Genomic DNA, 133,208 nt, shown 5'->3' on the forward strand with positions numbered 1-133,208 from the left:
ACTGTTAGATGTCATTTAGGCCCAATCCCAATTCTACCCCTTAGCCCTCTTCCCCTCACTTTGTGCGTTCATGTGAAGGGGAGGGGTGTCCCAATTCTCTTTAGCTTGAAACGTAGGGCTAAGGGGATGGGGTAGATAGCCATTCGAATGGAGATTTTACAGGACCACACTCGAAACCAAGGGGTAAGAAAATATCCCAGAATACACCAGCCACAACGGCAGTATAGCTGCACCTGGAAGTAAGGAGATCCACAAATTAGTATTTTTTGCCATTATTACGAATTTTTACAACAAACAAGCATATGTTTTAATATATTCATAACCGCGTTCATGTTTTACTGTCATGCTTAAAAAAAACGCTAAAATAAAAACCGTTAATTTTCTCGATCTATAATTCCTAATCATAACTCCTGTATAGCAGTCCCACAACATTATGACACTCGAATACCCTGTCAGACAAGTCTAGTGGCCGAGAATGAGCTTTATACAGTGTCTGCTATAATGTTAATGTTGTTTTTTGCGTGTTTACATTGATGAAAATGGCCACTGTGTAAATGCGCAGTATAGTTACGATCTTATTGCCACATTAAGGCTGATTTGTACTTCTGCGTCAAGCGCATGCGTATACTATGGCGCAGCCTACGCGTGGAAGCATAGCCCTCGCCGTGGCCGTCGGCGACGTTGACGCGCACCTCTCAAAAAATGTAACGTGTACACGTAGTGCAAGCTCTGTGATTGGTCGGCTTGGTAGTGCTGACGAGTGTGGGAGGAGGTGAGAGCTGCGTGAGCGTGATGCAGGGAGTGTTTACAAGTGTGGAGTCCCGTGAAGGAGCTCCTGATGGAGACTGTTGTATTTACCTTATGATTAGAGTTGTTGCACATCCGCCGGTTCCCGCCTAAAAATGAGCGAATTTGAAATAGTGAATGCGCAGAAGTATGAATGCACAGCTATGTGCGTTGCATGCGTCGTGGGTCACACCAATCACCTGACGCAGAAGTATAAACCAGGCTTTAGATCATTGTGATAACATAATATATGCCTTCAGTGATTTCCTGAAGATAAATACCAAAAAATAAAGCAACTGGAATAACTTCAGCAATCGTGATCATCTGATCTCATATGAAGCAAGAGATCGCGGTGACATATGATGATGTGTGCAGGTGCTGTAATGGTGTCCCATTACTTAGGGGTAAATTTTGAAGCCCTTTGAAGGAGAAGGGGTAGGGGTACAAAAATATAATTGGGATTTGGCCTTATTGTAGAGCCTAATCCTATTTGCAACACCTCAGAATAAAACAGTATTATGGTACATCACCAAATATGTAGTAACGGATTCGGTAAAACGTGAACGCGCCTTTCCCTTCAGACATTAGCCGAGCGCGGGGGATCATGGGACTGATTATATTGCAAAGATGATGATTACTGACAGATGAAGATTCGTCTGTGAGGAATAAAGAGGTAAAGTTCATTTTCAAAACAATAACAGAGTTTCGCGAACAGTGAGCTGTGTTTGTTCCTGTCATTTTTCTGATGATTGATACAATAACCTACACTGCAACGTGGGATTCGCCGGCCGTTTGCTATTAAAGGAAGGAGCAGCAGAGACTATTACGTATGGGACTTTGTTAGACTTTGACAGGGACTTTGTCAGTAACTGTTACAGTTCATATGGACCAGTTTCTTGTCCTCCGAATCATAACATGTAGGTGTAATTAAAATTGTTGCCGCATTTTGTGTAGTTTGCAAAATATGTTTTTCAATTGTGTGTTGTAATGTGGCTTGTAATCACGTATCCATTATAGATCAGTGCTTGTAATGCATCTCTCAGGTTAAATCTTTATGGGGCTATTCACATATTGGGTCCAAAACCACGTTTAAACCATGACGTGTGCTTCTTCTTTTAGCGATTTAAATGAGTTTCTAAACTCGCGATCCTCTGCCGTTTGTCTTTGCTGTGGCCACCATCAGCTGTTCCTCACACTTGCAGCATGGTCAATTTTCAAAAGAGTTACATTTTTGCCACTGTGTGGATTAATACTGAATGTGTGTCGCTGTTATTACTTGGGGTTAGGGTTAAGAGTAGAGTAAAATGCTGGTGTTTAACTGCATTGCTTTATTGCATTTCTGCAATGGGCTCTCACATACTTTGCTACTTCATCGCCATGTTGGGCGTTTCTCTCTGTCTTGCGCTGAACCCAGCCGACCAATCACAACAGACTGAGTTATCGGACCAATCACCACAGATTAGCCTCACGCAAAGGAGGGGTTTGGGAACAAATGAATTGCTGAACGATTCATATGGGAGTCGTTGGGATAATTAGGTAAAAAAACGCATATTATAAGACAATGAATGTGTTTTTTGACCTTGCATGCATATTAGCCTGTTGTTGGAGACCCCCAAAATATGACCTTTTATAATGCAAAATAGGGTCTGTTTAATCAAAATTTTCTTTCGTAGCAGTATTGTCATTGAGGTTTTAGATTTCTTTCATTAGATTGTCAAACTAATGTTTTGATCCAGATTTATTCTCTTTGGAAATAACACATGGCATAACGTTGACTAAAAATATCAAACATACTTTTTTTGTATGTAGAACATTAAAGAAATATGAGAATTCATGATGTACGCCTCAATATGCAAGATCCATTTTGTCAGTAATAAAATTTAAGGAGCACTTCCATTAGATTGCATTATGCTAATTTTATGCCACTACAAGCAAAAGCAAAGACGTGCATTTTCAAATCTCATCTGCAGCGTTAATGAAAATTGAGACGTTGTGCTTTTTGATGGATAAAGAAACAAGCCAAAGGGGTTGGAATTCAGCATGATTTGTGACAAAACAATGTAAGCTTTCTTTCAGATTTCACAAGCACTTAAAATGCAATCTCTTCCTTATTTAGCAGCAGCTCAGATGCTTTCATACAGCGAGATCAGTCAAACCAGCCCACTAATAATAAAAGTTTCCTCCAAAGAGAGCACTTTAGCTCCATTTCGCTCTGGTAGACTAAAGATGTGCGTATACACAAACATGTTTTCCTGTTTTGGCAGAGAGGCGGTTCATTTCCAGTTGAAGAAATTATTTATGAATGGTCAACACTGCAAACACGATTCCCTTGGTAACTTTAATTGGTCAGGAATCCCATTTCCCCCCCCTCCTCAAAGCAAGTTTAGTTTGTTGGCGAATTTGCTAAAGTTGTTTCACTAGCATTAGCGAAATCATCTCAGTGCAACAACAGCTGCTATAAATTGTAAATTGTTCCAGGAAGCTTTAAAATGGTATCCTGATGAATGTGATTGCTCACGAGGGAGACTCCGAAACCACCTCTTGCCTAACAAAACACCCTGGTGACCTTTTGAATCTATTGCACCACTGTGAATGGCGCAGTGTGAGCAATGAATCATCACGCATGCTGAAAAACGCTCTTTTAGAAATGGGATTTTTTTAAAGGAAGGGGGGGAAAACATTCCATTGCCGGTTAAATGGCTCAAGGACTACCATAACACAAATAACACTCATTCAATAGAGTACCACAATATTTTCACAGCAGACAACATTAATTTTTCCTCAATGTGGATGTCAGTACCTGACATGTTGGAAGATGAAGCTCGTCATCAAGTGACTGAAATTTCAGTATGTTGGAAGATTGCTCATTCTTACAGGCCTCTTAAAAAACACATTCATAGTAAATGAAAAGAGCAGTAAAAAGCTCATCTGGTCGTAATATTGGTTCTACAAAAAAAGATATCGGATCCACTGATCTGAAGTAATACAGTTGCAGGGCTCTATTTTAAAGATCTAGGCACATGCAAAGTGCATGCATGCACATAAGCATTAAGGGCGTGTCTGAATCCACTTTTGCTATTTAATGACCAAAAAAAATATGCTCTGCGCCATGGCGCATGGTCTAACAGGGTTGAGCTTATTTAACATAAGCTTATTTATAAAACTTTTTTTTTTGTTTTGTGCATAACGTGCGTTAAACCAATCAGAGTCTCACCTCCCATTCCAGAGTCAGTTGCATTTGCTATGTACATGGCGGATTTTGTAGGTGGAATAACTGAATGCTTCACTTGCGAGAAAACAGTTAAACAGACCGTCTGCAGCACGAGGATAAAGAACGAGCCTCCTCCAGTTGGCTTCTTTCTCTTTATTTTACTTTTACCATACTTTATTACTTTTGTGGATAAGAAAACTGTGTTGTACGCACTCAACTGAAGACATCGATAAGCCTAAACATTTAATTTATTTTGTTAAGCACAAAGATTTGTTTCAAAACTATTTCTAAATTCAGGTCTAATTTCCAGCAAACAAATAAATGAACAATAATATTGAAGCGTGGTCAAACAACTGAGTAATATCCAAACACACGTCCTATTCTTATGCCACATATGGTGATGCAGATTTCTCCAAAACCTGACAGGTGGACAAATCAAAACTTGTTTTTATTAAAACGAATATAACTATACATATAATAAATAATACTACTAATAATAATATTATACTAATGCAAATTGTCATGAATAAACTGAAAAAGCCCCCTGACATGAAGGCAGTGGTTTTTATATGTAGAAAATAATCATTTTTGTAACATTTTAATCCCTTTATTATTTTTCTTTTGTAAAGATATTTGTGTATTCCTGTACATCCTGTGTGTATTAAGCAATGTGTAAGCGTTTAGACCTGCACAGGCGCATAACTAACAATGGCGCAGTCTATTTCGGTTCTTCAAAATAGCAACGCAACAAAAATGCGCTTTAACAGACCTCTTTTCTAGACTGGCACACCAATGAGTCCACAAAGTGGCACAAATGGATTTACTATTTATACAACGTGGTGCAAAACTTGAAAATTAAGTTTGCGCTAATCTAAAAAAAATGAAAATATATTATTCAGCTTATTCTCCATGTTCGAGCAGTGTCATTTAAGGTCAAAATTTTTAGTTCCTTTAAGCTATTTTTTTCCCGATAGTCTACAGAACAAACCATCATTATACAATAACTTGCCTAATTACCCTAACCTGCCTAGTTAACCTAATTAACCTAGTTAAGCCTTTAAATGTCACTTTAAGCTGTATAGAAGTGTCTTGAAAAATATCTAGTCAAATATTATTTACTGTCATCATGGCAAAGATAAAATAAATCGATAGATGAGTTATTAAAACTATTGTAATATTTTCCCCCGATTTTTTTCTGTAGTAGTAAATGGAAGTTTAAGCGGCAGTAGTGTAGCGAGGCACTGAGAATGCTGTTTTTTCCCTATCCTTAGTACTATTTGATCCTAACAACCGTAAAGGAGCAGTTTAAGCATGCCATGAGTTACATATATTCTGAAGAAAATGGTAAAAAACTCAAGAAAGACATTTGAAAAAAAAAAAAAGACGCAGATCACAGTTTGAGAACTGGTGTTACTGAACACCTGGTTGTAATTTCCATATTATTTGAGAAAATCTATGTAAGTGGCAGCCAGAATTTCCAGTTTTCACAGAGTTCACAATATGGTGATCCTTTCCAAAGTGACAGAAACCATTCGACAGCAGAATGGCCAGAGCTATGGCAAGAGAATCTGATCATTGCAAATCTGTGATTTTAAAAAAATTGAAAGGAAAAACAAAAACACAAGAGGACAGTAAACTGGGGGGAATTTCAATGGCCAATCAGTTCAACACTGCAGCTAGAATTGATCTTCAGTTCAGAACTGAACAGTGTAGATCACTGTATCTCACACACATTTGGACTGAAAGGCCTGCAGTGACCAAACCTTAATCTGCAGAAAGAAGCAAATCACTAGATTGTGACCTTTGCTGAGGAGCCTGTTAAACAGAGAACTGGTTCAAAGTTCATTATAGTAATGAAAGCAAGTTTCATTTATTAGGGTCTGATGGGAAACATTATATACAGTTGAAGTCAGAATTATTCACCCCCGTTTTTTCTTTTTTAAATATTTCCCAGATAATGTTTAACAGATTCAGGAATTTCCACAGTATTTCTGATAATATTTTTTCTTCTGGAGAAAGTCTTATTTGTTTTATTTCAGCTAGAATAAAAGCAGCTTTAAATTGTTCATAAACCATTTTAAGGACAACATTTTTAGCCCCTTTAAGCTATTTTTTGCGATAGTCTACAGAACAAACCATCATTATACAATAACTTGCCTAATTACCCTAAGCTGCCTAGTTAACCTAAGTAAGTCTTCAGTCTAAATGTCACTTTAAGCTGTTCAGAAGTGTCTTGAAAATATGTAGTACAATATTCTGTACTGTCATATTGAAAAAAAAAATCTTTTCTCTGTTAAACACAAATTGGGGAAAAAAATTAATGGGGAGGGAGGGGGGGTGGCTAATAATTCAGAGGGGCTAATAATTCTGACTTTAACTGTATGTAAAGATTACGTTCAGCATCATGTGTTTCATTCCTTGAATTCATCACAATTTCAAACAACCAATTTCATGCAGGATAGGTAGTAACGTGTCCCCCCTTATTTACTTAAACAGGCCATCGATAAATGACTGCGACAAACTCGGTTCCATTTCATGACATTTATTGATGAACTAGAAAATACTGATACTAAAAGAATTGAAAAACACTGATAATGCTGGTTGCATCAGTAAAAAAACAAGCAAAACAAAGAAACAAATCCAATTCCATTAAGTTCCAATACACACAAGTCAACAGCAATCTTTAATAATGGTTTCAGTTTTCTAAAAAAATGTATTTCATCATTTTGTTTCGATTTTTTTATACAAGATTAAATGTGTACAAAGTATATCCATACTCATCTCCCCCTCTCATAAAGGATCATTTACAAAACCTTGATGCTTTAAAATTTCAAACAATAACTTCAAAACTATAGCTTTTTAGATTTCATTATTATTATTATTAGTTTTATTTTGTAACAGGACCATACCAATGCTGAAGGAACAGCAGATGAAGACCAGTGAAGGACCAGCCTCCAGTCCACACTCTCTTTCTCTCATCTCCCACATTCATGAACACGTTCCTTCCCTCACTAGCAGCTACCTCACAAAATCCAAATTCAGCAGTATTGCACATTAAGCATGGAGGACGATTGTTCCGAGAGGGGGAATGTCATTAAGAAAGGAAAAAAAAAACAGAATCATGCAAACAGTGAAGTCTATTACGCGTCTACTCGGCTATACACTGTTTTCTAATACGCCAGTTAAACCTTATACATCATAAAAGATACACTCAAACGGACCCTGGACGAGTAGCAGGTTTATCCCATATTGCTGCTACCAGCAGAGGCCACTGTCCCATACAGGGATGGACTCCGACCTCTATTCACGTTACACTACATCACAATAAGCAAAATATACTTTTGATTGCTCTAATATTATTCCTAGAAGCATATATATATGCGATTTCTAATACATGCAGACAAAAATACTCTAAAAAGTGCTTTACAGTTTGACTCAAGCTCTGTGTAAACGTTTTGTATTGAGGGGCACTTAAATTGTACAACTCGCTAAACAGGCAAAGATATCAATTCAACACAGATCTGCATTTAAAAAGACTGTGTCAAATGCAAAAACGAGCTTGCTTAATGTTGCTTCAGATTCACTGTGCATTCAAAGATCATTTGGCATTTGAATTAGCTTTGGGTATGTGTAAAATCATCGACCAAATTAGGTGATTTGGAGAAGAAGAAAAAAAACAGTCCGGAAATAGGCTGAATATCTGTTTTAAGCCTCTAGAGCACACATACACAATGATAAAACATGTTAAGAAATACAACCTATTGAATATCAACAAGATAATATCTCTTTAAGAGAGACTGGGCAATGTAATATGAAACATACATGACAAAAAATATATATATTTATATATATTTTAAACCGTAATAGTGTCAACATTTCTGTAATATAAAGAAATTTCCGAAATACTGAGTAGGCCAAATATTTTCCAATCCAAAAGATTGTAAGTGTCTAGTGTCCATACCCTTCTTGATCTCACCGTCCTCCCTCAATAACGGGAAAAATTAATCAATGATACAAAGAATCAAATCAGCATCATTCACAGAGACATCATGGCAAACTAATTTAAAAACAGGCAATATTTTAAAAGCCCACATGCAGTGAGATTTCTTTAACAAGTGTTACAAAACAAAGACAAAACATGAAACGTTAAACCAAGGTGGGAGGTAGAACGAATTACAGTTTAAAAAAAAAGGTTTGGCAGGGCTCCTGCTGGAAAAAAGTAGCCTCTAACCTCTTATGCTTTCTAAATATCTTGGTAACAAGTAAAAAAAGATAAGTACAGATCAACGAGTCGTATTTGTTTCAAGATTAAAAAAACAAACGATATACAGATTGTTCAACAAAACTGTTCCTTCCAGCATCAAACAGGACACGTGCTTGATCCGCACGTGTTCAATCTTAAAAAGAAAGAAAAACAACATTCATATCTCCCTCTATGAACCGTAAAAATGAGGCACAAATAAGAACCGTAATTACAATTAAGCAAATAAGGTGTTCACTAATCTCTTCATCCATGCGAGGAAGCCATAAATCAAATACATTTGACTGGTCTTGATTAGAGAAGCAGCGAATACATAGCCTGGTCCTAACAGCCTCTGATGACGGATGGCACTTTCTCCGCAGCACAATATCAATCAGTAGGAACTATTTTCAAAGACAACATTCAGGCTTTGATTCTGCCGGTACGCGGCAGCTTTTAGGGAGGCAAGGTTAAGGCTATTAAGAACAAACCAGAAAACGGCTTGGAATAACGGAGAGCAAAAAGGCGAGATAGAGAAGAAAAAAAAACGTAGATGCGAGAAAGGCAGAAAACAACTCTGCTTTCAACTTTCAGGGCTAACAGATAACGTCACCTGGGCTGTTGCTTGTTTGTTTACGTGAAGAAAGTGCTTTCATGCATGAGATGTAATTGCTTTCAGTGGGGGATAATTCAAGAAAAAGGGAAAGCAAGTAAAATAGACATGATAAGCAAGCGCCGCTTGATTATATGGTGCTTTTAAACTCTCGTTCTCCATCTCTCACTGACCCTGAGAAGCAATGAGAGAACTATAACGATTTTCACGTCCACCTGCAAAGGGGATTGTCAAGGGAAGTCTGTCCCATGTAAGACCATGGGCAGAATTTAAGTGCTTTCTGTTGTAAAACTGCATTATGGGACAACTGGCTTCGAACACTGTCAAATCCCACAAACCGTCTGTCCTGTAATAGTAGTTTTGATATCAAGATTACATTACGTCGTCAATGTAGTGGGCATCTGAGATTCCAGTAACAACTAACAAGACCTGTACTCTAAAACTAGTTCCTGATATCTGTTAACATTTAAACTTTATTCACAGTTTATTAAAGCTTTTTTTTTCATCTTTTGCTGCTTTAAAAAAATTACTGTCACATAAATCTATGGTACACCAAAATAAAATATTTGTTCATATCATATATATATATAGCTTGTATGCATGTATTTACAAACGGGCGTCATCTGCGTCGGTCTCCATCTCAGTAGAGCCCTTGACTCATAAAAAGAAACCTTCTTGCCGAGGATCATATATAAATATTCTGATAGATCTTCTAGGCCGCTCAGTGGAAAAGTGACTCACACTTTCCTATTAATAAACAGTCCTTGCAGGCTCGCAGACCACAGGTCTGTCCCTTCTTTTAAGTGCTTCTCACATGGGCTGCAGCTTCACGTCTGGTATCATTTTACCCGTCCGATTTCATTAACCTGCCCTTGAAGTTCTGGCAGGGTTTTACCAGTAGTAACTGGACAGCAGAGTGCGTGGTGGAGACGGCTCTCTGGGCAGAAGTGTGACATGGCCTGCCAGCTTTAATTACTCTTTCCGTTGTTGGTCCCACAGCCAAGAAAGCTGCTTCCAAGCAGGCCTTTTCACCCGGAGAACAAGTCCTGCAGAAGTGGTGTCACCTCCATTTCAGCCGCACTGGTGATTACTGAGACAAACGGAGTTGACCTTTCAGACGTTTATGTCAGGTTTTCACTTTCTTTAAAACATTTGACTGTAGATTTCCGAACATCATCCACAATCACGTCACTGATGTGAAACAAGGTGCAGCAATAACAGACTAGACTTTGAATCTGTGCTAGCACAAATCTACTGTACCAACTTCATGTTTGAAATGAAGCGCAGAAATGACATCTGTTGAAGTAGACTCTAATCTCAATGATGCTTGTGTCTCTGCTGGATGCTTTCTACAGTTGGACATTTGGTGTAGCCAACACGTTTGTCAAGCCCTTGTATCTCATTCGTTTCGTTCCGCAAGTGTCATTTGATGATCCTCAGCAGATTACAGGAACCCCATCAGTGTTAAAGATCATTCCAGTGGTGGGCTCGTAGGTGCCAGCCAGGTAGTAGAGGTCTTCGCTGTCCTGATACTTCTTCGTTTTGATCATTTGTTCATATTGCTCAAGGCTGACCACCAGACATTTATGGGAAATGGTTTGAACGTCGTTCTCATCAATGTGAGAGGACTGGTACAGGGCCCGCTGGAAAGAGAAAGCAGAGAGATCTATCAGTCTGTTTCCACCGTGGCCAATGTGATCAAACCATTCACTGGATTGGTTTTCTTACCTCCATGAAGTCTTTCCTCTGGTTTGAAGCTTGCAGAACAGCGGGAAGACTTTGGCCGGACATTTGATCCCAGTTCTGCAAACAAAATTCGATTAGTTACAAACCCAGATAGAGAGGAAAGACTGGGACAAATTCAAGTGCAATTCCAGCTATAACGTCACGTTGAAATGCCCGCAAACCATTATTCTTGTTTAGCAAAGGGAGATGAAAGTAACCTTTTTGTCATGAAGTTTCTTTCCAGGGTTGGTTTCCTCAGGATGATAGAACCATTTTACACGGACCACCATGTTGTTTCCCCAGGACTCCCACATGCTCTGGATGTGTCCAATGAAGGGGAGGTTGGGTCGGCCAGCAGACAGGAATACAGCACAGTCTCCAATACGGATCATTTCCTTCCCACGCATTATGGCTTTGTAGAAAAGCTTTTTCGCCTTCCCTTTCATTCCCCGTCTCTGTCAGAGGTTGAGGAAAAAGCAAATGGTTGTGTCTTTTGTTATAAGAAGGTCACTGTTTTTTTTTTACCAGGTCTTTATTTATATTTTTAATCAATCAATCAATAAACAAAGTAACAGTCGCAAACACAACAAGACTAAATTAAGCATTAATCATTTCATTAATTGAAAAAATATATTTATGCATTATGATTTCACATGGTGTGATTCCTGAACAATTATGCAATTAATAAAGTTGAGAATTCGTTGACATGAGATAAAAGGATATTGATGCTTAGCTGACAGATTTGTATTTTTTGGATTAAATAGTTTGCCCACTGGTCTAGCCATGCTGTTTCATAATAATTAAAAAATATTGAGACTGGACAACAGCAAGCTACTGAAGACACAGCAACCGAACCCAGTGTTGATGAAGGAGATAACACGTTTTGGGCTCTATTTTTAACAATCCTTTTAACAATCTATGCACATGGTTTAAAGCACATAGCGCAGGTGCACTTATGATGTGTTTGAATCCACTTTTCTTAAGGATGTGGAAAATGGTTGGAATGCAAAGATGCATAAACTAAAAGTGTTGTCCTTATTCTTTAAATGAGATGTGAGTGTTTTTTTGCCGTAACGTGCTTTAAACCAACCAGAGTCTCTTTTCTTATTCCCTTTAAAAGCAAGTTGTGCTCACACACTGGTGGACTTTGTAAGTCAATGTCAATCCATCACTACTGCAAATAGGCATACAATGACTATCCATTAATAATCTGTCACATTCCAATTCTTTATTATTTTCATTTTTAAAGATGTTTGTGTGCTGCTGCACATCGCTGTTTAATAAGCAATGTGTATGTGCGTTGTGGACACACCTATTGATGCATATCTCTAATGCTCCTTATATTCTAAAAGAAATAAAAATAACGGTGTCATTGACTTTAGACCAAGTTATAGGGGGTTATTTTAGCCTCAAAATAGAAATCTGTCAACAATGTGCCTTAACACTTTGGAATTCAAACCAGCATGACTATGGGCGTATTTGCCTTGAGATACGATATAAAGTGGGTATCAGATCAGAAAAGCACTGCATTAAATTCTATTTTTCCATGCCACATCTTTAAAATATGGAAATTAATTTTGGAATTTCTGTGCTAGCCTGTTGCTAATGACGGTGTCTGCATTTAAACTGTAAACGAGATTACAACATTGATGCTGTAAAAGTAACCTTATGAAATTGAAAATAGTCACATAAACCTTTCACTGGAAGTTCATCATTGGCTGAAAAACACTAGCTGTGGATAAGACACTAGGATAACTGTCGGAAACACAATAACTTGAATCCATGAACTTACCTGAGTAGGCTTTCCAAACCACTTCCACAGTTGTCTGGCAGGAAGGAAAGCAGAGATCTTGGGCCTGTTCTCGACAGATGGTAGTCTCTGTCTTTTTGCCAGCTCCTTTGTAGTTGGAAGATGGATTCCCTCTCGTCTTTTGGGAAGACCGACACCCTGTTTAACCTTCTGCTGTCTCTGGGGCTTCTGCTGCTGGTGCCGTTGCTGCGTTGTAGATGACTGTTTCTGGAGCTTATGGATGTTAGAAGCAGACCCCGTTTTTGCCTTTGCATCTTCCTCCTCTGGAGATGCTGCATGCTCTGTGGCAGGGGATGGTTGAGAATCAGCGACCGGCTCTTCGTCTGAGCTACAGGAGGATTCTTCATCGCTGGTGGTGGAGGATGAGGAGGAGGAGGAGGAGGAGTGGGAACCAGATGAAGAACTGCTTGTAGATGAGCTGGAAGAGGTGGGACTTGATGCCCGTGAGCTGATAGAGCTGGCAGAGTCTTGTTTGGGCTTCTCCTGCGTGGCCCTTTCCTCCTCTTCACCATCCGACTCGGAGCTGCTGCTGCTACTGCTGCTGGAGCACTCCAGATCCTTCTTTTCCTTCTCGTCTGAATTGCTGACCTTCATTAAACCCTCGCTGCTGCTCCCAAGCTTACGAACACTATAGGTGGACACGCTTTCTGCTGTAGGAGGCTCTGCCTCAACTGGCTTGCTTTTAGCTTTCAGCGTTTTCTCAGTAGTAGATATAGTAGTGTAGCTGACACCCATCACAGACTTATTCTCTCTTTTGGTGTGGTTCTGGCCCTCCATCATCATCAGGGCTTTGGTCTTCTTGGTTTTGGGTGACATGACTCCCTCATGGTCCAACTTGATGAGGATCTCAGTCTGAGGTTGCTTGCGTTGCGTTTTCACAGCAAATCCAGATGCCTCCTCCTCAGGCTTTCGCAAGCGTTTGACTGTCTTTCCTTTCCCCGTGGGACTTGCAGTCTCATTGTTGGATATAAACGAGGCCAGAGAAGTGGAGGGCTCATTATAGAGATCCACAGACAAAACTTTTCCATAGAGTGGCTGAGAGTAGACAGACTGGGGCTGGGAACGCACTTTGGCTGGAGGCTTGATTCCTGTGGTTTTCTTCTGGTTTTCATTAGATACGGGGATGGAGGCACTGGCTGTGCCGACTTGCTTAATTTTTCTACCTGGCCGTGGGCTGCTTTTCTGGTTGGACAGGGGCCTCTCTGGGACTAGCGTCGGGGTTGGTGTGTCAGGCTTTTCATGCTCTTTTGGAGCAGCTTCAGGCTCTGGAAAGCAGCACAGGAGGGAAGGTTTTAATATGCCAGACCAAAAACACACTTACCGCTATAAAAATGCTGGGAGGCTAAAAGCTGTTCCTGTTCTGACAGTAAGTTCTTTCCAAGCACAAAAAAGTGATTTACTATCTTTGAAACCACCAATCCAGTCCACTTTTGTAAGATCACTGCATTTCTCATTTCTGAAACACTACTTATGACTGCTTAATGTTTAATCTGAACCTAAGCAATAACCACTTTTAGAAAAATATGCCTCGTCTGTACTAGCCAAAATGTCAGCGTTTGGAAATTACCATGCTTGGGTTTGGGTTTTCTTCCCCTTCCCTTGCTTTTTGGAGCAGACTCATCCGTGATTTTAGGTGGTGTCTCTTTGCCATCAGGTACATCCTTACTGCACTTCCTTCCTCGCCTTTTGGTGCTGGCCACAAGGAGGGCAGGGGATGGTTCCGCACCTGTTCAGATAAATCCAGTTTAGAAAACCAGTACAAGACCCTACACTAATACAAATACAGTAAATACTAAAATGCTGGCACATCTCCAAGTGCTTCTCTGCTTCAAATATTTTGAAAATGTTCATACATAAACATTTTCACAGTCCAACACATATACACACACACTCATTAATATTTACCCAGTGCTCTTAAATATTACACACAAACCTTCAAACCTCTCAGTCTCACCCTCAATCACATGCAACCCCCTGGCAACTAGTGGATAAACATCTTTTACTGAATCCATCATCAAGCTTCAAGAGCAAAACCAAACAAAAATCATTGGCCACATGCACTCCAAATCAAACAGAGTGCATATGGGCTTGTTTACATAACTTGGGCATTCAGGTAGCGTTTCATGCACTCTTTTGAGCCTCGGCTTGTACCCCCTGCTTCGTTGAATACTCACACTGAATCTTGTAGTCTGCTGGCAGCAATCGAATATGAGAGAGCGGGATTCGTCCGGTGTCTCCATCATCAAACTCCACTGTAATCAAGTCGTCCACGTCTTCCATGTCCGGGCTCCCTGTGGACAAGTAACAGGGTTGACGACTGATGCAAAAGAACACGCATCACCTCAATTTACATTTCCACTGAGTGAAACAGCAAATACTGCTGTGCAAAAAGAGTGACCGCATATTTCTCAGTGGTGTAGAAGCGGCAGCAGCGATTCATACTGGGCCTTTTCATTCTCATTGGCTGACAGCGCCAGTAGCAGAGACCTCCCTTTAAGAGTTTCTTGACAAGTCTCCAGCTCCCTCCTTCCTCAGCAGGAGGGAAAATAAATAATAATAGAGCAGCGCTCTGCATGTAGCTAACCACACCATCCCTCATTCCCCAGCTCGGTTTATCTGGCAGCGCTTATGGGCTTGGCTAAAAGATTTAGATTAAAGGAAATGAAACAACCCTGAAAGGTTTTCATACTGCGCCTCAGTACAGAGGACAGTGGACAATTGTGCATATTTTTCCATTCGAGCAGTAAAACGCATTGGTTAATAGTCCGTAATAGCCAGTGAAAGGTGCTCGATTAAGTGGAACAGCAAAACCGTACCTCTGACGACCGTGCCAGGGTAGAGGCAACGGTACTGCTGGCTCCAGTAGGCTGCAATCCGGGTCCCCTGGGGAAGGTATCTGACGGAGGGCGGTTTCACATCAATAATCTGTAGGACAGAGGCAGGGTGGATCACAGAGGATTATTAAATCAACACCTTTGTGCATTCACACACTGAGCAGTCATTGTTCTTCTAAGCTGAATAACTAATGAATCATTTTCAGTTGAGGAAATGTATATTTTGTGTATACAATCCATCTTGGCAGTGGTCTGCTTACAACGGTACATTAGGAAGGAAAGGCAGTAGCCACAAAAGCGTGTGTGCCTAAACCAACAGACAGAGGTACTGGAGCAAAACATGCCCTTAGCTTAATAGCAGGGGAAGGTGCTAAACAGCTTCTATATTACAGCATGCCCCAGGCCTCCTAGCGGAGAGAGGAAACCGTGGAGTGTGCCCGGAGAAAAACACACAGGCCTGTTGTGGTGAGCCGTAACGTGTATGTGGGTCAGTGCTCAGTGTAGGGCAGCGTGGCATACTGACCGCCTCCTGTAGCAGCTGTTCCAGGCAGTAGATGTGTGGCCTGTTCCCCCTTTCGCCCTCCACCACAACGCTATATCTGTAAGACAGGACAGAGTCATGAGATCAAAATCCTGAACATCATGTTTTGTAACTCATTTTACTTCCGAGGTGTGACTTGAGAATGAATCTAAGACATATTCTTTGGAAATTGTATGGTGAAAATGATTGTTCTCTAACACAGCCTGCATTATTTAAACATAATCCTGCATTAAATTACTGCATTATAGGACCAATATTTATTATAGAGCAACTTTGAATATACACACACAAATAGTCTAGGGCAGGGATGTTCAAACTCGGTCCTGGAGGGCCAGTGTCCTGCAAGGTTTAGCTCCAACTTCCTACAACATGCCTGCCTGGAAGTTTCTAGTAAACCTAGAATGAGCTTGTTTAGCTGGTTCAGATGTGTTTATTTGGGGTTGGAACTAAAATATGCAGGACGCCAGCCTTCCAGGAACGAGCTTGGACACCCCTGGTCTAGGGTGTGGATTTGTTTTAGTCCACTGCTTGTAACTGGAGGCGGATCAAAATGCAAGCTTGCAATTGATTGTAGGAAAGAGGTTTTAAAGGACTAAATGAACAGTCTGGCATGCAGTACGTCACTGAAAGATAACACCGTGAAATCAACTTATAGTATTTTTATTGAAAACATTAGGTAATAACTAAATACATGGATGAATCACTTGCAATATGCATGTAGAAACAGATTTGTTTTATTTATTGCAAATTTTAAAGGCATTAACCACAATAACAGTCTGAGGAGTTGTTGCATTTGTTGCTGTTTTTGGCTAAGATTAACTAATAGCAATGCAATAAAACCTTCAATAGACCACTGTTGTTTGCTATAAGCATTCACTAGTAAATAATACTTGCCATGTTGCATAGGCTGGAAGCAGATAGATGGAAGCTATCTGTGCCCAGAACATAATGGATAGTCTAAAAATACATAGTAGTAGGCTGTAGGGGGAGATGCAGGGGGGGCAAAGGGGCAAAACTGAAAGTCTCAGCAGCCCAAGAGCACGAAGACAAGGTTCTATTGAGAAACATACTGAGCTTTGAACCGGCTTTTATTCACAATGCCCAAAGGGACTGGCTTTGCCTCCAACCACACTCCCCTTCTTATTCAAGCTCAACCTCAGGGACGAAATTTGGAGGGGCTTGGCCTTTTTTAAAAAGAATTCTTTACTCTATAAATTTATCCTTTTGTGGCACTTTTATTGTCTTTACTGTCAAGAAGTCAGAGCAGTGGGGGAAAGGCAAGAGAAGTCAGTTTCTTGACATATCACATGTGAGAGCCAAAATCGTCTCTGACGCAAATGGAAAAAAAAGGAATAAAGAGAGGCAGACCAGGCTAAGTCAGTGTGTAGGCAGAGCACAATCCAAACACAGGCTTCTCTCTTCCAGATCTGGAATATTATTGGAATATTATTTCTGGAAGATGGCAGTGTTTCACCTCGGGGAGAAAAAAAAAACGCCTACATTCAGCTCAAGAATAATTAGCACATGCACTGACGACGTAAAATAAAAAGGAAGCTTTCAGAGATTTATCGCTTGTTGGAAAAACAGAAGAATAACAATGACCAGCTTTTTAAAGTGCAGGTCACTCTCTATTATTAGCATGGGCCTTATAAATCAGCATGGGCGTACACGCGGCTACATGTGTGACGTCCAACATTGGGCTTCTGCTTTTAAAAAAAGTACTGACAGTTGGATGTTTGGCCTTTTTCATTTGGATTCATGAGGGTGCCTGCAGTTCAAGCATGGACTTAGAGCCAGGCTTCAGAGGTGTCCATCACTGAGTGGCAGCCTTATTACTGTGACATGGACCTGGGAGGTGATGTGGGACAGCCTTCCTCCTGGATCTGGCCTGAGGGGGAGGACTCTGCTGGCCAAAGCTGATTGGTTCTGTCTGCAAAGCCAGGGATAAATTCACACCAGCTGCCTCGGGGAGGGGTGGGGGAGAGGGGGGGTGAGGAAGATTGACCGGACGAGCAGGGTTAAATATCTGTCATGTGGATGGATCGCCTGATGTGGGCTTGGGACATGGGAAGGGTCATCCTAAAATGTTTTTGTTGATAAGTGGAGGGGAACGTATTTGGTACTAAAGGTCATTGTGAAGTCATTTGTAATTGTAATAAAATGTCCTTTGGGAAACTTATTTTAAACATAGAAATAGTTTTTTTTCCTAAATATATTTACTTAATAATATACAATACTTAATAATATATTAATAGACAAATTTTCATATCCAGTGCCTAAAAATGCAACACTGATGTCCAAATTCTTGAATGCTTTTTAAAGATTCTATGCTGTAAACTAACAGTGGTTTTCAACCTGTGAGCCGTGGCCCCCTAGTGGGCTGTTACCATATCGCAAGGGGGCGGACAGTTGTTATTACTAGAAATAACATTGTTATTTATACATGTAAAATGTCTAGTCATAATTTGATAATCAATAACGAGAAATAAATAAGAATATATGGCTGTCAGGGTGGCACGGTGGTTAGCAAAGCAAGAAGGTTGCTAGTTCGAGTCCCGGCTGGACCAGTTGACATGTCTGTGTGGAGTTTGCATGTTCTCCCTGTGTTTGTGTGGGTTTACTCCTGCATTTCCCCCTGTCCAAACACATGCGCTATAGGTGAATTAAATGAACTAATTTGGCTCTTTTATTTTTTTAAATTAATTTTATGGGTGTTTCCCAGTACTGGGTTATGGCTGGAAGGGCATCCGTTGCATAAACCATATGCTGGAATAGTTGGCGGTTCATTCCGCTGTGGCGACCTCTGAAATAGAAACTAAGCCGAAGGAAAATTAATGAATGGATGAATATGGCCGTCAACGGGTTCAGTGCTCCAGTTCTCTGCCAGTTTTGACTGCTTGTTTGACCTAGAGAACTGCACTTGCAAAACCCAATGCAACTAGGACAATATTTGCTAATGCTGGTGTAAGCATTAAGATGCTTATGTTTGTGCAGAGTTCTTAAAATTATCTGTGAGGAAAAAAATTATTAAAAGGCAAATAAACTTTATCTAACTCATAGAACAAGGACACATTTTAAGGCCCTGTCCCTCAGGAAGGAGCAAGAGATGGAATCGCTGCACAGTGGTGCTTGTTTCTATGTGGATATGTCTATTTTGTGGTGGAACAATTCAGACGTCGCTATATAACTACAATCCACAAATTTGTATTTGCTTAAATCTAACACAGATGTTCTGTGGAAGTAGAGCAAAACCTAAATATTGCAGAAAATTTTCAGGTTTCCTTAAACCATGTCAGCCTTAAACCGAGTCTCTCTGAGCTTGGTGGCTTGTTATGTACATTTTATGTTTAATCAAATCATCAGCAGTTTATTCAGTTAAGAGACTTGCTTCTGAGTATAAGTTACCAACCAGCCACAAATAGAGGGTTCATTTAAAAATGGTAATGGGCCACAGAAACATACACGTTTGGTTTAGAGGGCCATGAGTTAAAAGTTTGGGAACCATTACTGTAAGCTATACACACTCTTGAAAATCCCATTTTTAGTTAAAAATGATACTTTTTTCCATGAAGATGGCTTTGTTTTCAGAATGCAAAACATTTCTCCCAGAAATCCTGTAGAATCCTTTATCCAGTTAGAAGATAAAAATAAAAACTCCTAAAGCATTTACAATTTAATGTGCTATATACATCAGACGTTCACTAAATGGTCCGTGGCATCTAAAGGCTGAGGTCCTGGTCACCTGGTCACTTGGTCCTGGTCACCTGGTTTGATTTTGTTTTATATATCTTCAAACTGTACTTGATCCACACACTAAACCAAACATCACTTAATATAAATAAAAACCTAAAACTTTCAATAGAAGAGCACAAATCTGAGACTTTAAAGATGGTTATTTACATATCAATAGAGAAGAGAAAGTAGTTACGCATTGAGGCACAAATGCAATTTGCCGTATTACATTTCTTACAGAGATGACATGATGACATTCAGAAATCTTTGATTAGTGTTGAAACAGGGAGGAGGAATTTTAGCTGTGAAAAATCTATTTTTCCCCCTCTCTACACAGAATCTCTTAAACATAATTAAAGATACAACAGAGAAAAATGGCGAGCCAGTGAAGGATGGAGCGAAAGCTTCAATTAGTTTGCCATTACCAATAAATAATGGGCCTGTGCCATTAGCATGGTCTTCACGTCGGAAAGTGTGACAATGCCTTTGCCAAAGGACTTTTCTGAGCAGAACACACCAGGCTTCATGAAAGCTGAGGCTCAGGCTGAGAACAGACACTTTTCCTTACCCCAGATTTCAGTTCCAATTCAACACCGGCTGTGTGAGTTATTGACTGCACAATTAAGCAGTCTGCTCTCATGGACTGCAAGTATGTTCATGCCTGCAGAAGCCTGGGCTCTCCACAACGGCCTCTGTTAATGAAGACAGGCGAGGCTTATAAACAGCAGTGGCGACGGTGGCAGCATATAAACATCTGAGTGCCCGAGTGTGCATTTTCAATCTTTGAATGCATTTTAGGTGTTGTGAAGCACAAGCAGACACAAAATTACATTTCCTGAGGGGCAGGGTGGACAACAAGCGATCTGTTGAAGTCAAGCCCTCTGCACTAGCGCCTGCTCTCGTCATATTAAATGCTTTCACAACCAGCTTTCACTGTCACACTGAACTACCCACGTTGAAGAGCTATGGTGTAACAGTCCTGCACAAAGGCACCTTCCCTTTGCCTGGCTGGAACGGGCTATTTTTAGTACAAGAGACACATGCACAGCGAGCAATAGAGGAGAGATATTTCACTGCCAAAACATGACAAACATATCTCATTATGTGCTGCAAATGAACAGATAAAGCACCACCGTTCTGCTCCCTTACATTAGGGAGAAAACTGTTTCTAGTACACACATAGTAGTGTCCAGATTTTCAGCTCGTTGCCTGACCTCTGGCTCACAGACCGCTGGAATTTGGGAGAAGGATTGTGATGGGGGTTTGAATGATGGCTGCTCCTCGCTCCCGCACTGATAAGAGGAAGACGTGTTTCTGTGCTGCATGCTAAACACTTGCTCTAATGAAACTAAAATGGAGGAAAACACATTTCACAGAGGGCAGAAACACTACAGAGCCCCTCTCATTAAAGATCCCCGGACCAGATGCTGCACCAGTTTGACATTTTTCACCAAATGAGATTATCCTTTATAGGGATGACTTTGAGAGGAACTCTCTCGCCCCTCAATAGACTAAAACTTGTTCATCCAAGTGGATAATAGGCCATGGGAGACCGCAGAAAGCATACAAAGTCCAAACAAAACAAAACTGCCCATTTCTGTCATCGCCGCCCTCAAGACACTTCACACCCCTTCTGTTTCCTGACCAAACAGAACGTTGCACTTCCAAATTTTTCCATGGAGAACTCTGAACTGAACCTTACAATGGGAAAAACTTGGCAAATATTTCAGCCCCGTAACAGTAAGTGGCTCAGGCAAGCAGTTCGGTAAAAAGAATGTGTAAGTGGCCAGGGAGCTAAAGCTAAATAGAGCGCTGGAATGACTGCCAACTTTTTCGTGGCCTTGGTTTGAAGCCTTGGACCAAAGTAACCAGCTCTAAAATAAGTCAACACACTACGTTTGATTTAAAGCACTTAAAAACAAACTAGACAATTCTCTCTTCCTAGAAATGTTTTTCAACAAAATAGGATTTTGGAGTCTTTACGATGCGTTTTCTTACTCTAAAACAACTCTATTTTTGTTCTTTAATTCATCAAACATCATAAATTTAAGAAGCTATAAAGTTAAGTAATTTAAATAGCTAGTTTTTAAATAAGCACTAAGAAAAGACTACAGTGACAGTAAGTTTCCAGAAGTAAAAACCATTCATTATCTGCACAGGGATAGAAAAAAATAACATTGATATCGGCTGATTTGATATAACTTTGATAATCAAACACAGCTGATATAACGATTATGTTATCGTTCTGATATGAAAATTAGAACGATATCTTTAAGTTGGTAGATTATGTAATTGTACGGAACTACCTTTCTATATAATCATCTTGCGTTTTTAATTTTTTTGCTTTGAGTAAGCTATTCAATTCTTAAGATCAGTTCAAACTTTTAGAAAGTTTTTAAAAATAAAATCAGTTGTTCACTCTATAAAAAATATTGTTTTGAAATATTTATATTTATCAGCTAAAATATCGGTTATCTGTTTCCAAATCTTAAGAGCTATCGGTTGTCAATATCGACCAAAAATTCCATATCGGTGCATCCCTAAATTCAATTATCAGTGATCTAAGATTAGATTTAGTGATCTAAATCTAATTCAATTATCCGGGGGGCATATCAGTGACTGACAATTCATAGGAGGGCCATTTTAACATTCTAGCACTTAAACCTGATTTATTAATGCACTCAGACGTTCTTCTTCAGAGTATCATAGCTCTATCTTATTGTTTCTTGTTACATATTGAAAAGGAAGCTTAAATTGCTATGAAAACATAACTTTAGTGACTACTGGCAATTGTTCTTCTGAATATCTTTTTTTTTTTTTTGTAAAACTACAACAAAGAGGGGGAAAGTGTATATATATATATATATATATATATATATATATATATATATATATATATATATATACACATACATACATACATGCACACATGCGCACACACAATTTAGCCAGCAGTAAAATATTACAAATGCACATTTTTATACAAAACTTAATATGCATATGAGGAGAATCTATTATTGAGACCATTTAAATCTAATATTAGCAAAGTTATCAGATTTACACCACTAACATGAAGATGTGTTTGTACAACAAAATACAGACGGTATAAAACTGATTAAAATCAAATGACCTTTAAATAGTTACAAAAAGTATTTACAGGCGCAAATGGCGTGCGGGCCGACAGTTTGAGACCTCTGTCTAAGAGAGATCTTTAGCTCCACCTACTCCAATGAAGCACCACAGATTATCCAACTAAGTCAGGTTCGCCATGTGCCAAAATACTTAAATATTGAAATACATACAATTTATGATTTTCATACAAGTGTGATTCATCTTGTAACTGATTGGTTTAGCTGATTTCTTATATACCATGTGTCTCAAACTCAGTTCCTGGAGGGCCACAGCTCTGCACAGTTTTGCTCCAACCCTAATCAAACACAGCTGATCCAAATAATCAAGGTGTTCAAGACTTGTAGAGACTATTAAGCAGGTGTGAGTTGGAGGCGGTTGGAGCTCAAATCTGCAATTGTGGCCCTCCAGGAATTGAGTTTGAGACCACTGTTATATACCAAGATACCAATTTATACACCACGTTAATTCTGTATGCAGTTTATGCAAACCTATTTTCACTACATTTAGAAAATTTATATATATATTATTTTACAGAAACCCAGATCTTGCACACTAAGGCAACTATTAATTTGGCAAACAATATGGAAGACACAGCAGAGGGTATAAAGAGAATGAAAACAGGAGGCAGGAGGTCTCTTACATGTCAGGCGAGTGAACTGTGCTGACGTGGCCGGCATACAGGAGCTTGTCATCCATAGGGATGAGGACCCGTAATCCATCCTGCAGTTCATCTTTGTTAATGACACAGTTCCGAGGGGCTGGGAAAGAACAAAGGGGGGGATGAGAAGTGCTACAGAGAGAAAGAGGCATGTCAAAACTTGCTCTACTAAATTAAGCCTCAACACCACCTGAAAGTTGCAAATGTTTGAGAAAATAGCTGTTCTCCAAAACCCATGGGACTGCTAGTGGATGCAGCCTTTTAATGTGAAGACTGTTCCCAAAGGTGACAATCATGCAGCATTCTAAATATACCTCAGTTTAGACTAATTTCAAGACAGCATCACAAGTATTAATGGTGGATAACATCCCTGAACACACTGCAACAAAATAAAGATATAAAAATCCAATATGGCAGGTGAAATGTCAATGAAAAAGATATTCGATGAACTAAATCTCAGAAGAAAATGTAAATACCACAAAACTACAACAAAAACAGGACATACTTTACAATAAGCTTTCATTAGTTCATGAATTTAAGAACATGAACTAATAATAAACAATACTCACAGCACTTATTGTTCATAATTCAATATTCACTAAAGCATTATCAGTGGTGGAAAGAGTACTGAAAAATCATACTCATGTAAAAGTACCATTACTTGCCCAAAAATGTAGAGTTAAAGTATCTGTTGTAAATACTACTCGAGGTATAAGGTAGACCTTTTAAAAGTGTTCAAGAGTAGGGATCGTTACACTGTAAAAAGCTTACCGTTCACTTAAACGCACATTAAAACCAAAACATTCTGAAGTGCATTTAGTTATTGTTTAAGGCCATTTCGGTCATCATACAGTAAACATCCACCATTTTCTCTTCAGTGACATCAAATCAGTCTCTTGGTCATTGCCCAAGATCTTCTTGGACCCCTTTTAATGCTTCCAAACAGTTTGCTGCATGTCTTAAGGTAGTTCAGTATGATGCAATTTACCTTCTATGCGCAATTTAATTGCACAGGAATCGCAGGACTGATTTTTCTAAGTTTGAAGGAAAGTAGTGGAGTAAAATACCAATATAGCACTAAAAATGTACTCAAGGGAAAGCAAAAGTACACATTTTTAAGACTACTTGGTACATTTCTGAGAAAAAAATACTCAATTAGTCATTTGTGTATTTGTAATTTGTTACTTCACACCACTGCGCATTATTAAAATCCAAATTCATACTTGTTAAACGTCCCAGGAACTAATGAGAAATACCAGATGAATATATTCCGTAATAAATGTATTGTTCATTGTTTTATTATGTAAATACATCAACTAACCTTACTGTATAGTGTTAGCAAACATTATAAATGTATATTGTATCTGAATGTGTTGCCCTGTGTACTTGAGCATTGCACAGTTGGCTTAGTAAAATGCTCACATCAAATCCTTTTGAAATGCATCTCTTTCTCATGGGGAGCACTATATGTGCGGCACACAGACTTGCCAACACAGCTCTAATTTGGTAACTTATGACGTTTCATGGCGTTATGAAGCAGTCAATGCAGGTAACAAGCAGCTCACAAGGTTTAGATATGAACCTAATGCGTGCAATAACTCGCATCTCGTCCCATTAATGTATGAATGCAATCAGGCCGAATCAATTTTCTGATTTTTAATGCTGGATTAAGATAAGATAGGCTGTGAAATTATCTCTCCCCCACGTCATTCAAAAGACATTCACTTTTAATTGAGTGCACGGACAGGAAAATGAAGTCTGATTTAGTCGTAAAACTGCAATTAAAAATGGGGGTGTAATGAAGGGAAAGAGCCTTGCTGACAAGAGGGAATGTGGAAAAAAAAAAAGTCTCACCGGGGGTGCAGGGTCTTTCGGGCTGAGCGTTCACAGGGGGATTCTCGTCCTCGGAGAAGCTGCTGTCCTGGTTGGGCTCAAAGTCCTCATCAGCAGCCATACTTTCCATCAGTTTACTGACAGCGCCGCCCTTCCCTCGAGCCTGCTGGGGGAATTCAAGTACATTTTGCCCCAATTCCTATGACAATATGAAATATTGAACACGGAGACATTGTTGGTTCAGTTCTAAGGATGAGACCCATGTGCTTACTAGAAGAGAATTGATTCAGTAAAACCCATTTAGATGAGTGACAAGCTCGGCTCGTGAGACGTAGGATTTCTTGATTTCGAATGCAGCGAATACCCAGAGGAGTTCCAGAGCTTCTGCCGCGTGCATTATAACATGTGATTTATACATAAGGCCAAAGAAATAGCAGCGCTGGAGAGTTTTAAAATGCAGTGGAGATTTATCTTGAGCAGAGATAAATAAATTGTGCAGAAGGGGCGGAGAAATGAACGGAGCGAGATGTCGTTTGGTTAATTTCGCTGCTTTCCCGCTGAGTGTGCAGTCTAATTAGGCTTGCTGCTCTACTGCGCTCTCCCCTTTTCTCTCTCCTTCTCCATCTCCTTTGGTCACGGTGGGTTCCGAGAGCAGGCCCATACAGACCGGGACAGGGGAGCAGGAAGGGGCAGCTCATTTAAATGCAAGGCTTCTCTCCCAGTGGGCCTCGGGCCTGCCAGGTAAAATTATTCTAATCCCTTTCGGTGTTTCAGCGTAGCACAAAATGGCTGCTCTAAGCTAGGTTTCAAATATTTATTTTCTGGCGTGCTAAAAATGTTAACACAATGCTTATTTTATTCTTGTAAGAGTGTGAAAGCAGACAACAACAACAAAAAACAATCTACATTGGAATATGTGTTTTATAGTATAATATAATTTATACTAAAATGTGTCAGTAGAATTTTTAATAAAAGTTATTTTAATTTGGTTTATTTACATTTCTTAAAATAATATCACTATGACAGCTTAATATAACAACCATTCTCTATTTGAATACATTTTAAAATGGCATTTATTTCTCTGATGAAAAGATTTAAATCAGTTTAAACAGCTTAACATTTTGGGGAAAACCAAGAAATCTTTGTCTTTAAAGTATCCTCGAGATACTTTAGTTCGAGATCTCGAGTTCACCCAAAAACTAAAACTTACTGACACCCCAAGTTATTTCAAAACTTTTTTCGGTTACAAAACAATATTTTAAAGAATGTTTCCAATTTTTTGTATTTACCAGAAGAAAAAAAACTGAAACCGGTTTGGAACAAGTGGTGGCTGAGAAAATATGATGGTAGAATGTTCATTTTAGGGTCAACTATACCTTCAATAACAGTATAAACCCCCACTGAGTCCCACTGAATTTCAATATATTTTTACCCTAGCTTTTGAATTATAATGTACTACTAGCATGCAGTTGCTATATTACAATACTTAAAATCTAATTCAAATTCACAAGCATAAATTCTATTATGCTATATAACAATAAACATAAGTGCAATATCATCCAATTTATCTCTACTTGGCACTGCATGTCTGTTGAAGAAGGTAATATCTACCTCTCTGGCTTTAGGCTTTTGGACCTTGTTCTTGCGTCCTGGGCTGACAGGGAGAGATCCGGTGGTTTCTGAGGGTGTGCTGGAGAGCTGGGGTGGGGGCAGACACAGGGGGTTCTCCTTAATCCTCTTCTTCTGGAACATTCACACCAGATACAAAGCCAAACCATCAGCATGGACAAGAGTGAAAAGCCTCATACAAATGCCTGACACAATCGGGCTCAGTTCTCCCAGACATTACAGCCATTCAACAACACTGGATAGACAAGTAAACATTAATAGGCAGCCGTGTACTGAACACTTAAGAGAAAAAAAACAAGGGAGGACTCGGAGGGAGGAACGGTGATGGTTAGTAATTGTAGCCTGGCAAGCTGCAGTCATCCTTTTGTGTCCAACAACATGACACTCACAGCAGGAGGTTTTCTTGTCCGACAAATGTAGCAGGACACCTGCTGGTGGTATCAAGCGCCCATACCGTTTGATTGTGGCTGGCAAGCAAGACTTGAGATATATCAATAAAACAATGGCTTACCTTGTTGGGATCTTTCACCTCCTTGGTTTTGGCCAGCTCCTTGGGGCTCTGCGGGGAGGTTTTCGGGCCACGGGCAGGTTTGGGAGTGAGCGGAAGAGGAGTTTTACTGGATGGGGAGATGGGGGTGGACTGAGCAGCATCATGGAGGAAGATGCGTTCGCTCCGCCGCCGCGTCCACTGTTCGTCTTCACTCCCATCCGCTGTAAGGTCGAAACTAAACTCCCTGGGAGACTTGGGTTTCTTGGGTTTGCGTCCACGCTTGGTGGGGCTGGAGTCGTCACGCATCACGCTCGCGGGTGGCAAGAGAGGAAGCTCGGGAGCGGATCTCTTGCCATGCAACAGCGACGGAAACTTCTTTCTTGTCTTGACATCACTCTCCGAATCGGTAAACTCAAACTCTGTACCTACAATCCAGAAGATAAAACATTTCATTATTACTTAAAGCGAACACTCAATCTGCTTTCATGTGGCATTTCTTCGTCTCTGATGGACCTCTTGTTATAAAAACTGTGTTCCTCCATTCTTTTACAAAATGTTATGACTGTCTCAAGCATGGGTAATTAAATTAAAAATTATAAATGAAAAGAAATTTGTAAAATGTTTACAAAATACCTCAGGTTTAACTGTACAAGTGGCTATTTTAGTCAAGTCATTATTTTTTTCATCTATACTTTTCTAAAAAACACAGGAACTTACATTTTGTCACTGAAAACCATGTCCTCTGGTGTGACACTATATGCTAATTTTAAATCAGGCAATTCTATGGGCAATTAGTTCCCTATTCAAGATCATGTGGCTGCAATCCCTGATGTGCACCTATTAAGTTGTCTCAGCATTTGTTTGCAACCACTATAAAAATGTTGTTTTGTTTTCCTCTGGTGAGACCCCATTTATTGAAAATCTCCAACATATCTGACAAGTCGTGGAAAAAAAAAATCATAAGTGTCCAAAAATGAAGATAAATTGCTATCACAAAATGTTTACATTATTAAGGGTTGCTTTTCATAATTGTTGCTATGTCATAACATAGGACATAATTATGTCACCCATAGCCCAAGTTTTAAGTCTCCCAAGTTTCAGTGTTTTAAGAAGCAATAGGGTTCCTATCAAAATCATCCCTAGAGACTATTTGGAGGGATGTAAACAAAAGAATCCAAAAAGAGCCACATATTGACAATAATGTTATGACAGTTGTTTTAACATTAAATTATGATTGAATGGCAACAGTTATGAAATAACTTGATAATAAGCAGGAAATGATCATGGGCCAAGGACATGACCACGTTGAAATGGTCTATAATGGATAATCTTAAATTCAGTACTAATTAGGGGTGCACGATATTGGAAAAATCTGATATTGCAATATGTTATTTTTCTAGGATAAATATTGCAATATGAACACTGTTTCAGAAGATGGTTTGAATAGCTCCATTTGGTGGCTTTCTGGGGAGTCTAAGAGTTTTTGGGTACATAAATTGAATAATTACAATGCAAAGAAAAGCTTTTCTTACTTTGTTTTGTCTTGTTTCTTGTCTAAATATCACAAAACATTTTTAGACCAAAGAAGAAAGTGAAAAATCAAGAGATTTAGCTTGTTTTAAGGAAATTATCTGCCAGTGATATAAGTGAAATAACCTTGTTTTCACTATGAAACGTAGATATTTGGACTAGAAACAAGACAAAAATTCTAAGTAAGAAATGTTTTTTCTTGCATAAGTCATTTAAACTCCATATAAATACAGTGATTAAATACAATTCTGTAGCTCCAGGGGGCTGTTCCATAAACCAAGCTTAGACAAAAAGCCAGACTTATATTGTTAAGTCAGGTTTATTAAAGTTTATTAACATGGTTTATTTATTACAGTGAGGCTGCAATGCATTAAAACTTTTTCTTGCAAGCAACAATTGGCAATAAGCGCGTATTCTCTCTCTCTTTCTTTATGTTTAAATTAATATATGTTTGAACTCTAAAAACAAACACTTCTCAGTCACAGTGAACATAGCTGTCTTATTTCAGAGATATTTCAGTTCTCGTGGTGGCCATGGTAGCACACAACATAATCGATGCATCTATGCTCGACCTACAGGGTTTCATGACTGTAACGTGCACGAGCAGTTATCTAGATTATTTAAACTGATCTCAGATTAGTTAGATCTAATCATCTTCAACTGTTTTGCTGTAATAGAACTAAATTAAGCGTGGAAGTCTAATTCGGCTCATTCAAGTCAGGTTTTTGGTTTTTAATCCCCGCTTTTCCAAGCGACTTTCATAAAACAGCCCCCTGGTCAACTATAATTCAGACTGGACATTGCATATGTTTGCGATGTGACTATTGCGGATGCGCACATTGCGATATTGATGCTGAAAGTATATATTATGCAGGCCTAGTACAAATGTTGTAAACCATTAATATGACCCTTTATTTTCTCAAACATCAGACAACATACAATTTTTGTTCCAAAAAAAAAAAAGAAAAGCTTTTTATAGCCTATTTGTCAACTCAAATACAATGCCATCTGCTATAATTTAAAGCATCTACAAATGGTCAACTCATTTGCAAACGCAGAACGACAATATAACACGCACATGTGAGAAATAACCAGGGCCAGATGTGGCAGAATTAAGTCAGAATGTTGTAGCAGGGTCTTGGAATAGTTAATGAAGGGGGCTGTTGGTCTCTGCTGGCAGGCCTGTCGCGTGCTCCACTGGATACCCGCTCAGGATCACAGCTCAACCTCATCAAAGCAAGGCCTGTCAGCATTGCATTCTCAGCAAGCGCAAGCAGCGCAGCAAACACACACACAAACACACACACTGATATGCGGCGAGGGGATAATGACACTCCATTCTCAAGGTGGGGCACAACTGATGGGTGTCTATATTGAATAACACCCCTACTGAGTGACTGCTCCAAGCACAATGTGTTTTCATCTGCCAGCACCTTTCAATTCCCTCACTCGCCAGCGCACAAGCACGACAGAGCGCTACAAAAGACAGCCAATAACAATGCATCACCTTGTCACCTGGGAATTCAAGTCCCACAGGCTTGGAAAAGCAGCTGATGTAACATTAGAGAGATTACAGATGAACCTAAGTGTATAGGGAAAAAAAACAACCAAACGCTTCCTTACCCAGAAGACTCTGCCGTTCCTCTTTCTTTTTGGCTTTCTGTTTGGCCTCCAGTTGGACAAGGGAGAGCGGATTGGTGATGATGGGGCTTGGGATAGCACTGGCGGCGAAGCGGGCCAGAAGACCCAGCCCGCTCTCTTCTACTGATGACGAACACAGGCCATCACTTTCATCAAGCTCGTAATCATACCCATCTTCATCCTCGTCGTCATCCTCGGAATCATCCCGCTCGGTGAAATACTCTGTTGAGAATGGGAAGAAAGTCATTTAGGACGCTTGACAAAAATATGAGCTTCAGAAATCAATGAAGATGAACCCCGTCACAAGTCCCCTGATTTAAAGAAGGGCTCTGCAACTCTGGTCATAGTAGACGAGTGTTAACACATGAACTGGCTTACAAGGGAGTTATTTGTAAATTTGTAATATGTAAAGAGTAGATTACACTCAGAAAGAAACTTCAATAATAGGAATGAACGTTTAAAAGTCAATTTAAAGGGCGAAAGAATAGAAATGGATGTTAATCATTTGGAAAAACTCTTATTTTGTGTGTACAGACAGGTATTGGGATTGTCTTTAAGGTCTATTTGACTATAGAGTTAAAGAGCCCATGTTTAAAGGGTATAGTTCACACAAAAATTTAAAATTGTCATCATTTACTCACCCTCTAGCCTTAAGATATTTGGCAGATTGCTTTCTTTTTTGTCCATACAATGGAAGTCGATGAGGTCCAATATATGATAAGACCTCACTGAATTTGTTTGCATGAATAAAACATTATTATACTGTCCTGCAAGTTTGGAACATGAGGGCAAGCAAAACATGACCATTTTAATTTTGGCTGTAACTATCCCTATCGATGATGTCCCATCAAATCAAAATCTCAATCCCATGCGATTAAATGAATATCCAACATATAAAAAGGCCATTTCCCTAGCTAGTGCTCCATGTAGAACAATAAACCCACTGAATTCAATCTGCATAGCTATGAATACTAGATGTCTGGCCCTAATGCATCATTCTGCCAGCTGTAGCGGTCTTTTCACTTTCACGTATCCATTGTAATCTAGCACGGCAGAAGCAGACTTTCTTTAGATTAATGTGTTCTTGCTCAAAAACTGCAGCCCACCCACTACTACACAAGATTACTGGTGAGGGACAAAGCCTGGTTTCATGCGGGCAGCATATACTAAGCTGGGTAGGCAGGATCCTGCAAGCGCAGCTTTCAAAACCTTCAGAGCTTTAGGGCAGGATTTAAAATCAGCATGGCCGCTGGCTTGCTTCAAATTGAGAGGGGCTGGGAATGCAAAAGCCCAAACCAAATAAGAGAAGCCAGTGAAAGTGGCCTTGCCCAATGTGCTGAATGAGCTGAATCACTGAGGGAAAAATGGGAAAAGAAATAAGCCACAAGCGCTGCAGAAAGCTAAGGTTGCTGGCAGAATCCCTGACTAAGAAAGTCATCAATTATTAACAGTCTCTTCAGCTCGGAGCTTGTCTAAACTGATAAAGGACAAAAAAAAAAAAAGGACTAACAGTACGACAGTAGGTACCCACTTCAAGAACACCCCCTTTTTTCACCCATTCTCTGGAGGGTGAGGAACATATTTGACACACTTGGTGATGTAAACAGACAAACAATGTGATTGTGAGTAGCCAAAGCCAGAGGTGAGTTTGTTAAAAGCATGGACTTTATAGGAGACAAAGACTTTGATTGGTTATGTTGTGAACACAAGTTTATAGATGCCACAGCGTTAAATCCTGAAGCATGTATTACATGAACTGACAGCAAGCAAGGATGTGTACAGGAAGAAGAAACACAAAGCAGGCTCTGAGGACAGTCCTCCATGGCTCCTGAGACTCTGGGTCTGGTCTAGACACAACTCAGACCTTCAACCACTTCAGCCATGGTTATGCTCTTCTATTTTAAATTCAACTCGTATTTCTATGCGTTTCAGGACAAAATAAACAAGAAAAAATAAAAACAACCAATTGTATATATAGTAACTTGAGTCTTAGCTCGTTACTACTAGTTACAACAACCAAAATAAACACTGCATTGTAATGTCAAGTACCAAATAAAAATCTAGCAATGTGGAAAACCTTAAATCATTAGTTTGACCAAAGATATCTAAACGACCAAAGAGGAAAATGGGAAGAACAACAAAATAAAGTCATAGACACAAGAACAAGGAGAAGAACGAGGAGGAGAAGATCAAAAATGAGGATGAGTTGAAATAGAAAAACAAGAAGTAAAAGGAGAACAAGTAGAAACCAAAGAGGAGAAGATGAATGTGGATGAAACACGATGAAGATGAAGGAAGACTACAAGGAGGGCGAGAAGAATATGGAAGAAGAAAGCAAGGTGGAGCAGTAGAAAAATGGGGAGAACAACAAAAAGCCATAGAAGCAAGAACAAGAAGGAGAAGAACGAGGAGAAGAAGATCAAAAATGAGGATGAGTTGAAATAGTGAACAAAAAGGAAGAGAACAAGTACATGCAAAAGAGGAGAAGAAGATGAGCAAAAAGATGAAGAAGAAGAATATGGAGGTAAAGATTGAGGTGAAGAACGAGGAGGAGAAGAGCAAGGTGAAGGAGAACAAGGAAAAGGGGAACAAGAACATGTAGCAGAATAACAATATGAAGAAAGACTACAAGGAGGTGGTGAAGAACATGGAGGAAGAAAGCAAGGTGGAGCAAAAGTATGGGGAGAACAAAAAAATAAAGCCATAGAAGAACAAGAAATAAAAAGTACAAGGAGAAGAAGGAGAAGAACAATAAAAGAGGAGAAGTAGAGCAAGGTGAAGGAGAACGAGGAAATGAAGAGAACAAGAAGATGGAGAAGGATAACAAGATGAAGGAAGACTACAAGGAGGGGGAGAAGAACATGGAGAAAGAAAGCAAGGTGGAGCAGAAGGAGAAAGAAGAGAACAACAAAATAAAGCCATAGAAGCAAGAACAAAAAGGAAAAGAAGAACTAGGGGTAGCAGGAGAAGATCAAAAATGAGGATGAGTTGAAGTAGAAGGAGGAGAACAAGTACAAACAAAAGAGGAGAATATGGTAAATAAAAAGATGAAGAATAAGGAGGTGGAGAATGAGGTGAAGAATAAGAAGGAGAGCAAGGTGAAGGAGAACAAGGAAAAGGAGAACAAGAACACGGAGAGGAATAACAAGAAGAAGAAAGACTACAAGGAGGGGGTGAAGACCATGGAGGAAGAAAGCAAGGTAGAGCAGAAGGAGAAAGGAGAGAACAACAAAATAAACCCATAGAAGCAAGAACAAGAAAGAAAAAGAGTTGAAATAGAACAAGAAAGAAGAGGAGAACAAGTACAAGCGAAAGAAGAGGAAAAGATTAAGAAAAATAAGTAGGTGGAAAATGAAGTGAAGAACAAGGAGGAGGAGGAGGAGAGCAAGGTGAAGGAGAACAATGAAAAGGAGGAGAACATGAACATGGAGAAGGATAACAAGATAAAGACTACAAGGAGGAGAAGAACATGTAAGCAAAGTGGAGCAGAAGAATAAAGAGTAAAAAGGAAGTTGAGAGGCCAGTGTAGAACAGAGCAAATCTGATAACTACATACTTTTTCCCCCACCTAATACAAACATAACCATGGCTTGAGGGCGTGTAACAGGAGGTGAGCATGTTAAAAAGGAATTTTCAACACCTCGTCTGTTATCCAGTCTTTTTTTGTTTGGTTTGTGTTTTGGTTCTGTAACAATGTATGCACAAATTAGTAGAAATTATTGAGAAGTCACAGCAAAAGAGGGTGGTGGCCTACTTACAGAACAATGGTCAAGGCTCAGGTGACATGGATAGTGACCTCACGCTGAACAGCTGGCTGCCCTACTCCCAGCCAAGCCCTTTGCTTCTTATTTTGTTGCAGCAGGACAAGCAAATGCACAGACATTCAAAAGCATCATGGGTAGGAGAAGGGGTCAGAGGTGGAGGGGTGGCCAAGCAGCTGCAGGGAGAGAGCGAGCAGTCTAGAGAAGCTAGGTTATTCATTTATTTTTAGTAAACAAGGGAACTCCCTATTTTCCAAATATCCCATAACGCTCTGCCTGTTTACACTTTTACCATAGAGGAAAACACATTACTGGAGTTGTTCAACATTATGATGGCAAGGATTTTCAAGTTATTCAAATTCTGGTTGATTTAGGGGCCGTTTATACAACAACGTTTTAGCCAAAACAGGAAACTTATGCATGTGGCTTGTTCTTTTACACGACAAAAGTGTTTTTGTGCAATTTGAAAACTGGTTTCAATGTGGAAGTTTTTGAAAGCATCAGTATTATGTCCCTATTAACGCTCGGAAACTAAAGTCTTGATGTGAAGTCTTAAAATGATGATGTCATGCGAGATACTAGTAGAAAGGTGTAGATCAGGGGTGCTCAACCCTGTTCCAGGAGATCTACCTTCCTGCAGACTTCAGCTCCAGCCCTGATCAAGCACACCTGAACCAATGAATTAGGACCTGAACAGCACTTGATAATTACAGGCAGGTGTGTTTGATATGGGTCGGTGCTGAAATCTGCAGAACGGTAGATCTCCAGAAGCAGGGTTACTCATCCCGGTGTTCAATGGTCTCAATCTCAATTCCTGGAGGGCCGCAGCTCTGCATAGCTTAGCTCCAACCACCTCCAACTCACACCTGCTTCATAGTCTCTAGTATTCTTGAACACCTTGATTAGTTGTATCAGATCTGTTTGATTAGGTTTGGAACAAAACTGTGCAGAGCTGTGGTCCTTCAGGAATCAAGTTTGAGACCTATAGTGTAGATCAAGGGTCACCAATCCCGGTCCTGGAGGGCCGGTGTCCCTGCAGGGTTTAGCTCCAACTTGCCTCCACACATCTGCCTGGATGTTTTAAGTATACCTAGTAAGACCTTGATTAGCTTGTTCAGGTGTGTTTGATTAGTGTTGGAGCTCAAATCTGCAGGACACCAGCCCTCCAGCAACAAGTTTGGTGACCCCCGGTGTAGATTAAAGTCTGGATGAAACGCAAGTTGCTGAGACTTGTTTCAGTATGTTGATGTACTTCTAACTGAAATGAAATATTGAGAAGGGTGCAGGGCTCTTTTGCGCATCATTCCCTCATAGCAAACTAACAGTAAGAGGAGAGTGGCTAGGGATATTAATATACAGTTGCTATGGAAGCCTTCAGAACAGAATGAGTGCCACTACAAAGGCAGAAGCAAATGGTCAGACTTTGATATAAGATTAGCAAAACAGTGGATAAACTTGCACGGATTATTTATCTTAAGGTCCCTATGAACCGGAAGCCTCGACCGTTATTTTTTTCACATCGCGTTCCTAGACAAACGAAATATTAAATGAGACAACAGTGGTCATGGCTTGTTTTTTCTACTGCGAGCTGAATGGAATGTAGTAAAGTAGGTATTTTATTCAGAAACATGGGGAAAAGGGTTTGGGAAAAGTTTTTACAACCTAACAGACTCCTCCTGCTCACCATTTTTTTGTTGTTGTCAAAACTGACAGTTGGAGGAGTGTGGTTAAATGTTAGCCATGCCCATTTGCTAAAATATACGTAATCTAACAAATTAACTGAAAAAAAGAGGAAGTGCAGTTTCAGATTTCAATTAAAGATTAGAAAGGCAAACTTTTTTTCTTAATAATATACACAGATAAACGGTTTACAACAAAACTAGCACTGTGAGCTAATGAAATCAATATGGTTAGTGTTTGATTTCTTGGATTTCTTGGGACTTAAAGATTAAAGATGTGAGATTTCCTGCGGACTTTAAAAGGCAAGCCCAAACAGACACAACAATCGCGGAGTATGTCGTAACTCTAATGTTTGCTAACAAGTCATCAGCAAAGTGTGAATTTACTTCACATTACATCCACAAGTGACGCATCCTACACATTTGTCGTGTAAATGTGAAACTTTCTTTTTAAAAACTTTTTCCAATTTTGGCTACATCGTTGTTGTGCAAGCCTAGATTTAGTGACTTTGTTATAAGGTATTTGATTATACAGTACTCTCGAACAACACTGGTTTATGCAACCAATTAAAATATATGGCTGACAATATTGTAAATGCAGAGAAACATTAGCCAACATCCATTTAAAACCAATTCAACATTTTCTCATCTGTAAAATATGGAATCTCTCAGGAGAGCCTGGCAACAAGTTAGTTCTGCTTTTCAAAGTCATTTGGCCTAATGAATCTCATCATGAGCGCTGAATTTATGCGGAGATCTCCTTGTGACAGCTCTTCACTGATGAAAGGGATATTTGAACAACAGAGGAAATCAGGAGTGTGGAGCGTTGCAATCTAACACTCTACAGCAGGAGATGTAGCGAAAGAGACAGAGGACACTGCGTTTCTTTGCTTTCAGTAAAAATGAAATCAGCATGTTTAATAAAGCTTGGGTACCAAACTGCAATACAATAAAGAACACTTTCCACATAGCCACACACATTTTAATGCACAATGGCAAGACATTCCTATAAAAGCAACCATATTTAAAAGGACTCTAACAAGAGCCGATTATATTATATACAGGATGTGAGGTAGCAAATTCTGACGCAAGCATCTTAAAAATGGCTTCTCAGGAAAAATGTCAGCATGACCAATGGTCATGATGAAAATTACAAGACAGACCAAAAATAAAAAAAGGAAGGCTAAAACCGAGCTGCTGCCATCTCGATTCTGTGCATAGTGAGGTATGCTTTATTAACCTTGGTCAAATGAGTCCTCAGAGGAGCTGACTCCTGCCTCCTGTAGCAATAAAGCAAAGTGCTTATGTTTCCTCTCTTTGGCCGCCTGCTTGGACTTGAGTGATGAAGATGAAGACGAAGAGGCTCTCTTGGATGATGAGCGCTTTTTCTTGGATGGAGTGCTGCACAGGCCGGGGAGCTGCGGATGTGACCCTGTTCTCCCCAACATGGAGCTCAAAGGCCAGCCATCCTTCAGGGAATCCTCCTCTGAATCTGTGTCTGGGGCAAATCACAAACGACTTTACTAAGGATGGACATCCACAAGCATGAACTAAAAACTGATTCTCAGCAGTTAGGCAGAATCAATACTATATTATTGGTATTGTGTTGACAAAAAATTAATAAACATATCTTGCAAATACTTGAAAAAAAAAAAAAGATATGCTATCAGAAAGAAATGGAAGAAATGCCATCAGTAGTCAACAAAATAAAAGTTACATTTAGCTTAAACACATAACTATACATCAAATGCTGAACAATTTGAATTTTCAAGTAGTTCAATTGGTCGTTTTGGGTTAAAAAAAGATTAAAAGCTATAATATTATTAATTTTAGTCTTTGCTTGATCAAATAAATGACTAACATTCGTCTAACATCTAATTTAACCCTATTTTGGCAAAAGAATGGTTACACATGCAGTGCTACAGCAGTTTTTATTACAGGTATTATCATAAACTGGAGAATATCAAAGAAAGCAAAACACGGACGGAAGGAAAAACCCTTGTGGTACCATGTTTACATCAGAAATAAAACACTGACAACAACAAAATAGACTTACTGTTAGAATAGCTGCTGATTTCTGACCTCACTGGAGAATAAGGTGCTTTCCTCTGGCCTTTTCCCTTAAGGCACGTTTCAGAAGGCTTCGTTTTGGCAGCAGTTTTGCTTTTACCTCCTTTGGAAGTCTTCTGAAAGATGCCAAGATCTTTTGACAGGCTTGATTTCCCCATCTTAACTCTCGTGTCTAAATCAGTGAGCATGGGGACTCTGCTTCCAGAGCTAGGCCTGGACTTCCCTGAGGAACCGTCTATGAACTTACAAGAAGGCTTGCTGAATTTATTGAGCTTAGTGAGGGACAAGGCCTTGTCAAGTTTGGACGCCAACTGCTCCTGCTCGCTCACTCGACTCTTCTTCACAGCCATTTTAGGGGCCTGTTAATAGAGATTGCACCAAATGAGTATTGAATGGGGAATCTAAAAGAAAATGATTCAGCCTTGGCAAATCTTGAACCTGCATCACTTGTACGAATAGCAAAGCTCATGTTTGGAGAAACAACATGTCGGTTCAACAAAATCTCGAATGTTTCGAAGCCAGAATTGCTTCAGTATGACTCCAGTACAAAAGAGACTAACCTCAAGAGAGAAGCTTGAACATGCCTCCTGCTCGCCCCAGCTCTTTTTCTTCTTCTTCAATTTCAACACGCTGCTGCCGTCTTCCTCCTCCTCCTCATCTCTGTTAGAGGCCCGAAAGCGCTTCCTCAGCACCTCCCCGCTCTCCGAGTCCTCTGAGTAAAGCACACTTCTGCTCAACCTGCAAAACAACAGCGTGTTCAGCTGCAGGGCAGGCTGTGTGGAGCACAGCTGGGCCTTAACGGTGCCCGAGCTCCATACTCACTTTGCACATCTCGAATCCAACTTGCTGGAGGGTGGAGACAGCGCACACAGGCCATGTTTCCTCTTTCGGGGACGTCCCGGGCCCCTGCGGGCTAAACTTCTGTTCCTCTCCTGCTGTTGGATATGTTGTTGCTGCTGCTGCCGTTTCTCTCTGTGATTCAGAGAGATCATAAATTGCCGTTTGTCTGACTGTTAGTGGGATTAAGTGAGGTAGTTTGCAATTAGCGGTGTTAATGAAGTGCTGCAATGGGAGGTGATGTAAAGACTCACTCTTTGTCTCTCCGTCTCTGCAGTTTGACCAGCTCTCGTTGCTTTTCTTTGTAGCGCTGCTGCAGCTCAGCCAGTCTCACGCGGTAGTCCACTTCTGTGGCATCCATTCCCTCCAAAGAGGATTTGGAGAACATCTAAGTGAGAAAGCAAGATTAATGTCTGTAGCTTGCCTCTAAGCAGCAGCTATTAACACTGGTTATGGGCATCCAGCTGAAATCAAATGACCGGGTTCCAGTGGTAGTGCTAGACAAGGCATTTGATGGGACTTTGGCCCAGTCACAAGTTTGCTTAAGCAATTATTTCCTGATGATTTTTCCATTTTCCTCCCAGTGTCACTTTTATTGAAGTTTGTTTATATATATATATTGAAAACCTTGTCGTCACGTTACGGGGAGGAGTCAAGGTACAGTGCACATTTCGGCCAAAGAAATTTAATTGTTGTCAAAGGTAGCGTTGCATTTTTAAGTGCCTGCGGTGTAGCAATGCACTGACCGCTTGTTTTACAGTTTTTATCAGGTAAAAAAAAATAACACCATATTCGGCAGACATGCACACCCTTACTCACACTTGATTTCCGTTGACATCCATAGTAAGACAAACAAAAAACAATGGAGTTTACCACATTCCTCAGTATACCTTCTTCTGTGTTCAACAGAATTGTCATTTTTAAGTTTATCAACAGCTATCATTTAATATATGTATTTTTATTGTCAAGTAAACGACTGCATTTTTGCATAATAGTTCAGATGAAAACAATAATAATAATAATAATAATAATGAAGAAGAAGAAGAAGAAGAAGAAGAAGAAGAAGAAGTCGACTGTCTTAGTCTGAAATTTATGATGGAGAGGAAGAACTGCCTTAATGAGGAACATCTAGTTGTTACTGGCATATTAATCAGCTTTTGCTTAAAATGTGTGGAAAACTACCTGGAAAATACCAACAGACTCTTTGAATCTTAGCTCGACTGCTGAATCTTAAATCTTGATGGCTGTTAATCATCAGATGAAATTTACTACTGTATGCATCTGGTGAGTAGCAACTCTTAAATAGTTGTATGTAAATAATTGTTGACTATCTATTATCTATTCATTCATTTAATTAATTTGTAAGCATCTTATTTTACAGTTGGCATTGGAAGGCTATATTATTAATAACAGGATGTTATTTGATAATTTTATTACAGAAGAAAAAGCTTTTTTTGCAAGAAAAAGCTGAATTTGCATATTATGTTGATGACACTTTCATTACTTTCTCTCATTTTAATTTGCTTTTCAGCTCTCCTCTCTACTGTTGTACCCCCCAAATAGTGTCCGCAACAAAAAAAATCCTGGAGCAGCCACCGCCAGGTACCCAAGCGTTAAGAGGCTGGAAATCTAAGATAGTATAAGCAAAAAGCTTGGTGTACGACATATTTCCTTTGCACGAGGTCAAACACTGCTTAAAATGTAAATAAATTCAAATGCCACTGCAACTTGTAGAAATGCTTTAAATGCTTAAACAAACGTCACTAGCTAGCTATAAACACAAAATGTGAGGAAATCAAGCACAGATGGAATTGGTGGAAACGGCTTTAAATGTAAACACGTCAAACATGACTAGCAGTAAACACTGTTAAAATGGGCCACAGGAATTTATGGAAACTGATTTAGATCTATAAAACCTCAAATGCCACTCACTGTAAATATACTCCAAGGGGAGAATAAAAAAGCACTGCTATCATTTCCAAAAGAGAAATGTAAATTTTAATTCGTAGAAACTTCTTTTGAGGTAAAAACTTCAAACAGACCAGCTGTAAACAGTTAAAACGGGGAAAAACAAACACCACTGGAACTTTCAAACACTGCTTTCAAGTAAAAACACCAAATGCCACTAATTATAAACAAAGCAGAACAAAAACCAGAATGCCACTGGGATTTCTAAACATTGCTTAAATGCTAACATTGCTGTAAACGGTTAAAACAAAAACTCAAATATCACTAACTACAAACCCATAAAGTGTCGTTTAAATATCTCTCGGTGCTTCCCACAGGTTTGAAATATACTTGCGGTGGTAGATTGATTGAGACGCATTATTTACCCACATCACATAAATAGTTAACTATATGCAACAAACAAAACCTAATTTTATTTTTAACAATAATTTGATTTATTATGTAACACTGTTGTACACTCTTTCTTTTTAACGGGTTAAAGTAAATAAATTATTTAATAAATTAAATAAATAAGACATCCACAATTTCTTTTATGCTATTCAGGAGCCATGTGCACCCACTGACAGGTAAAATCTGCTTCTCTCTCTTTAAAGTTCGAAGCAAACTTGAATGCCAAAGCATTTTATATATATATATATATATATATATATATATATATATATATATATATATATATATATATATATATATATATATATATATATATATATATATATATATAAAATAGCCTATGGATTATGTTAACATCATCAAGTTAATAAAATAATCAGCAAATGAGAAATAAAATGACAGAAAAAGAAATAAAAACAGACAATATCTCTAAAAAATATCATAATTACAAGATTAAACTGTATAGATTGTAGAAGGCAAATGTGTTGATTAACCGTTACTAATGGTGTACATATATTTTGCAGCCAGTTTAGACCAGTCATTTCGTCCTCTCAGAGTATATAGTAACGTTTTCTGAGTCGTTTAGATTAAAGAATGAATTATTGAATTATTTCCCTCGCAACTGAGCATGCAGTCAGCTGTGAAGCCCAGTGAAAGTAGGCATAAGGTAAAAAGTAATGCAAAAAAGCACACAAGCTTTAGAAAGTGAAAGTAAAAGTTGAATTCTGGACTTTAGAAACCTGTGCCGGACAGATTTTTTAAGTCCCAAAAAGATGCTTATTTGTGGGTCTGCAGAGCATGCGAGACTGTCTATGGGAGTGTTGATAGGTCTTGCGCACACACACAACTAAACGAGTAAACGAGAGAAGATTTTCCGCTAGTTAATCGATCGCGGATGTTTAGTTACATTGGGCAGATACAAAAAAATATAAAAGGATGTTAATAATAGTTAAAAAAAAAAAAGTGTCACATGGGTAATATACATTAAATATACATGGGTGGCCGTTAATATACCTGGGAGGCCCGCCCAAGTAATAATTCCTTACATCTATATAGTGCTTTTCTGGACACTCAAAGCACTTTACACACATTTTGGGGGCAAATCTCCTCATCCAGCACCAGTGTGCAGCATCCACCTGGATAACGTAACGGCAGCCATACTGTGCCAGACTGCACACCACACACCAGCTGATAAGTTGAGAGGAGACAGAGTGATGAAGCCAATTATGATATGGGGATGCTTAGGAGGTCATGATAGACAGAGGCAGACTGCAAATTAGACAGAGCAAATTTGGCCAGGATGCCGGGGTTAAAGCGGTTTCGATAGACAACCTGGGATTTTTAACCACTACAAAGAGTCAGGACCTAGGTTTAATGTCTCATCCGAAAGACGGCGCTCACTGAGCAGTATAGAGTTCCCACCAATACATTGGGGCGTTAGGACCCACACAGACTGCAGGTTGAGCACCCCCTGCTGCCCCCGCTAACACCACTTCCGGCAGCAACTTAGCTTTCCCATGTGGTCTCCCATCCAGGTACTGACCAGGCACAGCCCTGCTTAGCTTTAGTGTGCAACCATTTAATTGGGCAACTGACGACTAGTAAAGTCTATGTGTGGGAAGCACTGATCACTACTTTTAAACTATTAAAATATATATTTAATGCTGTTGGAATGTCTAGAAATTGCTTTAAATAAACTCATTTCACATTTCAAAACTGTTTACAAAAAACTGTTTGCATTTTAAAACTACATTGTGATTCTGAATTAGCCAAAATGGCTAATTCAAAGCAAAAAACAGACATCTTGAGCAGGGGTCTACAAAAGGGAGAAGAAAATGAATCATAAAAAGGCAAACATACAGGTTCATCTTTCTTCTGTCTCCAGCTGTATTTCTTATTAGGGTTGAGCTCTCGGGGGAGGCGGATGATAACCTGAGGTTGACACTCGATGGCCTCCAGGAGGACCTGCCTGCCAGCTTCCAGCAGACTCTCCAGTCCACAGAATATTACAGCTGCACACACAAACACACGATCGATAGCAACATTAATTACCTCTAGGGAGCACAGGGCAACCCTGCATTCTCCAATACATCAGCACATGGGTGTCTCTTGTGTCAGAGTGCATTAATGGATTTGACATCCAGATACATCCAACAGACCAGGCAGTTGAATTTATTTATCTATTCTTTAAACAACTGCATTTACTCTATACTCTGTAACACGCATAACTGTTCATCATGCCGACAAACACTGGAGATATGCACTAATTCCTCAGCTTGTTTCAATGTATTTTACTTTACAAGCACACACACATCAGTTAGCAAATCTCCCCCCTCCCAATCACTCCGCTTTTCCTGGGAACTGCTGGAGCACACTAGATCAAGCCCTGCATGCTTCAGATTTTACTTCCTTTTTCTAAAAATGAGACTCACCCTGCGTGTCATCTCTGGGTTGTCTTTGCATCTCCAGCTCTGCCATCTGGCTGAGCAGAGCCATGCCTTCCAGAGCAGTGGACTCCAGGGGACTGACGTCTGTGCAGAGTTCAGACCTGGAGCTACAGGCATCTGTCAGGATGGACATTGCTCCGGCCTGCGGAAGCTCGCTGGCCGTGACCAGAGCGAACATGCCTGCCATGGGGTCTTCTGGCAGGATGGCCACTGCTGCGGAAGAGGGCGGAAGGTGAGGAGGGCCGCTGTTAGGCAGGAAAAGATTGTCAAGTTTGGACTCCAGGTGCGTAGAAGAGTCAGGGACAGCATCTCTGAGCTCTGCTGGGTTCAGGCTATCAGAGAGATCTAAGGGCTGTTTTGTTGGCTGGCCGTCACAAACCACAAGGTGTGTGTCAGAGTAACTTGAAGAGGATTTGTAGTCCACCAGTCCAGTCGAGGCATCTGAGGTTTCTGTGCTGGCACTTCTTTCAACATTGAGTCTAGATGTCTCGTAGAGGCTGGTTCGTTTGATTTTGATGCCCTCCCCATGTTCCTGCTCGGGGAGATCCTCTGGCGATGGTGTGGCTATGGCTCTGGGATGGGCTTCGGGTTCTGTTGGGGTGCTAGATTCTTGGGTGATGACGGGTGCAAGCCTTATGCTGTCGTCTTTACGGTCTTCCAGGTTTGGCTCTTTTTTGAAAACAATGCTGCCCCCCTCCTCCATGGGCTCCGGCTCTCTGGATGTCTGAAGTGGCTCCACTAGTACTGGAGAACACAAGTGCTGGGGTTTGACATCTACGGCTGTCGCCAAGTGCTCGGAGGTCTCAGCTGGCAATGGCACATCTGGTGCCAGACCATCGGCATCTGCGGCAGCGGCCGGCTGGAGAAGGTAGGGGTAATGGCTGCCGAAAGGTGCAGTTATCGATTGGTATGGGTAGCCGGGAGGAATTTCTGCCAAAGAAACAGAAGAGAGAGCTGTTTGAGGGACTTGGAGTGCTTAGGCAAAGACTACAGGGGCTTTGGATTCCTGCAATGGAGTGACAAAGTGATTAATAACCCCACATGTTCTATGGCACAGGGGCTTTATGAAACTTTCATGAACCAAATGGCCTCAGCGTAAGCATCCCAAAAGCCCTTATATACACACAGACCAACAAGCTCGTGCCTGCTCATACATTCAGAATGCACTGTGAGCAGAAAATCTATTTATTCTGAGCATTGAACATTTTTAAAGGGAAACCACCAGGGGATGAGGGTACAAAAGGGCTGCTGTCATAAGAAGTCTCTATTCCAGTGAAGTGGCAGCTGGTAATCCCATATGTGGCGATATTTGCAGACTACTCATTAAGACTGCACTACCCTGCACATTCTGACACGAAGAATAGCACACCGCCTTTGACTGCCGTCCTGTGTGGATACTCAGTCCCCTCCCAAACACGTTTCCAAAAAATCAGCTCTATGGTGATTAATGGCCGTGCATTATTAAACAGCTTTCCTTCCATTTTTTATTAGTGTTCCTCTCATACAGTTTAGTGCAACATGCACATAAACAAGAATTACTTCATCTGACAATGCAAATTTAGAGTTGAGGTGATTGTGACAAATTAATCTGGGGCATTTCATTTGGTAAAGCTGATCTTCCCACTTACCACGGTATATGGATGGGAAGGGTGGAGAGGGCTGCTTCTGTAGACTGAGAGGTTCTTTCTCAGATACCTCCACAGATTCCTCTTTGGTCCGGATTGGGGAGGTTGGAGAGGGGGATGCTGAAGCAGGGCTGACTGAATGAGGAACAGGAGACGACGGATGAGAGTATGGCTGCTGAGGGAGGGACTTCTCCACTTTGGGTCTTTCTTCAGACTTCAGTGCAGTGACAGGAGAAGGCAGCGGGGGAACAGGCAGCGGCGTCAGAGCTTTGCTATATGAAGTCGAGGGGGTCGGGGAACGTGGCGGAGGCTTGCGTGAGTGCAGGGTTGTAGTAGGAATGCAGGAGAGACTGGATTTGTGGACTTCAGCTCCTCTCTTGTCTGGTTTTTCCTCCAAATCGGTCCTTGGTTGACTTGCATTTAATCTCTCCTGCAGCAAAGAACAAGTTTTATTTCAACACCGCTATAAAAGTTACAGTTCTAGCAAATTACCGAAATCAATGACATTAATAATATTTTACACATAAAAACCATTTAATTTTTTTGTAATCTCAATGTAAAGACTTCACTTGAATTTACGTCTTCTTTCCATGCTGAACATTTGGTGTAAATTGAGCTTAAGGACTACAAAATGGAAAACACAACAGTGCCTCGTCACGATTATAATGACATTGACAGAAAGAGTCTCGTACCACTAACTGTGCATTCCTCTGCAGTTCCATGACCTGTGCGGTCTGGTGCTGGATCATGTAGAGCTCATGTTGGCGCAGGAGCTGCTGATGGGAGAGGAGCTGTAGCTGATGGGCATGCTGCAGAGAGCTTCCTGCCGGTGGGTACATGGCTGACCACAGAGGGGGGCCTCGCTCTAACATCTCAGCTTTTAAAAGAACAAGACGAACACTTGAGCTTCACACATCAAATCATATCAAGGATATCACTCTCACTCATATAAATGTACATCATCTTATGCATGCGTGAATGGAAATGCAGTAAAATATGAATGTTGTGGAGAATACGTGGGACGTACCATAGTGTGGCAGATGTTCTGTTGGAATAACCACCACCTGTCCAGTTTGTGGATCTCGGGCAAACTGGTAAGGAGGGGGAATTGAGCCTGTCAGAGCAGGAGGATATCCTGGAGGAAGCGCCTGATGAAGGGAAGGAGGACCCAGGCCTGGAGACAAGAGAGGGCGAGAAATGGTTGAATTCACCGCACTTGTAGTTGATGGTCCATTTGCACTTGCTTTCTGGCAGCTTCAAGAACACTCAAGAGTTAATTCCCGAGAGAAACACCATTCCCACCATAATCTCACCCCCGTGCATGGAGCACAGACCTCTTGAATTCCTGCCAAAAGGCACAGCACTATAACTGCAGCTATTTTCTTAGGGGACATTTTTTGTTTTTAAAGTAAAGTCTAGACAGAGACTGGAACGTCAGAGAACTGTGAACTGACCGTGCTGTTCACTGTTATTCTTGGATGGAAGTTGTGGAGTGAGACTGATTGTTTCTAAAAATGTCTAAAACACTCAGCCTAGACAAAACGCTGGGGCCGTCTGGCAGGGCAACAGACTGCCTCGAGGAAATAATTCAGCATCCAAATCCCATTCACAAAACAGTTCTGCAGCATTCCAAAGTTCATGACCCATAATCATTTATTACTCATTAAAATAATAATGAATGCATAGTAATTGCTTGTTGTAACATGACATAATACCTTCACTACAGGCACAACGAAAAGGAAAAAAAGGTTGGTACCATATGGAGAGCCAGACAGCCACATGGATGGGGCTCCTGGGCGGGGCAGCCACGGGTGGGAGGTCAGGTGGGAGGCGGGGTCAGCAGGCCAGCGGCTCGCACCAGCCAGAGTAGGTCCGCCAGTCACAATCAGGTTAGGGTTCAGGCCACTAGCAGATACCATAGGTGGATGCAACTGAGTGTAGTCCGCCAGCTCTTTATTCTCTCTGTGAATGAGATTAGCATTAAGGCTGATTTATATTTGTGCTTTAAGCGCAGGCGTGTGGCCTGGCGCAGCCTTCGCATGGTCGCATAGCCCTCACCGTGGCTGACGCCGACACTGACACGCAACTCTCAAAAAATGACACATAAGCTCAAGCTCTTTGATTGGTCGGCTTAGTACCGATGACGAGCATGGGCGTCAAGTGTTAAGTCCCACGAAGGAGCTCCAGATGGAAACTTTTGTTTTGTTTTCACCTTTATGATTAAAGTTGTTGCACATCCGCTGGTTCCCGCCTCTGAATGGGAAATTTAGCTACTTGTAGCATTCAGAAATAACAAAATACCCGCGAAAGAAACTCGACACAGAGGAACATAAACATCTACTGCCAGCTAGCATTTCAGAAGTGTTATTGCAGAGCAACACAAACAACACGTAGAACTATAAATGATTTACAATTCATTAAAAGAAGTATAAATCAGCATTTAGTGGTCGACTAAAGCCTGTATTGGTTTTCAAATTGCACATTAAATTCTGCACAGAGCCAGTAAAGTTTCTTTAGTTATATGCCAACTTCAATCATAAAATAAAACATTCACTTCTAATTGACATTTTTTAAATATTTTCCAACATTGTAAAACTGTTAGAGCCCTGAGTTTGTGATCTGCATTTTAGAGATGGTCTAGTTATCCCTAACAAGACCAAATTAAAAATTGTTTAAAATAACAGTTTTGTTTTCATTTTTGGCCTTGAAATGTTCAGCATAGTTTTCAAAAACTGATTTCTGAGAAAAAGAAAAAGCACCACTGTGAAGCTAAAGGCTTTAAATAATAAAAGGGGCTTTTAAAGTGTTTTCCCTATTACATAAATCATATTCACCGTAGTCACCAGGAAATTCTTCAAAAAAAAAATAAATAAATAACATTTTCACCTTTTGTTTTCCTTCAAAAGCCAACATTTCATGACCTGAAAAATCTGTCATAGGTGCATCTACATTGCAAAATTCATGCTTATTCAAGGCCAACATGAGGACTGGTGGCTATTTAGACATGACAGAGATACAAATTACCCAGTCTGTGACTTTTATTCTGCTGTACACTTAAGGACAGACACTGGGAGCAGAATCCTGTTGAGAGAGCCAGTCACTTTTATAAGCACCAATTTCCCCAGTGGGGAAGACTGACTTTTTCATGCTCTTCGAAATGAGAGCCACACTTTGAAAATAGGCTCATATTTGCCCAGAACTGTTGCCATAAATTCGTTCACTTTAAAGAAAACACACTGAGAGTGTGACCAGTGAAAGTAAAATGTTGCTCCATTTAGCTAGTTTGGGAAATCAAAAGAAACAAGTCATTTGCACTGGCTGGATATGCCTAGTCCTACTACAAGGTGAATTATTTCAATAAAACCATACATTTAATAAATATACTGTTTTCTCCTGATTACAAAAAAATATATATTCTCCACATATTAATTACAATTATAATATAATATTGTATATGTAATATTTTATTACAATTCAGTATTTCTTCTAAAATGTATCCAGACATTTTAAAGCCATTTCAACTAAGGCAACAGAGAGAGTTTCTTTAAAGATCATCACATTTAAACTGTCACTGATCTGTACTGAAGAAAAATCTATCCATTCACTGCCCATATCACCAGCTTCCACAGAACGCTAGCGGAAGAGGAAAAGAATAAAATAAAAAATAACCATAGAAATCCCTTGTGATAAAAGAAGACATTAAAAAACAGTGGAAGGTTCCAGTTTCCAGATCTGCAGAACTAATGCTCATTTTAAATCCCAAAAACAGGATTGAATTAGCAGCTAGACAGACACATCCTTAGTTCATTTCTGAGATCTCGCTTTAACATGCACTGTAGGTGCTTTAAGCTAGCAGTTACAAACTCTCGTCTTACCTTAACACTTTCTCTTGCTCACGCTCCACACGTCCCGACAGCAGGCGCTCATCACGGTGCCGCTGTCTCTCATCTCCTTGCTCTTCCTCTGTGTGGATCGGGCCTGCATAGTTAGGACATTACATCAATTGAAGATATTTTTGCTAAATTTGATTAATTCTTATTGCCCGTTTCCACAGAGTGGCCAGTACGGTACGGGTCAGTACGGGTAACCTTTATCAGGCTTGCGTTTCCACTGCTAAACAGGTACCAATGGTACTCTTGAACCAAAAAGTAGTGCGGTTCACTTTTAGGTACCCTTTGACAATGGAAACGGCCATAAAAGTGTACCGAACCATACCGGACTGGATTGTACCACTCAGTGGAAACGGGCCACTAGCGTTGCCAGTCTCATTGATCCAAATATTTGATTTCTTAGAAAACTTAAAAACAAAGTCAAACCTTAGTAGTGTATGCCAGTGGCAAAACTTAAATTTTACAGTTTTCCCTTTATAAATACACCGCTCCAGAAATAGCTCAAACTCTAAGGGTGTTTATCAGATCTAACACTCAGCACCAGTCATCAACAGTGTCTTACACATCTGCGCTTACAGACAGACTGTAGAGAAAAATAACACATAGAACCTATGCAGGGTAACATATCACATTTACAAGAACCCACCGAGACCCATCAATCACTTATCAATGTTTCAACACCACTGTGGCGTCATATACAGTTCAAATTGCTGGTATTAGAGAAGCAGCCATTTGGAGAACCATCAGAGAAAACTAGAAGCATTTCACAATCGGAGCTGAAACTAAAAGAGACTTTGAAGTTTGTGTTCAAAATACCAAAGTAACACATCCTTGCAAAAGATAAATGTGCAGAAAACATCCGAGTGGGATTTAGTTAGGAGTGTATTGAACCTTTCAGTACTGACAGACAGCGGCTGGGAAGAGATTGTGTTCTTCTAAAACGAGGAGGGGGACGAAAGTGCACACAGATCTCTGTCATGCTCCAGGGAAAAGGTTTCAGTCTGTTTCCAAGGTTACCGAAAGCCTGTCCGACATGCTATCCGTTTGCATCAAAAAGAGGGCAAATTAGTCAAGCAAACCTCTGTCCCTAACACTTGTTTTAAATGTAAATTCAAACCTTCTCTCAGAGTGTGGGGACTAATGTTATTACTGCAATTTCCTTGCACAGAAGAGGACATAAATTAATGCCTTTCTCCCCTCCTCTCTTTCTGTCCCTTTCCGAAAGCTGATTCGATTGCTAAGCAACAAACCTAAAGTCATATTAGAATGCACTGCTTGTTTTCCACCTTTAGTAGAGCTCTGTAAATTATGTTTATAAGCAGGCGGGCATGCCGTGTCTTAGTGAAAGGTTTAACACACTCTCTATGCTAACAGGAAACACTGCGGGCCAAAGCAATAGCAAAGTTCATGCTGTTTAAGAAATGAAATGAAAGGAGCGACCTTGCTGAAAAGCATGCCCACATAAATGGGCTGTAACCACAGAAAATAACAGTGGGTCAGTGTGTTGTTCCGCAGAATGTGAAGGTGTGAAAACATGTACCAACAGAGGCCAGAAATGTACCATTTATAACAGCACAAAGAGTTACTCCATTTGTCTGCTAGACAAGACAAGAACGAACAATCTCCAGAACAACATTACACCTTTATGAATTTTATATTGTTCATGATTTTCTGCCATGACCAGCAGAGTTGTTTAATCTCATGTCTTTTCACACCCACACACACTTGATTCAAGCTGATACATCCAATACATCAAGTCCTGATGGAGAATGTGGAGATAAAGCAGCCGTTGCGCCCCTCATCTGGGAAGATAACTAAACTTGCAGAGCATATTTATTTATTATTTATATATTTTTGTTTGTATATGCCATCAATTATAGTTCTTATAAAGAAAATCAGTATCTGAAAAACTGCTATCTACAGGTCACGCTTACCAAAAAATAGAAACCAGCCAAGAAAATTGCAATCGGTGCATATCTAATTACACAGACAAGAAACATGTTCCACAGAAAAAATCCAGTCATACAGATTTGAAGAAATGTGAAGGTGAGCATATAATGGAACACTTTTCATTACTGAGCGAACTATGCCTTAAGAACAATTGATTCAGAGGCAACGCACCTTTGATGGGTCCTCCAAGAAGCGGCCTGTCTCTGTCTGATGCTGAGCTGGGTTTGCTGCTGTTGTCCCTCTGACGGGCAACAGCCACTGCAATTCCTACAGGAGGATGACGAACCTCTGCTTCCCCCTGAGAAGAGCTTCCGTCTCTGCCAAAGGATTTAGCACTCTCTGGTCTCTCAGGTTCCTTCTTCAGCTGCTTTCCAGGCTGCTGTGGTGGAAGGTGCTGAACCCTGGACACTCCTGGATAACCAGCCTCCAGTTTTAAACTGCCTAGACCTCCAAATGGACTACGGCTATCAGATCCGTGCCTAGAGCCAGACTCACTGGAGAAGTTGCCACTATACTTGATGAGGCTCTGCATGGCTGAAACCTCCCCATGTCCATCAGGACTTCCACTGCTGCCTACTGGTCTGTGCAAGCCAGTGGTATCTAGGTACATTTGCTTGCCCTCTTCCTCACCTCGGGCTCCGTGGTTGTGTTGGGCTGCCAATGCAGCCATGTGACTGGTAGCATAATTGCCCATCTCGAAAGGCTTCCATTTGGGCTCAGCAGAACCCAAGGTCTTCAATGAATGCTGCTCTGTGTGAAGCGAACTTGGATCCATCCCAGAGAAAGAATGGGCAGACCTTTGAACCCTATCCCGTTCTTGGCTGCGGGATTCAGTCTCGAGTCCTGTTCTGATCATATGTTTTGATGTAGTGTTAGTCAAGTCCCTGGCATCTGGGCTATTTCCAGATTTATTTGTGCACATTTCCAAATGCAAAGGCTTTTTCATGGCCAAACCATTTGACCTAATTATCGAGCCTTCCTCTCGTAAAATGTCTCTTTTGACATCTCCGTGAGGTGGCGACTCGCTCCTAACTGAGGATCGACCATGGTCCATAAGTGTTCTCTCATTTCCCAACTGCAGGGCTGATCTGTGCGAGTCCCTTTCCCTGCTCTTGTCATTTTTATTATCTCGTGCTTGGGAGGCAATTTGAATTGGCCCTTTTCGCTCATCATAAACCTCGACAGAAGGCACATAAGTAGGAGCTATCACTCTGTGTTCTTTGCCTGGCTCTTTCGTTGTAGAGTAGAGTGGGTACATGCTGGGCGGCATGTGGTGAGGGGGAGGGTAGGTGCCAGAGGACACCAGCCTGGGCGGGAGATGGGATGGGCTGGGCTGCAGGGAAGAGGGACTGGCATACGAAACATGCAGAGTGCCAGCTGATGTAGCAACTGAATCGCATCTTTTCTGTTTGTCGTTGGAAAGGTGGCCCCCTGGTCGGACGGTTTCATCGTCCCTGTCCCTCCTGTCCTGTTCTGTACTCGGATGTCGGGTTGGCGTGCCGCTGCTTGTCCCGGAGTTGCCAAATAAACTATGGTTAGTTTGTTTGAGTTTAGTGTCTGTGTTACTCACAGCAGGCGAGTGCTGGTGAAAGAAAGGCCGAGCGTGTTCTGTAGTTTTTGCAGGCCTCTCCAAGTTGCCTACCCTGCGCTCATCTTCCGGCTTCACATCCAGGGTGAGGTCCACCACACTGTGGGGCCGTGACTCCTCTTTTGGTTTTTCTCGTTCTTTCCTTGGGAGGGAGTGGGCTAGGTCACTCTTACAGGGCTTTTCTTTTCCCACATCTCTGCTCGACTCTTTAGAGCTTTTGTGAGGAGGTAAGGACTCCCTTTCCCTGGAGAAGGAGCCAGGCATGTGAGCCACTGGGCTCCTGGCCATTGCAGACTGGGAGTGCATTGAACCCGGCAGGTAAAAACCCTCTGAGAGAATGAGAACAAAAAATAAAGAGTTAGCACAACTTAGCTTAAGACATGTGGTGTAAAAGATAAGGCTGCTCAAAGGCCCTACAGTACAGAATGCATATAAAAGACTGACCATGCACTATTTAACTTCCAAAAGTTCAAGTGCTAATTGGTGAATGCTCCCAAAAATAAAAGTTGCCCTTTTCAATGAAGTTCCCTAAAGTAATACACTCCAACTTTTAAACATGTTGATATTTTACAGTGATGTCCACAGCAAAGTCATTACAAAATTACATTGTTTAAAAAAAGCTTTAAGCATCAGTTTAGAATAATAGGTAGTAATCTATTAAACCACTCATCCATACACACTTTAGTTCTAATGCCTAATTTCCATCTGATAACGCATTACAGAAAACAACAAGAGTTAAAACATTCAGAAAGACCTACATATATTAAGTGTTTTTATGAAGAAACTCCCAGGTAATACTAATTCCCAAAATCAAATCATGAGAATAAAATGAAATACTGAAAGTGTGACTGATTATAAATTCCATATTTTAAATGGATTTTGTAAATGATAAGAAAAATAAGCATATTTTGCATTCTCAATATTTTTATCAAATTCAATTCAACTCAAAACCATGAACTACATAACAGACTTGTGTACTTTTTTATCGTTGTTATTCTGGATTACAGGCAAGACTACTTAATTGGAAGTGACAGTAATGAATGCACAATAACAGGCATAGTTTTCTCTGCATTACATTCTGTATTCTTTTGGTTTTAGAGTGTAATATAATCTAGATATTTCTTCACAGTTTAGAGATTCAGACTTAAAGATATCTTTTTTTATACACATTAGTCCTGAATGTTGTGATCATCATACACACAACTGAATAGCAGTGATATTGGCTAAACGTGTAATTTAAAGTATACAGACCTTTTTGGGAGTCAAAGAGTGCATGTTGGCTGAGCTGTGGGTGCTCGAGGTGGCCCAAGGGAATGTAAGGGCTGGGGTACAAACTGCTTGGCATGTGAGAAAAACCTGGAAAAGAGAGTACAGACATGTTAGGTCTTTTTATTCAAGAGGGAGTGGCTGAAACTGTCAGTTCTACTTCCAGTATTTAATGATGCATCTGTATCTGGTCATCTTCAGGCAGAGAGAACATCAGTACAATACCTATTGAAAAAGGTTTATGAGACCTTTTGGCATCAATATTCAAAGCCAAATCATGCACGGTTACAAACACATGGACTTGACGATTTATCTTATCAGTTCATGAATCTGCTTCTACTGCTCACCTCAGCCCAATCATAAAACTGACTTATTACCACCCAAAGCAAAGAGAAAGAAATATTTCTCACATCTGACATCTGGTAACCGGGAAGCGGCCATTCACACATGCAAAGTCATGGATTTCTCCCAAGATTTCACTAAGGGCAAAAACTGTCAAATGCACATTCATAACCTCAAACAGTACAAACAGTCATAAACAAAAGCACAAAGGCATGCACATATAGTGCTGACACATAACGTTATCCCTTCCTTTAAAAACATAAGCTTTAATGAAAGACAAAAGGGCTGTCAAGGCCAAGAACAAATGGTCTCCTAAAGATAGAAATGCTCGACATTCACAGGAGAGGACGAAAATGTTTAAAGCGTAATCCTCTGAAACACAGGGTCATGTAAGTGCATTCATCATTCCTGGCTGTAGAAAATACATTCAAATGGGGAGGATCACATCCTTCACTCAGAACCTGGCATGTATTGTAGGTGTGGCAAGCTTACATTTGAAACCAAAAGACCTGAGGCAAATACGAGACCTGTTGCTGCCTTTATGGAGTGATTTGGCAGGCCTGTACCGCCCTGGCCCCGGGTGCACGCTGATCCATGAGCGACTCTGTACGAGGACAGGCAAATGAAATGTTTGTTTTCAGACGGCCGTGTCTTAAAGCACGCAATTACTCAGAACACCAGCGGCTGCGTCATGCAGGCTTGCAGTTTGGAGGTCAGGTGGTGCTGGAATGACTCATAAGAACACCCCATAGAGATGAGTAACCGCTAAATCAAAGAGCGCATAGTAAACGAGGTGTTTGCACTAAATGCTAGCTGCAGAAATAAAGCAAGAGCAGCTTCTGCTGCAAATGAATGGAGTGAAATGAGGCTGGAATTAGCGCTTCTCCCATCCCTCTGGCAAAATAGCAACACAACCAGAGAGGCTTTGCTGGAGTAAGGTCAAGAAGCCATTCTATTGGATTTACAGCCAAGCTAAGGGGGCACATGCCTGCTGAAGCACCTTTTAAGATTTCACAACAAATTGCTGCAAATAAAGAACAACAGTAGGCAGGGGGTTAGGACTAATGTCCAGATGAACACAGATTAAGAGGGAATATTTACAATGTGCCCGCCTTTGCATTGCAAAGTCTTCATTCTTGGCGATCAAATTTGCCAATTAAACAGTGCGAATGGCACAGCCTTCGCTACACAAGGATATCGACAACTTCGGTGTATGAACAACAGCAGGAGTGTCTTAGGTATAATGGATTAGTTCTAACCATCAATGCAATTTAAATCAGGTCACATCAACCATTATGGATTGACTTGGGCACGTCTGTCTTGGAGCAGTCAGTTCTCCAATGTAATGTTTAGAGAGAAATAGCAGATAGAGGGTCCTGGAGGGGGTTTTAATGAGTGTTACCCGAGCTCGGAAGCTCTTATTGGGGGCACATGAAAGTTTTAAAGCCTTAAAAAACAAAACTACATCTTTAACTCTCTTTGTGGATGCCATTGCTTAAATTCCTCAGACAGACCAGGAGATGTTTTCTAAGACACATGGTGTCAACAGCAGGCTAAATAAAGGACTGGGTTTGCCCACAAAGCTAGTGTGGTAATAATTCGTCATGCAAATGCCAAAATGCCAGTGGTTGAGATATTTATTTTTGCATGGCAAAGACATTCATCGGACAGCTACATTCGCATAGAAAGAGGCCGTTTGTGTTTTTTTATTCTAATTGGAAGCCAGAGACAAAACACTGCAGATAAAACACCAGGGTTACTCAACACTTATCTACGATCACAGCCTTACAGTCAAAGCAAAGTCTGCATAATTAGAGATAAGAGTGACATGAGAACATTAAGTGTTATCGACAGTCCAAATGCAAAACAAATCTAAAAATACAACCTTGCTTAACGCTCACAAAGTGCATCTTCATGGCACTACGTGTAAGAGCGGTGGTTCAAAGGCTGTCACTTTATTTAGTACTTCTCAGGTGACTGTAGTGCTATGCCACTGATTGCATTCCCACACCATACCGAGAGATGATTGAAGGCATCCTACTCTTAGCAACAGGGCTAGAACTGCAGTGGCACATTTATTTTGGTGTTCTTCTGCATGCCTCGTGAGGGGTGTGGTGAAGGCAGGCGTGCTCTCAATGTACAGCACATCTTATCTCAGTTAATCTCGCTTTCTCTAATGTGGAATACAGAGAAAGTCTCAGCCTACACAATATCAGTAGACTAATTAGTTTTGATTGCCACTGCCATTTCCTACATTTCTGCACCACAATGAGCCTAATGCAGAGAAACTTCCTGAGAAGCCAGGAAGCTAGATACAAGGTTCCCACACATTGGGTTTACATGACTCTTCTTTGCCCTTTACATTTGCTCATGATTAATGGGGAATTAATGAATTATTATATAAAGGGCTGATGGGTAGAATATCCATTTGTGTGCAGATCTGATTGTTTTAATTACTGCAATGAAATAGCTAGCTTACAGACAAGTTTTCTCAGTACCCAGCTGTTCAAAACTGCATCCAATAATTACTACATTTAGTTCTAACCAACAATTACAACCAAATTACAAAACTACTAAATTTTACACATTTCTTTTTCTTGGATTTTGCTCTTTTTAAATTTTTTGTTTAATATTTTTAAACTAATTTTGGACCATTATCAAAAGTTATTTTTTCAGATGAGCTCCAGATTTGGCCTCAGTACATACTAATCTAACGTATATGCACAAATATAATATTGTAATGCTTCCTATAAAAAAAACATTAATTTAAATGAGAGATTTGTAAGGGGTGCACTCATATAAGCTGAGCACTATGTGTATGTATATATATATATATATATATATATATATATATATATATATATATATATATATATATATATATATATATATATATATATATATATATATATATATATATTAGGGCTGAACAATATATCCTTTGAGCATCGATATCATAATGTCTGTAGCTGCAATAGTCAGATCACAGGATTAGGGTACTTAAAGCTGAAAAGATAAAGAGAATATTAAACACTATTTAAAAAAGCGACAGTACCCATGTTATTTTACGTTTGATTGTTCAATTTCTGTACATGAATACTGATGGATTCTATAGAAAACCATAAAGTTATTTGAGTTTTATTTTTGCTCTGTCGTATTTATACATGCTTGTGATTTTTTTTCTCTCATGCATGACCTGCCTAAACTGAAGATCAGTTCATTTCCATGATATTTCCAGGTTTCTTTATTGCTGTGGGAATGTATGAGCAGTGATAAGAGAAACTTCTAGTAAACTTATGATTATATGGATTTAAAAAAAAAGCAACATTTCCATAACAATTACAGCTTCTCAGTACCTGTAGAGAAGAAACTTCTGAAAGGAATCAAAAAATATCATCATTATCAGAGTTGGGTGTAACGCATTACTGTATTCTAGTTAGATTTTTGGGGAACGCATTAATGTAATGAACAACATTTTTAAAAATATTTGTGTAATTTGATTACATTTACTTAAGTCAATATAATTGCGTTACGTTACAAATATAGTTTTTAGAAGAATAAAATGCTTCTTTTAAATAAGGTTTTCACTGCAACATCAGTTGCACTTTCATAAGCAAGCACTTTTAAATAGCTGGAGAATGCGAGCTGAAATGGCTGCTGACAAGAGTGGTTGCTTCTTCAATTCGAAATGCAGACATTCATTTCATCAAGTGTAAAAACAAAAATATTGCTGTGAAATGCAGTCTATGTCCAGTCTCTGAAGAACTCAACCAGCAACTTGTTCAAGCTCTTGAATAGAAAGCATTTAATGATGATACTCGACACTAAGGCACCAAAATCACGGCAGTCCAACTCAGCCTAAACAGGCTAAATTAAATTGTGCAGGATCACATTTCGCGTCTTTTGCACGTGCACCTTCGGTATTTCCAATGGTGGCATGCACCCTGCGCACACATATTCGGATTGTATATTTCCGGTAGTAGTCAGTAATTTGTAATCTATTACGTTCTAAAGTAACTTACCCAACACTGGCATAATGAATTTGATCAATTTTATTACTTACATTTTTTTATCCAGTCTATTTTGAAATTATGTGATTTTTGTAGATGATAAAAATCCTATTATTAATAGTAATAAAACACTGTGCAGTTTCCCCAAAAAAAACTGGTTATGAGTGCCTGTAAAATGGAAAAATGTGTGTGTTTCTGGAGCACAGGAAGCGTTTAACCTAGCTTGTTCTTTAGGGATCTATTACTAAGGACAGTGGAAGGTTACGTGTAAATGGGCTACGTGTGGAGAGGGGAATTTAGCTCGGAAAAGAACGGTCAAAAAAAAAAAAAAAAAGGAGGCCATTAACATTCCAAAGCAAAGATGCTTCGACATAACCTTGCTGACATAAAAGAGAAAAACTGTTCCCTGAGGTTCAGCCTATATAAAAGTCATAGGAAACGGCTTTGAAGGAGAGGAGGCGGTTCAAGACCTGTATTTAGGCACAGAGGGGCTGCAAAGGTCAGAAGCTGCTGCACCAGATTCATGTGCACCACAAAGAGACACCTTCCAGAGTTTCTGCCAACACGCATCCGCCTCCGCTCTCCCTCTTTTCATTATCTTTATTATACATCTCCAGTTTCACAAACACATCAGTATTCAAAACCGTCATCTGGACCCCAGGGACGCCACAGGAAGCGCAGCCCAACATCAAAGCTCTACCTGCGCCAGCAAATCCATCATCATAGTCAAAGAGGGGCATTCCTTTCTGAGCCAAGTCCAATGTGTGACCAGAAGAGCAGGACTGGATGCTCCATCAATCAAAGCATGCCGGCTTGCAGCCTCAGTCATCTCCTGCGCAGTCCAAAGTTGAACCAACCTGATCACACACACACGCCGCTGCAGATAATGGACAGACACACGCTCAAACCAAACGAAAGACTGGCTGAAGCCATGTGAATTAAGACCAGGGAGGACAGATTCCAGGGATACTCTGATTCTTGTCTAATATAAACAGAGATGAGCTTCATCTGCACTGCCCCAAGCCACACAAGGCTCCATTGTTGTGGAACGCCTCGTCCTAGCAAAATCTTGTTAGTGTACACTACCAGGCAATTGTTTGGAATCAGTAAGATTTTTTATTTATTATAAGCTCATTCTGCTCACAAACGCTGCAGTAAAAACTTTGAAATTGTGAAATGTTGTTGCAATGTTGAAAGACTGTTATGCTGTTAAATGCAGTTTATAAATCAATTAATGAAAGTTTAAAGCAGAATTATGAGCATTGTTAGTATCACATAATCCTTCAAATATACTGTCGGTGCCAATAGCCTAGTGGTTAAGCGTGCTGACGGTGCCCAGAGTTTGATTCCCAGCTTGAGGTCCTTTGTCGACCTTTCCTCTTTCTCTATTCTCAACTATTTCCTGTCAATTCTCTGCACTGTTCTATCCATTAAAAGGTTAAAAGCCCCTAAAAAAATCATTTAAAAACTGATTTTCTTTTATTTATCACAATACATTGTTCTAAAAAAGATTACCAATAAAATATATTATTTTGAACTTTTTATAAAAGAATCCATAACGTAAAATGTACGCCAAGTCATTCGGAAGTTCTGGGAGTCTCCTGCATATGCACAGAGACTCCCCAGATGCCTGTAAACGAATGATAATCATGCGTCTCGCCCCTGCTCTTAAAATATGTCGCGCAAACCCGTCCCCCCTGGTCTTCAAATATGTCGCAAACCCCCCCTCCTCTTCTTCACATACGTTGCGCACATGTGTATTTGATGCCTGTGATTGTGTAATGATTTTAAAAGCATTCAGGTATTTAAAAAGTACCATTTGTGACCTTAACTACGATTACTTTTACTGAATTATTTTCATCATTCAGTTACTTTACTGTTAGACTATTAATGCTGTTAGACTGTTAATACTTTTAGACAAGGCAAACAATGAAACACTTTATTTTTGTTATATCTTTTTCTTGATAGTATTTATAGATTAGTCATGCATGAAAATACTCAAAACACTTGCAAATGCAGAAATGCACTGCAAATAACACAGACAACAACGAAAATGTGTCAGGGCACCCCAAAAAGTTTATAGATTGTTTATTAGATTCTTTGGAGATGCGCTCCCACTGCAGAACCATCCCATTCAATCTAACATTATAAATTCTTTCCAAATAGAGGTATTAAGTCATCTGGTGAAATTGTATGTCACAATATATAATCGCAAGGTAAAAAACAATTGCACAATGTTAGATTTTTCCAAAATCATGCAACCCTACATGTAAGAATCATTATTAGTGATTGTCTACCAATTATAATACATATTATAATATCACAATACAGATTACAACATTTCTGATGGATCATGAGACGCTAATGACTGGATTGATGTATAAAATTCATCTTTTATCACAGGAATAAATTAAATTTGTTCAGAATATTTCACAATTGAACCGTTTTCACCGTATTTTTGATCAAATAAATGCAGCCTTGGAGAGCAGAATTGTGTTCAAATCTTCCTGATTCCAAACCTTGGACTGGTAGTGCATCTGCAGAGATTGTGTTTTTTAAAGTTAACAGCTCAAGGGGTTACCGCGGTACATATATGAGCTCCACATCCAAACAAACGGTAACATTTCACAGTTGGCTGCGATTCATGTTTATTAATTGAACTTCAAAGATAAATCTGACAGTGGTTTTTTTCCCTCTGATTGTGGAGTTTCTGCAATCCCCAACAGCGATGGCGTTGCGGCGTGCCTGATTGTTTCACACGTTTCGTGTAAAAATAGCCAAATTCCACAGCTGCTACTTCGACTTCCTTCAGTTAATAAGAGCCAGGTGCACCCTTCAGAATAAACAGGCATGTTCAAATATTTTCACAGGCTGCAGAGACAGAGTACACTTCAATGTCAGCTATTCACTGCATTTCTACGGCAGGCAGAGCGAGGCAGGCTTGCTATGATCTGTGCCAAGGTTTTAGACAATTCATCTGTACTTTCTCTGCGGGGACTTGAAACAAAGGCCTATGGGTACAAGGCCCTTCAACAAACCTCGTTAATAATCCGCCCACGCCCTTTTACAGAGCTATGGCTGCTTTTCTTTCCATTTGTTTGGTACACACATGAACCATTTTGAGACCTAAAATCTCAATCTTTTCAAAATGGCAGGGGCTGGAAAGGCTTCAGTGGCAAATGAATCATCTTGTTCGAGCGTGCAAGTTTCAAGTTAAAGCACAGATAAGGACTTTTTGGACTGAGATGAGGAAAGAATGTGTAGTGGGCTCAACAATAAAGGGATGGCTTGTTGTCATTTACTTCAAGGCTATTGCTTCACTTACAGTAATTCGCATCATAAAACGATGGACTTTTTTGTGGTGAAAAAAAATACATACTTCTAAGTGTTCAACAGAAGCTTTGGTTAATTCTACTTCCTTATTGACCGTTATGTTGCTACGTGCCTTATCAATAATCTCGACCCATCATCCACATTTCTGTCATATTTAATTGGAAAAAGCAGAAGTAGATTAATCTATTTGAGAGTCTTTCATGCGAAGAAATCTCCTCAGGTTTTTGCAGAATAATGCACCCAGAATGTCTAAACACATCTTTATACAAGTTCTCATTGTTGTTGCAGATGAAATACAATGAGGAAATGTGACTTATGTATTTTTAAGTAGGTTAGATATTAATTACCAGTCATTCAAACATCTTTAGCAAAGCCTTGGCACTTAACGGTCGATCTCATTCGTCTGCCATGTTTGTAGTCGAACACTTTTTCACCTGCCTTTGTAGTTCTAATATTCACACATCCAAAGCGCAATGTATTGTGGGGAATGTTAGTGGTTAGAGTAAGCAAGGATGTGCACTACCAGAAAAAGCAGACCACCAACCAAGTACTCTGGAATACTCCTTTCAACATTCTACAACTTGCATACCAATTCTACTTTCAAATAGTTTTTTGGAATAAACAGTATTTGATTTAGCAATAATCTTGGGAAAACTAAAGAAACAACGTAGTCAAAATATCTATAAGGAAAAGTTACCTAGTGGCAAGCTGATATAACGTTTTCATCTGCATTTTTTATGTGATTTCAAGAAATGACGGATAAAAACAAGAGACAAATATATTCTCAAAAGTCCATAAAGTCTGGTTTGTGGTGGAGGAACTAATATAAAAGTTGATTGATTGATTCATCTTTCATTTCAGATGGCATGCACATAAACTACCTCGCTAGTTTTATATTTATGATTTTATGATATTAGCATTTTTATGTGGATGGAGACTGTAGTTATAGATGAGGATTTATTAAAACCGCAAGAAAGATTTGTGAGAGCCTTGGTTGGAAGCATAGGTAAAATGAATTCGACAAAAAAAAATAATAATAAGATCAATCATGTCTGATCAGAGCCACAGAATTACATTAGACATTACTTGCATAATGTCAGACTTTATTACTATGTATTACTTGTTTTTTGCACTTTTGCATTTTTTTCAGCAAGGATGCATTCAATTGAGCCAAAGTAACAGCAAACATTTCTAAATTTTACTCCAAATAATGTCCTTTGAACAATTCAATCATAAAAGCATCCTGCAAGCTTGTTAATAAAAGAGTATGTTTTTTTTTTACTGGGAATGATACGAAAAATGTTTAATAATGTTGTTCCTTCTTAGTTATTTGGTGAACTATTTTCAAATGGGGAGGCAACAGCATTCATATAGTACTAGGGGTTGGGATTTTAATATTTGTTAATATTTAAAATTAAGAAATGTAGCGGGGAAATATGTATACAAGTGCAATCATGTGAAACAAATTACCAAAATCGATCAAGGACATTAAGGGCTTAAGGAGTTTTAAAAAAAATCTATTAAAAGATGGTCTTTTGATGAGGATAGTTAATTTGCATGGTGAACGATGAGGTTTTTTTATTTTTTATTTTTTTTACAGGCGAGGACCACAATGCAAAGAAGCCCAGGGCTTTAAAATGTTTTTATCCTCAACAGTTTTATTTCGAAATGTATGAGATACTTGTATTTTTGTACAGTTTTTCTGAACTATGTAAAATAAATTCAATAAAAAAAAAAATTAAAAAAAATAAAAAACACGTCATGCCAAAATATTAAGCAACAGATTTACGGCGAAAAAATTATGAATTGTTTCATGAAAATGAAATTAGAATGGTTCTGAAGAATTACTTTAGGCTAAAGATGGATGAAATACTGCTGAAAATTGTGCTTTTCTGTAATATACATTATTATATTTTTAAATGTATCAGACAATAACTATATTCAATGGCAAAAACTTTATTTTGATCAAATAAAAGCAGCCTTGCTGTGCAGCAAAAATGCATGAAGTTCTACATTTTGATTGCAAGTATAAATATTTTTCTTCTGAAAATAAATCAAGGGGTTACAAAAATTATGTAAATTTGATATGGTAACCAGAACAGAAAAAAGGTCTTTTTTTCTGAACTCCTACAAGTTGACAGAAACTTAACCAAGCTAATGCTCAGTGCATCTAAAAGAGAGCAATAGGGTGTCATATACATACTGTTCATAAGCAGAACTGCATTCACTAATATCTATCTTAGGTTCTGTCAAAGCTCTTAGACATTGACTATTGACCGACACCAGCTATTTCAAGAAAATAATTGGTTACAATTACATTGCAGCAGAGCCGCTGTCAGATGTGGCCTATTCTACATCGGGACTGCAGGGACCAAATTGATTTTTTATTGTCTTTTCTACAGTCGTTGCACACCATTCACACAAATCTAGTTTATTGACTTCAAAAGAGAGAGAGAGAGAGAGAGAGAGAGAGAGAGAGAGAGAGAGAGAGAGGGTAATCCATCGTCGACATCAGACATGACTGCATATTACACATCACCGGCCGACAGCTTTAACCAGCCACACATTCGCTTATCAAAAACAATACTGCACCTTTATCTGCTCAAGCACAGTCCATGCCACATGCTCGCACTCCCAATACCAAGTCGATTTCCATTAACTTCAAATATAAAGCCGCCTAAAAGTCCCTGTGGGTCGCATAGTAGAGGGTGTGTTTTTTCCATTAGCCCGTTCACCCGGTCCTGCCAGTCACCAAGACCTCTGACTACTGCCTTTGTCTGAGTTCACTGATCTGCCAACAAACCTAATCGTTAAACCCAATACGTGCACACCACCTCGTGCAAATGCAAAGACATGCTCTGGCTTTTCCTCCCCCTTCTTTGCGCAGCGCTAAAAAACGCGGCAATTCCTACCTTCATGAGAGTGAGAGGCCCAAAGCTGGGCCATTTGCAGGCTGGCTGGGTTGGGGGCTCGGAAGGCCGGATCTGATGACCCGTGAGCACTGGAGGCGCTGACGTATCCGCCGAGGAATGGGCTCGAGGCACCTGGGAAGGCATCACCTGCGAAAGAGAGGATCAAACATTTGCTTATGAAGTGACTGAAGAAAATGAGGCCGCAAAGACCGTAAGCGCTGTCATTTGATATGATGACATTCCACTCAGGAGAATAGCCTTGGCAAAAGTGGAATGATTAGTCTGTGGAGCTTTGTGGTTTTCTTTTGAAACTCGGGGAACCGCAGTCGCAAACCTGACTGCTGGACGGCCTTTTAATTCTGTTCAAAAGAAGCGTGTTTACCGAGAGGCACAGAAAGACCACAAACACGAATTTCTTTTGCTTGTAAACAAATGTCACGAATAATTATTACTCGTCGTAAATGTTATGTTAACTGTCATTACAATAGCCACCAGATGTGCAGCTTCAAAAGAGAGAACGTCTAAATAAAAGCATGTTTTCTCTTTTTGCCAGCTTTGACATCGGAGCGAGAGATGACGCACAGACATGCATGGTATTTGGTCTGTTGCCTCCCCCGAGCTTTTAAAGTCAAATAGATAAAAACGACAGTGATACCACATGCTGATTCTCCCCTGAGATCTGCAGAAAACATTTACAAATGCTGCTCAGGTCCAGAACTAATCTAGACAAGTCACTAAAATTCCACATGGATGTGTGGCTAAATCTTTACTCTTACATGCAGATCTTTTATCCAGGGTTTCCACACTTTCACAAACAGCAGATTCAAGAATTTTTTAAAGCAACATTTATTTGAAATCAAGCACCACTGTTAATTATACCCCAGCATATGTAGCGCCATGAAAGTCCTTACTGTACTTAAGATTTCACTGAGATTAAAAATGTCAGAGTAATTTTTAAAAACGTACTGCTTTAAACATGTTCAAAGAACTTTATTAATAATTACTGAATTAAATACTGGTAATATTCAGAAGTGCTTTCTAACATATTGATAAAATGTAAAAATTGAAGAATCAATTAGTTTTCTGTTCTGTTTTAGACAAATTCAATTGTTGAAATAAAACCACAAACAAATTGTAGTTAAAATTTTGAACTTTCAAGGACCTGTGTTTGTTTTAAGCACTTTCTAGGCCTTAAATTCGTAAGTCTGAAATTCAAGTGCTTTCAAGAAGTGTGGGAAGCCTGTTTATAATCGGTCATCGTTTATTCTGTGATGTTCTCTCAAACCCTTAAAACACACAGGTTCATTTTCAAGATACAAATTAAGATGTAAAACTAAATGGGTTACAAAAGCAGTCCATACAATACAAATCCATACAAATCAAGATGTTTGATACACGTTTGGTTTATTTAGGTGTTAAACAGATGTTAACAAAAGCCTACGTTGAAGATGTCCATCATTTAAAGTAATTTAATCTCTTTAATTTACTTTTATTTTAGATACTCTAAGTTTGGGTTACCTGGACTTTCAAAAGAGAACTAAAACCTCTCAGATTGTATAAAAAATATATTAATAAAATCTTAATGTGTGTTTCAAAGATTAATCTTAAGTTTTCTGGGTTTAGTGAGAGAGAAAGTTTCTCTAGCTATTTCATAGCAGATCAAAATTATAAGTTTTACAAATGACAAATTTTCTATAATAAATAGGTTTACAACAATAAATAGACCTAAACAACATTACATAATACATAAAATAAGATCTAAAACAGTTTGCTTAAGATTTTTTCCTTCACTTTTGTCAATTGGTGAAGTTCCTTGCCACTGTCACCACTGGCTCGCTTGGTTTGGGACTTGTGGAGCTGTACATCATTGGATTTGCTCTGACCTTTACTCTAGTGTTTGGACTTTCAGCAGTGAAAATTAAACAACACTGAACTGAACTAAACTAAACTGAACTTCAACTCTGAAAACTGGACTAACACAGTTTCAATTTACTACAGCTTCTATGTTAAGCTGCTTTGACACAATCTACAGTGTAAAAAAAAGAATTCTACCTTTTTGAAGGATTCACATTTGAAAATTAATTTCTTATTAATTTCTTAATGTCTCTAGAGAAGAAAAAAAAACATTGCCTGATTACATTAAAACCATTAACACCAGGGCATTGCAACAGTATATGTTTGATCGTTCGGTTGCTTTTGCAATATTGACATTTGGAGCAACTCAAGTCTGAGTGAGTCTAATATGGCATCTTTAATGAATAAACTCATCATGTCTTGAGTTGAAAGAATAGTTAGATTTTCTTCCTACTAAGCCTGAAAACTGAAATCTTTTTTTACTCGAGCACTCTGATCCCATTCTGCCTTCCATTTGTATGGAATAAAGCTTTTACTGAGTGGTTTCAAGTGTATAGGTGGAATGACAACAATTTAGAGTGAACTGCCCCTTTAAAATCAACAACTTAACCCCCCAGGTCCATCCAAACCCCACACTATCTAATGAAGCATGACGTATAAACAGGAATGGCAGTAGAAATTAATGAGCCCTTCCCCCTGCCCAATTCCTCTGATGCGACGGCGCTTAGTTCCCACATGCTTTTCCTCAATCCAGCGTGGGAGGAGCACTTCACACTTATTACTCAAACTAGAGATGGACCCCAACACACTTTCACAGATACACACACACACACGCACATCACTTCCTCCTGTGCCACAGACACCTTGGCACAAAGGGTCCATTTTTTGCATGTGTAAATAGTGCATTAGCATGACAAGAGGAGGAGGAACAACAAGGCATCGACGGCAACATGAGCCTTTTGTAGAAGAGGTTAGCATGCGATTAACCTAGGAGGGAAGCAGTCGTGCTCTGCTGATGAACCGTTGGGCCATTGTATTGCACATCGCTAACAGCAGATGTGAACCCTTTGGACTACATCTAAACATTAACCACAGGACTGATTAGACCTCTGGATGGGGTGAAAACAGAGGAGATAGAGGAGAATATCCATACTTTGGAGATTACTCTGAAGTATGGTGACAAGCCAACACCTAGATCTACAGCATTTGCACTTCTTTGAGGAATAAAATGATGTGTATTACTCGAAAAGGTTCTACCAAATGCAGAATTGCACAACACTGGGCTTGTGGATCTTAATCCATTAGAAGTCTTTTCTTCAAACAGACGGTCATACAAACAGGTGTTCTGCTGATATAAAAGCCCTGTTGACCCATTTGAGTCCCGTCCTATAAAGCAAAGAATGAGAGAAGAGTCATGTAGGAGACTTGCACCACTCTTAACTTTGGATTGACATTTTCTTTTTTAACTACTGGGTCATCCTCCCATCAAGAGTGTAATGGTTACTGTGTAACTCAGCAATTGTCCAGTTGATAGTTCACTCCTTATGCAGTTTGAATTTAGAAACTCAATAAGGTTACTCTATAACCACTACGTCAATACACCTTAAAGGATTTCCTAATGCAAGCGAGTTGATCACATTTCTTATTTCAAAATAACACGTTTTGATATTGATTTAGGAAAATCTGAAGCTGGGTAATGATTTGACTGGAACCATTTATAATAAATACCACAAAAAAATACAACTGCAGAGTTTAGCTCAAACACTCTTCTGGAAGTTTCTAGTGAACCTAAAAATCTTGATTAGCTGGATTACCAGCTTTAAAAAAAGTGATCTAACTGCATTTACACCATGTATATGGTAAAATAAATCTGACTCGGAAAAACTATGGTTGAAAAGATCTGAAAATATATGAATTTGTGTCCTTATCTCTTGCTTATACATTTGTGGGCCACATTCGATCAGCATTTAAAACATGAGAGAAAAAATATAAATTAGGTCACCTAAACCATGTAATGCAAATGTGGCCTAAATGTGATGAGACTGTTTGCAAATATTAACAACATATAAGGTTACACTGGACTATACATTTACAGCGATCTATTGAGATTCAAAGTACATTTATAATAGAACCAGAAGAAAAGTTATCAAGCCTGCACACTGACACAAACATATATTATATTATATTATATTATATTATATTATATTATATTATCTACTCAAAAAAAGATACAGGAATGATTTCAAATCTTTAGTATAAATCACTATGGGTTCTGCCCTAAGGGTTTTAGAGCTTCATAACAATTTAAAACTAAAATAACTTCAATGTTAAACACAATTTGATAATAATTTTAGCTCTATTATGTAAATTAGATAAACAGTTATCGGAGATGTTAATTTGGTAGACATAATGTTTTTCAAAATGCATGTAAATAGCTAAGGATATTTGGGTTCTGTTTTCACGTTTTACTCCCCACAGACCTAATTGTACTCAATTAATAAAAACAATAACCATTATAAAACTACATAGTAATAATCAAGAGAATCATTTAGAAAGCCTTTATAACATTTCATAAAGTAAAGAAGATAAATGCACAATGCATTTTTACATGCTTAGTCCCCATTTTTGTATAATGGGTTTTTTAATTAGATGTTGGTTACATTCAGCCTCCATAACATTAATGTACATACTGTTTTTGGGATATCATGTTAGCTGGCATTCAGCTCAATCTAAAAGGTTCCTTTAGGTTTATTTCCATGCTCTATAAATCAATAACATAATTTAATTTCCATTTAAACCAACAATTTCTGCACTGGCAATGATGTTAATGACGTATTAAAACAGGAAAGGGTTTGGTCTAAACTATGCAAATAAGTCAAACATTTTTGCATTTCTTTTCCATGTAACATCTGCATTACAAGTACAATGAAGAGTCCTATGATAGCTTAACGTCACATCCTGAAGCTTTTAAATACGGTTCATTTTACTTTGTGCTTGTCTCTGGGTTTACTTCACTGCTGGGTGTGGCTGGAATGACTGAATATTAAATTTGTCCAGACTTTTGGCCACATACAGTCAACATTCTTGCTAGTTATCAAGTTTTGGCAAAGCAGAGGATTTTGTAGAGTGAAAGCTCCACTCATTCCAGAATCACAGTGACGCCTGCGCTACGGCCTGTAACATAAGCAGCAGCTCCTGTCAAATAAATACAACAAAACCTTAACAGCCAAGACGTGTCTGCATGCAGTTTCCAAGCTCAGTGCAAGAATCAAAACACAACACAAAACAACTGAACTGCTGCCCTGATCAGGGCTGCAAGATCGTTTACCTAGATGTACGTCCAAGAAGGTCTCGATGAGAATTTACAAGTCAGTTGTTTCACATTATCTCTGAAATATTCATATCCCATCTGCAAACATTTCCGAGTGCCATATAATCCCTCTGAACCCAGAGTTTGCAGGGCATGTTAATTGTTTCCAATCACTCAGCTTTATGGCGCTCAGTCGACATTTCAGTTGCATGACGAAAAACACAAGGAGTTCAGTAGGTCAGAAATAGTTCAGTTCCTCAGCATCAGTCTTTCAAATGAACTATTTCAAACGAAATGGCCACTGTCTGAGACCAGCTGAATAGGACACTGGAATTTCCTAATTGCTTATGTTGCTCAACTCAACTGCAACCCAACAAGCCTTGCGGTGAGCTTTCGCAATTCCCTAACCAACACCCCTTATAATTAAAGCCAGACCCTTAAAAACAATTCAGAAAGAACTGTTGTAAATTAGAGAAAAGAGAGACACTAATTAGAATAAGGTCCTAAACTGAGGCAAAGAAAACGGGACCATTAAAATACTCAGAGCCACTCTTAACTGGTCCTTCAAAGCCCACCACCTGCTCTGAAAAACATAAAGAGCACTCCCACACGACAATAGACGACATTATGATAGACATTACAATGCTGTAGACGTAAAGCATGCTCAGCCGACCAATTCACACATCAAGGGAAAACCGGATTTAGTGTTATTTAAAGCAAGGACCATGACGGAATTGCTAAACATTGTGAATAGGAAACATTTCAATGCTAAATTGCACATTTAAATTTAAAATACTACTCATATGTCAACATAACACCTAAATTGTCCCTACTTATAGAAGGCATCTGCAGGTTTTTCTTTCGCTCTGAACTGCTGAAATATGGAACTCAAAAGCATATTTCATTGCATGCTGATTTAAAATGTGCAGACAAAATTAAAGTGATGAAAAAAGCGAAGAATGAAAATGAAATAACAAAACTAAGTGCAGCAACTTGCAGGAACTAAAGCTGTGAATTCTGTTATTGAGTCCTTTTGAATGCGTTTTGTGCGAGTCTGTGAATAAAGGGCATGGTTTTGTTTTAACTAAACACATTCTAACAACACAGGCTCATTGGAAATACATGCCTCGGACTACATTTGTGTGCAAACATGTACGTCAACATCCGGTTGACTGCAGTTTCAAGATAAAATTAATGCTAGGGGGCAGTATGATGCTAACAACTTTTGCTCCTTTTCACACCAATGATACTTTCAGAGACACTTCATGGACAAAATATTTATATTTTCATGCAAGTCTTTGCACAGCACCAAATAAATACCACAAAACAACTTAACAGTTTTAATTCAATACATTTGCCTCTTTTATTCATTACAATAGGGACAGCTTTTCTGCACGTTCAGTTTGCTTTGTAGCTCACTTTGTACAGTGTTGCACTTGTGTTGTACAGTGATGTATTTGTGAAGCAGATCATTAAGGTTGGAGTCCGGAGAAGCACTGTTGCACAAGAAGAAGGTCTATCTGAAACATGACATGTACCCAAAGTAACACATTTCAGATTTGCAAAAATGTACACAGCTCCTTCTAGTGGATTTGCTATCTGAAACGTGCAACGAAAGTACCTATTTAACATTTCACAAAAAAATAGGCTGAGGCTAGTTTTAAAGAATCTGGGTGGCATACTAAAGCACAAGTAACACTTGTGGTGTTTTCAGCATCTGTCTCACTATATAAGGACATAAACAGCTGCATTAACAATCCCTCTACTTACATTTATATACAGTTTTATTGGAGAAAAGTGTTAGTATGTACACAGAACCTAAAGCGTTTTCACAACAACTGGTTAAAACAGAAGTTTGGTTCAACTAAGATATTCTGATAGGAATATAAGCCCAATACTGTTCTCAAAGTAACCAATTTTTGGTTGACCTTCAAGTAATAATAATAATAATCTTAATTTTTTTACAGTTTTAGGAATAAAACAATATTTTACTGATAGCAGGAATTAAATGTAATTTGAGAATTTAAGAGAAAATCTAGGAAATGTAACTATATGTTAAGGTTGTATTATTGCATAAACTACACTACAAAATGTTAAGAAAACGTTCTGCTTTAATATGAGAGGGGGGAAATTTTTCCAGAAATATTTGGGGAAAAAAAAAAAAAAAAGGGGGGGGGGGAATTTGGGAAACACCGAAATATTATGTGGCTATTTCAACATAGAAACAAGGTCTCAACTGATGTAGACATCCATTTACCAACCAATATACACAATATTTTAACTACACTATTGGAGTGTCGAAATTAATTGTTTCTTCGGTGCACCGTGATGCAGACACAGACAATTCAGTTCGGTTGAGTAATAATCATAACCAGTTATTATGTACTGAACTTTATCTCATATGCGCTATATTGGGGCCAATTTAGGGCCAATCACAGCCCTTTCTGTTGAGCCAGTGACCAATCATAGGGGTGTAAGAACATGCTCGCCAACCCTCAGTAAGCGAGCGGGATATTTACATTTGCTTATTTGCTATAAATTCTAATGTTGTTCTGTGCATGTACTTGAGATTTTAAAGGTATAGTTCATTTATCTGTTTCGTAATAAGAGAAAATTTGTATTACAAATAATTAGGCATGGGACAATAACCGTTTTTTTAAGGTATACCAGGGTTTGGAAAAGTCAAGGTTTTAAAACTGTCAAAATTTTCTGTAAGACCGTTCCTAAGGTATGTGTCCTATTTTTTATTTACTTGTTGTTGTTGTTTTTTGAGATAACAGTCTCTCCAGCAGAAAATATAGGTGTCAAAGATGTTGTTTTAAATTGTAAAATAAAATCAGTTTTTGAAATAAATGAAGACAGGAGAAGTCATTTGAATTATTATAATAAATGTTACTCAAAATAAAATATATTGCTTTCGAAGGGGAAAAAAGGTTTTGTTTTTTACCCAGACCTTTAAAAGAATATATTTTAGAGCAGCAATCACAATACCGTGATACTTATTCAAAGTTATCACACTGTCAGAATCTTATACCAACCCATGCCTACAAATAATATAAATAAAAATTATATTTTAAATTTTAATAAAAGAATTGTTGTGCTGCGAGTAAAATAAAAAAATTGTGTATGGAAAGCATCATCAATGCACCTTGATGCACCAAGATATCAAATGGAACCGAAGGCATGATAATCGTAACATAACCATGAGACCAGTTTAGGTTCGCACCTCTATAGACTGCAAAAAATATCTTCTGTCATCTTCCACTCTAGCATGTAGCCTTTTGAAACTACAACTGGGATTTTTTTTTTAATCAAAATACATAACAGAAGAGCAAACATTTCTGCACAGATCAAATCAGGATTGTAACAAGGTATTCACTTATGCTATTAAAAAGAGAAAACGAAAGGTTTACATGCCAGATCCTTTCAGTGGTATTCAATGATTACAGTGGAAACAGCTGTTCAACCTTGTCTACTAGCCTATAATTAAACATTTAACACCATCCTTACTGAGCAAAGCAACATTCACCTGGGAAAAGCGTACATTTAAGTTCTTTTTTGGCAAATCTCCTCACAGTGATTTGGAGTTATTATTGTGCACATTTCTATCCGTCACGTTTGGTGCGTTTATAAGGGCTGACGGAAAACGAGTAATTTGGCATTCTACCTCAGCTCAATGCATCACCTGCGAAGAAACAAAAACACGTCAGATGTACCAGTTCTAACAAGTCAACCTGGATCTCATACAATACACCGAATTCCTTCACACTGCAGGGCTCAAACTGAAACTTTTGTTCAGATGTTTTGACAAGATAAGAGTGACAAAATAATTGCTATAGTAGTGAATCCAACATACTGAGGTAATCTTTGTCTAATCAACGAGCTTCTGAGCGTCAAGTTTAGGCGTCACTGCCTATTCAACAACCAAACCCACAACTGTGTTAAACAATGTGTCTGGGCAGCAATCTATCCTAGAAAACTGCTAGGATTATACATGGCCCTTTGTTGTATACAATGGTGAATGTTTAGCTTTGCATGCAGAATAAAATAAGCACACAGGAACTAAATGCAATTCAGTACAAAAGGTGATTTCCTTTATTATTTAAGCAGACTTCACGTACAAAGGCTTCATGTAAATCTATAGTCTAAAAAAAAGGTGTTTGTTCTATTGCTGTCTTCCTTTGAGCTCCACCTAAAGCCTGATTGGTTACCACGAGAGGCAGAAACATGAGCCAGCAATAGAAAGGTCAAGCACATTTGCGACCGTCAGCATTCAATCCTTTCAAGACGGAGCGCTGTTGAAGTTACAAAAGTAGCATTTGTTCACAGCGTGTCTTTTTAAGGTGCTGCCAGCGACCAGAGCCGTGACCTTGTGGCTAAGTAGCGATGCGCGTGTGCGATGAAACTCGTTGCAATTTCTATGCAATTACTTGAAACGCAGCATGAAATAAACACACAGAGGAGGCTCAGTTTTACGCATAGGCTCTCGTCGTATCTGCTTCAAACAGCTGCGTGACGTGCTGCCCTACTAGCATTAATATCTGCGCCGAGGAAAAGCTGCTCATCACCTTTTCATTTCACAAGAACAACATTGTACATCAGTGACATGGAAAATAAGGCTTTGTGTTCAAATGGGAGATCCCACCATTCCTGATATATTACACAGGGAGCTGTGATTTCACCTGACCCTTTCATCTTTCCTCAGACAAATTAGCACATGATGACAAACCCCCAGGAGGCGGGGGGGGGGGGGGGGGGGGGGGGGCTTGCTACTGCAATGAATAATTAATTATTATCATAATAATAAATGAACAAAAATAAAGGCAAATGTGAAAAAGGCAAATCAGAATCACATTAGGAATATAAATGAAATAGGAATGCACAGATTTTTTTAATGATACTTTTTGCTGGCATTGATATACAGTTGAAGTCAGTTATTTTCTGTTTAACGGAGAGAAGATTTGTTCAACACATTTCCAAACATAATAGTTATAATAACTGATTTCTAATAACGGATTTATTTTATCTTTGTCATGATGACAGTAAATAATATTTGACTAGATATTTTCAAGATACTTCTATACAGCTTAAAGTGAAATTTAAAGGCTTAATTAGGTTAACTAGGCAGGTTAGGGTAATTAGGCAAATCATTGTATATCGAAGGTTTGTTCAGTAGGCAATCTAAAAAAAACATATAGCTTAAAGGGGCTAATAATATTGACCTTAAAATGCTTATTAAAAGATAATAAAAACTTCCAAAAAAACTGCTTTTATTCTAGACAAAATAAAACAAATAAGACTTTCTCCAGTAGAAAGAATATTATCAGACATACTGCGAAACATTCCTTGCTCTGTTTAACATAAGTTGGGAAATATATAAAAAATTTTTTTTTAAAAAAATCGAAAATCAAAGGGGGGCTTTGCTACACCAGTATGTCACTTTGAGCTTTAAACATACAAATCAATCACTATTTTCAATATAATATTATCAATTAATATTCAATAATACTTTCAATTCAATATAATCAATATTTTAAACAATTATTTAAATATGAGCAATTAATTAATTCAGAAATATTATATAGAAAAGAATACAAAAATAAAATTAATGTTACACCCACGATAGGATCATTGTCAATTCTTAACTATAGTCAAGCCTGAAATTATTCATACCCCGGGCAAATTCTGACTTCATTACTTTTATTCAACCAACACGTTTTTGATTTTTGACCAAAAATAACTCAGGCTTATGCAAAAAGAAAAGACAAGAGGCATCATTGTGTGTGTGTGTGTGTGTGTGGGGGGGGGGGGGGGGGTGTGCGTGTGTGTGTGTGTGTGTGTGTGTGTGTGTGTTTGTGGGGAGGGGGGGGGGTATAAATACAATTTCACCAGATGAATTAAACAGCCCTATTTGGAAACAATGTATTAATTTAATTAAATTAATTTTCAATCTATTGGCATGATTTTGTAAGGGAAGAAATCATGCATGAAATGTAATAAACTAATTACAAGCAATATAAGTGTGAAATAAATAATGCTTTATGGTTTTCAGGGTATAGTGAAATCATATTCAGGTACACTGTAAAAATGGCTGTGATTTCAACGGTAAAAAAAAAAAAAACTGTAAAAATGCTACGGTAAAAATAAGTAACCTGGTTAACAGTATGTTTCCTTAATATATACGGCGAATAACTGTAAATTGACTTTCCCAGAAATCTCTGCATGGCACATCACTTTATGATTTTTGTTGCCATTATGATGGATCTTTTTAGTCGTTTCCCCATCAGTCATGTACATTAGAGATTTATGTTACATCTAATATTGATAAACAATGTTTATTTCATGACTTTAATTTTATGCGTGTTACCATACTGGTGTTTAGTAGTCGTGTGATTGACACTGAGCACCTTCTATACACTGATACACTTTTCTGCTTGTGGGAAAAGTTGTTTGTAATGAGCATTGGTTCATTATGTAACTTGCTCATCACCACCTGCATATGGCTGTGTTAACGTGTCTAACTGTGTAACAAAAGATGTCTAGATGTTAGTAATACAAAATACAGACATATTGCATCTATAAAATCAAAGAAATACGGTAGTTTACTGTAAAAATGAAAAATTACTTTTACGGTTTGTACCGTATTTTTAACGGTAAAATGCTGGCAACCACAGCGGCCGTTTTTTTACCGTAAATTTTATGGATTTATTTTTTAAAGTGTACTAAATTGAATAAAGGCCAAACTTAAAATAAAACAGCAAAGATTTTACTGTTTATACAGTTAAAAAAAAAGTTTTTTTTATTAAATATTGTATTCGAATACTCTTAGTGCTTAAAAACATGTGCAAACAATAAACTTTTACTCCATTATAGTTCAACTATGCAATAACTCCACAAATGTCATGTATTTTGAACTGTGGCTATATAATTCTAATATATATTGTGTAGTTTAGAATTGATTATATATATATATTATATATATTGATTATATATATAAATAATCAATTCTAAACTACACAATCCCAATTCAACATTGCAGATCCTGCGATGTGACTTTTGCAGATGTGCACATTGCGTTATCAATGCTGAAACCATATATTGTGCAGCCCCACTACACCGTATAATGAATTACTAATGATAAATAATTCACAATTTTGCTTCAAAAGTAATGAAACTAAAAATGTACAAATAAGTTAATTGCTGCAACATTTTCCCACAGTAAATTTAACAAAATTCAATTCAGATTCTTTTTACTACATGTAGTGCAGCTGGTCAGAACTCTAGTAACTTTCGAGAACACACATAAATAAAGCAAATTAGTAAACGGTAAAACCGCACATTTAAAAAACAAATCAACTAAACCACTGATAATCCATCTAAATGAAGAAAGATGGAGACAACAGTAAAGCTGTTGGTACATGTTTGACACATAGTGCGAGCATCTTCAGCACTTTGTTGCAGTCACTGTAACTGGAGTCAGTGATATGAGAGCAGGCTGTGCTGCAGTGCTGGCTTTCATTTCACATCCTTTGTTAGCTTTTCAGAGGCATGGCCTAATCCTAGGTCAGGTCACTGCTACCCTGTGTGGCCCTTCCCCCGACACACACTGGCCCATCCTCAAGCAGGACGGTCCTGACAACACCCTCTCACTGCCCTTTGGCCCGTGTTTCAGACCAGTGCGTTCATGCAGTCTCAGCAGCTTCAGATGAGAACGCTAATTATTACCGCAAGTGACTCAATGTACTGTAAAAGGCCATTATCAGCCTATAAAACCATTTTTAGGCTAGATATCAAATTATAAATGTACTTCCAGCTAAGCACTTACTGGGGCAAAGGTTTGGAGATGAAAACTGCACAAAAAAGGGGAAAAAACATGTAGCATAATATGATGTTATATAATATAAGAATAGCTCACACCTGACTGACTATAGATCACACGCTGTCAAAATTCATTTGCAAGTCATTTCTCTTCCTAAAATAATGTTTAACAGAAGCCCTACATAAAAAATGCAATATTTAATATCAACTTCAGAAAGTTTCAAATGAAAAAACACAACAAATTAACTAACATGATGATTCAAAATGCAGTTATTTTACCCTAAAATGGATACAAAATTACATAAACAAGTCGAATCAATATTTATATTAATAATAATCAAGAATGCAGAATGTTTCAGAAGAAAAAACAAAACATGAATTATAATACAGAATAAAAACCAATAAATTAACTAACAATGACTCAAAATGCAGTTACTTCTCCTTAAAATGAATCCAAAAATAATATAAACAAGCCTGATCAATATTTATATGAATAATAATCAATAATGCAAAATGTTTCAGATAAAAAACATAATTATCTTCCTTGAAAAAATATAAATTAACTAGCATGATGATTCAAAATGCAGTTATTTCACCTTAAAATGGATACAAAAATGATATAACCAAAACTAATCAACATTTAAATTAATAACAATCAATAATTCAGAACGTTTCAGATTAAAAAAAAAACATTAATTATCTTCCATGAAAAAAATAATAAATTGTGATAAATAATGATTAAAAATGCAATTATTTCACCTTAAAATGGACACAAAAATGATATATACAAGCCTAATCAATATAATAATATAAGAAAGCACTATTATTGCATGTACAATGATTCAAAACAAACAAATTTTAACAACCCGAATAATTAAAGAGTGAGCAATCACAAATGCCAAACAAACCGGCAAGCTATTTCTGCTTTGGCCTTCAGCAAAGCGATCTAAATTAAACAACAGACATGCTGTAAGTTTTTCTAGGCCACAAGGTTTTTCCTCAACACAGAAACCTGATCCAATCAGCCTTCCAATCACTTACAGTCAAATTACATTTTAATAGCATTTTTTCCCCATTGCCATTTCTTGCAGATGTTAAAATCAAGGATGTCCCATTTCCCACTCTTGCTGTACAATGGGATCATCCTAAAGGGAAATTCTCATCAGTTTCAGGCACTCCCATTATTTTTTTTTTTTTGAGCAGTGCTAATGGAATAGTTCACCTAAAAATGAAAATTGTTATCTTTTACTTTAGCTCAATTTGTTTTAACATCTTTGATTTTTAACACAACATTTAAAAAAATAAAAACAACCTGGAAATCTGTAGCCATTAACTACTATAGTATTTGATACTAAGGATTTTAAGGTTTCTAACTTTCTGCAAAATATCTTCTTTCGTGTTCAACTGAACAAAAAACAAAAACTCTGGTTTGGAGCAAGTCAAGAGGCAGTACATGAATTTTCATTTTTCAGGTGAACTATGCCTTTAAATGAGGGAAAGAAAGCCTTTAAATACTGAAAGCAAGCAAGTAAAAAAAACCTTAGATTCACGCAAACACTTGAAACGGAAAGAAATAAAGCAGAAACAGCCTCCAGTGAGACCTCGGCACTCCTCATAAAAGCACATTCACGTGAGCATGTCTAACAGCCAGGGCATTTTATTTCCAATGTGCGCATGTAGGATGAGCAAATGGGGTCTGCGCGGCAGGACACTAAACACTTTATGTTTAATTCAGAGGAAAGTCAAGGCTGCAGGACGTTTACACACATCCTCCCCCTCTTGCTCTCCTTCCATCAGTCCCTTCTCTCCTGCCATACCACTCGGGACGAGAGGGGGTTGGATTTTACCATTCACCCTTTGAGCCGAGCTCCTCGGCTGTCACTGTAGATCACAATGAGGGACAGGTCTCATACTGTCTACAACGGGCTGCTCCTGGCCCACTCTGCAGGCGGACCACAGGGTAAGTCCCATTGCCGTGATGGAACCAGACAGCATCGAGGACGGTCGCACATTCACTCGACTCTCACAGCATTCAGTCGCTAAATAAACTGCAACAAATCACCGGTTTAGCTCCTTCACCCCCTCATAGGACGGTTTCTGTAACCTTGAAACCTCAGCATACTCAGTGGGAAAGAATAACACCTGGACGGCAAAGGCCATTTTTACAAGTGGTTTTCCCCCTAAAAACAGCCTTCAGGGTATAAACGAGGGCTTGTTCCCTTCCTGATTAGGGCAGGGCATGCATTTCTGCATAAGTCATCAAAACGACCATATAATGTATTGCTTATTAAATAGAAAAGGCTGTAATAACAAAAGTACTACAACAGAAACCTTTATGCTCAGCTCTGGATACCCGCAAGCTGCTGTAACAACAGGAATATGCTAAGATAGTTTTTCAAAAATCTAAAATATAGTCTCCAATTGGGGGTTACGCTAAAAGAGGGTGCTCAAATGGAATCAATAAAACAAACCCCAAAATCTGGAGGGAGTGAACCATGTGGAGGCAGTCATTCCTATCTTGAGGCCAAACACCAGGGTCTTCTATTAAAAACAGCTCATAAACCACCAGCAGGCCTGCAACCCCGGGATCCTCTGATGCGCCATATGAAAATCGATCAATCGTACATTCCACAAGGCAGTGCGCTTCAAAGGCGGCATATCAAGCGAAGATTTGCATTTTTCCCATGATGCCTTAGCAATTCAAAGTTTCACAGGAACCCTGTTAAACTGCGGAGAAGAACGCCATGTTTCTTGTTAGTCCAAACATTATCATTCCCCATATTAGTCAGGCTATTATTACAATTACTAATATAAGATGAGATGTTAAAAAATAATAGATTGTTCAGCCTAAACAATAGACCAACACTGCTGCAAAAAGACAATGAGAATAGATAAAAAACAGCCATCAGAAAACGCATGTCAAAAAGAACTTGGTGGTGAATCATTCTCTGATGTTCAAAAAGCCATATAATCTTTAGGTAGATTAATATCCTTAATCTGCGAATATATCAGTCGTTACCTAGAAATAGAGTTACACAAACGAAGCTTGTTCTCATTTTTCCTCATTTCCAGCAACAGATAAACCACATTAACATAAGCACTTGATTTCCATGATGCTGAAAACATTAACTTATTCATAAAATTCAGTAATACGCCTAGATTAGCTGTTAACAGAATGAAAGCATTAATACAGCACGGCACTTGTGATTTTAAATACAAAACTGTCATTTTGTAATATAAAGAAAACCTAAGAATAAAGACAATACTGTTCCCTACCAAGTAATATTATTTTATTGCATTTTCTATTAAAAATGTGAGTTCCTCAATGTGTCCGACTACGTCTGAGTGTGTGTGTTGTGTTGGAATTTGATTAAATTAATATGTAATTCTTTGAATAAAAACAAATCGTTCTAATAGATTATTTAACATGACTGAACAAATCATTTATTGAATAATAACAATAATGAAAAAAAAAAAAAAAAAAAAAAAAAAAAAAAAAGAGCAAGAAAATTTCGTGTCCATGACTAATGTTCTCATCCTCTGCAACAATTTTAAAGGACTTTTTATACACAAAAAAAATATCACGTTTAATTTTGAGTGAAGCACATGAGCCAGTTATTTCAAGATGGCTGCTAAGCATTAATATGTCTTTACAGTGCTCAGCATATACACCCCTCACAAATCTATCTTTTAAATTCATTTTTTTATAGGAAGCTTTACAATATTACATTTGTGCATATACATTAGATCAGTCAGTACTAAAACCAAATCTGGAGCTTATCTAAAAAAATAACTTAAGATAATGGTTCAAAAACTAGTACAGCCAAATGTATGTTACAGAAAAATATTACATAAGATTTTTAAAAGAAGAAAAATCAAGAAGCAAAAAAGTTTTGAAAATTTAGTTGATTGAATTTTGTAGATTGTAATTTTTTTTTACAATATTTTGCTTGAATTTAATTGTATTGTTTGTTGACCAAAATATTATTTAAATAAATAAATCTGTTTAATAAATCTGTTTTGTTTAAATGCATCAAAATACTTTGCTTATATTTACTAAGAAATGGAGAAAAATATTCATTTTCAAAATGGGGTATGCGGAGCACTGTAGATCTCCAGTTAAATATGAAATTTTCTTCGTCAGAAAGTTTACAAGACTTTGTCATAACAGAAATTTAAATTTACAAAATCTCTCCACAGTATTTAAAACGAGCTACCATCATCAAGTACCATCATCACACAGTGTGTCAAGTTTGAGGTATTTACAGCATTTGTCGTCTAACGAATTTGTCGTACATAAAGACATGAACACAATAAGCATTAAAACAGTTGGAAAAAATATTCTCAAATGAGTAAGTATTATGAAACATGAATCCACTGATGCTTAACCAACAGTCATTTAATTTTTGCTTTATAAACCAAAGGAGATTCATATGTAATGTATAAATGTACTGTTATGCAATTCCTCTTTCAGTGGGATGCTCCGTGTTAAAAGTTAAGACAAGCATATGGGTAGGTTATATACTTAAAACACTGCTGGACTCATTTTCTCAAAGCACTTCTTTAAGCTCAACATCTGCTGGCATTTCCTACTAGTCGCCAAAAATCTAAGCCCTTTGGGTGATGATTCATATCATTTCTGCGGTGTTTACAGGTTTGTTTTCAATTGCTGCACTGTAAATATCAAGAGGTGCTCAAAACACATCTGAATCAGTTGATCCTTACAAGCAAATCAAATGAGTAGATAAATGCAATAAGTTCTAAATGGTACAAAATGAGAAAGCCAGCACGAAACACACCTTGGCTCAGGAACAAAAAACGAGCATGAAACACAAGATTTAATGTTTAAGTGCATTTAAAAGACTAAAAATAAACAGAAAAATTACACAAAATAAGGCAGACTGAAATATTAACTATTTTGAACACTGTAGATCTAGGAGTACTTGGTTCATAAAACAAGTGTGCAAGCATAGAGCCCTTGTCAGATTGCAGGAAAAAATGGTTGCCATTAAAATGAATTACAGCCCTGTGGAAAAAAAATATGTACTTCCTATAGAAATGGTCCGCAACCACATTTCAGTAAAAAGCTTTCCATAACGGTAATGTAAAGCATTAAAGTTGAGGGACAGAATGTTGTCACTTAGAAATCCAAGAATAACAGCCATCTGGTGAGTTGGATTCATGCGTGAAATTTTTGGAACGAGTGTTCAACGTTGTACATGTTTGCTTCACAAGCTGGTGCAGAAACTCCAAAAAGGTACACCCACCCCTTTCCAAAAACAGAGCCGCACTTACACTTAATTTAGCTTGCTCAAGCATCTACTTTCCTCGAGTGTAAGAGACAAACAATATTACAAACTGAATTACTCATTTACAGGGTTCTAACCTCTCCAAAACAACTGCTTTATTCCTTCATCCTCACAATTGTACAAAGCTTTAGCGTTTAGTAAGTGAAGTACAAGCAACATAGTTCTGAACATGGTAGGAAAGCACACATATGGAACAAAATGACATTGCTTACTTTCCACCTAACATGCAAGGCCATGTATATCTAGGACTCAAATTACACACTTTCATATAACCCACATGAAATTTCAGGCATGAAGTTTGCTTACATCCCCCTCAAGTCTTTCAGCATGTGACTTGGTTTAGATCCAGCAAAGCAGAAGCCACTCTGCCTCGTAACCTGGTACTAAAACTTGAGTTCAAACGCAGCCCTGCTTTACAACTTAAGCATGCATGTGTACAAAGTGCTTGAAAATATCATTTAGAAACCTCACTTCCCAATATTGTGCACCTATACGGAACGGTGAGCAAATTTGAGTTATAGCCCGCTTAGATGACGCTCTTCCAGAAACCACATAGACACAAAAACAACATATTCCATAGAATCTGGTGAGCCGACTGAACAAGAATCTGAGATCTGTTTTCGCTTTCAAACAGAGGAAATTTGGCTATTGAACAGTTATTATTGGAAAGAATGGAATGTTCAGGCAGTTCCCAGGAAACTGAGTCATTCCATAAACATATGATGCATCCGCTACTTACTGCAACTACGAATGAAGACCATTTATGAAAAAAAAGCCATAAAATCCAAACAAACATGTCAATAAGAAAGGCAATCTGAAAACCACTTTGGAAGGAGTACATTTTTAAGATAAATGCTCTTGTATCATGTTGTCAGAATCACAATTACTTCACTATGTGGCGTGTTTGCACCATAAACAGTGTTTTAGCACTAACACTGACAGATTTTTAAGAGAAAAAAAAACAACAGCACATATTTGTGCTCATGAGCAAACGCACCACATGCCCTTTGAAGGTCTTGGTTCTATTGATTGTGCACCAAAGAAATGGCAAGATAGAGATATGTATATGTGTGTGTGTGTATACAGATGCATACACACACAGCATTTTTTTTTATTGTTCAAAGAACTAAATGACTCATCAAAGCTAAAGGCAATACAAATAAAACAATCATCTCTGGATGTTAATTATCCAATAAGGGTAAGATACTGTCAGATGCAGTGACAATTTATTTATTACGCTATAGCCAAATCTTATCAGTATAAAACATCCAACAACACAGTGTAAAAATGCCATAATCTAAGGTTAGTTTAAGGGCGGCAACTACTAATACAAAGCTCTCTCTCAGGCAGATAGAAAAATGAATGGAAAACTGCAGACATCTTAAACAATCATAAACAAAGTCAAATCTCCTTTTCACAGAGATCTAAAAGCTTTCTCTCCTGAGGTCTGCAGTGTTGTATCATGTTGAAGGGGTTTAAAAAAAAAGTATGTTACGTTAAAACTATATACATAAAAAGATCAACAATATATCATTAATGCCATACTATAGCTTTTAAAATTACTACATTGAAACATCACAGACTTTTATTATTTACCAAACAATTCAATCATTATTGTGTTTCATGACAAACTGACATAGATTATGGTTTGCTCATGTTTGTTTCAAATAATTTGCATTGTATCCAGCCCCAATACACCAGACAGCTCCTCTATATGGCATCATTAACACAGTTCGACAGTCGTTTGTTTAATGAGGACTTACAGTTTAGAATTTTAAACAACTATAACAATAAACAGCAGTGACTACTGCATTATATTAACAGCAACACGTTCATCTTAATTATGGCACATGACAGCAACGACAGTTCCACAATAATCAGAGACAGTAACAGAAACTCTAATCTATTAGCTGCAGAAAGACATAACACTTTCTCGAAACTCATTTTTTGCATTCTTGAACAGAAATAACACCACAATGTTCTCATTAGCTTCCAATTAAACGATAAAGTATGGGCCGACGCTTATATGGAGTACAAATTAGTGCATTTTTCCTGAAAAGGCTCATTAAGTATGACTTTTTCAACATAAATTGTGCAACACATTAGTCATCTTATAATGACCACAACATAAAGATCTGTGTTTCTTAAATTAGGTAACAAAAAATATATATAATGACTAAACCACATGACAATACAACATATCAACACGTTACTGTAAAATCAACGACATGCATTCAGATTGGGTCACAACATTTGCAGATCTAAATGTACATTTAAAGCTGCATCTCTGCAATCATACTTTCTGTTAATACGCAGTCTGGACTTTAAAGAGCATTTCTAAGCACAAGGGTCGGAGCTGAGGTGACAGGGAAAGCAATAGTTCACTCGAGAGGAGCAATAATTGTACTGTTTGCCCCAGTCAGTGGGGGGGGGGGGATGATGGAAAACAAATGGGGCAATTTCAGTCATGAATCCATGCTGTCGATTTTCAATGGTTGCTAGTTAAAACATTAGGTCTTTTGGCCAACACACCCCTTGTGTTTTACTCCAGCAGCTGAATTATTTAACTTGTGCCAACACGCATTACTTTCCACGGTTTTAGCATTTTCCTTGAGAACTGTTCGAGGGCGAGTGAAGAATTGTACGGTGATCTGAGCGCTGAAACTACACTGCTTTTGAAAACAACTGATCGCAGAAATGTTTGACTACAACTACACGCTTATAAGCGTTTGTAGCCGATCTGAAGATGAACGCGAGTTCTGCTAAGGTGAATCAACATAACACGGATTTTATACACACAACATCGTCCATATGTAGTTAAATAAACGACGCATTACATCATCATTAACCCTATTAAGCATTATCAATTTCTTCCCCGTGTTTACCCAAAGCCATGTCCAGCGATATGAAATAACGAGCTCTGTAAAGAAAAGTCTGAAAGGAAAGCGCTTTGCTTTTTGTGTTTTTCTCACTTCTTTAAAAACGCATTTTTAAATGGGGAAAATTAAAACTGCACTTACTGTGGTGAGAATGTAGGTTCATTGCCGATGAAAGATATTTTCCAGTGTGTAGAGCCGCCGGGTGCCCCGCGCCCAGATGGCCGGGAGACGGTGGTATTCTGCCGGCCGCAGCGGCCGCGCCGAGTCGGTGTGACTCCATGGGCAGCCCCGAGAGAATGGGCGGCGGTACGTGAACAGATCTGGGGGGTCCGAAGTCTCGGCCATCCATCATCCACAATGACCCAACTTGATCAAAGAAACAGTCCGATCGGGTAAATCCGAATGAGCCAGTCTTAAAGGCTATAATGTCCCTAGATTCCTAGGCAAATCAGTGTCCTTATCCGGCATTCTGCCGACCTACAAAAACAAAACAGAAGAATAAAATAGTCTTGGAGGATGCGGATCACTACTGTAATAAATCCAAAATTACACGGAGATGAAGACAAGCAGTGCTGTCACATAATGACGCAGTTTTAATCTCAACTAGATCACTGGAAAAAGAGAGTAATCTTCTCAAGTGCGAGTGCTGAGGATGCAAACAGACATCAAAACGTTTAATATCACTCGCGAAAAGTCCGTTTTAGGATAAACACACGGTAATGCCTCTCCTAATCTGCTTGAAGGCAGTAAAGTGTGCGAAAATCCAGCCTTTCGGTAGAGACTTGGCCGATCATTCGCGTAATAAGTGCCCTATAGGTTCATTCAAACGGATTACAGACATATTTATAATTGTGCGAGCACATATTTACACAACAACATTTCAACAATGTGTTTAAACGCGAGGTAATAGTAAAAACCACAAATATTTTTAGAAAACGGACGCGCGTAACAACCACCACGGGCGAATGTCGGATGTCGATTTTGGAGATGTAAACCGGTTGAGGATTGTAGAACAGTTTTAGTAACATTTTTCAATCCTCGTAGGTTATTAGCGGACTGTGTTGTTGACCTCCGCAGGAGCGGTTCAATGAAAACAAACCAGGTTTATACACTGCAATCGGGCTCTTACGCCGTACGAACATGCGTATATTTAACATCTGAAAAACTTACATTATTCCAGTGCTGTGTCAGAAAGCTATTAAGCAAATTTGCATGGAGATATAAGCAGTTTGGATCTGGCAATGGCCCGCTGATCAGTTCCCATCGTTATATTGTGCGTTTTTACCTTTAAATAGATGGTTAATATTACTGGAATAAGTTATTTAAGCATAAATCGCAGGCGATTGCACTTCTTCCTTTCATATGAAGTTAACGCCTTACTTTATAAAGTTATAATTACAGTTATTTGAATTATGACTGTTTCGACTGACCTTTTCATATGGCAACTTTTAACGTTACTAGCTTAAATGTTACTGCAAATGTCAAGATTAAGTAACTGAGAACAGGAATAAAATAAATAATGACGAATCAAAGTTGAGATAGGCGCGCGTTATACAGCCATGCTTCACGATGGCAACACCAACCCGAGCGACAGCCACGTTTCAAACTTTCCCGTTTCAATTTTCAGTAACGAAACTTTTCCGCCCAAACGTTAATCGCCCGAACACCGTGTTTACGTTCGTGAGCTGCAGATAAAGCAGGGTTAAAGCTCGTTGGTCAAACTATCCTCCGCGTTTACATCGCGAAAACACACTCTTTTTCAAAGAGTTTCCGATTTCGCTTCATAAACATCATGTTACTGTGTAACGGATCATGTGCGGAGTGATAGCTGGCGACGGCTTACTTGAAATGGCGACTCAGTTTATAAAATCCAGTTTCTTCGCAAAATCCGGGAGACGTGTGGTGGAAAATTTCTTAGACTCCATTTACAAACCATCCGTAGTTACGCAGAGCGAAAGCACATACAGGGGGAAGGCCCTCTGTTCAAACCACTGTAGCTCTCGGTAAACTCTTCTGCAATGAAACAAGCATTGTTTAACAAGCTCCGCCTCCGCGAATCTCACCCGACACGTTCCACAGCGTAGCGTGTGATTGGTCGACGGAGGTGTCAATCAACTCCATGTAAACACTTTGGCTCGTCGCCAGCTCTATAAAACCAATTATGGAACAAGGAGGTTGAACTGTTTCAAGCTCCCCTTCCTTCAAGACTTCAATGATCAAAACAAGCGAAGAATTTTTGGAGGGCAGTTTCAAGGCCGCTCAAACTCGACTCATTAAAAGACGGAAGCGGACTTGGTTATAACTCAATGAAGCAACACCCTACATGAGCCCAAAGCGTTTATAGGATAAGTTGTAGGACTACTAAAGGCAGCTAAGACAAGAGCTTTTTGAAAATTGGGTCCGGGAACCGCAAGGGGGCGCTTGGGGTTTAAAAGGGGTTTTGTTTTAGACGCTGTTGAGGGGGAAGTTATAATATTAATTATATTCAGTACTTGATATTTTAGGTCATGTTAACACAACAGTTCTTAACAGAAAAAAATGGAAACTTTAGTGGACGGTTTCTGCAGGTGTGTAATATTTCTATAACATCTGCGTAGATTCGTGTGAATAGTGAATTTAAATACCTAGGAGTTTCTATAAATTATATACAATGTCATTTTCTATCATATTTTGTTGTCTAACAAATACAAATTTACCGTAATTAGTACATCTGTGATATTGTTTCCCCCCACCCCCAATCATGGATCAGTCCAGCAGTCAAATCTCAAATGAAAATTTAGAAAATTTAATTTTTTTTTATTTATTATTTTTAGCTGTGAACTCATTTTAAGCAAACAATTTTTTTTATGTAAAGATGAGTTAAGATAAAAAATCTAGAAAGCAAGACTGAGTGATTTAAGAAAAAGACAGCTAAATAAATATATAAATACAAATACGAAGTGCGCATATTACTGTAGGACTTCTGGGTCCCATCGCTCGAATTACTTAGGACTCCCAAATCCCTAAATATGATTCTGATGGTTGGTTAGAATAAGGAATAGATTATTTGCTTGTAATTAAGCATCATTGTTAGTTATTATATTAAATACAAGTAACATGCAGGAAAGGCCTCATAATATAAAGCGTTGTTTTTTTCAAATGTTTTCACTTTGAAGTGCATTGTTGTCATTTAAACCTTTAAAACTGTATACTTGTTTAATTTCATTAGTTTTTATTTTTATTTAATTAACAGCCTTATTTAACAGAATAAAATCTAAATTAGCCATATGCATTCAAAAACAGATTGTGATTATGGCATATCTTGACGTAGAGTATATGTGTGTATGTATGTGTGTATAAAATGTGAAACAGGAAATATGTTGGGCCCAATGGTCCCAAGGTATTTCCTGTTTCATATTTTTAATTTCTATAGCTTCAGAGAATCCAAAAAGAGACACATATTGATAAGTAATGTTATGACAGCTGTTTTAACATTAAGTTCTGATTGAATTGCCTCTTGATACAGTTATGAAATAGTTTGATAACAAGCAGGAAATGTTCATGGGCCAATGACTTGACCACATTGAAATGGTCTATATCAGAGATGCCCAAAGTATAGAGCCCACAAGTCAGAGTTGGCCCATAGTAATCTTTTATTTGGCCCGCCATCCCATCTGAGAAGAAATAAAATGAAGGTTGCAGCAAATGCCTTCAACAGAGATCGCCAGTTCTATTTAATGTAATGTTTTGTTTGCTAGTTTGTTTAATTGTTGAGCTACAAAAAAAGTCAACTGAAATTAAATGAAACGTTTCAATTAAGTATCGTAAATGCGATTTTTATAAAGGTAAATACTCTCACTCGAAGATTGAGGACAATACACAAGACATCAATGAGCAAATCCAGGCAAAGGCAGGTTCAACCTGACTTGTGTATTTACATTGTGTTATAATAAACGTTTGTTTATGTTTTTATTGTAAGAAGTTGATTATAAAACGTAAAGAAGCATATAATTATTAATATGATTGAAGTTTTTCTAGTTATTTTTTTTTTATATTAATAAATCAGGAAATTACTATGGCAGCTTTAATGTAATAGCTTGGTATATTTACCTTCGGCCCACACCCCTCAATCAAGTTTGATTTTTGGCCCTTCATAAGAAAACGTTTGGGCACCCCTGGTCTATATCCTATATCGTACAGTGTGAATATAAAATTTGAATAACTTTTAGAAACTGATTTTTGTCCTATTAATAAAAAATGGGCTTTATGGGAAGTTTTTAGGGGCTTTTTCACTCTTGCTTAGAGACTTTAAAAAATAAATAAATAAAATGCTTTCCTGTGCTTCATGATCAAAATAATACACATACAAGCTTGTTTTCCCAGTTTTCTGAATCAACCATTCACAGTCAGTTGAAGCATGACATCACGAATTTATCTGAACTTGAACTACAAACTCTGGACGATCAATCGATTAGTTCACGAGACCTTTCCACATTGGGAGAGAAAAAAGATGATTAGAAAAAAAACCTGGTGCGGTTTCTAACCACCCCTGTCGTGCGCCTCTACTGCGAGGCGGTTTCAAGGCGTCCTCGTGAAGGTAGTGGAAGCGGGTCACACAGGCGGAAAAGACCTGTGTGAATTGTCAGATTTGAAAGAGCAGACCTCAACTGCAACTCCTGCTAAAATGACAACACTTGCGGCTAAAACGCCGAGCTTCGGGACTAGGCCTTTTTCCCCAAGGACTCATGGGAACAATAGCGCTGATTTGCCGCGGAAAGCGAGGCGCGGCGCGGTCATCATGACTCTCCGAGCTCGTGTGTTATTAACGGCCAGCGGAGCGCGGTAAATGGCAGACGCGTTCGGCTTTGATCACGTTGGCAATTTTAACTCTACTCTGATAAAACACTAATTTTCCTTTGGATGATGGTTAACATTCAGCCGTGCGCCTTTTGCGGTGGCCAAAAATCAGTATGGATTGTTGCTTTATGGATCCTTTCTCTCGTCCTTTGTCACCGTCTGTCCTCTCGGTTGTTAAAGGTGGGTGTTGATGTCGAATGACGGTCGTAGAAATAAACATTTTAGCTATACCAACACTATTACTTTAATAGTGTTGGGTTTATGATTATTTTTTTTGTTTAGATGTTTGTCGTCGCTTTTAATTTGGATTAAGCATGGTCGGACATATTTACTGAACATTAAAAAAATGCAGAATTTACGACGCAAATGTAATTTATAAATGTAGAGTTGTTAATTATTGTAATGTCTAAGTTTTGATTTTGTTGTGCAATTTCTTAAAACATTAATTATATTTATATATAGATTTGTTTAAATCAGAGACTATATATATATATATATATATATATATATATATATATATATATATATATATATATATATATATATATCGCTAATGTTTTGAGAAATCAAGACATGTAAACCCTTACATGATTTTATTATTAAATATTACCAATTATGCTGTATACTTTTTTTTTGTGTGTTTTGTTTATACAAATATTGATTTATGCTATAATGTGCCTTAAAGGCAATGTGCAGTGTATGCAAACAAAACATTAAAATAAACATGAAAAGATAAATGTCTTGTGTTTTAGATGTTAGCACTAATTTAAGTACGTGCATGCTACAACATGGTGTTATGGATTCAAAAAAATAGCAACATGTTAGAACCTCATGAACATTTCACATCAGCAACAATCAAATGTAAGTTCATTTATAATAAAGTGTAAAAATGATGTGATTTGTGCCCGTTTCATTGTGTACTGTTTTCTAAATCAGTGTGTGTCAAAATAAAACACTTTTACACAATGTACATATTTCTTTCTGTAATGTAGGTCTATATGGACAATGCAAACCTAGTTTTATTTGAACCAGAAATTATCTAAATAAGTATTAAATTGGGCTGCATGAACCACCTCCCCCCACCACACATTTTGCATGCTTTTGCTTTGCGTAACAGGCCTTTTTCCTGAAATGTGCAAATAAGCAAGGTAATGGCCATCAAGAATTTGCAAGTCACACACCGTTGTGAATACTTCCCTTGTAAAAGTGAAGGTGGATGTTTGTAATTATAATGCAAATGCACAGAAAATGTATAATGGGGGGTGAAACTTGTTACTGACGCTAACTGTCATGCGGTTTCGTTGGCTTTTACGTCTCTTACTTTTTTCCCTTTACATGCATGCTTGCGTATTATACTTAATAGTGTTAAACAAGCAAATATAGCTTTAGCATCAGGCAGATGTTTTATTTTATTGTTTATTACTGATGTTTTATTTTACAGACCTAAGTTTGTGTGTGGTGTCACTGGTTTCATGAATTATATGACAAAAGACTTTAGATTATTGAAGTGTTGATCAAACTGAATAAAAAGTGTTGATTTTAAAGAACAGTTTACTGACATTTTCTTTAATGGCATATTACAAATCTCTATTTTGGAACCCTTATATTTAGGAGTGAGCATCATTCTTTAAAATATGTAATATTCTCAGCTCCACAAAACTGAATGGTGCTCTAAAATTAGATTAGATTACATTCAGTTGTATCGTCATTACACATGTACAAGTACAAGGCAACAAATTGCAGTTTAGGTCTAACCAAGAGTGCAATAGCAGCAAGTGTATGATATAGGTATAAGTTATAAAGTGCAATAGAAAAACTATTGGTAATCTTTACAGATAGATGTGCTGTGAACATTACATACAGGTTGTATTAGCTATGAACAGATTTACAATCGAACTATGCAGATAGATATGAACATGCTAACATACAGAAAATAACCTAATGTCTAAGTAAAAACAGTACAGACAGAAAGTATAAATATCTTCTGATGATTATGAAAAGAATGGTTGATTGTTTTCAGGCCAGTCTGATAGGAACATACATGGCATATTGTCAAGATTCTAAGCATGTTTGGTAAACTTTTTTTGTCTTGAGCACAAAGAAAATAAGCTACAATCATGAGGGAATACTAGCACAATAGACTAATTTTCAGGGCATGTGAACTTCTGACATTTCCAAATGTTACAATTTTCAACATTACAGTTTTGTTCCTGGCAGACACATTTTTACCAAAAGAGTTTCCAAAAGTAACATAAGACTGCAGTTATTGTAATCCGATAAATGGCAGTATAAAGCTGCATATCTCTACCAGTTTAGCAAAAGGTCAATTTTATAAAATAAAGATATGATCTACCTCCCACAGACTCTGTTGTTTTTGAATCAGATGACTAGTGTGTGTGTGTGTGTGTGTGTGTGTGTGTGTGTGTGTGAGAGAGAGAGAGAGAGAGAGAGAAAGAGAGAGAGAGAGAGAGAGAGAGAGAGAGATAAAGAACCAAAAGATAAAAATGTAGATTGCTGTGGCTTCCATTTCCTTGCAATCTCAAACCCAAATCAGATTCAGCCCATGTTTTCTCTTAAATGCTCTTGGGTAGGTTTGAGAACAATAGAGTTTGTTTTAAAGGTTTATTTTTAGAATGGTGGTGTATATCTAACTGTGTGTATACAGCATCGTTAAAATAGCTGAGAACAGCTTTGCAAAAACCTCGATTAGCAACATGAGCTTGTAGAAGTTATAAACAACACTGGCTCGTGAAGGTTTCATTAGGCTTGTTTACTGTGCTGTATATTGTCATTTTATTAAATTTAACTATAAATGTAGTCTCTTTATATTATTTTAGTAACACTGTGATTACACTGAATGAAGTGTGTAGTTTCGTAAGAAAGCTAAAGATCGTGATTAAACGCAAACAAAATGTGTCATGAAAAACGGCGCCATCTTGAGGTATCTTAAGATCTTCTTGATTAGGGCGGGAAGAGCGCTGACCACAGCAAACTACACAATTCAGCATACTTGTATCAAACCTTGATGTTTTAAGAGCTGGCGAGGCTCATTCTTATAATGTATTGCTCAACATTTCATTCAATACATGCAAATAAATAAATAAAAACGCACTGTTTCAGTTATGGTTGCTTCTCATAAAACCGTGATGATACAACAGACATAAACCATAGCACCTACTTGTGCACTAAGCTCACGTTACTAACGCACACGAACAGAAAAGGTCAATGTCGTGGATGCCAAGAGTGCAATCTTTCCTACTCCATCAGCAATAAAGATTACTGTTTATCAACAGATATAATTTACAGTCAAGGGCAAAGTAATGGCGTTGCTGTTGTAAGCATAGTAGAAGTATTGTGACAACCTTGAATCATTTATCTTTAATTAAAAAGGGCATTGTTCCTGAAGTTGATTGGTCAACAGATGTGTTTTTTTATTTCAGATAAAGCATGGCTGCGGTTGCTTAGCTTAACACAACTGTGTATCACCGTGCAACAACCTTAGCAACACAAACACTCAATAAAGTGTCTAAACTCTTCCAAGATGTGTATTTCTGAAAAAGAAAAGAAAAAAGAGCATTTAGTCAAGTACAAATGAGCGCATAATTGATTAATCACACTATTTGTTTCTATATTTCCTTTCCAAAAAATCCTATTGTGTTTTGTATAGTGCAAGTTTGATGATTCAAAATGTCCACCTTATTTTTGAATGCATAAATTGTGCGAGACTTCTGATTCATTGGTTACTTTAAGTAAATACTTCAAAGAATAATTAACGTTTCAGTATTGAATTAATATGTCTGATTTGATTAGATTTTTTATTTCAAACAAAAAAAAATCATACATTTAAAACAATTCTCTACACAAAATACATCTCATTATGGTCGAAATGAAGTGGGACGAAGCATAAGCTAAATATGTTACAATAATATGCAAGACAATGCTATTTTGTGATATCAAGCAGTATAATGAGCTGTTTTGTATGGCTAATAATAACAGTAATTGATTGACATGTTCAATTTACAAATTGCTGTGTCTTACGTGAAAAGTAAGGTGGGTAGGATGTTCAAGGATGTTATGTAAATTAATCTGTAATGCATGTTTCTTAGTTTGAAGATAAAAATACTTCTCAATCAGTCAGACCATGAGATTAATAATTATGCAAATTGCTAAAAATTTAAGCTACACATTTTCTTCATAACATCCTGTCACTATCAAAAATTATTAACTTTTAAATATTCATTTTTGTCAGCTGATCCATATTGATCAAAAATACTTATTTAAAAGTTCCACTAAGATTTAATGAGTTAAAATTAATCTAAAAGTAATCCAAAAGTAATCACTCACAATACATTACCTTAAATGAGTAATCTAGATTAAAATACTAACTACACTTTTTCACATGTAATTTGTAGAGTACAATTTTACACGTTGCACAATTTCTAAGTAGTCTACCAAGCACTGTATGTATATCAGTCACACCTTTCATTTGTACACATACAGTATGCAGGAGAGTGAAAATACGAAAAAAGTTCATGCACAGAAATTTCCCAAAATTTATAACCGATAAAGTCTAGCCTGTGAACTCACAGCATTTACCATGAAGTTGAGTGACCAATAAAAGATGAACATATCATAGTGTGACCTTGTGGCTTAATAAAAAACATTGATTTAAAACTGCAGTACTGTTGTAAGGTGGAATGTTTTCATATTTTGAACTTATTATTGTTTGCTATAATTTAATAAATATTAATAAATTTTGTTTAGAAATACACTGCTGTGTGATGTAACACATTTTGCATGTACAAAGTCTTGTACAGATTTAGAAATCACTCTAAAACCTGATAAACTATTAAGTTTTTTTATATTCTTTAATTTCTCCTAAAATTGTATTCCTTCACAAATTCACGTCGTAACTCTTTGTTGAATTAAATTAACCAAATATATTCATAATTTCAGAAATATTATGAACTGAATTCATATCTTCGTTTTTGTGTTAAAACATATTCGTTTTGTTACGGTTATGATTGCACGGTTACACTACTCCATCTCTGACCCACAGAAACGCTAAATGACCTATTTTGAGTTTGGAAATGCTGGTGTTCCAGTATTTAATATAGATGAACTGGAATGCAGACTTTTAAAAACAGAGGGATGGCAATCCACAATCGTTCTCTGACTGGTCTCCTGTACTATTTCGTATCGTTCCCTGATTCGTCAAGCTCCACACATATGACCATTACTCAAACGGCAGACTGCTAGTTTGGATTCCAGAAAAATTACATATGCCCAGTAAGTGTGAAAGGTCATGTATCACACATTTTATGCTGTATAGTGTGGATAGAAGATTGTTTTTATTAAAATCAGCAATATGGATCAGTAGCATTTTCATTCTATTATGCCATTTTAAAATGTATATGCAGCCTCAGAAATCAGGAACTGCACTTTAAAATAATTTAATATTTAGGACACTATTTTGATGATGTTTGTGAGAGTTGAAATGTAATGTAATATATACATTATAGTTTAATTTTTATATTTCTACAATATTTGACAGATCTGACAATCTTGCTACACAATAATTGTCTACACCAGTGGTTCTCAAACCACTGGTACGCGGGCTTCCTTCTAGTGGTACGCAGAGGAATCAAATGTGTCATAGGTACATGCTACATATATTTAAAAATTTATCAAAAATGATTTATATATGAATATGATGACATATAGCCTATATTTCTGAGGTCCAGGCAACATTTTACTTTACAACACTTGATTTGGCAATACTTTATATTTAAGTACAGGAGTTTTTTTTTTTTTTTACTTTTTAAGAACAGTAACATACCATTTTGAACTTTTAAAAGCACATTTTAATTTAAATGTTGCCATTTTTATTTGTTGTTGTTGTTGTTGTTTGTTTTACATATAAGCACAGAACAGTGTTAATGTTCAGACAGTTTATAATGTTTATAGTGGCTGACAATAATATTCTTAATAATAGGAATTATTCTGCCACGTTTTTGAACTGTGCAGATCTGTAGCTGCTTTACTGGGCCTACTACGCTACTGGATTTCATTACTGCTCATTATGGTGGTACTTGAAGAGACAATTTTTTTTCTGAGGTGGTACTTGATAAAGAAAAGTTTGAGAACCTATAATTGTAAATTACAGTATTTAACTGTAATATGAACTATTTTACTGTAGGACAGTTATGCAGTATGTTACTGTATTTTAAAGTTGCACTCTGAAAATTACAGTATTTTTACAGTAAAGCTATACAATACAGTAAATACATATACAGCAAGATAAATGGTGCTGTAAATACAGTTTTTTTTGTTGTAATAGATTTACAGTAAGTTACTGATGAACGGCTGCCATTAAGTTACTGTAGATTCTACAGGAAATCGTAAACAGTGTACTCCGTAAATTTAAGCACAGAGAGACAGGGCAAGAAGAATGCCAGTCCGATATTTCCAAAGCATTTTTATTTATTCTGTGGTGGTTTGACAGCCTACAAACTGGCATACACAAGAAGAAAACTACCTCCTTAACTTCAATGCTGCCTATTTTATCCCAATGCTTTTCCTATATCTGCGATTTCAGTCACACAAATGCTGTACATTGGTCCCCAGGGCCAGATATAATCTACTTTACTGCTTTATCTGCAGTTTACTGAGAGACACAACTGCTTACTCGCAAAATACCTCGATGTATCAAAAACCGAATAACCAGCTTAAAGATCTCAACCCAAACTACACTTCCCTAAACAACAGAAAATTTAAACAGCGATATCTTATGTTTGGATACTGAATTTATTGGGTTTTACAGACTTGCTTTTCTGAGGTATCCTAGAAATCCTCCGGGAATTTAGCTTTCTGCTTTCCTGTGCTTTCGGTCTTATAGGCAGTGACAACTCATCGCTTGACAGGCGAATGAGACAACCTGCCACGGAGCTCAGAGACCTTCCCAGGATGTCGAGGCCTTTCTGGGGCTTAATCTCAGTGTGGCGGGACGCTCTTATGACAGCTTTTAATTCTCTCTGGGCAACATTCATCATGCACTGTCTGCTATGGGCGCTGGATCAAATGTACCCCGGGATACTGGCATTCCAGCCGACGTGTCCCAGCCCACTTTACACCGTCACATATATTCATGGCTCTCTTTTTTATTTATGAGTTTGCTCGCCTTTTGTTAGACTGTCTGTAAGTGACAAGACAGCGGCCGTCTGGCCAGACTGATCATAGTAGATGTAAATGCAGGAGGAAAAGAGGAGTACACATCATGATTGTGTAAATTTATTACAATGAAAACATAATTTTTCATTTGAATATTTAGAATTATATGAACACAGGGAGAACATGCAAACTCCACACAGAAACGCCAACTGACCCAGCCGAGGCTCGAACCAGCGACCTTCTCGCTGTGAGGCGACAGCACTATCTACTGCTCCACAGCGTCGCCACAATATAAATAATATAAAAAATGAATAATATGTAAATTTTAGTGGCAGAATATGGCTAATTTTAGTTTAAAATTAGTTATCATATATATATATATATATATATATATATATATATATATATATATATATATATATATATATATATATATATAATATTAGGGCTGAACAATATATCGTTTGAGCATTAATATCGCAATGTGTATATCTGCATCAGTCACATTGCAGGATTTGATTATTTATTAAAGGATAACTATTTTATTAAATATTATTTTAGATTACAGTATTAAACTATTTAAACCATAATAAGCATGCTATTTAACGTTTGATTGTTCAATTTCTATATTTCAATAGTCTTCAGTTATGGTATGACTCCCCAGAAAATCATCGTTTTTATATATGCTTGTAATTAATAAATACTTAACCTAGTTAAGCCTTTAGTTAAGTGTCTTGAAAAATATCTAGTCAAATATTATTTACTGTCTTCATGGCAAAGATAAAATAAATCAGTTATTAGAAATGAGTTATTAAAAAAGAGTTATTGAAAAAAATCTGCTCTCCGTTAAACAGAAATTGGGAGGAAAAAAACAGGGGGCCAATAATTCAGGGGGGCTAATAATTTTGACTTTAACTGTATATATATACAGTTCTACTTGAAAATAGACCGTTTCTGTTTCTAAATTATTGTAGTTATTGTCAATAGCTATAATATTGAAATCATATTGACGTTAAATGGTAAATAAGCAAGTATATGTCATTAGAGAAGACATCAGAAATGTACGTTTTAATTTAAATTATAGAAATGTCGGACAGCAAATTTTGCAGAAAAATCTACTTTCTTCTCTAATGCAAGAACAAAAAACATTTCTCTGCATGTTAAATAAGTGTCATCATTCACTTCAATGACTTCATGTCTTTAAACGACAGAATCACTTTTATATAAAGAAGAAAGTAAAGCATACATAACCTACTGTCTATTAATAAAAATATATTCATCCGCAGGTCAGAGTCATTCTTCAAAAGATTTCTTACTTTCCATTTTTTTATACAAAAACTACAGCAAATCCGTTGGTAAAACCTTAATCTTCCTCTGGAAAGAAACGTTGTGAATAAGAATGTTGTTGTGGCTTAAACATTTCCAGTGAAATCCAATCAGGAACTTAACACAAAGCGACTATCAGACTCTGAGGGGAGAGAGAAAGAGAGAGAGAGAGCTTTCAGGAAATTAAACTTATTTCAATGAAAAATTAAACGCAGTTCAAATCAGGCCCTCAATGCGGGTGGGAGAGCGTTTGACATTTTTAATTAACTCAGGCTTTGTAGTAGCCCAGGGTTCATCACAAACCAGCAGTGCACCTTAGTAGTGGAGAAATGCAGACTTTCCAAAGGACGAACGGACGCACATGCCGACATGAGCTCTTCCCCAATAACCCCTCCTGACCTTCCCGCTCTTACTTTCTGCCAGCTTCTCCTGACTTCTGGTCCTCAAGTGTCAGTCTGAATACAATTTTGTTGCCAGAGCAGAATTTAAGTCCATCTTCTCCCCTTGAGCTTTGGCTGAGTTCGCGCACACATGACACTCCATCCTCAGCATGGGGAAATCAAGCCTTCGTGCTGCACTATAGTCAAAATGTTCAACCCCCCTTGTTATTTTAAAAGGCTGAGACTTACATGACTATGTGTCAAGGCTATACAGGGTGACGCTGGCTGGTACGTGAAAAAATCTGCATATAGTAAACATGTATGGAATGAGTAAGAGGTAATTATATTGCGGCCGATGAGTAAATAATGGGATATCTGAGCATGCTCCTAATGTAAACCAGCCCCTGATTGGTCTCTGCTCATTATCCTAAAGCACTGTGGCCCACCATGCCTGAGATAAAGATTCTATTGGTTGAACTTTGTATAGCAAAGCAGTAAAGGGTTTTTGCCGATTTCACAAAGTCATATTTAAAGTCTAAGTGAAATCAGAATGTGCAAAGTTTATTTTGCTAGCTCACATTGTTATTCTTAAGGTGAACAATGAATCTGTGCAAGTTAATCCACTTAAAAATGTGTTCGTTTCGGTAATCATCAATGAAAGTCTGTTCATTTGCTTGTGTTTGAAGTGGTCGTTCTGTTAATGTCAACATGAGAGCTTCCATAGCAACTGTATATTAATAATATGACCTCTTATACCGTTAGATTGCTATAAGGGAATGATGCTCAAAAGAAAGCCCTGCCCCTTCTCAATATTCTGTTTCAGTTGGAAGTACATCAACATATTGAAATAAAAGTCTCAGCAAATTATAGTTTACACAGACTTTAAGACATTTTAAAGACTTTAATAAGAGCATTATGAATTTCAGACTTATACAGGGCTAAATAATAAGGGTTTTTTACCCATCCCATCTAAATCTAATTTAGTAATTCATTAGACATATATTTTAAATAATGTGGCAAAAAAAGCAAACTCTAGTTCATTACACACACTTGTTTTCCAACATAAACTTTCTTTAAAAACAAACTGACAAGTTTGAAAAACTATAATAAGCTAAATGTATTCACAACAGTCTGTAAAGGTCAGTGTCCTCACCGGGTAGCTATAAACACAAATGTTATTGTAAGGAAGGTTATTAAACCATGGTGAATAGAGTTAATGAATACATGTTTTGTTAAAAGGTTTAATGAGATGGATTGTTGGTGATAGGATGGGTGCTGGCTCGATCAGGTAGCTTTACATGGACACAGGAAGATAAAGACCTGTTTAAAATAATTTAAGACCTAAAATACAATATTTTAAGACTTTTTAAGGCCTAAAATATGTTTTTCAATTTAAGTTCAATTGAACTTTTCAATACCCAGTGGACACCCTGAGTAAATAATGACACATTAAAAGTGATTAGTTGATTTAAACAATAAGTTGGTGAACCCATTGCTTTTAATGTGATTAATTGACTTAATATTATGAAGTAAATGAACCGTGTGCATAATTATAAAGATTAAGTCAACTTTACAGTTCCAACGGATTACATTTTTTAAAATAAAGTCAACTCGATGGTTTTAAAGCAATGTGTTTACTAAATTTTTCTAGGTAAGACTAATGAATTTTTACAGTGAACTCTACAAGTATCATCTCAAGGTCTATGTGTTCAATTATAAGAGCACCTGCTGCAATTAAATATATTTGACCTATTGATATATAAATATTTAATAATAAATGTTTGACCTATATATGGATAACTAATATTTAGTTAAGGTCTGCATCAATATTTCTGGCTTCGTGACTGATATGACCACTTATATTTATTACAATTGGTTTTGGATTCTGAAATGAACGCAGATTTCAGTATTTTCACTTTGGTATTTGAACGAACTAGAAATTCGCTTCTTGTTGTGCACCAATAATATATACAGTCAAGCAGATGCTCTGATATATGTAGGAGGTGAACATGAAATGGAAGTTCCATGAAGCCATCTACCTCTCTGAACAAATGCCCTACACACTTTAGTAATTCTCTCCAAATGCATTTCCAATACAGTTTAGATATCATTTAATAGGATAAGGGCATCTATTTGAGAAGATTTTAACAGTGATATTTTGAAGACTTCCTTTTTTGACTCCTTGTTTTTTTCCTGCAAATAGTTGAATTTTGAAGGTGTTTTTTTAGCATATCAAGAATGCCAACTACTTTTCTCTTATTAGTGCTGTTTTTTGCATTAGTTCTGGTTGGATTAGGTAAATTTTATCGTGAATGTGTTGTGTTTTCTAAATGTGCTTAATTTAATATCAAAATAAACAAATAATCAAATAAGGCCATTCTTTAATGCGATTTACTTTCATTTTGTGGCTTTTTATTCTATTATTTAATGCTAATAAAACAATCAGCTTTAGGCACTGTTAAGACACCGTTTTAAAAACGTATTGATTTGATACAAGTATTGTAAAACCTCCCCAAACAATCCCCAATACCCTATACACCAGGAGTGCCCAAATCTTTTCTTATGAAGGGCCAAAAACCAAACTTGATTGAGGGCCATGGGCCGAAGGTAAATATACCGAACTGCAATGTGAAAAATGCAGGGTTCCACACAATTCATCCAGGTTGTTCCACACAAAATTAAACACATTTAAGTGGATTAAACATAAAATAATTAAGTTGTGCCAAAAAAAAAAAAAAATCTCAAGAATTGTGTTAAGCTCATTTTGCATAAATAGGTTGAACAAGCAGCAAAATAATTTTTTGAGTGGTTATTACATTAAAGTTGCCACGGGTCATTTTTAATTTATCTCATATTATTAATATATAGATTTAAACATATTAAATAATGCTATAGATTTTTTTTACATTTTATAATGAACTTATTACAATAACATCAATAAAATCAAGGAGATCAATGCCGAATACACCAGTAAAGCTGCGCCTGCATCTCCTGATGTCTTCTGCATTGTCTTCTATTCATCAGTGGCGGTGTATTTTTTAAATCTGATTCATTTACAACATTTAGTTGAAACATTTAATTTCAGTTTGCTGTTTTCTAGCTTAAAAATAAAACAAAGTACCAAAAAAAACTACCTCTCTTCTAAGACTGCATAGCGGGGCCAAATTAAAGGTTACCAAGGGCCAACTTTGGCCCATGGGCCCTAGTTTGGGCATGTCTGCTGTACACAGAATAAAGCATTCGTAGTCCCCTGACGTGCTTTGATTTAAGCTCTGTGATCACAAATATATGATGAAAGTTTGACATTTTAAGCCATTTTCCCCCAAGTGTGCTTGTTTAATAGTCAGATTAAATGTACTGTTGCCTTAATGGCGTTGTTTACGCAAGATTGTGTTTTGTCATATGCAAATAACTCTGATCTGAGACGCAATTAAACCTTAATATCGAATCAGTTCTTTAGGGCTTTTGGAGTTGAGAATAATATCATTTTAAAGTCAGTTCTTTATTTATTTAACAAACTCCACAGAAAGACTGTCTGATTACACGCTTGCCCGTGTGGATTATAGATGAGATTGTGGAATATAATCAGCGCATATTTATGTTCCTAGTGCTTCTGATTTCAATCTCTTTCATGTTATTGGATCTTTGAACGCCTGGACCGCGTGTTTCCGTGATATGGGCAAATTATTTGCTTTATCTGTGGTGATGGAAGGGAAAAAAGTGTGCAGATCTTGTTGCTTTTAAACAGCTGCTGGGTACAAAGAGAATAGGATGAAAAGTACACAGAATCAGAATGTACACACACACTGTTACGCCCACCGTCTTTAAATAGCACAAAGCTGGCGCTGTGTTCAGAGGAGAGCGATGGATGAAAAGTTGCTATTAAAAAGTCATGGGAACAGTAAATAGACACACACAGTTCTGAAGAAAAACATCATGGTTCATCTCAGCTGCTCATGGATGGTGGAGTTTAAGTCATGCAGACGGCTTTGAAATACATATAATATCATCTGAGGGAAAAATCTGCAATATAATGTCATGATAAATTCCACATGTATCTCCAAATTCCTCTTTATAGGTATTGAGTAGGGGAGAGAATGCTTAGTTGATCATTTTAAGGTGTATATTGCTAGTGAAAAAGAAAACTATTGGCTAATAGGTATCACTAGGGCTGCACAATATATTGTTTTAGCATCGATATCGCAATGTGTGCATCCGCTATAGTCATATCGCATAGATATGCAATGTTGAGTTGACTTTGCAGTGTAATGTTTACTTTAACATATACAAAACCATGAAGCATGCACTGCTTATTTCACTTTTATCTTTGCTTTGTTGCATTTATCTATGCTTGTAGCTTGTTTATTACATGTTATGCATGATCCACACCCCTAGACTCACCCAAGTCAATCAAAATTAATACATTCAGTACCACTTTAGAGACCAATTCTCACTATTAACTAGTTGCTTATTAGCATGCATGTTATTGAGATATTGGCTGCTTATTGGCACTTGTAAAGCACATGTTCTTTATGATCTTATTCTACTGTACATCTCAATACCCAAACTACCTCAATAATTATTAATAAGGAGCAAAGTAGGAGTTTATTGAAGCAAAAGTCACAATGGTTTGCTAAGAGTGAGAACTGAACCTTAAAATAAAGTGTGACCACAAATTCTTTCCAAGTATAACAAAGTATATCGCAATATACAGTTGAAGTCAGAATTATTAGCCCCCCATTGAATTGTTTTTTTCTTTTTTAAATATTTGCTAAATGATGTTTAACAGAGCAAGGAAATTTTTCCAGTATGTCTGATAATATTTTTTATTCTGGAGAAAGTCTTATTTGTTTTATTTCAGATAGAATAAAAGCAGTTTTAAATTTTTTATAAACCATTTTAAGGTCAAAATTATTAGCCTCTTTATGCAAAATATTTTTTCCAATAATCAACAGAACAAACCATCGTTGTACAATAACTTGCCTAATTACCCTAACCTGCCTAGTTAACCTAATTAACCTAGTTTAGCTTTTGAATGTCACTTTAAGCTGTATAGAAGTGTCTTGAAAAATATCTAGTCAAATATTATTTACTGTCATCATGACAAAGATAAAATAAATCAGTTATTAGAAATGAGTTATTAAAACTATTGTGTTTAGAAATGTGTTGAACAAATATTCTCTCTGTTTAACAGAAATTGGGGAAAAAATAAACAGGGGGGCTAATAATTCTGAATTCAACTGTAGATCGCAGAAAAACAAAATATTGCAATGTCAGATTTTCCAATATTGTGCAGCCCTAGTTTCACCATATTTCCCCAGTTTATTGAATTAGACAGTGCAGATATATTCGAAGTGTTTTTTAAATCTTATGTTTTAATGTGTAAAAATGGCATTATAAAAATGCACAGTTTTAATTGAATCCTACAGACACTTGTTGATAAAGTGCTATGATATAAAAGAGTAGAAAAACACTTTATGAAAAGCCCAAAATGACAGATGGATGCAGAATCTTACTTTCTTACTATCAAATTATTTAATTTGCAATTTATATAGACAACTGAAAAATCACTACACTGTAAAAAAAATATTCAACTAATTAATTAACATATTAACAAATAATTATTTAAATAATTAACATTATCATAAATCCGGATTTCATGATTCACTGTTTTTTTTCTGTTTATTTGCCATTGCAATATGGAACCTTGATCTCTGATGTTGAAAATTTAACTGTACAGTATAATAAAGTGACTTTAATTGTGATTTTATTATAGTTTTGAACAATATATTGTATAAGAAATAATACATAGAATTAAGTTGAAATTGTAGAAGAAATTGTACAATATTTTGACAAACACAATTTAATTTGTGCAAAAAGATATGTAGGAGCAGTATTCATTAAAAAAAATTGCCTAATATTTCACTGAATTGACCAGAAATGAGAACAAACATGAATGCTATCAAGATTCTTGGCCTGAAAATCTTGGTTCAGTTTAGCCCACAACATTCCAACTTTGGCAGTCTATAATAGTCTATGTTTTTTCAGGTTCTGCCAAATTATACAGGCCAAAACATGACAAAATGTATCATTTTCAGCAGCAATTATCAGAATATTACACAAGATTAGTCAGTTTAATGGCATTGTTTACATTCTGTGCCTCCAATATGGCTGACTGATAATGTTTACACTCTGTGCCTCCAATATGGCTGACTGATAATGTGTTAAACACTAGTAAATGTTAATACTCTTAGTAGCAAATTTCTAATGTTTGCCATTGACTTCTATGACGATCTGTCATTTGTTCAGTTTTGACTAGTACAGTGAATAATACTTTTTTATTCATTATAGGTACATACTGTTCTTATTTATTATATACTAGTATGTTTTATTAGGTTCTACTACATATTATTACACACTAGTACTTATTCATTAAGGTACTTGGACCTATATTTAATAGATACTTGTGGTAATCTGATGCATATTAGTACTTAATGATTAACTAGTTTCTATTCAATACACACATGTACACATTCCTTATGATGATGATGATGATATGACGACGACGACTTCTACATCTTAGAAAATAACAAAAACTACTAGTAACATTTAAAATATTCTATATATCCTTTAAATCAGGGGTGACCAAACCCTGTTCCTGGAGATCTGCCTTCCTGCATACAGTATTTCTGCTCCAACCCATATCAAACACACCTGGCTGCAATTATCAAGTGCTGTTCAGGTCCTAATTAATTGGCTCAGGTGTGCTTGATCAGAGTGGGAGCTGAACTCTGCATGAAGGTAGATCTCCTGGAACAGGGTTAAGCACCCCTGCTTTAAATATTAAATTGAATATAGATATTTATCTATACTACTAAATCCTAATAATCTGTAACGGAAAATGTATAGAATCTAAAATGATATGTACTAACAGAATAAAATATTTATTAGTATGTTTTATGGATTAAATATTAAAGTTTGTGTAAACCGGAAGTTGCTTTAAAGACTTTTATTTTAGTATGTTTATGCTGATTATTGAGAAGGGGGGCAGGGCTTTCCTTTTGTTCATCATTCCCTCATGGCTCATGGATGAAGCAGTCAAACTGAAATCATCAGAGAAGGACCGCCACTACTAATGCAGAAGCAAACGGTCAGACTTTGATTGAAGAATTTGACCAAAACAATCTTTTTTTTCAGTAGATTGACTTGCAGAGATTTATTCCCAAAAAATGGACAACAAAATAAGCACTGTTAATTCTGATTTCACGCAGACTTTAAAATAGTTCATCAAAGTCTATATACATTAGAGAATCCCCCAAAATTGCACGAGAAGCAATAAAAGTATTCATTGTCTGCAAGCAGTCAAAAAAAAGATTTACTTGCGTTACAAAAGCCGTGACAAACAAGCAGTGGAACAAAACCCTCCTTATGACATTTTCAGAATTCATTGTGTGCCTATTGATCCATAGAAGAGGGACAAATGACAGTAATTTTCTGCTTTGTTACTGGACTCCATCAGTCTTGCTCATTTGCTCTCATTTTGCTTCATGTCATCAATCAGGCACAATAGAAATCATTTAAGTTTGATGGGTTTGCTTTCTGTATCAGTACATAGAAAATGAAAACTGCAGTAGAATACAGCCCGGTGTCGTAAATAAACCATTTATGGAAACCTAGTCACATTAAATGACTAATTATAAATGCCGATGTTATGAAAGACTGACAGTAATGAAAGAGCAGTGCGTAAATCTAAATGAACAGATGTGGACCTTTTTCTTAAAGGGACAGTTCACCCAAAAATCAAGATGTACTTACTATTTATTCAAGTGTTCCAAACATTTATGAGTTTCTTTTTACCTTTTACTATATATATATATATATATATATATATATATATATATATATATATATATATATATATATATATTTAGAAGAAAGCTTAAAACTGGTAACAATTGACTTCCATGGTAGGAAAAACAAATATTATAGAAGTCAATGGTTACAGGTTTTTAGAGTTTCTTCAGAATATCTACTTTTGTTTATTAAAGTCCCCATAAACCAGAAGCTGCGACCGTTATTTTATTTATTTATTTATTTATTTATTTTTATGTAATGTGACGCAGTTCATAAAGAAACAGAATATTAAATGATAAAACAATCGGCATGGCTTGTTTTTTTTTTTACAGTGAGCTGATTGGATGTAGTAAAGAAAGTATTTCATACAGAAAGATGGAGAAAATGGTTTGGGGAGCGTTATTACAACCTAACAGACACCTCCTCCTCACCATTTCTTTTTGTTGTCAAAACTGACAGTTGGATCAGCGTGGTTAAATATGTTAGTCACACCCATCCTAAGATTTCAATTAAAGAAAAGAAGGGCAAACAATTTTTTGTCTTAATAACATGCACAGAGGATCTGTTCACCACAAAACTATGTGGGCTAACTAAATCATATGGGTTATTTTGATTTCTTGGGGACTTCAACAGAAGATATCAACTGAGACATGTTTGTGACAAGTAAAGGGTGAATAAAGATGACAGAATTTTCAGTTTTGAGTGAACTATCCCTTTAAGTTCACCCTCAAGGTAAATTCTATGGTAAAAAATACTGTCAGCACAATCATTATGACATTTTTAAGTGTTGTAATCAAAGTCGGTGCCACAAAAAAGGACGAAAACCAACAAAAGCGTGCATGGTGGTTACTCAGCCTGCATGAAAAAACACTATAGTAATTTATAGTTAATACTATAGTGCTAATATGTTGCGGTAATTCTATAGTTGTTCTATAGTAATAGTACAATAATATAAACATACATAATTTAAAACATATTTTTTTTACAAATACTGTATTTATCCTACAATAAACCACAATTTACTGTAATAAAAACTAAAATATACTACAGTTTTTAAGTACCTATTTAAAGTCCCCAAGAAATCAAAACTAACCATATAATTTTGTTGGCTCACATTGCTAGTTTGGTGAACAATTCATCTGTGCATGTCATTAAGACAAATAAACAGTTTGCTTCCATAATCTTTAATTGAAATCTGAAAATGCACTTCCTGTTTGTTTTCCGTTAAATTACCAGATTACTTGATTTTGAGGTAATGGATGTGGCTAACATACTTAACCACGCTGCTCCAACTGTCAGCCTTGACAACAAACAGAAATGGTGAGGAGGAGGTGTCTGTTAGGCTGTAATAACTCGTCTATTCCCGATCTTTCTGATTGAGATGCTTACTTTACTACAGCCTGTGGTAGAAAAAAATATACCACGTCCACTGTTTGCTCATTTAAAATTCTGTTTCTCTAGGAACTGTGTCATATTACAAAAAAATAAATAAAGATTGCAGCTTCCGGTTCATTGGGACTTTAATACCTACATGAAAAAATGGTATAGTCATTTATAGTACGCTAGTAATGTACTAGAATGATTCTGTTTCAATAATTCTGCAGTTGCTGTGGTAACACAACAACTATACTAATATAAACAACTGATCAATTAAGATCAATTCATACTTCAGTTTCTCATCAAGTCTTGACCAATCAAATTCTCTCTAGTATTTGACATGCCCCGCCACCTTCAAGATGCTTCACATTTGCTTTTTATTTGATGTGCTTGAGCTCAACCACTCTCACTGGCAGAGCTACGATAAAACAAAACGCTTATTTCACGCGGCCGCCATTTTAAAACATGAAAGCGAGGCTGCGGTGGGAAGAAACCCGGAAGAATAGGATCAGAACTCTAAACATTGCAACAACATGCTGTGGACTACAAATATCCAGCTGTTGCCGCAATTTCAAAATGCAGAAAGGGTGTAATCATCACTTTAATATCATTCAGTTAAGTTTAATTTCAACAATTAAAAGCATATTAGGCATCAAACAAAATCCCAATCTCTTTAAGAGTAATACGCTTAAATGTCCTCCTAGGCTTCAGTTCACGGCACCAGGTAAACACCGTGAGGGTGCTTCACTGCTTCAGCCTATATAACCCGGTGAGTGATAAAACAATGCAGTCATCTGTAGCATACCCTCGCGTTGTCTGTAATAGTGTTGTCCCGGTACTGAAGGTTTAAAAATATGGATTTCCCGCTAACATTTATGCGCCGCTGTGCGCACTCTTAAACACCGCTGATTTGCCATAGTATTCACCAGTGCTCAACAGAAATGGCTGTGATTGGCCGTGAAGGTCATCAGTTCACCGATCTTCACCGAGTGCAAACACAGATACATGAACACTGGAGTGTTTTAAAGCTAGAAGATTAGTTGATTTCTCGTCTTTGTTTGCACTTGGTAAACATCAGTGAAGTTTAATGCACTGATGACCTTCACGGCCAATCACAGTCATTTCTGTTGAGCACTGGTCAATACTATGGCAAATCAGCAGTGTTGCGTTCAACAGCGCTTAAATATGTGCAGGAAATTTACGTTTTTTATAAATTTCAGTAACGAAATTCAGTATCGCGACAGGTATAATATAGTGAAAGATTTAGTTCATTACCTTGAGTTTGATAAATGGCATATAAAACTGTGTTTGGGAAAGAAAACGTTTGCTAATTAGTGCCATTTCCTTTAACGTAGCTGAAAATGAGGTCTGAGATCCCATTTTATTTTCACTTTCCATTCAGAACGAACCTTCGGGTCACTCGGAAGACAGTGAAATTATAAATTTGTGTCGCTTTCTCTTCACTGATAAGATATACAGCCAGGTACACAACAGTCCTCTGTGACTCAAATGATATTTACGGGTTTCTTCCCACTGCAGCCTCGATTTCGCTTTTTAAATGGTGGCCGCGTGAAACCAGTCTATTGGCTGTTTTTTAAAGGGGAGGAGCTACACTATGCCCCCCTGTTCGTATTTAAGTTGAGATTATGTAAAACATCAAATAAAAATGCATATTTTAAAGCACTTCACAGAATCTTTAATGAAAAAAAATCACCTTTAGTGCTGAAACATACACAATATAATACTCTTTACTATTTAGTATGGTTGAAAAACACTATAGTAAGCACTATAAACATCTATAGTATTTTTACTTTATATGGGAGAGCTGAATGGTAAGCGTAGCTGGCCATGAATTCTGGGAAATACAATGCGATGTGCTTCAGCTGTTTGCCATTAACCCAAGCGCACCTACGCTGGAAGGTCACCTGACCTCTCCCGTGTTAAATAAAGGCCTGATGCTTTGAATAAATTGGTCAGATGAAGAGCAGGATTGCTGTGAGCGTCACTGCATTGTGATACAATGACCCCACGACGCCTGCGATTTATAGCACAGCTTTTTATTTAGTGATAAAAGCAGCGGTGATGGAAGGTGACAGCTTCGAGCGCAGGAATAAATCACACAGAAAATGGAAGGCTTTCGCTTTGAGCCTGCATATAAAAAGTGTCATTTTGCATTATTGATCTCCTGGAAACTATGACCGGGATGATGGATGCCTGAGTTTCTGTAAACCTGCATGGATTTCGAAAAACATATCAAGTGCATGCATTGGGAATCCAGTTCAATATTTCATTGCTTTTGACCACAATCAAGGTTATTGTGTGGCCTGGCAAATGTGTTGTGAAATATTGACATGATGTACATAAGGAAGCAATAAGCTTGACGGAAAAATGATTACGACTTAATATACAAGCAGGCAATATAGCCACTACAAAGCTTTCAACAGAAACATTTTGCACATACAACTATTCAAGCAAATATCAGTCTTTTAGATGACTAGTTATATATTATTTCTGCAGTTTAATTATACTTCAATTTAGCTATTCATTTTATACTCAAAGATACTTTTAATTGTACTTTTAAAATCCAGTAAAATTAAAATGAAGTTTTTTAGATGTTAGTATTATTGCGCTACAGTTGAAGTCAGAGTTAGCCCCCTGTTTATTTTTTCCCCAATTTCTGTTTAACGTAGAGAAGATTTATAATAGTTTTATAAACTTATTTCTAATAACTGATTTATTTGATCTTTGCCATGATGACAGTAAATAATATCTGACTAGATATATTTCAAGACACTTCTATACAGCTTAAGGTGACATTTAAAGGCTTAACTAGGTTAATTAGGTTAACTAGGGGTTAGGGTAATTAGGCAAGTTATTGAATAATGATTGTTTGTTCTGCAGACTATCAAAAAACATATAGCTAAAAGGGGCTATTAATATTGACCTTAAAATGGTTCATAAAAAATTTAAAACTGCTTTTATTCTAGCCAAAATAAAAAAGACTATCTCCAGAAGAAGACATATTATCAGACATACTGTGAAAATTTCCTTGCCCTGTTAAACATCATTTGGGAAATATAAAAAAATCCAAATAAAAAAATCAAAGGGGGGCTAATAATTCTGACTTTAATTGTATATGGTTTATGATTTGTTTTTTACTGTATTTGTATTTATTCAATTTATTTATTCTTTCAGATGTTGATTGTTTTATTGGGGGATAGTTTTGTTGGGGCTAGATTGTTTGTTTGTAGTGTGTGTTGTTGTAAAATGTTAAATGGTATTTGCAAGAATAAAAATTCTATGACAAAAAAGTAGAAACCACATGTACGTTACACTTGTAATTATATCTTCTTGGTCAAAACACAGAGTACAAGTTTAGTTGAAATATACATTTTTCTAAGAGTAATACTTTTTAGCACATGCATGTAAATATTCTTTCATATTTTTAAGTTTAAAACACTTCAAGAGATACAGAAGTTTACTTAAAAAATAAAAAAAAATAGCTCATCATTGACTCCCTGGTTTTAAACCTTTAAGAGATTAAGAGTCTTTCGGGTGAAATGTTAAACCGAGGTACTGACTGTCTGGTCATTAAAAATCTCAGGATGTCCTTCGAAAAGAGTAAGGGTTTAACCCTGGCATCCTGTCCAAATCTGCCCACTGGCCTCTGTCCAGCATGACCTCCTAATCATTCACATATGATAATTGGCTCCTCTCCACCAATCAGCTGGTGTGTGGTGTGCGGTCTGGCACAATATGGCTGTCGTCACATCATCCAGGTGGATGCTGCACACTGGTGGTAGATGTGGAGACCCCCCCCCCCCCCCTCCAAAATTGTGTAAAGCACTTTGAGAGTCAAGAAAAGCTCAATATATAATGTAAGGCATTATTATTTCTTCTGTTGTCCACGAACCATATTTTGTAAAATGTTGTTTACTGGCATGCATCGACTTCCATAGAAGGAAAAAATAAGCAACTCAATGGTGCCAGCAACCAGCATTGTTCAAAGTATCTTATTTTGTGTTCAACAGAGGAAAGAAACCCAAATACTGTAGGTTTGGAACACATGAAGAAGCAGAATTTTTTATTTAATTGATTGCAAAATGTTCATTTTTTGTGTGAACTATCTCTTTAAATAAGCTTGTAAACCACAGCAACACAGCAGCTGCTGGAATGAAACAATCAAATCTTTATTTTTACATAAGAAATGAGCTTTTATGCAACAAACCAGATCATACGACAACATGAAGAAACCACTGTTTGCAAAAACAGCGCACAGTGGCTTTTGAAGTTTGCTAGCGATTGTGCAAAAATAGCGTAGCGTGACAAAAACAAACCCGTTAATATGCACTGTCTCATTGTGAATGCACCCACACATCATTTTCATCTACCCGTATGCGGTTTGCGTAGTCGGTGAATCTGAGGCCTCTGGAGCGCTGGTGTGTCAGCCTCTATCAGCCGCAACATGCACGCCATTTCTGTGCATAAAAAAACAGAAAAAGGAAAAAAAAGACACCATAGCTCACCCCGGGAGCCCAACAATACCTTACAGTTACACTCGCTCTGTTCAGCATTCTTTTAATCATGACATCATGAGTATCGGCTTCCTACTCTGAAAAGGCGCCCAGATGCAGCTGCTCGTGTCACTCCACAAAGCAGACAAGTGCACGCAGATGAGAGAGAAGCTTCGGCGCTTTGGCACAAAAGCAACTTCGTATTACAAGAATGAAAGACAAATGTTTGAAAGACTTTAATGAAACTGTCACTGTTGATGATCTATATCCAGCTGATGGTGTCGGGCTAGGAAATGCGCGCATGTTGCAAACAACGCTTTCAGATGGTTTGTTGGCGTTGCTTTGTGCTGAAATCGTGTTGGCTTTTATGAAGACTCTTCGGTTGTGTTTCTTGTGATAGTTTCCAATTGATTAAGGTGGATAATCTTACTTTTTTGTTCCTTCAAGAGCTGATACATACAGTTTTAAAGCACTGAGATTTCTTTCACTGTATTTTTTGACTGTGTTGATGGCATAGTCCACATGAAAAAAAATGATATAGTAATTTATAGTAAATGCTTTAGTGTTAAACCATACTATAGTAAAGTACTTTAATTAATTGCTTAATTTAACTTGCATTCGTTTTTTACTTGATTGAATCTGTTGCGTTAGTATTATGGTTACAACAAATTAGCAAATATTCAGACGTGTACATTGACAAAAGCTTCTTTCAAAATAAATTAGACACTGATGTACTAACGGCATCATTGTGGAATAAAAATATATTTCAATGACACAGGTTTCTCCAGAAATAAATAAATAACAAATAAAGACAACTTCCATCATTGTACATCAAGAAACATCATTGTGAAAATTTCTCAGATTTTATTTACATTTGAACAAAATTGGCATGTCCAAAAATATCCATACCATCCTAAAAAAAAATAAATAAAAAAATCAACAGAAAAGTCCTCCTTGCCATCACCCTGATCTTTAGTTCCCTCCACAGATTCTCAATTGGATTTAAGTCAGGGCTCTGGGTGGGCCACTGCAAAACTTTAATGCTCTTTTCTGCTAATCATTTCACTATTTGTGCTGTGTGTTTTGGTTGTTTATCAAGCTGAAATGTCCACTGGTTCCCACGGCCAAGTTTCTCTGCAGATTGACTGATGTTTTTGTTGAGAAGTTTCATGGGACAGTTTACTGTGATTAGTTTCCATGGTCCACCAGCTGAAAAACACCCGGAATCTCTTAAGGTTTCCCACCACCATGTTTGACAGTGGGGATGGTGTTCTTAGGGTTGAAGGCTTTTCTTTTTTTAACGCCAAATAAAGGCTACATAATTCTGGCTAAACAATTAAATTTTAATTTCATCTGACTATAAAACAGAAGCATTTGTAAAGGCCAAGCAGGATTTTGTGTTCCTTTTCTGAAGAACTGGTCTCCTCCTTGGTCTGCATTCATGGAACTCAGCACTATGCAGTGTCCGTTGGACTGTCTACCTTGCCAACAGCAGAGCCCAGGTTCATTAGGATGGTCTTGGTGGTGATTCTTGGATTCTTTGTTTACCTCTCTCACCAGAGAGGTACAATTTTTGTCATTTTTGCTTTCTGACCATGTCTGCTGAGCTCTTTCAAAATGCATAACATCTTGTCTTTTTAATTTTACCCTCTATTGTAGTCACTGGAATTTCAAAACATTTAGATGTGGTCTCATAGCCCTTTCCTGAGCAGACACAATGTGTAGCCGCAGGTCCTCACTGAGCTCCTTTGTCTTAGCCATGACTGTCCACAAACCAACAGCAGAGAGCTTTTGTTTTTCACCTGTTGAGTTTAATAAAACAGTTGTTTCCAATGTGCGAGGGTAATTGGGATGTTTTAAAACAGTTTGGACTTTTTGGAATAAAATAGAACTTTGGATTTTCCTATTCACCTTATTCTTCGCGTAAGAGCGGGTGCAGCTATTTGAATCTTTTTGGCTTAAGACTTCAGGTATCATTCACGTTCATTCATTTTTAGACATTAAAAACAGCTCGTTCTGCTGTTTGATGTTGCAAACTGATGCTTTCTTATTATATTATTCTGCTTTGTCTGTATAGTCATGAACAAACTTGTTTGTAAAGAAAGTAATTTGACCGTTTTCTGCTGAAACTGAACCGGAAATTCTAAAACAGTCGCAAAAATTATCAAACTTCCACATTGAATAATAAGGTCAAGGGTGTGAATAATTTTGGACATAAAACTTTTTGTTTAAATGTAAATAAAAACTGATTAATTGTTTTTTCCAATACACACACACTGCAGTTTACCGTTATATAAACTGTGGTCTATTGTAGTATTATACATACATACATACATACATACATACATACATACATACATACATACATACATACATACATACATACATATATATACTACATTAACTCAAGAAAAATAAATTTACATTAGCTTCTGCTAGTTTAAAAGAACTTGTACAAAAACAATATCCCCCTTGCAATTGTTTTGTTGGGCTGCAGTGGTAAATTTGTCAGCCACACAATAATGTTCTAGCTAAAAATGTGGTGCATGTGGTGAATTTAAAACTACAGATTTCAGCGACCTTCAGCATTGTGCAGTTCTAAACCCAAGCCACACATTATCTAATTGCAGCTCATGTCTGCAGGGACCGACTGTCAAACACATTTACCACAGCGGCGTGAAGCAGCCCTTGCCATCTCTGAATGCTACATGCAAGCCGTTTTTTTTCTATGAGGATGTAATGTCTCTAAAATGTTAGTCACACTGCATGGGTGGAAACCTTCAGTACTCATTTTGCCTTACGAGCTTTCTGGCTTAGCCTCAATGAGCTGTTAGCAGCACCCCTTCTCCAAAACGAGATACCCAGCTGTGTGGGGAACATAAAATTATAAAAGCTGAATAAAGCACTGGTAGGAAGGAGTTGTAAAACCTATATTCTATTTCAAGCGCCGCAAGGCTGATAACACTTCGTTTCCTTTTAATTTCCAATGGCTGCATCTCCTATGTTCTCCGCGGTGCGTCCAGTGCATATAAACAGCTGTCTGCAAATCTGGGTCAGCTTTCATGGCCTTTAAAGGGACAGTTCACCCAAAAGAATTAACATTTTCATGATTTTATTAGTTAAACACTCATAAACACCCAAAAGGGTATCCATTGACCTCCATAGTAGCAGAAAACATGAAAGTCAATGGCCAACATTCTTCAAAATATCTTCTTTTGTGTTTAACCATTTTTTGAAGGTGAACTATCCTTTTAACAGCTGAACCCATATATACAATTCAACAGAGGCCCTCTAAATGCTTCTTATAATTTTGCGCAGATTCAATCAACATGTTTTATTACAAAAACCCCGCACCCATGTCCTTGCTGTCAAACCGTTTTTCCCGGATTTGTGATTGCTTGAGTGGAGCATTGACGGATGCAATTTTTTTCAGGCTTCCCAGACATCCTTGGGGGTGCTTTATAGTGACAGTAAATGTGGCTTGGATATTGAAACGCACCCTGCAATTCGCATGACAAGATCCGATGCTCTCTGAATTGCTGTGCCTTACAGCTGTATTCAGTAAAACAGCATTATGTAAACACTCCTATGACTCGGCTGTCGTCTTTTAAACTGGTCTCTGCAGCGCATTTGTCAAGGTTCTTCTTAAAATAAATGCTTGTAGCATCCATAGGCTTTTTTATTTCAAAATCCAATGTCAAATTAAATGTTATGCCTTTCAGTCTAGATATTTGCAATATCTGATTAACTTCTAAATAAGTATCTTTGTAACGGTGAGTCTGAGACAGTATTAGAATCCATATGCAGAAGTTTATTAATGGGGCTAGACAGAGACATTAAAGGGTAAACAAGTGGAGAGTCTGCAACATGTAAGCAGTCCAAACCAAACAACAAACACAGGGGCAATTCCAGGAGACGTAGTAGTAATTCAGGCAGAGGGTCAGTGCAACAATTATCAGTCCAAAACAGATCAAGATACACACAGGCAAATTCAGAAGACGTGGTGAGAAGGTAGGCAAAAGTTCAAGGCAACAATAAGCAGTCCAAAATAGAGCAATAGGGCAAAGACAGATAACGTACTTGATGAAGGCAGGCAGGGTCATACACAGGCAGGCAGTCATGAAAGTCTCTTGAAAAAATGCTTGGTAAGGCAGGTAGACTGGCAATACTTCGCAAGGAAGCATGGCCTGAGCTCTTGCTGAAATACAGCGCAAACAGGAAGTGACTGCAGAGGGAGCGGAGCTGAGTCAGTAGTCGGGCGAGGGCTCCCTCTGCTGGCATGGCGTTACAATCTAATGAAGTGACTGGTTTAGTTTCGCTTTGTGACTTTTTTATAAGAACAATACACAACAATGCATTTACCAATTATTATTATTATATATATTTTTATATATAATATATAACATATATATAACAATATATATAACAATATATATGGGTGGGTCCCACATGAGCCAACAATATATATATATAACAATAAATGAATAAATAAATAAATAAAAAATAAATTAAAATAGTCTTTTAAGATACATTCTCCAAAAACTCCCATAGAGGATTCCAGATATGCCAGAAATCATCAGATTTCGGACGCAAGTCATAAGTTTTTCTAAGGGTAAGAAAATGGCAATCTGATTTATCCACATATTGACCAAAGGAATGTTAGGAGAAGACCACAACAAAACAATACATTTTCTTGCTAGTACATACAAAGGATTAACACAGATTCTAGTCCTTGTGTAGTCCATGTGAATGTGTAAAGCAGTTTTACAATTAGAAGATAAATAGCTGGAGATAGGGCAAAGGGTCTAACAATAATCTTCTGAACTAATTTGTGGATCATGTCACAGTCCCAGAATACACGCATCACAGTACCAACATTGGATTACATTACCTCAGTGTTTCTCAAACTTTTTTCACCAAGTACCACCTCAGAAAATATTGTCTCTCCAAGTACCACCATAATGACTGGTATTGAAATACATAGTAGGTCTAATTAAGCGCCTACAGCTCTGCACAGTTCACAAATGTGGCAGATTAATTTTTATTTTTATGAATATTTATTATTGTCAGCCACTTTAAACATAATAAATAGTTTGAACAATAACACACTTACAGGTAAAAAAAAAAGATAAATAAAACGTCAACGTTTAAATTAAAATGTGATTTTAAAAGTTAAAGTAAAAATGTTCTTAAAAAGTTTAAAGAAAACTGCTGTACTTAAATGCAAAGTATTATCATAAATAATAATACTGGCCATCCCAGGTGGGTCCCATATGGGCAAATATTAGATGTGGGGCCTAATTGGTTCTACCAAGTTTTGAGCCCCACATGGGCAATCAATCAATCAATCAATCAATCAATCAATCAATCAATATATATATATATATATATATATATATATATATATATATATATATATATATATATATATATATATATATATATATATATATATATATATATATATATATATATATATATATATAGTTAAAGTCAGAATTATTAGCCCCCCTGAATTATTAGACCCCCTGTTTATTTCCCCCCCCCCCCCAATTTCTGTTTAACATAGAGAAGATTTTCTCAACACATTTATAAACATAATAGTTTTAATAACTTAGCTCTAATAACTGATTTATTTTATCATTGTCATGATGACAGTAAATAATATTTGACTAGATATTTTTCAAGACACTTCTATACAGCTTAAAGTGACATTTAAAGGCTTAACTAGGTTAATTAGGTTAACTAGGCAGGTTAGGGTAATTAGGCAAGTTATTGTATAATGATGGTTTGTTCTGTAGACAGTCGGTAAAAAAATTTGCTTAAAGGGGCTAATAATTTCGGCCTTAAAATTGTGTTTAGATTGTGTTAAAATTGTGTCTAGGCAAAATAAAAAAATAAGACTTTCTCCGGAAGAAAAAATAGTATCAGACATACTGTAAAAAATGTTTATATATATATTCCTTTATCAGGTACATCTTACTAGTACCAGGTTGGACCCCCATTTGCCTTCAGTACTGTCTTAATCCTTCTAATCCTTACTTACTGGAAATATTCCTTAAAGATTTTGGTCCATATTGGCCTGTTATCCTCACTGGAAAAAATTATAGCTATGAAGTAGCTATCAGAAGATGGGTACACTGTGGTCACTGTGGCAATCCCAGGTGGGTCCCACATGAGCCAGCCCAGATGGGTCCTACATGGGCCATCCCAGGTGGGTCCCACATGGGTCATCCCAGGTGGGTCCCACATGGGTCAGCCCAGATGGGTCCCACATGGGTCAGCCCAGATGGGTCCCACGTGGGCCAGCCCAGGTGGGTCCTATGTGGGCCAGCCCACGAGGGTTCCACATGGACAAGCCCAGATGGGTCCCACATGGGCAAGCCCAGATGGGTCCCACAAGCCCAGTTTGGTCCCACGTGGGCCAGCCCACAGACAGACAGACAGACAGACAGACAGACAGACAGATAATCACAATTGTAATATTTGTTTAAGAATTGTCTTTAAATTGGGCAGTTCTGACATTTATCACATTTATTATAAAAATGTATGTTTTCATCTCGCAATTCTCATGTTTTTCAGTAAATTCTGAGTTTACAGTGAAGAGGTGAGAAGAAAGTCAGAATTTATAAAAATGTAAATGTTCTGACTACAATTATTTAAATTTACTTTCCACACCAAAACAGCATTAATACTTTTTTTTGGACCTTACATAAATTATAAAGTGGACTATATATAGACTATATTTATTCTAATGTAAAATACTGCATAGGAGCTGCTCACATGTTTGAATGTTTCAGTATATCCCTTTTCTTTTGGTCTGAGAATGGTTTCTAACAATAAAACATCCAATTGTTACCTCAGCACTGAATTGAATGTTATTCATGCACACAATGCCCTTCAATTCAATAGAAATTAAATACGAGTTTTCCTACAGTGCGTTTCAAAGCATTAGCTTTGTGAAAGACGTTAGTGCAAGAAGAGAACAGTGGTTGTCCCGGCAAACCAGCTTTATAGAACAATAAAACACACTTGTAGTCAACTGTGAAGCCTGACTGGAGAAGAGTTACAGCACAGCTTCAATTCATAAAACCACCTTCACTCAATCCAAGCTTACACCAAAAGTGACGTCACAAGGTTTATATGCTGTCCTTTTTTCGACACAATGCAGTAATCCGTCCAGCAGCCATTTCACTGGACTCACGCTGGGTTGCTGTAAAATGGAGAACGACCCTTTATTGAGAGCTGATGGGAAACCAATTTTCTTTTTCTCCAGGGAACATATTTCTTACGGTTCTGGTTCCACAAAATGCGTTGGAAATTGCCTTGAAAATAATAAGGATAGAAAAAGTTGGCCTGGCAAACTTGAGGGATCTTAGAAATACAACAGACACAAGCATTTTCATTCAACGCCGTCGGTTTAACACCTGATCTGAAATTCAATCCCATATTGAGTGCATGTGTGAGTGAAAATTGAGGTCATACTAATCTGTACCTCTGTCTCTTCCTGTCAAATCATAATCCAATCCACAACCTGCCACTGAAGCGCTACACAACTAAAATGCATAATCCCATATAAGCCTGGGTTTTTTTTACCCCACCAGAACTAGAGCTAATGCCTTGCGTGTTATGAAAAAGGTTCATAAATGATATCCCAAATCAAGGTTGTACCACTTTTTGAGCCGTAAAAGAGGTTTAGCATGCAGATGCGTAAATGGGACCTGAATTATAATCATGACACTTGATTTGTATTCAGGACCGCACAACACAATCATAATCCTGATTGCATTTGCTCTCAAAGTGGATCTTTTGACCGCGCTTATCTCCTAATCCAGAAGTAAAAAAGGCAGGATGTGACGCTTTCAGAGAAAAAAAAAGGAGGAAAGAAAACAGAGCCAGCATGTGGTCTCTAGTGTGATTCCTCTCTACTTTTGTCACTGTAAAAGCACAAGGCAAAAAAGCAATATCAATCATTTTCAGGAATATCTCTGAAGCAACTAATTAATTTGTTTCGCCGTCTTGGAAATGATTGCTTTTATAATCTCTTTTTTTGATATCATGTTCGTTGTCTTTTTTAATATGTTTTTTTTTTTTAAACAAATCAATAAAAGCAGCATTTAATAAAAATCCTGCGTGTGGGACAAAGATGAGACGTTCAATTTTGGTGTCGACATCAAATTGAATTTAGGATTTAATATGTGTAGATGTGTAATAAAAGTTTACAGTCCATTTCTTAGTTTCATGAAATTAAATGTAATAATATAGGTGAAACCAGGTATAACCAAAAAAAATATTTTTAAAAACTACATACTTTTTCTTATTAAAATGTATTAAATAATAATAAATAAGTAATGAAAAACTTTTGTTTTATTTTAAAAGATTAAAACCGTTTTGCTGACAAAAAGAATTGTAAAGTTGTATGGTTTAATTTAATGTAAATTAAACATAGAAACATTTTATTTCATTTAAAATGAAATAATTCGTTTTTAGGGGGTTGGCACTGTGATCTTTAAAGGGCGCCTATGCTGAAAATCATGTTTTTTAAGGTGTTTGGACAGAACTGTGCGCAAGTATAGTGTGTCCACAGTCATATTGGAGTGATACAAACCCAATAAGTCTCTCTTTTTAAATTTCTTGACTAAAACAGGATCCAAATCCCTCCCATTCTGAGGCCCAGCACAAAGTGACGTAGGATAGCGATTGGCCCCCCCCAATGTGTGTGTGTGTGTGTGTGTGTGTGTGTGTGTGTGTTTGTGTGTGTGTGTGTGTGTGTGTGTGCGCAACCTTTTTAATGACATTGTGTGTGACCCATTGTTGCAGAAAGGCTTGAATTAACTCCACAACAAATATATCAATAAATAACAGTTGGGAAGGTTTTGTCTGTCACTGTGGGGTTTATCTACATAAATGCTACGGCTCTGACACATGTGAGAATGGTAGGCAAGAACTATATAGGTATAATAAATAATCTGATGAGTGTTTTGAGCTGAGTTTGAGTTTTGGTCTTCTGTTAAACTTTACCGCAATTTTACAGTTATTAACTGCAAAAATGGCCAGTAAAATACCCCATACATTCTTTACAGTTTACTACAGGAATATCCACTGCATTGTGGGTCATTTCAAAACTTTTACAGTAACTTACTGTATGTTATGAATTTGTGGTATTCTACTGTAATCCAAGTAATCAAAAACCAAGTACTACTTCTGTAGTTGAAGACAAAAGTGAGACAGTTAATGCAAAAATTGGTCACTTGTTTGGAATTTCAGTGGTAAATACTAAACAAAGGTTTTGTTCCAGTGTAAAAGTAAATAAATTACAGTAAAAGTACTGCAAAATAATCATACTGTAAAATTAAAATGTGTTTAAAGGCATTTTACCTTAAAAACAATTTGCGGTCTGGCTATTTTACTTTAAAATGAAATTGTAGTAGGGCTCTTCTACTGTAAAACACATTTACAGTTAAGTTGCTGTAAAAGGGTAAAAGAAAAAGAATGAATGAATAAACACACATACATACATACATACATACATACATACATACATACATACATACAAGTCCCCATTATGTTATTTAAATCCTTCTCATAGAACGCCATTTTCTGAAAATAAGGAATGGACAGCATAAACTAGCCTGAACCAGCATGGAAATCCACGCTAATCAGGTCTTTTCAGCAAGGAAATCTTAGCTTGCTAACAAGATATCTTAAGCTTGTGTAGAACAGGCTGATGTTAGGAATAATTGTAGTTTTTGTCTTCAGTTTCAGCTGCATCTGTCCAGCGTTTTTCCTTCATTGGGAGTCATGTACGTGTAGCCGCATTAGCGCCTTCACAGTAAAGTCAGACTCTTAGCACTGTCTAGAGCAGCTGTGTCAAATGTAGCCTCTCCAGTCTGCTCATTACAGTCCCTGTATCCCTGCCATTAACTGAGTTATGGTAATTCAGACACCCGCAAGTGGCTATTACAAGACCCTTGACTGTAGGACAACTTAAAACCAGCCAACATGGAAATTAACGCGCTAAGACTGACTGGACACTGAAGTGCTCCATCTGTTGGATGAGTTGAAAATGACCATTACACTGTTACTGCATACCAGTTTGAGTATTTGCCCAAAACAAGACTTATACACTATTTTATCATTTATTATGGTTTAAAGGGCCCCAATTTACACCTTTTACAAGATGTAAGATAAGTCTTTGATGTCTCTAGAATATGTACAGCACAAAATACCCATCAAATTATTTATCATACAATGCAGAATATGCCCATTTTGAGCTCAAAGCAAAGTGTAGCTGTTTTTGTAACCTGTGTCTTTAAATGCAAATGAGCTGGTTCTCATCTCCCACCGTTCCCACATTTGTACAAGTGTATCTGTCTGCGGACTGCAAGACGAGGGCGTAAGATGAAGGGGCGTAACTTGTAGTAAGTTAGAGGTGTAACTTGCAGTTATCGAGATCCCATTGAACCAAATATTTTCATGTGTATTCTCCAAATTTGTCAATAACCAATTCATTTGATATATTATTATGTTTACTCATTTAGCAACTCCACCATGCAACTCCACTAGCTGACTTCTTCATCCATTTTGTCAAGAACAAGAGCCAAATTTACAGGACCGTCTACAAACTCCTATAGCTGACAGCATTTTATGTATTGCTGTTTCTCCAATGTTAGACCATAGACTGTAAAAAGGTCTACACTTAAATGTCTCAGTCTGGACGGTGTCCACTTTTGTATTTAGAGCCTGAGTTTGCACATTAGTGGTCATGATGAGCGAGGGGAATTATATCAAAATCATGTCCAATCATCGGCGCAACCACAAGCCACAATCATGATCCCACCATTTTTATAGCATGAGTTGATGTGGCTTGATGAATGCAAGACATCTCATCAGAGCAGATAGACAAAGAAATAATATTTTTATGAGCACTAATTCTACTAAGGTTTGTTGTCAGATTATTTTGAACCAGTGAGTCTCCACTTGAGATAGGAGATGTTTTTCCTCTGTGTAAAGACGTGTCAAGGCACGCGAATGACATGTGTATGCAGTTTGCTGATATATATTTCACAACTTCAAAACACTCAAGTTCAAGATTTTTTAGTTGAAGTAGCAATAAATGTGTTATCTCAGGTGTCAAAATATGTATTTTTTTATTTCCAACAACGTAATGTGAAAGAGTATCTTTTTAAAGTTAGCAAAAATGAAAATATCCCAAATGAAAATTAGGTTCATTTCCATCGAGTTGTTAGAGCAGTTAGAGTACTAGTAACATAGTAACCAACAGCAAACAAGCATAATGGAGACTGTGTCCCTGCAACACGGGGAGTGACACAGTCAACTGAATTTAGGATCCACTTGCAGGTTTATTCAAAGTCAGGCAAGCAATGGTCAACACAGGTGCAAACAGATGTATAAAGGAAGTCCAGAATCGAAGTATAAACACAGGCGAGAGGTCAGAAGGCAGGCGGTGAACAGGGACAAAAGTATAAACAAGACTACGGTCAAAACACAGGAAAACAAGACTAGGAGAACGCGTTGAAATGTCACTATACAGATAACAAGACTGCAATGGAAGTGAGAGTGTGTGCTGTTTAAATAGTGTCTGTAATCCGTCTTTGACAATGCTCAGGTGGTGCGAGTGTAATTAGTCATCATGAGGAAGCATGTGTGTTTGTGAACGGAGTGCATGTATGAAAATGTAGTCCATGAATGGCGGATTTGTAGTCCATGTGAATGTGTGTGAGATCCAGCGATCTAGGAAGTTACGATCGCCGGTGATCGTGACAGTCCCAAACAGTTTTCTGTTGATATAAAAAGTTGAATTGTTGATATGAAAAAAAAATCATTGTTTATTTTAACATTAATTGTTTCTATCAAGAATTAAACTGTTGATATAAACAATTCATATCCGAAGAATGAATAAAAGTCTTGCCATAAAAGCACTGATCAAAATCACAAAACTTTTTCAGATCCTCCCAGTTAATGGTGTTAATCTACACTTGGTGTTCATTTCCAAATCCCTTATTTCCAAATGATCAGACAAACTCTATTTAACTGGCAGCTGAACTTTCCAGTTTTCACTGAGTCATATTAAAGTGACAGAAACCCTTCGACAGCAGGTTGACCAGATGAACATTTCAGCCACAGCAAGAAACGCTAATCATTTTAGCTATTTCTAGAATTATGCACCCCCAAAAAGACAAGTTGCCCATGAAAGACAACTGCACAAGAGGACAGATTAGTGTGGAAAATGTCAATAGGCAGTTGGTTTAACACTTCAGAACTGAACAGTATAAAGATCTGTATCTCTTCATCGAACCTTCATCAGCAGAAATAATCAGCCATTTCTGAGAGAAAACTGCACTGTAAAAATGCAGGGATCCACACAATTCATTCATGTTGTCCCAACAAACATTACCGGCTGTTGTGATTCCAGCAGTTATGAATTATATAGTGATTTTACTGTCTTTATTACTATGCCTGCAGCTACCTCTCTGCAACTCTCACATGGTCACCCACTAAACCTAAGCAGAGTTTGCGCCCTGTAAGTACCTGTATGGGAGATCCCATGCTAAACTAGGTTTCTGGTGTTAGTGAGACCAGCAGGGGGTGCTCAACCTGCAATATGTGTGGGTCCTAACGCCCCAGTATATCGATAGGGACTCTATACTGCTCAGTGAGCGCCGTCTTTTGAATGAGATGTTAAGCTGAGGTCCCGACTCTCTGTAGTCGTTAAAAATCCCAGGATGTCCTTCCTAACATTCCCATATCATAATTGGCTTCATCACTCTGTCTCCTCTCCACCAATCAGATAGTGTGTGGTGTGGGGTCTGGTGCAATATGGCTGCCGTCAAGTCATCCAGGTGGATGCTGCACACTGGTGGTGGATGAGGGTGTTTCCCCCCAAAAACGTGTAGAGCGATTTGAGTGTCTAGAAAAGCGCTTTATAAAATATAAGGAATTATTATTATTATTACAAACATGCTTTATTTTTATTTTAATGTTTTAAACTTGTAAAACACACTGAGGTGCAGCTGATCACAGAGAGTTGAACAGATTTTTTAATCCCTGTTTATTGCAAATCCTGTCCTCTGGACATGTTTATGCACGATACTATGGAAACATGTTAATACGCTTCTGTCAATCAGTACAGTGGGCAGGAACAATTTCTAGAATTAAACATCTTTAGAAAGTCCTCCCAAAAAGACTAGTGGCCCATGAAAGACAACTACACAAGAGGACAGAATAATGTGGAGAATTTCAATGGTCAATCGGTTCAACACAAAACTGTAAAGATCTGTCTCTCTCACACAGTGTCTCTGCTTAGACATTTTTGACTGAATGCAAACTCCAGGGACAGACGAGTCTTCCCTGAGGCCAGCTTCCAGCCTCCGCCACTGAGACTGCAGCTCTGCACAAGACGTTTGGCCAGTGGAGAAATTAAAATGGTTGTACCCAACTAAGTCTGGTTACTCTCAAGGTTTTTTTTCTTCACTTTCGCCAATTAGTGAAGTTTTTTTTCCCTCTCCGCTGTCGCCAATAGCTTGCATGGTTCGGGATCTGTAGAGCTGCGCATCGTTGGATTTGCTCTTCAGTGTTTGGACTCTCAGTAGTGATTATTAAACCACACTGAACTGAGCTAAACTGAACTGAACTTAAACACTACAAACTGAACTACACTGTTCCAATTTACTATGACCCTTTATGTGAAGCTGCTTTGACACAATCTACATTATAAAAGCGCTATACAAATAAAGGTGAATTGAACTGAATTCATTGGCAGAAAAAAATCTGCCATTTTTGAGAGAAAACTGCACTGTAAAACATGCAGGGATCCACACAATTCATTCATGTTGTCCCAACAAAAATCGATTAAGTTAACGTGAGAAATTTAAGTGGATTGAACTTGTTGTCCCAAAAAAATTCAATAATTGTGTTGTTTCAGCTCATTTTAAATAAGTAGTTTGAACAATCACCAAAAAGATTTTTTGAGTGTCTTTCCAAAATAAATCGTACCCATTCTTAGTGTAGCTTCGAATTATAAACATCACTCTAAGTATGCAACAAAAGTGTGAATACAAGCACAAATCAAGGACTAAGCAATTTGTTGTTGAATTAGTCCATTACACGACAGTCATTAGAAATAATCAATAATAAAACAGCATTCTCAGTACCCTCGCTGGCTAAGACAGCATAAGTCATACGACTGGGGCCACAGTGTCTGGCATGTCATTAAACATTCAACACCGTCTCGATTAGAGGCCTCACAACCGGAAAAAAAATTGTAGTACGGTGGAATGACGTTCAAGATCTGCTCTGTCCCTTGAGAGAACACCTCCTTGTAATCAGTATGTCTGTCACGCTTGAGGCTCTCGCTCTGACATACTCACAATTTAAACCATTCACATGTCTTTTTCATGAGTTTAACCTTCAAACAAAATAACTCCATTGCCTGGGTACATTTTATTAGATCGTCCCTGGCGGAAAGCCCCCCCACACACACACACACACACTCATTCAGTATTTGCTTGAATGTGATGACACTTGTACTTGATGAAACAGCTACTAGATACAGTGTAGCTTTGAGAATGTATGTGTCGATGTAAGAGCATGAATGCAACCTTGGCAGTGTCCTTGAGATGCTCGCGACAAAGAACAAGAATATTCTCCCACTGTCTGAGAAGATGAATAAAAATCTGCTACTTTCCCAAGAGAAGAAATCTTATCACGCATATTTATGGTGAGATACCGATGAGTTTTTAGCTTTGAGACATAGTAAACAAGATTGTTGCAGAGAAAACACTGATAACGAAACTATGAGGGTTCTGTCTTACTGGTCATTTGTGGCTTTTAGGAGTAACATATTTCATGATATTCACCATCGTTTAAAACGAACGCTACTTTTTGTGTCTTTTATTCAGCAAATGCGTGAAGGTGTTTAAAACTATGAGGAATTACATTTATAATGTTACAAAAGATTTAGATTCCAAATTAGTTTTGTTCCTTTGACCTTATTTATGCAAGAATTCTTAACAAAATGGGACATTGAAGACTGGAGTAATAATGCGGACCATCAGAATAAATTCTTGGTTTGCAATTAATATTTATATATGTTATTTATTATGTTATTGATATTATGTGTTTTAAGCAAAATGACAATTTGTAAACTACTAATGACTAATTTAAATAAGAATATGATCATTTTAGAGCATTTATTAGCAGAAAATGACAATTGTTCAAAATTTCTAAAATCAAGTTTTTTGGTTGTAAGTATATATATATATATATATATAGGCAAGGCAAGGCAAATTTATTTATATAGCACATTTCATACACAGTGGCAATTCAAAGTGTTTTACATAAACAGGAATAAAAGAAACACGTATAAGAGAAATAAAAACAAATAATAAAAATGATAAAAAACTGATAAAACAGATAAAATGTGTTAAAACAGGTTATAAAAGAATGAAAAAGAAGCGAAAAACATAATAGTGCGATCTGTCGGACATTGCACAGTACTCATTCAGTAAAGGCACAGCTAAACAGATGTGTTTCCAGTCTTGATTTTAACGTGCCTAATGTTGGAGCACATCTGATCATTTCTGGAAGCTGATTCCAGCAGTGAGGGGCGTAGTGGCTGAAAGCCGATTCACCCTGCTTTGACTGAACTCTTGGAATTTCTAGTTTATGTGTTCCTAAAGATCTGAGTGATCTGTTAGATTTGTATTCAGTGAGCATATCTGTAATGTATTGAGGTCCTAGGCCATTTAGTGATTTAAAGACAGGTAATAATACTTTAAAATCTATTCTGAATGTAACTGGGAGCCTGTGTAAAGACCTGAGGACAGGTGTGGTGTGCTCTGATTTTCTGGTTCTGGTCAGAAATTCTGGCTGCAGCGTTCTGTAATATATATTTACTTATAATTTTTTAAGTAAGTATATATATTTATAAAAAAACGTTACTCTGATCAACTTTCATTTTACACAAAAACACATTCATACTAATTACAAATCCAAAAAAGTGATGATAACTTTGTTAAACTGGTTTCTTAATATTATTTTTCATGAGCTGTGTGTAAATTAAATTTAACACACACAGCTGCAACCCATCAATGGGATGAACACCTATACATTCTCATTCACACACATACACTACCGACAATTTAGCAAACCCAATTCACCTATACCACATGTTTTTTGGACTTGTGGAAGAAAGCGGAGCACCCAGAAGAAACCCACGCAAACATGGGGAGAACATGCAAATTCCACACAGGAATTCCAACTGACCCAGCCAGGGTTTGAACCAGCAACCTTCTTGCTGTGAGGCTATTGTGCTACCCACTGCATCACCGTGCTGCCCACATTGAAATCAATTTCTAGTTAAACAAATACTCATTGTAACATTTTCATGTATTTACTTTGAATCCTTTTCCAAAATTTGAGTCTCCACACAAGGTCAGTCCCAGAGAGCCATAAAGTTACCAGTCTGACATTGTTTTGTTGGTGTATATTCAGTTTAGAGGACAGTGAGTAATGTGGGATTAAAACAAAGTATAAGAGATGATTCTCCATGATGAATTGGATGTCAGTTGGCACATCCTGGCCCTTTTAACTTTCACCGAGTTGATCCATCTCCTCTCGAGTTTGGGAGGCTGCTTAAAATACAGCGCCACAAAACTAGAGCAGAGTGAAAAATGTTCAGGAACTGTACTATTAGACACCAGAAACTCTCCAGCGGCTAAACCAAAATTAGACGGCTCGTTGTAACCGAGACTACACCCTATTTTAATTCTCTATGGAGTTAATTAGGCCAGCATTTTAAAACACTACTATACATAATGTTTCCTTGGCACTTTGCTCAGGTGGGTTTGCGAGAAAAGAATGTGTGGGGAAATATTAGTGGATAAATCCTTGTGCGTGAGAAATTCCTGTTATTTTATACTTGAGGGAAAGTCAGATTGTGGTGTAAAATGGTAATATTACTCTATGCAACATGGCCTTTAAAGCCTGTAAAGTCTGTAAAACAATGTACAATGTTCATCTTAGTGCACACTGATATTCTTTAGGTGAACAATTAATTTGTGCAAGTTAATCCTTGGAAAAAAAAAGTTTGTTTTGCTAATCTTTAAAGAAAGTCTGACCTTTTGCTTTTGTGTTTGGAGTGTCGGGCCTTCTCTGTTGGCGTTAGTTTGATGCCACAATATTCTTAGCCACGCCCCTCTTACTGTTAGTTTGCTACAAGAGAATGATGTAAAAAAGAAAACCCCGCCCCCTACTAAATATTCATATTCAGCTGGGAATACATCAGTATACTGGAATAAACATCTCAGTAACTTTCAGATCACTTAAACTTTAAATATGTATGTATAGACCAGAGATGCCCAAACTTTAAAAAGAAAATGATTGGGAAGGGCTGGGAACGCCTTTAACAGAGATTCTTATTTCTATTTTGATGTAACCTTTTGTTTGTTTGTTTGTTTGTTAGTTAGTTTTATTGTTGAGCTTAAAAAGCAAACTAAACTTAAATGTTGTACATGAATCAGATTTTTAAAAAGTGTTCATTCTGTCACTTAACGAATAGGGGACAAAGCAGAAGACATCAGCGTGCAAATCAAGGCAAAGGCAGGTTCAGCATGACAATTGTATTCGTCATTGAGCTCAATGAGATAGAATTAGTATGGACGGAGTGGATGTGTCTCCACTAGGCATGGGGCGGTATAAGATTCTGACAGTATGATAACCCTGGATAAAAATATCATGGTTTCACAGTATCACAGTATTTTGATTACTGCACTAAAATATATTATTATAAATGTCCGGGTAAAACAACAACTTTTTTCACCTTTAAAAACAATATATTTAATTTTTTGAAAGATTTCTAATATTTTGGAACAGTAAACATGTAAGACTAAATAATTAAAATGAATCATTGACTTCTGCTGTCTTCATTTGTTTCTAAACACACAGATTTCTTTACAATTTAAAACAGCATCATTGGATATTTTTTCTGCAGGAGATACTGTTGTCCTGAAAAACAAAACAAAAAAAAGTAAATAAAAAAATCTTACACAAACCTTAGGAATGGTATTTTAGAAAATTTTGGCAGTTTTAAAACCTTGACTTTTCCAAACCGCGGTTTGTTCTTCGTCCCATGCCTAGTCTCCACCAATATCCACAGATTATTAAAATGTCTCCACCAATAATTTAATCGCCTACAAAATAAAATAATGCTTTGTCGAAATTTTACAGTCAGGCTTAGTGTGCAGGACATGGACATAAGCAGCTAAAAAAAAAGGGTCAGTCATTTGAAGTCAAGTTCGCTACGAGTCCACCATAATAGTAACCATGGATGTGCAATTAATAAAAATATTGTTTCAATTTTGGCCTCCACGACGATTGTGAATAAACAATAATCGAGATAAAATGGTTATTGTGTCATATGCCTCCCCCTTTCTGCATTCATTCCTTGTTAAAGTAAAATCATGTAAAATCATATAAAAATCATGTACAACAATGTCAAATTGGGTCCTTATCAATATCAAAAGCAAATCTTCGCCCTTGATTAAACTCCATTGTTTGGATTTAAAAATTTTTTTAATGGTTTTATTGCAATATTCATTCATTAATTTTCTTTTCGGCTTAATCCCTTTATTAATCCGGGGTCGCCACAGCAGAATGAACCGCCAACTTATCCAGCATATGTTTTATGCAGCGGGTGCCCTTCCAGCTGCAACCCAACACTGGGAATTTATTACAATACGTTTGTTAGAATAATATACATTTTCAAAAACTAGAATGCATTAGTAAATACGACAGAAGTCATTTTTTCTATTTATTTATAGATATTATGAAATTAATTAGGAAATTACCCATGGCAACTTAAATGTAATACAGTTTGCTATATTTACTTTCGGCCCACAGCTCTCAATCAAGCTTGGATTTTGGCCTTTCATAAGAAAAAGTTTGGGCACCCCTGGTATAGACATTTGGTTTGTTTCTGCAGTAGTAGTTTGGTCTCTTTTACAGCTCCTTCAACTTCATGCGTTTCCTTCCCTTCATTCATTCATCACTGAATCAACCAGCACTTTTCATGCAGGACAATCAGCCTCCGTTATTTAACAAAACAGGTAAAAAGCAGTTCCTTTGAAAATATTAAAATAATGAAATGGCAGCCCAGAGTCCTGATATAAACCTGATTGAAAATCCTTAACACACACAAAAAAAAGACTGGACCAGGATTGATGAATTTGAATGACAACTTAAATTTAATTTTACACTATCCAAGAGCTATCCAAAATCTAATTTATATAACATAAATAAACGCAAATATATATATTTTCTTAGGCATGTGGCCACTAAAGTTCAAAGTTAATGTACAATTTAAATAAAAAGCATCAAGTATAGTATGTTAATATAGACCATTTCAATGTGGTCATGTCATTAGCCCATGAACATTTCCTTCTTGTTATCAAACTATTTCATAACAAGAGGCAATTCAATCATAACCTAATGTTAAAACAACTATCATAACATTATTTATCAATATGTAGACCTTTTTAGATTCTCTGAAGCTATAGAACTCAAAAATGTAAAAGAGGAAATACGTTGGGACCATTGTTATTGTTCACATCCCTCAAAATGGTCACGTTTATTGTTGTTTCACGGAGGATACTGATGGTTGTTAAAGCACAGGTTAATGATTAATGCGCATGTTTTCATACTACATGGATGACAGTTTAAATCTGGTTCATTTTATCTGACATTTCTCCACTACTCCATATTATATCTTATCCATTCTCTAAAATCCCATCATGTCAATAAAACATTGAGGGCTGCAATCTGAAACCCCATTAGTGTGATTTGATGAAGTGGAGAGACACTGGGATCTCCCATCGCCATCCTGCCTCAGGCCCCCCCTGCGGTTCCCCCTGACTGTCCCTGCTCTAAAATATTGCAAATTTACTGACCAGAATATTTTTAAAGTATGAAAATAAGATTCCTCTCCTGCATGCAATTAAATCCTGATAATGTGACTACTGTTATCCAGTAAAAAAATAATTGGGTGATGGCTAATACCAACCCAACAGGTTGTATGTTAATGCATTAAG

At 37.5% G+C, this 133,208-nt stretch overlaps 1 protein-coding gene across 4 annotated transcripts; it reads right to left on the minus strand.

Annotated features, from left to right (window-relative positions):
• Positions 1-6,523: 6,523 nt before the first annotated feature.
• tnrc18 (trinucleotide repeat containing 18) lies at positions 6,524-87,651 on the minus strand. Of its 4 annotated transcripts, none has more exons than XM_056453975.1 (30): positions 87,487-87,651; positions 85,785-86,120; positions 64,474-64,620; positions 53,862-53,966; positions 51,194-52,939; positions 49,058-49,160; positions 46,939-47,144; positions 46,210-46,356; positions 45,875-46,059; positions 45,186-45,612; positions 43,543-44,487; positions 42,971-43,122; positions 39,007-39,140; positions 38,738-38,887; positions 38,476-38,653; positions 37,902-38,274; positions 37,086-37,343; positions 30,388-30,627; positions 27,256-27,659; positions 26,727-26,855; positions 25,137-25,314; positions 23,265-23,382; positions 15,743-15,818; positions 15,202-15,310; positions 14,560-14,676; positions 13,953-14,111; positions 12,368-13,650; positions 10,794-11,030; positions 10,579-10,653; positions 6,524-10,493 (listed from the first exon to the last, which is right to left on the minus strand). In XM_056453975.1, the coding sequence occupies exons 2-30, from the start codon at positions 85,993-85,995 to the stop codon at positions 10,287-10,289; spliced, it is 8,799 nt and encodes a 2,932-aa protein (XP_056309950.1). In that variant the 5' UTR covers positions 85,996-86,120; positions 87,487-87,651; the 3' UTR covers positions 6,524-10,286. The 4 variants fall into 4 exon arrangements, with proteins under 4 accessions (XP_056309950.1, XP_056309952.1, XP_056309951.1 ...); XM_056453977.1 differs by having other exon boundaries at positions 25,137-25,278; positions 26,727-26,858; XM_056453976.1 differs by having other exon boundaries at positions 25,137-25,281; positions 26,727-26,858.
• Between the last annotated feature and the right edge of the window lie 45,557 nt (positions 87,652-133,208).

Source organism: Danio aesculapii, chromosome 3, assembly GCF_903798145.1.
Source record: "Danio aesculapii chromosome 3, fDanAes4.1, whole genome shotgun sequence".
NCBI lineage: Eukaryota > Metazoa > Chordata > Actinopteri > Cypriniformes > Danionidae > Danio > Danio aesculapii.

Bases quoted from the DNA above. Each gene is read 5' to 3' on its own strand.
- tnrc18 (XM_056453974.1), bottom strand. From the start codon at position 85,995: ATGATGGATGGCCGAGACTTCGGACCCCCCAGATCTGTTCACGTACCG. The intron at 64,621-85,784 runs GTAAGTGCAGTT...TCTCTTTCGCAG, and splicing joins GAACCTACATTCTCACCACA to GTGATGCCTTCCCAGGTGCC. The intron at 11,031-12,367 runs GTAAGTTCATGG...AACCTCTGACAG, and splicing joins GGTTTGGAAAGCCTACTCAG to AGACGGGGAATGAAAGGGAA.